Raw genomic sequence first — 144,179 nt, 5'->3', positions numbered from 1 at the left:
AGACTGGTTTGGGTTAAGGCTGAAATTTTTAAAACTGCCACCTTCCCCTGCTTCTAATTTTCAAAGGACATGAGTATTCAGAGCCCAAGGCTCTGTCTGCAGTGATGGGTGCAGAGAGATCAAACAGGCTCAGGGACAGAGAGTGGCATGAGGTCCAGCTGGGGATGGGTGTGGGACCCTCCTGAGCCAGCGTGGGCTGCTTTGCTCTTGCTGGGGACATGCAGGGACAGGTTAAGCTGCCTGACAGCTGGGGCTGGAGGTCACCTGAACCCCCTGGAGCTCTGTACCTGAGCTGTTCCATTGTGCCATTCCCCTGTGGAATTTCCCGAACAAAAAGGGAATCTGGGCCTGGGTTGTTGCTTTGAGGAAGAGCATCCAAGGCTCGGTGTTTCTGAGGACTGTTTTGAGAAATGAGCTGCACCTAAAAGAAAATATTTCTTCAGCTGAGATGGAGGCTTACATGGGCCTCTGAGGTGCTTGCTGGGATCAGTGGGATGTAGGGCTTGGCCTGGCAGCCTGATTGTCCCAGGGCAGGAGTGTGGGCTGGGGGTGGGCTGAGCCCCCTCCCAGCACTGCCCTGCCCTTGGTGTGAGCTGGGGCCTGAGCTGGGATCTGAGGTGGGGCCTGAGCTGGGGCCTGAGCTGGGACCTGAGCTGGGACCTGAGCTGGGACCTGAGCTGGGGCCTCAGCTGGGACCTGAGCTGGGACCTGAGCTGGGACCTGAGCTGGGATCTGAGCTGGGACCTGAGCTGGGACCTGAGCTGGGGCCTGAGCTGGGACCTGAGCTGAGACCTGAGCTGGGACCTGAGCTGAGACCTGAGCTGGGGCCTGAGCTGGGACCTGAGCTGGGACCTGAGCTGGGACCTGAGCTGGGGCCTGAACTGGGACCTGAGCTGGGGCCTGAGCTGGGGCCTGAGCTGGGGCCTGAACTGGGACCTGAGCTGGGACCTGAGCTGGGACCTGAGCTGGGGCCTGAGCTGGGACCTGAGCTGAGACCTGAGCTGGGACCTGAGCTGAGACCTGAGCTGGGGCCTGAGCTGGGACCTGAGCTGGGACCTGAGCTGGGACCTGAGCTGGGGCCTGAACTGGGACCTGAGCTGGGGCCTGAGCTGGGGCCTGAGCTGGGACCTGAGCTGAGACCTGAGCTGGGACCTGAGCTGGGGCCTGAGCTGGGATCTGAGCTGGGACCTGAACTGGGGCCTGAACTGGGGCCTGAGCTGGGATCTGAGGTGGGGCCTGAGCTGGGATCTGAACTGGGGCCTGAGGTGGGGCCTGAACTGGGGCCTGAGCTGAGACCTGAGCTGGGGCCTGAGCTGAGACCTGAACTGGGACCTGAACTGGGACCTGCTGCTGGCCCTTCCCACCCCAAGGTGAGCCTGGGGCTGCTGAGTGTCCCCCTCCCCACTGGTTCCTGCACACTCCAGTGTGGGGCTGCTCAGTGTCCCCATGGGCTCCTGCACACCCCAGTGTGGGGCTGCCCTCTGTCCCCCTCTCCATGGGCTCCTGCACACCCCAGTCTGGGGCTGCTCAGTGTCCCCTCAGGGTTCCTGCACACCCCAGTGTGGGGCTGCTCTGTGTCCCCCTCTCCATGGGCTCCTGCACACCCCAGTCTGGGGCTGCTCAGTGTCCCCTCAGGGTTCCTGCACAGCCTAGTGTGGGGCTGCTCAGTGTCCCCATGTGCTCCTGCACAGCCCAGTGTGGGGCTGCTCAGTGTCCCCATGGCCTCCTGCACAGCCCAGTGTGGGGCTGCTCAGTGTCCCCATGTGCTCCTGCACAGCCCAGTGTGGGGCTGCTCAGTGTCCCCATGGCCTCCTGCACAGCCCAGTGTGGGGCTGCTCAGTGTCCCCATTGGTTCCTGCACACCCCAGTGTGTCCCAGCCCTGTGTTCCCTGCATGCTGGAGGTACAGCAGAGCCAGGGGTGGCTGCTGCCTGCTGCAGGGAGAGCAGCTCTCTCATTTCGCTGCCTGGCCAGCCCAGCAGAGCGTGCCTGGCTTTGAGGAATGCCTTTATTAGTTGGCTGTGATCTGTTGGCAAATTAGGCCACGCCAAATGTGCCTGCAGCCTCCTGCTGTGAGGAGGATGCTGCTCAGATCCTCAGCACACCTTGGAGGTGTTTGCACATTACAGAGTGTTTGCAGCCTATTTGTCCTGCCTTTGATCATGTCCTTGCTGAGTGTATTCTACTTGCATGCCCTTCCCTCCCTCAGCATTGATCCTTTTTATTGCCTTTCATAACAACTTGGGTTTCAATTCTCTTGCAGGTCTCTAATTAGAGTTCTTTTCTTCCACTGCTGAGGCAAAGCCTGGCTCTGTTGTAGAGGCTGATATTGTGGCTCAACACACACTCCCCAATCCGTGGGTGTGAGCATTATGTAGTGCATTATATGTACTCTTGTTACATTTGGCATTTCATGCATGATTATGGGAGTGTAGTAATGCCATTAAAGGGATATCTGGAAGGCATACATTTGATGCCTTAGACTTCAATCACACAAACTGAATTTGCTTATATGTCATAGCAGGGGATAGAATTAGACTTGATACTAAACTTTAGATGAAGGGAAAACCTGAATTTTAGCATAGCTGTATCACCCCAGCTGGCAAAAATCTATTGGCCTGTGAGGGTTTGCTCTGCTGGCTGTGGCACAGTGAAGGTGTGATCTGCCCGTGGCTCTGTCACAAGCCATGGCTCTGCATTTTTGGGCACACCTCCTGCCTGGGCTGCCTCCCGTGCCTGCTGCCAGCAACAGAGTGGCCGTGTGCTGTGCTTGCCAGAGATTTACAATGAGTACACCAAATATCTCCTCTCAAGCTGTGCTAGGAGACTGTGTGTGTTTAGACACATGCTGGATAACAGCACACCATCCCATGCACGCTTCCAAGTTTTGCAAAATACCCCCTCAGCTTCCATTTCTTTTCCTGGAGAAGTTACCAGATGCTTCGTTATTGTTTTGCAAAACAGGCTGCATATTACCCATATGTTTTCCCCCTTGTTTTTCAGGAGACAAACTAAACGTTGGTGCCTGTTTCAAGCCCTCATTAAATATTTTAGATAGGTTGGGAGTGAGCTTTCCAGAGCACAGAGCAGGCAGAAAATCTGTGCAGTGGGGCATCCTGGCCATGGCAGGCTGGGCTGGGGCTCCTGGGTGGCACAGGCTTAATGGGAAAGGATTATTAACCTTCCTGCACTTAAAAGAAGGGAATATTTCAGGGTGGAGGCCAAGCCTCCTGGTGAGAGGTGCTCAGAGGTTTTTGATCCTTTAATCTCCTTTTTGAAGAAAAGGAGATGATGTTCCTCTGCTGGGTCTAGAGGGTGGTGAGGAGCAAGAGGGAGGTTGGGGAAGGCTGGAGGTCCTAAAGCCAGGCAAAAAGGGAGAGGGGCTGTTCTCTGGGGCTGCTGGAGCACAGGGGGTTGAGGTGAACAACACTTAATTACAGGTCTTTGTTTTATCTTCTGCTGCTTGACAGAGGCCCTTTAAGGGCATAAAGCTGTAGCTGCACATCCTGTAAAAATGGGAATTCTGGGATGAAGGCACTGTCTACCCAGAAAACGAAGACATGTCTGAAAGTGAATGTTTATAAATTAAGTGTATCCCAGAGTAAATATCAGTCAGACCAGGGGACAGATTCCTGTGAATAGTGCCTTACTTTCCAAGTGCTGATGCAGCTGTGCTGATATTCTGAAGGAATTCAGATGGAAACTGGCAGATATCCATGTTTTGCTATGTTGAATTTTCAGGAAGAAATCACTGTTTCAAAGTTTCTGATAAATAGTTTGCTGTGTAAAACTCAGCCAAATGGTGCACAATTCAAGACATTTTCCCCTCATCAAAGCCCCCAGTAATTTCTACACTATTTCATCTTGATTTTGTAAATGGCTTTTTGTTAATCTGCTCTGGGGAAGGGGGACAACTTTGCCATTTTTAATATGCCTTTTTGCACCCCTTAATCTCATGCAATGCTGTAATAAAAAGTTTGCCTAGCAACCAGGATCCACTAAGGATTAATGGAAAAACTTATTAATGTCACTTATTGATACAACCTTGACAATTCACCTGTCAAAAGGTTGACACTTCAATGGGTGATGAGTGCAAGAGATTGCTAATGCTCTAATTTCTGATGTGTTTCATGTCAGAGTGGAAATATCAATTGCCTAGGAGCTAAATCTTGACTGCTCTGAGATCAGCTGAAGGGACCAGAAGGAAGCAGAGACCACAGGTTGGCCACAGGTACTTAGAGTTCCTGATTTGCGGTCAAGGGAGAGAGGGGCTCACCCAGAGTGGGGTATCTTTGAGACAAGACTGTTCTATGAGAAAGATGGAGGAGTTCCTGATACCTCACAGGGATCTATAGCTGGGAGGGAAAAGGTCTGTGATCTGCTGGCTTCTCTGCCTTCAGAAGCTTCCAGATATTTCTGTTTGCAGTGTGATTTGGAAAGAAATGACCTTCTCCAGAATACTTCCCTAGCAACACTCTGTGACTTTGGCTCCAGCTGTCTGTGCTGTTTTACTCTAAAGTGCCACAGATTTCTAATTCATTTGAACTCTACCCTGAGCACTACCTACTGCTTTGCAGATGGCAGCACAGCCCTCTGTATGAAGCCACCCCAGCTTTGGTTCCAGGCACACCCAGTGTCCCTGTGGAGGGGGAGCTCTGGTGTCACTCCATGGCCACAGCTGGTTTTCCACTGGCAGGAGCTGCTGTGGTTGGCTCTGTGCACCTGTGACCTCCCTCCTGTACCTGCTGGAAGAATGCTCCTGCTCCAGCTGGGCACAAATGAGACAGGAATGTCAAGATGAGGAGCTCTGCCCCAGACTTTCTGGGAGCAGGAGCTGTGAGCGGAATGCAGCTCGGAGAATGTGTCCCCATCCCCAAGGCTGTGCTCCCTGCTCTGTGCAGGAACAAAGCTGATGGAAATTCTGGCTGCTGGCTGCTCAGACTGGAGGGCTGTGCTCTGCCTCTCCTGCCCAGGGAGGTTTGCAGTTGGAGCTGTGATAGATGCTCTGAATTTTTATTGTGGTGTTCCTGTGCCTGTTACCTGCTCTGGCCATGGGGCCTTTGGAGCCCAGCCGTGGGAGCAGCTGTTGGGTCTCCAGGGCCAGAACCCAAACCCAGCAGTGGCAGTGCTGGGCTCCTCCTGTGTGTGTGTGTGTGCACCAGGGTGTCAGAATGGATGGCTCAGCACACCTGTGTCAGGCATCCCCTGAGCCTGGCTCTGCTCCTGCTCTGGAGGCCAGTGCTAATCAGCCATGACTTGGAAAATTAAGTGTAAAAAGAGAGGTTTGTAGTGGCTGTGCTGTGCAGGTTTGCAAGGGAAGCTGCACACATGCCAGGGCAGTGCACACACCATAAATCTCTGCCCTGTGTTACATATAAAATATGCAATTTAATTACAAGCTACTAAGACTTTACAAGCAAGTGAATCTGATTCACCCACATCATAACCTGCATGAAAATAATGCCAGTACTTCAACAGATGAGCATATAAATGAAAATGTTAAAAATAAAATACTTTATTTCATCCTTAATTTGTGGTGGTTCAAGGCTATAACTGTCATAGACAAATTAATATGCTTTATTAGCAAATCAACGTGTTGGAGATGCAGCCTAATCTGTTCTGCAAGGGAATCATGCCAGCATGTAATGACAATACATAATGTATACAATTCCTATTGACTTTTTTCTGCTTAGCATCTTGAATGAGTAGTAGCTTCTAAACTGGTGAGTGCAGAAGTCTTGCAAAACTCCTGAAGTCTTTGAATCTAAAAGACAGCAGGTTGGAAAACATAGAATTGCTAAAGCATAGTTAGTAACAATTTTTAGCGGAACAGGAAAATGCCACGGGGATGTTAATTATTAAATATCCTGAAAGGGTTATTTACATGCCTGCTCATGAATTTCTTCAACGTGTCTACAAGAAACTTCTCAGGTCAGGAGATCCTGGTTCTTCCCCATTATCCATAGCTTGTTAGACCTTCAAACATTGCACAATAAACACAGGAAGCTCCATTTCACAAATAACAATGTGCAATAGTCAATGAATGCTGTGGTCCTGCTCTACAGTCCATAGATGCTCTTCTGTGTAATGCTGTGGCTTTAAGGTCTTGTTTTGCATGTGCATTTTAAAAATGCTACTCCAGATTGCTGCTCTGCATAGCTGAAATAGCTTTCTTAACTAAAGGTGGACAAAATTGATTAGAACAGCTAGACTGTGGTTAAAGAAATAGTCATATGTTCCCTGTTAATCGATGAAGAATTCTGTATAGCAGTAATGAATTCCAATATTTCCCCCTGTATTTAAAGTGTCTGGCAACAGGCCAGAGGTACTGAGGCTGGGCTAGAGTCTGTTTTGGAAACAGCAAACAGGATTTTAACTGCATGATACCAATTGACTGCCAGCATTTACAACAGCATGGATTTATGGCCTCAGCTCTGAGGGAATTAGTAATACTTACCTCCACTCTTTCAATGCTCTAACAGCAGGTTGGAAATGTTGGCTGGATTTGACCACTGGCATTCTGCAGGAGGGATAGGTGGGTGATAAAAAGCAAGGCAGGCAACAGTCACCTCCCCCAGAGGCGTTTATTAGCTCCTTCTGAAAGGGGGGAGTGTAATTCCCTGTGCTGAGGCTGTGTACCTGTGTCACTCTTTGATAAAGATGTGCCTGTACACTTTGTCTGGCAGGGCCTGGGGTGTCTTCTGTGAAAAACCTCCTGCAAAGAAACACAAGAACCAAATATTTCCCTGCGTTTTGTGCTTGTGTGTACATAGGTAGGGGTAAAAAGGCAGCACTCTCTGCCATTTGAACAGTGAATGTCCCATTTCCCACCTGCTCTGTGCTGACACTGCACAGGCAGAAGTTGTGTCCCTTCCCAAGGGAGTGCCTGGCTGATGTTGTACAGCAAATTGCAATTTTTCTGTGGTTTTCTATGGTCATTCTTCCATTCCTTTGGACCTGCTTGTGAGCGTGCCTGTGCTTGGCCGGGGTTTGGTGGCAGTAACGAGGCCTCACTGTCAGCCACGAGTTCCTGCAGGTGACACTTCAGGGACCACGTGAGGCTGTCCTGGCTCCGGGGCTGGCCCTCCATGGGGACTGGTTTGCTTTGCTCTCCAAACAAAAGGTGACAGCACTGGGGAGTGGAAACACCCCAAATGTCCTCATCCACATCCTCATCCCTTGTCCTTTCCCTCTCTGCCTTGGAGGACAGAGCAAAAATCGATCCAGAGAAAAGCACATTGGAATCAGCTTCACAAAAACCCCTTCCTCCTTTGATCTGGTTTTCAGTGGAAGGAAATATCTGTATTTCAGAAGGAAACGAAGGAGACTTGTACCTTTTTGTGTGGCCAAGTGGAGCTGCAGAATTTTGCAGAGCTCTTTGATGAAGAAAGAGTGCAAGACAGCCATCTGGTCCCTGCCCATCAGCATTCACAGGCCTCCCAGCAATTTGCATTCTTCCTCTGCTGGCATGAGTGCTGTTTCCAAGGCACAGGGGACTCTAGAGAGACTTGTGAAGAGACCATTTTATTCCTTGTGATACCATTTATTAGGGAGATAATTAAAAATTCACCACAAATGTGCTTTAATTAATACATCAAGATGAGAATATAAAGCCCTTAGGGTGGAAGAAGAAACTTCACCTTTAAATATAAGATGTACCTTACTTGCTTTCAAGTAGACCTTTGAGAATGGCAGTTTTACTTATCTAAGCTTTTTAGAAAGTTGAAATTTCTTTGTAACAGGTAGATAATGGTTTCAGCTGCTTTTTTTAGTAGGCAAGGAAATAACAGCACGTATTGAAGTGGAATACTGGTATTTTCATAGCTGGGAAATTATCTGTTTTACACTTTTGGTAGATAAATTATCTGAGTAATTGTAGGAAAAATTCAGGCCGCATATGTAATATAAAACACCAAAAAGAGCTTTTAAAGAGAAGAATGCTTTTCAAACTTTATTTTCTGGAGGTTGGAGAAAAGGGAAAATACTTAAATAGGTGCCTTATATGTAACAGGCATTATTATTCAGAAAAACACAATAGTGTTATAAATTAATTCCACAAGGTATTTCTCTAGAGATCTTGCTCAGTACCTCAGGATTTAATATATGCCCCCTCAGGTTGGCTGCTGTGCTCTTTGGGTTTAATTGAAACTGTGTTGACATTAAACCCCCCTAAATATTCAACACAAACTACCTGGAAAACATGAGCAGAACAGGAGGCCTTTGCTACCCCTGGCACAGACAGCAAAATGTTCTGTTGGGTTTTGTGGGTGCCTAGGAGAAATGTCTGGGGATGAAGCTGGGGCTGAGCCTGCCCTGGCCATGCCTGAGCCGTGGTGGGGATGCTCTGCTTTGGGCTCTGAGCTGACTCTGCTGCCTCAGGGAACACAGACAAGAAAGATCCTCCCAGAAACAGGAGCAGAACAGTAAATTTGTGTAACTAGACAGTGCCCTTAAAAAGTGACACTTTTGTGGAATTCTGCACTTTACCTTTAATTAAGAGGCAAAGAAATTTGAACCTGAAGGGAAAAGTGCCTGTTGTGTTTGGGCTTTTCTTTCCTTTTTTTTTTTTTTTTTTTTTTTTTTTATTATTATTCTGGTTGCAGCTGACAGAGCATGAAAGAAAAATAAAACTCAGAATGAAAGGCAGTGTCAGATGCTATGAGAAGTTAGTTCACCCAGTTGAACATCTGGCTGCTGTGCACCCCAAAGCTCCTGAGGCTGTGTGCACTGCTGAGGTGATGGGACTTTGGAAGTTCAAGCAGGTTCAAGAGGTATCAACTTCCCCTCAACTTCTCCATCTTCAAAGAGGAAGGAACTTGAGGAAATGTTAGCTTCATGGAAGAGCTGTTAAAAAGAACTTCTGGAGAGACAAAGAGACTTTTTTGAATATCTTAGAATCATAAAATTGTGTGTTAGGAGCAACCTCAAGGAACATCTGGTCCAGCTTTTCATGGGAAAAGCCAGCCATGGGGATCAAATTGTAACAGACATAGTTGTTTAATGCAAAGCATTGAATATATTTTGCTCTTCTGTAGTTGTGCAGCTTGGACAGGAGCACTCTGTGCTGGGTTCAGACCTGGCTGGATGGCCAGCTCAGACAGTGGTGGTGAGCTGTGCTGCATCCAGGCCCCAGGGGTGTCCCTCAGGGCCCTGTGCTGGGGCCAGCTCTGTTCAATGGCTTCACTGATGACATGGATGAGAGGATTGAGTCTTTCATTAGTAAATCTTCAGATGACACTATGCTGGGAGCTGTGTCCATCTGTTGGAAGGGAGAAGGGCTCTGCAGGGAGACCTGGAATGGTTGTAGGGATGGACAGAGTCTAATAAAATGAAGTTTAGTAAGCCCAAGTGCCCAGTCCTGCATTTTGGCCCCAATATCCCTCTGCAGCACTACAGGCTGGGGACAGAGTGGCTGGACAGTGCCTAGGCAGAAAGGGACCTGGGGGCACTGGTCAACAGCCACCTGAACTTGAGCCAGCAGAGTGCCCTGGTAGCCAAGAAGGCCAAGGGCTCCTGGCCTGGATCAGGAATGGTGTGGGCAGCAGGAGCAGGGAGATCATCCTTCCCCTGTGCTCAGCACTGCTGAGGCCACACCTCGAGTGCTGTGTCCAGTTCTGGGCCCTCAGCTTGGGAAGGACCTTGGGACACTCGAGAGCATCCAGAGGAGGCAACGAGGCTGGAGAGGGGCTGGGAACACAAACCCTGTGAGGAACCCCTGAGGGAGCTGGGGGTGCTCAGCCTGGGGAAGAGGAGACTCAGGGGTGCCTGTATCACTCTCTACAGATCCCTGAAAGGATAGCTGTGGTCAGGTTGGGGTCTGTCTCTGCTCCCAGACAACAACTGACCGAACCAGAGGACACGGTCTCAAGCTGCACCAAGGGAAATTTAGGTTGGATATTAAGGAAGGTTTTTCACAGAATGAATGATAAAGTTCTGGAATGGTCTACCTGGGGAGGTGGTGAGTCACCATCCCTGGATGCATTTAAAACAAGGCTGGATGTGGCACTCAGTGCCATGGTTTAATTGAGGTGTTGGGGCATGGGTTGGACTCGATGACCTTAAAGGTCTCTTCCAACTTGGTGATTGTATGATTCTATACTGGACTACTGGATAGTCATATTTTAAAGAGACTCAGAAAGTTATGGTTGTAGAAGCAAAAGAGAAGAGAGCAGATAAACTGAAGGTACTTCTGGGTTTTTTGTATGGCTTTGTCATCCATGTGTAAAAACGAAAGGGCATTAACACCTATTGCAGATATAAATCTGTATTTTAGCACTGATTGGGTGTTACAAGCACAGGCAAGTTGTGATCTTTTCTTCAGCTTTTTCTTGCACTTAGCTTGGCATCCAACTGTTGAGAATTAACTGTTATCAAATAGGTCATTTTTCTGTTCTGCATAACATAACCAGTTCAGGACTATATGGACTTGTTGTATTGCAACAACTTAATTACCTCTTCCTGTCCTCAGTGTTTCCGATAATTTATCTCTATTCTCTGAAATTTCACTCTGGTTTGAATGCTCTCAAGTCTTAAAGACTGAATTCCAGTTTAATATTTCAGGCTTGATATTAAAAAGTCAACACAAAGAGTGCTGTAAAGCTGTTGTGCATATGGCCTTAGCAGCAGGTAAAGTGCTATTCAGCTGGAGCATTAAAATGTCCTTTATTCCTGCAGACTGATGCGGACTTGGCCATGAGTTTAACACAGGATTCTTGCTAGCCCAGGGTGCCATTTTTTTTCTCAGTTTTGTTTTGCTAGAACTGGACTCCAAGCATAAAACTTGGATGCACCAAGCATGGTGCATCCTTTCTTCTTTAGATCTGTATTTGGCAGCTACTGGGGAAGGCTGCTTTTAACCTCCATCTATTTTCAACTGATGCTGCTACCTCCAGGCTTTAGGTGTGGTTTTTTTTAGGGTGTGTCTAAATGTTTAGCCTTCAGAATAGTTTGTTTGTTTTTTTTTTTGTTTTTTTTTTTTGTTTTTTTTTTTTGGTTCCGTATTATACATTCTTCTGGTAAGAAAAAATAATAAATATATCAGGAAAGTTTGATTTCTACCTCAGTTCTGATATAAAGTTATTTTGTGACACCAGTAATTGGTCTGCAAATCACTGTTGTGATGTAATTCCTAAGAGAAGGGGAGGAGCTCAGGGTGCTTTTATGAGCACCTTTGTTCCAGGGAGAAGTATATGTGTAATTAAAGCTAATGTTGCTTAGAGGATGCTCAGACTCCATCATCCTGTAGTCCTCAGGTGGCCTCAAATGCCTGTCCCTGATGGGCAGGGGAGGCCAAAATGATGGTCATTCACTCTCTCACAGGCCTGGGAGAGTTTTGTGAGCAGAGCCAGCCACTGTGTGTTCCTGCTTTAGCAGTGATGAAATGAAAATAACTGATTGTTTGATTTTACATATTGAATAGTTTGCTTTGTGTCCAATCCTCTTGGGCCATGCTGCAGAGGATACAATTTTTTAGCACTGAAATTCAGAAATCTTTAGAGTCACCAAAAGCCCCCATTCTTCACTTTTGTAATTTAAATGAAGAAAGGCTGATGTCTGCAGCAAATGAGAGATAAGGAAGGAAACTTCATGGGGTTCTTACAAATGCTTTTGACTCTCATTTTCAAAGTTGAGGCTTTACAGCATATTCTTATTAGTTACAATGATAGAGCTGATGAATTACTTTTTAGATCAGAGAAGAATGCTGATAAGTTGGATTTGGTATTGTAGCTGTCATTGTGGTAGAAAACATTATCTCTACTAGAAATGCATTCTGAAGAGCCTTGTTTGCCTTTGCCTTTGTGAATGTCACCCACACGATAAAAATGTGCATTCAGGCAATCAGGATGGATGTGCCTCAGCTCAGGCTCCATGCTGGCTCTGGGTGGGGGTCTCAGGAGGGCTCTGTGCTGTTGCTGGCAGTCAAAGCACACGATTGAATTACACCAGTCCTTTGTGCTCCTCCTGAGCCAGATGCCAGTGCAGAGCTGCTCTCCTTTCCTCTCTCTGCAGCTGAGGCTGTTCCTGGCCCCAGGAGGACAGACAGTGCAGGACAGGCTGTGCTGGCAGCTCTGCTCTGCCGGCCCTGCCCAACTCTGAGCATGCCACGAGCTGCTCCTTCCAGCACCTTCCCACTCTCTGCAATGGCCTCCTGCCAGTCATTCCAAAAGGTGTTCTCCCCAAATTCCACCCCACTAAGGGTGACTTCAAGGTGGACAGGGTCAGAAAACAGACTTGTTTCTCCCAGAGTCTAATTTTCCTCCTGTACCTAAGGACAGACTTGCTGCACACAGGGTATTGATCATTGACCCTGACCCATTTCTGGGGCAATGTGCACAAAGCAAAGAGGGCTGATTGCAGTGTGGGTCTGTGCCTGTCAAAAACCTTGTGCTGTAATCATGGGATGTCACCTGGGACTTTTAAAGCATGACATATGGCACAACCTGATAAATACAGAAGAAGAACAATTTGTATTTTATGCTTTTAACACACTGCAGATATTGTTGTTATCTTATTGTATTTCATATTTCTAGAGTCCCATACTCTTGTTATGATATTCTTAAAGTCCATACCTTCTAGCTGGTTTCTACCATGTAGCTCTTCTCCGCTGTGCAGTTCCTCATAGCTTCACAGGGGCTCCTCCTGGGCTCTTGACCCACCCCCTTTTATCCCAGTTATCTTAAATTATTAAAGTTCTTTAGTTCTATATTTGTGCTATTGATATTGATCAATTACTCTACTGTCTTATCTGGAAAGTGAAGTCATTATTTTATATTTACCTAAGAGTGGTTGTTCTTTTCACCCATTTCCTAGGATCGTAGAGTAACACTACGAACTGTGAAATCGTCCCTTCAAGCAGACGTCCAGAAATACCAGGCTTATTTGGCTAACATGAAATCTCATATATCCATCCTTGATCAAAACCTGAAAAGTGTTAATGGTGAAGTTGAGACAGCAGGTAAGGAGTATTGTTGTTATCTTATTGTATTTCATATTTCTAGAGCCCCATACTGGTGTTGTTATATTCTTAAAGTCCATACCTTCTAGCTGGTTTTCTACCATGTAGCTCCTCTCCGCTGTGCAGTTCCTCACAGCTTCACAGGGACTCCTCCTAGGTTCTAGACCCATCCCCTTTTATCCCAGTTATCTTTGCAAGCCACAGCTGCTGCCCAACTAAGGACTCCACAGCTGTGGCTCATTTAGAGCAACTAGGACCCACTTATCCAATCCATAGGACTCTCACTACATGCAGAGACACGATGAGCTGTGCAGCAGGAGAGTCCTGTGCAGCACAGAGGGCAAATTTCAGTGGTTCCTGCAGACTCTCAGCACATCCTCCCGGAGTGCCACTCCTTTAACTGAGGGAGAAGCATTCCCTGCAGGAATGTTTCTGAAGGACAGAGTGGCTGCCACAGGTTGTGGCAGGAAGTGGCCCTGTGACAATGGATGGGGTTTGGTGAGAGCCAGCCTGGCTTTAGGCTGGGTTTGATGACTCAGGTGCTAAAAAGGCTCCGTTTATTTTGATTAGTCTTGAGCTTTGAAAGGATTGTTCAGGTTCAGAATTTGCAGGCCCTCCTGCCGCCCCCCTGACTGCAGGGATGTAAGGATTTCTCTCTCTGACAGCTCATTACACTTAGCTCAATATGTATGTTGTAATCCGTGGAAAAAAATAATCACCTTCTCTAATGGCTGGAAAGAAATGTTGCAGTTAAAAAATATTAAATAATTAACCTCTAGTCCTTAGAAATAAGAAGTTTCCAAATTACTTTAGTGTCTTTAATTTCAACAGAGGGCAGTGTGACATTGCTGTTTGCATCTCTGGAGCATTTTCTCTTGCGATGATTTATGTGAAGACTCTTCCACTCAGTGTCCTCATTAAGCTTATTATAGGAGTAATAGCATTGCTGAAAGCACAGGGAAGATGTAAACCAGAAGAGATTTTTACAGTGGCTCGATGTGATAAAGGCAGGATAAACAGGAGAACACTTTAAGGTAATGGATGGAGTCAATTACAGCAGCATCCCAGGGCCCAGGATGGCAAGCAGGGCTCTGCAGTGAGCGCAGGGAGAGGCTGTGGCTATGGATCAGCTCCTGGCTGGGGAATATTTCAGGGGGTTTGTTTGGAGTGCAGAGCTCAGCCATGGAGCTGTGCCTGCTCTCCCATCAGCTGGGTGTGCACAGGGCTCTGCTCTGCAGAGCAGCAGACAGCTCTGTCGGCAGCAGCTGATTCAGGTGGAGCCCCAAAGGATGCTGCCTGTCCTGGCTCCTGTCAGCATCACCTGCCTAAAGAGTCACTCCAGACTCTCCTTGTGCACCTGGTGCTGATAAGCAGTGCCTGGGAAGAAGCATTTTAGCAAGAGAAGAGCAGAGAGGCCTTTTTGGGTTGGTGAGTTCAATCTCGTGCTATCACAGAAAGCTGTATCATATAATCCCCTCCAGGAATTTATCACACTTGCCTTTAGAGCAGGCACTGCCTTTCTCCAGCGGTGACCTAACCTAGATAAAGTACAGAAACCCAACCTCCTTCTTTGTTCATCTTCTCCAGCGTTCTGCTGGTGGAGACCCTCCTGTAAAATACCCCACAGGAAGTGTAACTGTTTCATCTGTTAACTGAAACAAACCCAAACAATAAGTCTTCCATTGGGATTTTTTGCATAAAGAAAATAATAAGTATTTGTGTACACCCTGTAGGAATGTCATGTTTTGTACTCTGCCTGCAAGCTCTACAGCAGCAGTTAATTAACAAACACAATTCCCAGAGCCCTGTTGACATTAATCATTGTTGCTGGTGCACAAACACAGATGTTTTGGCATGAAAAGGTGCTCTGGTAGTTGAAGTTCTTGCTGTTGCTAAACTTTACAGCAGTGCTCATTTAAGTTCAGTTTAAACAGGTAAGGGAGGAACTGATGTATATAAATGTATGAGAGGAAAGCATCATGGAGAAGGGTGGCTGCTGTGAGCATCAAGGCTGAAATATCTGGATGTTATTTTGGTAACAGCAAATATTAAATTAAGCAAGGAGTTGTGGTTTGCTAACATGATACATAAATGTGCAGAAATCCTTTTAATGCTACATTGGCAGGGAGGGGCTGCTCAGGGAGGTTTGGAGTCCCCATCCCTGGAGGTGTCCAAGGAACACCTGGACATGGCACACAGTGCTCTAGGCTGGGGACAAGGTGGGAATCAGTCACTGGATGGTCTTGGAGGTCTTTTCCAGCCTTAACAATTGTGTCATTTGAAAGCTCTTGAACTCCTTGGTGTGAGAGCCACAGCAAAGACTTGCCCAAAAGTTGGTTCATCGTCATCATGTTCCTCATGACTCATGAGTTCTGTCTAAATAAAGTCACAGTGTGCATCACTGATTTATGGTGTATCAGCAGAGGAAAATTGCAGTGCTAAGCATGAGGATAAAGAAATGAAACCGGGTTTTTAAATGTCCCTTAAACTCACTGTCCTCTGAAACTGAACTGCATGGCATCTCTGTGTCCTCATGACTCCCTGGAAGAAAGATGGGAAAGAATTTGTCACCATTTCAATAGAAATCATCTTGTAAAGCAGGGCTGGAGCCGACATCAGGAACCCAAATGAGAGGGGCTGGGAAGAGAGAATGTGAACAGAGAAAAGAAGGAAAAAATATTTCAAGAGACTATGTTATCATAGAAAAAACTAAGATAACTAGTTTTTAACTAGCTTTATTGAAAAGGAAGCCTATATTTAGGCTCCTAGATGGCTGCAATGGTTTTTAAGGGAAATATCCAGTTGGCATGCAGGCTCCTGCCCTGGGCTGCTTTGTGGCTGCAGGGGCTCCACCACCAGGCCCGGTGCCCGCTGCCGGGTGTGCCCGCAGCCGGGTGTGCCCGCAGCCGGGTGTGCCCGCTGGCTGTTTGGGGCCAGGGCGGGCACTGTGGGCACTGCCCATGGCCTTTACCCCCTTGCACTGCTGGGAGAGCGATCCTAAAGCTGCCCCTGCGGCTGCTCGGCTGGAGAAATGCCGAGCTGTGTCTGGGGCTGTGTCTGTGGCCGGGCTGTGGCTGTGGCTGTGGCCGGGCTGTGGCTGTGGTGGGGCTGTGGCTGTGGCTATGGTGGGGCTGTGGCTGTGGCTGTGGCTGTGGTGGGGCTGTGGCTGTGCTGTGGCTGTGGCTGTGCTGTGACTGTGGCTGTGGTGGGGCTGTGGCTGTGCTGTGACTGTGGCTGTGGTGGGGCTGTGGCTGTGGCGTGGCTGTGGCTGTGCTGTGGCTGTGGCTGGGCTGTGGCTGTGGCTGTGGCTGTGCTGTGGCTGTGGCTGTGGCTGTGCTGTGGCTGTGGCTGTGCTGTGGCTGTGGCCGGGCTGTGGCTGTGTCTGGGGCTGTGGCTGTGCTGTGGCTGTGGCTGTGGCTGTGGCTGTGGCTGTGCTGTGACTGTGGCTGTGGCCGGGCTGTGGCTTGTGCTGTGACTGTGGCTGTGGTGGGGCTTTGGCTGTGGCCGGGCTGTGGCTGTGTCTGTGGCCGGGCTGTGGCTGTGGCTGTGGCTGTGGTGGGGCTGTGGCTGTGGCTGGGCTGTGGCTGTGGCTGTGGTGGGGCTGTGGCTGTGGTGGGGCTGTGGCTGTGGTGGGGCTGTGGCTGTGGCTGTGGTGGGGCTGTGGCTGTGGCGGGGCTGTGGCCGGGCTGTGGCTGTGGCTGTGCTGTGGCTGTGGCTGTGGTCGGGCTGTGGCTGTGGCGGGGCTGTGGCCGGGCTGTGGCTGTGGCTGTGGCTGTGCTGTGGCTGTGGCTGTGGCTGTGGTGTGGCTGTGGTGTGGCTGTGGTGTGGCTGTGGCTGGGCTGTGGCTGTGGCCGGGCTGTGGCTGTGCTGTGACTGTGGCTGTGGCCGGGCTGTGGCTGTGCTGTGACTGTGGCTGTGGTGGGGCTGTGGCTGTGGCCGGGCTGTGGCTGTGCTGTGATTGTGGCTGTGGTGGGGCTGTGGCTGTGGCCGGGCTGTGGCTGTGCTGTGGCTGTGGCTGTGGTGGGGCTGTGGCTGTGGCCGGGGCTGGGGCTGTGGCTGTGGCTGTGGCCGGGGCGGTGTCTGTGGCCTTGCTGTGGCCGGGCTGTGCCTCTGGCTGTGGTCACCGTTCCCGGTCCCTTCCCCGGCCGCTCCTCCAGCCTGCGGCAGTCCCACTCCGGGGCAGCGCTTTCCTGCCGATTGCCCATTTCGCCTTGTTTTAAAGGTGTTTTCAAGAAGGGAACGAGGGACATCCTCCCTGTCCTGTCCCACCCCGTGGAGGCGTCCCCGGCGCACGGTCCCTGAGCAGAGCAGAGCAGAGCCAGCCCAGCCCAGCCCAGCCCGGCCCGGCCCGGCCCGGCCCAGCCTCCCAGCCCCGCTGTGGGGGCGGCTCTGCCCGTGCAGGGATCCACTCCCAAAAGCAGCCGGGTCCCGCTGCCTGCCGAGCTCGGGAGAGGGCACTGCGGCTCCAGGGCTCGGCGGGGACAGCCCGAGCCTCCTCCTGCCTCCATCAGGCACCAGTGACACCGTCAGACCGGAGCGCTCCCAAACGGCAACAAAACACATTTAACAATCTGATTTCACCCCATCGCCCAACTGCTGGCAGACGCTTTTTCTTGACGAAACCCCCGTTGAATCAAAATTCACATTGTGGTTTGACTTTAATGGTGTTTGGGGTTGGGTTTCCCCCGGTTGAGGGGCAGGATCCCCAGGCAGAGGTGGCTCTGTAAGTTGGAGTTGTGCTGAGTGGCAGAGCATTGTCCCTGCTCAGCCCGTGCTGTGGCACTGCCGCTTGCTGCAACTGGAGCCCAGACGGGCAGGGCACTCCCTGAGCTTCGGGCACCAGCTCAGCGGGAACAAAGCACCTGCCGAAGGCTTGACAAAAGCAGTGTCTGCTTGCATATTGAGCAGAAGGAGGACAAGCTATTATTAAACGATTGCAGTGAGGAAGAACATTTCTTTCCACCCTTAGGCTAATATAAAATATTCTCAAGGTCAACTGTAAGAGAATATAGAGAAAGACAAGAAGCATAGGTGCTGTCAGTTGTATTTTCTGTTTTCATTTAACTGCAGCCTTAAAATAAGAATTATTTATAGCTGTGATGCAGCTCCCTGTGACCCTGCTTCCTCCAGCTCAGGAGCATCTCTTGTTTGTGCTCAAAAAGAAACTGCAAGTTCTTCTTTGAGTCACTCCCTTTTGTGCATACTGGACAATGGGAAATGCCTGGAGTTTTCTTGGCTTCAAGTTTAATTAGTTTTTCTGCTGCATATGTACGATCTTTTCAGTACCCAGAGCCTGACTGCTCTTGGATGGTCTATCCTGCCTTGATTGGGATGGATACCTTAAGTAAGTGAACTGATGTATTGAAGAAACATCTAGGCACAAACACAAGGAATTTGTACTTTGAAGGCAGATTTGTGCTGCTGACTTGCTTGTGTTGAGGGTGGAATTGTGGGGATAGGGCTTGCCCTGGGCTGGGCAAGGTGCTGATGTTCTTTAGGGCCTCCTTCCTGAAAGGTGATGCTGTGAGCCTGAGCACGAGGGGCTGGTGGAACATGGGGAGGTTACAGGATAAAGCTCACCCTTGAATTTGTTCTAAATTTAGGTCAACATCACTGGGACCAGAATAACTTTTAAAGGTTTCAATGCTAAATATTGCTTTCATGTGTGTGAACTTTGCTGCTGGTGGAGGGCAAGGGAAAAGAATCACACAATGCTGAAAAATTCCAACGAGCCATTTTAAAAGCAAAGCCTATTTTTACTCAGTTTCAGTAAACGTACTTCAGGCTTTAAACAAGGAGTTATTCAGCCACTCTCCTACTCATCCCTCACAACAGCATCACTTCTAACCTTTCAGGTGTTCTTGAGCGAGTCACTCAACCTTCCCTTACCTCAGTTTCCCATTTATGAAGGGCATGGAGATAATAATTCTTCTCTACTTCATGTGAGTTACAGGATACAGAGTGCAGGACTTAATTTAAGCATAAATGCCAGCCCTGCTGAAGTCATATAGTCATAAACTGTACGATTTTATACCAATTTTTTACTAACCTGTATTTAAATAAATAGTTGCATGGATGTTAGTTCAACAGTGGGATGAATGTCAGTGTTGGGAGTGCTGTGGGCTGGAGATGTGTGTGCATACACGCAGGGTGCTGGGGGCTTTGGCAGCTGCCTGAATGAGTGTCTTTATTTCCTAAAACAAATGTGGCTTGCTAATGTGTGGGTTGTGAGTGCCTATGTAGCCGTAGGAGTTCAGGTATGGGTTTGTAAGTAAAGCTGTGTGGGAAATCCAGCCTGTGAGAAATGGCTCCTCTGTACCCTGCTCTGCAACTCGAGAGTTAATTTTTCACTCAACATCTTCAAACTTTTTAATGAATGAGGGCGAATCTCAATCAAATCTGAATCCAATCAAGCATGGCCTTCTTTTGAGCCTCCTAGGGCAATTCAATCTTCTTTTTGTTTGCATTCTTTGCTGCTTTAGATTTTAAGTGTTTCATAATCATTTTTGGATGGAAGTTTCTGGTCCAGCTCGCTGCCTGCCTATGTGCTTATCCTGTTTGTGATAAGCAGTTTCTGGAGGCTGAAGGCACAGGGGCTCTCTGTGTTTATCCCTGCCTGGCAGAGCAATCTGGGCTGTGCTGAGCTTGGGGTCTGTGCTGGGGCTGCAGCCACTTTGAAGCTGTGTGTGCTTGCGTGCTTCCTGGAAAATGAATGGATTTTAGTACAGCCATGAAGGCATACTTAATTGGGATTTAATGATGAACTTCCTCTTTATTTGTGTAACAGGCAATAGCAGAAGTGTCACGGTGATGCATTTCCCTGTCTCAGTTTCCCAATCCAGAGTCGCTAATAAGGAGATGACGCTGTCGCAGGCGCTCTCCCTGCGCTCCGTCTCTCAGAGCTCCATCTCTCCCCACATTTCCATGCCAAACAGCTCAGTGAGAACCAATCAGGGAATGTGACAAGTGTTGAGAACGTTTCTGTCTGCCTTTGCTGCTCGTAGTGTTTGCAGGATGTCAAATGATGTGTGCAGCAATCAGCTCGGCTCACTGTCACTCGGTGGGGGGACAGGAAAACCATCCCTGCCTCCCCCCTGCCTTTAGAGGTGAATCAAGTGAGTAGATGTCTCAAAAGCTATTTTAAAAAAATCATTAGTATGATCTAAAAAAAAAAAATTCTTATTTGCAAGCTTCCCCACCTTTACTGCAGAGCCTAATTTGATGTGTTTTAATGTAACCACTGATGAGCTGGTTATCAGCTGTGTACTCATCTCACCCCTGACTCTAAGGCAGGCTAATGCAGAAGGCAGGTAGTACAGCAATATTATGAAATGAGCACTATCATGAAGTGCATTATTTGCTATTCAAGGCTTGATTTCACAGCTCATTATTTATGTAGGTTCAGCCATACCGAGTTCCCTTGGGCCAGTCAGGTTTTGTGCTGATACAAGAGCAAAGCCAGTGCTCTGATTTGTATATTCTCAGCATCCACCTCCACATTTTTAATCATCTCGTTTGTGTTTGTGTGCTGCTCTCCCCTGCCATCCCCCTGGCTGGGGCTGTCGTTTCCAATGGAAGTTCAATATCAAAAAAAGAATCCAGATACGGCGTTTCACCCCCACTGCAGCCCCTCTCAGGGGTGTCAGTGCCCCAGAACACAAATGGCTTGGCCAGCACGGGTCAGGCTCTGTGTTCACAGGGACACATGTGTGAGGAGAGCCCTCAGTGTGCTGCAGGGCTCCTGCAGAGCCTGCTTTGCCTGCAGGTTCAATCAGGAGTGCAGTACCTGTGCTTGTGCTCTGGCTGGAACTCTGTGATTAGGGTCTAATCAGGAATTTCTGCTGACTATTCATCATATATTTTAATAAATTCATACCAAAGTGTTGTAAGTGGGACAAATTGTGCACTCACAGGTGGCCTCTGCCTTTCAGCCTGCTACAGGACAGCTGTAAAGTCTTACAATGCCTGGATTAGACAAGGGGCACATCCCAAATCCTCCAGGGAGACCTAAGCCAGACTTACTGATTGGGCTTTTGTACACAGACTGCAGAGGGAGAACTGAGGCCTTGGGGCTCTGGAAAGCAGAGCAGGGCCTGAAAATGGAATGTTCCCAAAGTGAGAAGTGGTCTTGGAAAGAAGAGAGACCAGAAGGGAGCTCCTGGAGGGAAGATCCTGGATACTCGGTATAAGTAGGGGGGGATGAAGGCCAGGGATGCCCAGGGACCTGGGCCAGGAAATGCTGAGAGGGACAGCTGTGCACAGCAGGAACAAAAGAACTTCTGCTTCAAATCCCACTCCACAGTGAGGTTGAGACGCGAAGAGCAAAGACAGCACTGAAGGGGGTGAGGGGAACATCTCTGATCCCCTTTTAAACAAACCCCAGAATCCAGATCTGCTACAGACAGGCCATTGCATGAAGGGGTAAAACCCCCTTTGTGCAGCTTCAGAAATGTCCTTCAGTGCATGGTTTGGCTTTGCACACAGGCAAAGCTCACTGGGATAACACTCAAGGGCAAAACTCTCTCTTGGGAGCTCCTGGGAAACCCTCAGCTCTGTTCCATTGCTCTCCTGTGTGCTGGGAAATATCAGCGGTGTCAAGAGGAGAGGCACCATATCACACTGTGTTTGTCAAGGACACAATCACTCTAGTAAGGTATTTCCAATAAGCCAGGACTCAGAAAGAGATCCAAACAAATGCTATGATGAGAAACAGAAAGGTTATTAGTCAAAAATATTGGTTTTGAAAGTGCACAACTTTGGAGGGACTACCAAAAGTAAATGTCAGTTGTTTGGCTGTTATACAAGTCTACACCATATTTCTTTTGCTTGACAACAGAAAGTTGGGAGAGATGAAATTGTCATTCGTGAGGGAGCTGAGAAATACAGGTTTTCTCTCAGCAGCATGAGTGATGTTCAGGTCTCTCTCATGTGAGCACAACTTGTTTTACAGAACAAAACTCTCCTCTGCTGCTTTATTATCAATGTTCTTCCAAGAAACAATCCTATCTGTGTTATTAGATTAATATATTATTTTCCTGTTTCTTTTTCTCAGTGCACAGCGAACATTCCTATATGTTATGAGGTTCTCTTCTGCTTTTTTCCAATTTTTAAGGATAAAGTTTCTGTTGTATAATTCTAGTTGAAGATATTTTATGTGAAGGATAGTGAGGAGGATTAAGAACCACATTAGTTCTTCCTATTTCTGGCTTGGATTGTGGACCCAGAGGAAAGAAGAGAGATTCTGTCCCTGCATGGCAAAGGGGAGTGGGTTTGGAGGGACAGCCAACACTGTCCCTCCTGCTTGGCAGTTGCTGTGGCTTTTCCCTAGAAAACAGCAAAATCAATTCCATCTCCTCTAAGAGGTGAGATAGCTGAATCCTATGTTTATTGTTTAGTTTGGAAAGCATCTCCATTTGAAGGGCCCTTCCTGGGACACTGTACTTGCAGGTTGTTCCTGTAATTAGATTGAGTGAAACACTTCTGCCTGATAAAATTAATGTCAGGATTATAAAAGCTGAATTATAAAACAATCTAAAATTTCTTATGAACAAAGAATTCATTCATATTCTCTCTCATGCAGTGATTTCTGTTGTAGAGCTTTCCCACCCAGTTGTTTTGGCCAGCTACCTGGAAGAAACCTGGGTGTAGTTTTGATGGAGAAGTGATATAGTAAGTTGTATAAAGTTTCCCTATGGCATCTTAGGACGAAAATAAATATTCCAAAGAGGAGAGGTTATGAGTCCCAGTGAAAAACAACACTTTAGCCTAACTGCACACGCAGGCTGGTAAATATACTGCCTTCTGTCAGGGCAGGGGAACTGGAAATGCATATTCGCTGAATCCATGCCAAGCAGCATGACTGCACTTGGATCCTCTCAGCAGTAGGGAAAGCACTACTTCATGTCAACACAGATTTGTACTTTCATGGTGGGGAGAAAAACCCATAACTCGTTTCAAGACCTACTGTTCTGTTTTATATCAGAAATACAAAATGGTGATTGTATACATTTCAGACCCAGTGTAATTTAGAAAGGGGAAATGGTCTAGACACCTTGTGGTATTCATGGCAATTATGTACATCTCATTTCTCAAAGAGGTTTATTTAAGTTTATGTTTAGCTCTAGAAATGAGAAAAGGAAAGGAAAGGTGTCATGCCAGAAGTGCAGCCTGCCAGAGGGGCACTTTAAGGGCAATTCAGCTTCATTATTTTCTACTGAGACAAATTCAGAGTAGAGAATTCAGAAGGCTGGTTTATTGTTTCATTTACACAGAGGAGGAGGGATTGTGGCTGCTCCTCTGTGAGGTTCACCTGTGTGACAGGGAAGTAAACTCCTTCCCGCATGGGCCGAGCTTTGGGAAAGCAGGGCTTTGTGTCCTTTGGGCCTGCCTCCAGCAGAGAGATCACCTCAGAGCTGTCCTTAATTTAATTTGGGGTGAAATACTGGGGAGGGGCTTAGGCAAGGATTGTAATTGCTCAGACCATTAAGAGTGGAAATTGCTGCTGACTGGAGTTTTCTCCTGTCTGGCAGAATTTCGGAATTGCAGTCAGGGGTGCGATAGCCTTTCATTAACATCAGCACCCAGGATAATGCTACAAGTGAAACTGTTGTACTTTATTGCGGTCTTGCTGTCATTTAATTGCTTGATAATAGGTTTTCATAACAATAGAGGCCCGTGGAAAGTTGGCTGGAGCAATCCCCACCGGTGAATTAACTGCAGCAAAGTTGCCGTTAACAAAGCGAGTTGTTTGGGGAGGTCATTCCGAACAGATGGCCATTATTTAGGGAAAATAGCTCTGGAGCTGGTCTCATGAGGGAAGCTAAAGTTCTCATTTTTAATATGAACTATATGAAAATGTGCAAAAGGGTTCCCAGGGCCAGGCAGACAAAAGAAGGGCTGTGCTGGAGAGCTTCACAGCGGTGCTGTTGTGAGCAGTAAGTGCTGGGAGCAGGATCGTGGTGCTTTGCTTTGTTTTTAGTGTGCTCACACGTGTCCTCTTCTCATGGTGACCTTAACCATGAGCAATCTGCTTTTGTCTCGTGGCATGAGCCTGTTTTGCATCAATTCAGAACTCATTTCCACCTTGGAATATTAATATTAATCACTATTAATAAAACATAGTGCTCGCATGCAAATGGATGCTTACATATGCAAACATGGGGGTTCAAACATGGTGATGCAAATGTTGGAACGCTGGTGTTTGTTACATTTGATGTTCAGGAACTCCAGTGGGATTTTCTTCTCATGAAAGAGCTCATGTCTCATTTGATCACTCTGGGATGTGGTTTGAAGAAAATTAATTAGCTGGAGTGGAGTGGACTATGAATTTTATTTTCATGAGTATCAGACAATCTGTTTTGTAATTCAGTTGTAATTTCCAGTGTGAGGATGGGTACACAAGAGAACAGTGAGTGTAACTGTCATGGTTTTGTTCCTGGAAGGTGAGGCCAAGATAAAATAAGTCTGTTTTCCAGGGAGATTTCTCATAGAAATTGAAGTTGTAGCTGCCAGTCAAATCTCTTTTCCATTTGTGACTCTCAGCTCTCCCTTATAAATTTCAATGAATAACAAAAAAAGTTAAAGGCCTGCAAAAGACCATATTGAGCAACAAACTATTTTTGAAGAGCTCTTTTCCCTCCCTCACACAGATGGGAAATAAATACAATCCCAGCTTCCTAAAGCATTCTAAGATTGCCAGGTACCCAATTTTCCTCCAGTAAGAGGCATCTTAACCTCTCAGAGAAGGGGTATTTTGCTTATTGGGATCTCAGACTCTTTTCATGTTGATAGGAGGAGTTTTTTGGAAGGCATTTGTGTGCAGTGCAGTTGTAGCTCAGGGAGGGGTGGAGGGAGAGTGTCCTGCAGTGTACCTGGCCTGCCTCAGGGGCTGTGCTTTAGAGGCTGAGTGTACTGCTGAAGTGACTTTCATGGGAATGGTTTTCCATTGAATGTAAATCAGACACAGGAACAGTCAGAGCACACATACCCAGAGCTCTCCCAGGTGTGGCAAGCCACAGGCTGGCCCTGCTTGGGCTGCAGAGGTGTCCAACAACTGAAATTAGAGAATCACAGAATGTTAATATTTTGTTTGTTTGTTTGCTGGTTTGATTTTTTACAAAATGTTTGTGTTACTCATGGGCTGTATCCCTATTTAGCAGGAAACTACACAAGCACTCCAAGAGCATCCTCTCTGCTGGGCTGCTAATGAGCTGATGGAGTGATGATGCTTCTCCACAGAGAAACTGCAGTGTGCCAGCACTTTCCAGCACAGGGCAGGGCAGCTTGGGAAAAATCAGTGTAATCACCACACTCAGTACTGAGGGAAGTTTGTAACTTGCTGTGTGTGCTCTGGAACAAATGACAAGTCTAACACTGGTGAGCTGTTGTGGTCACTGCTTTGGGGACTATGGAATGCCTGCAGTTTGTTCATCTCTTGGAAAAACATCTAGGTTGTTCACATGTAAAGCAAATTGAGTTTTTGTTTACTTTTTTTTAAATGCGACCATAAAAGTTTATCTATTGTAAATTAATTTGTTTTTAGTCTTGTACTACAGTATTCCTCTATTAAATACAATCAAACAATGCAAAATGTATTCAGAGAGCTAATCATCTGCAGAAATGGCTCAGTGAGTGTGGAGGCTGGACCAGAGCTATCAAAGGGAAGTCATGGAAGATAGGGATGCAAAAACCTATTAAATCACTTAATCCTTCAAGCCTCAAATGCAAGGCATTCTCTTGGAGAGAAGGACACATCAAACTGAGAAGAATTATTACAGCAGTGGGTACTTTTGTGGTGATTATTTTGTTACACTCATGCATCAGCAATACTGGGGGAGTGCAAGAGCAGGATGTCACTTGCTTTTGTACAGCCAGGGCTGTGTAACCCTGATGGCCTAGGCTGTGTAACCCTGATGGCCAGGGCTGTGTAACCCTGATGGCCAGGGCTGTGTAACCCTGATGGCCTAGGCTGTGTAACCCTGATGGCCAGGGCTGTGTAACCCTGATGGCCTAGTGTGTGTAACCCTGATGCCCAGGGCTGTGTAACCCTGATGGCCAGGGCTGTGTAACCCTGATGGTCAGGGCTGTGTAACCCTGCTGGCCAGGGCTGTGTAACCCTGCTGGTCAGGGCTGTGTAACCCTGATGGCCTAGGCTGTGTAACCCTGATGCCCAGGGCTGTGTAACTCTGCTGGTCAGGGCTGTGTAACCCTGCTGGCCAGGGCTGTGTAACCCTGATGGCCAGGGCTGTGTAACCCTGCTGGCCTAGTGTGTGTAACCCTGATGGCCAGGGCTGTGTAACCCTGCTGGCCTAGTGTGTGTAACCCTGCTGGCCAGGGCTGTGTAACCCTGATGGCCAGGGCTGTGTAACCCTGATGCCCAGGGCTGTGTAACCCTGCTGGCCAGGGCTGTGTAACCCTGATGGCCAGGGCTGTGTAACCCTGCTGGCCTAGTGTGTGTAACCCTGATGGTCAGGGCTGTGTAACCCTGCTGGCCTAGTGTGTGTAACCCTGCTGGTCAGGGCTGTGTAACCCTGATGGCCTAGGCTGTGTAACCCTGATGCCCAGGGCTGTGTAACTCTGCTGGTCAGGGCTGTGTAACCCTGCTGGCCAGGGCTGTGTAACCCTGCTGGTCAGGGCTGTGTAACCCTGCTGGTCAGGGCTGTGTAACCCTGATGGCCTAGGCTGTGTAACCCTGATGCCCAGGGCTGTGTAACCCTGCTGGTCAGGGCTGTGTAACCCTGCTGGCCAGGGCTGTGTAACCCTGATGGCCAGGGCTGTGTAACCCTGATGGCCAGGGCTGTGTAACCCTGATGGCCTAGGGTGTGTAACCCTGATGCCCAGGGCTGTGTAACCCTGCTGGCCAGGGCTGTGTAACCCTGCTGGCCAGGGCTGTGTAACCCTGATGGTCAGGGCTTTTCTTCTGTGGTGTCCTTGTTCTGGGCATGAAGTGTAAGATTGTGAGGTGGGAAAATGAGCAATGGGATGTCTGGGGGATGCCAATCACCTGCTGTGGCTAAAGCAGCTGCATGTGGGGACTCCTCCAGAATGCCCTGAAAGTGCTGGAGAGAGGCTTAGGGGGCACTGTATCAGACTTGAGATCACAGAGTTTCTTCACAGCATGGTTTGGGCTGGAAGGGACCTTAAATTCCACCCAGTGCCACCCCTGCCATGGCAGGGACACCTCCCACTGCCCCAGGCTGCTCCAGCCCCAGTGTCCAGCCTGGCCTTGGGCACTGCCAGGGATCCAGGGCCTGCCCACCCTGCCAGGGAACAATTCCTTCCTAACAGAACTAATTCCTTCTGTGAGGAGGGATCTGCTCTCAGATGAGGGGTTTGGTGGGCATGAATCTTTTCTTTTTGCTTGCCTGGCAGGGCTTTCAGCCTGGGTTCACAGCAGCTGCCTCTTGGGGCTGGGAACTTCTCAGAGGGAGCCGAGTCTTGCTTCACACTGCCTGGATATGGCTGGGTTTGAAGGGAGCACATTTGTTTAGCTTTGTTCTGTGTTTTCAATCCAAACACAGAATCACAAAATGTCCTGGGTTGGAAGGAGCCCACCAGGACCATCCAGCCCAACTCCTGGTGCACAGGAGACCCCCACCGTGCCACCCTGTGCTTGAGAGTGTGCTCCAAACTCATCTCTAAGTCATTCCCACGTTATGCAAACCTCCTCTGTGTTTGTGCACAGAGCAGTGCCTTTAATCAACTTTTGCTCTAATGGTGGAAAATGTTATTAATAATACAGAAAAGCTATTTCAAGTAATTAAAATGGGGAAAAGTGTTATTTTACAATTATGCTGACAGCTTGTCTTTGATCTTGGAACCTTTGTCAAGGTGTGTTAGTAATGCAAATGAATGCCCTCTCATTTATCCCTCGGAGTAAAGCTATCATTATGTTTACTAAGCCAGAACTGCCCTGTGAAACTGAAGTACTGTGATAATTGTACTCCAGACTGGGATTGGTTGGCTTTTCTAACCTTTCTTCCCACTTCTTGTCACTTCTGCATTATGAAGCTCAAGTGAAAAAGGAAGCATGTGGCAAAATGACAACAATTTTTGCAAACATTTAGATAATTTAAAAGGTTAATAAAATACCAGTGCCCAGGGAGCTGGATTTGTCAGCTTGCAGTGGAGCATTGTAGGAATGGAATGTTTGTGGGTGACTTGAGGAGAGCTCAGCACTCTTTCTGCCTTCCTTGCCCCCAGCTTTGCTCAGATCACTACAATGTTTGTGACAACAAGACTTGGCCCCACAGATGCTCAGTATTCAGCTGTAGCTTAACCACTCAGAAATGTAAATTCCTGTTACTTTGCTGTGCTGAAGGCAGTGTTCTCACAGCTGGACATCATGCCAGGGTTGTACACACACCCCTGCAGCTTCTGTCTGCCTCTCCTGCTCCTGTCTCCTGAGCTGCTCCACCTTTCCAACACAGGTGGTGGAGCCTTGGGAGCTTGGAGAGAATGTGAAACTTCTTCAGGAGCTGGGAGGGAATTCCAGCCCAGCTGTGATAGGGCTGCAGCCTCTGCATTGGCAACACCTGACCTTTGGGACCTGAAGCTCCCTGACACATCCAGCCTTGGCTGCAGATTGCACTGATCCTACATGAACAGTGCTGATTTTGTTCAGGAATGGGTGCAAGTTTCTGGAAGTTATGTTGGTTATTCAGGGGTGGCATGAACATGTTACCCAGATCTGCATGTGTTAACTGCAAATATTTAGTTGTGATGCAGGGCTATTTTTGTGACCTCTTTTTTTAAAAAAAAGTAAATTTATGATAAAATCGTTGATAAGAGAGCAAATGATGCCCTGCCTGTTTTCCTTTTCCTCTTACAGTTAGTGGAAGGCTCTCAGGCAGCTTTGGAGTATGTTTTAAGAGCCATCATTCACGTCATGTCAGGGTTTCCAGGATGTTACAAAATCTAAATTAAGCACGATGGCAACACCACCTGGAAATTACTTTGCTTTCAAGTGAAAAGGAACAAAGCCTGTGCTGTATGTGCTGTGCTCTGGGGGTAATTAACATTTGGGTGAGTGGCTGGGTTTGAGACCGCTGAAAGCTGCACTCACCTCTTTGTGTGTGTGTGTGAGTGACCAGGTGGGATTCCCAGCCTCTGTCCCTGCTGCACCACATCCCCTGGACAAAATCCCCTCAGAGGGGTCACTGAGCTCCTGCTGTGGGCACTGCCTGGCCACACCTTGAACCCCTCATGTCACTGCTTTGCTGGCTGAACCTCCCAGGCCAGCTCTGCTCCCTGCTGAGCCTTCACAAACACAATCCTCCTTCCCTCCTCAGCCTCCAGATAGCAGCAGAATACCTGCTGTTGATCAGGTTATTTCTTGATTCCCACCCCCAGTATTTATCAGCTGATTAATTCCCCTTCACAATATTAAAAATGTTAATTCCATGTTTGCTAAGCCTCCCGTTTCCCAGTGAGAATAGGACCAAGCTGTTTAATCTTTGTGCACAACCCGCTGCAATTTTTGGAGAATTGTTATCATTTTGATTTCTCTGTAATGCACCTCCCAAAACAATTATAAACTCTGTAAACTGAAGCTGTGACAAGCTGTTAGTTGGGGATTTGGGCCCTGCTGAGGAAGCCTTTGGTTACTGGCCTTGGAATCTGCACTTCCCAGGCAGCCTGTGCATTGAGGGTTTGTTCTGGGGGACGTGGGATGAGGATCTTGCAGGGAAAAGCAGCTTGGGCAGGCTCAGAGCAGACAGTGAGGAGTCTCCTCTGAAAAAGGACAGCTCTGATTGTGTAAAACAATGGAGTTCAGCAAAGGGCCCTGGGCAAAACCTTTGAAAATTAAAGTTGGACAGGAAAGGAGGGAAAATAAAATGGTCAGGGGCTGTGTCTGCAGGATGCAGCCATTTGGATGGTGGGTTCTGGGAGGGCTCCAGTGATCCCACAGAGATGCACATGGACTTGCCTTCCCTCGTGCTCTGGGGCAGCTGGGCTGCTCACAAAACCTTGAATTGGTTTTTAGGAATGTTTGTTTGCATCACCACTGGCCACATTTTATGTGATCAAATGGGAATTTTGAGGAAATAGCCATCTTTCAAGTGCAGCTAGGGACTTTTTCCTTTCATTTGGCAGCTTGCAACATCTAAAAGAATTTCCTGAGTCCCTCCCTTATGTGTGTGGCCTAAGGTTTCCCCCACCTTAAAAGAAATGCATTTTTTCAATTGTTTGTCTGTTTAAAGTAAAATCTGCAGGTTGCTGCTACCACAATTAGGATGTTTTATTGCTAAAAGGGTGGCTTGTTTTCCTGTGAGAAAACAAGAGTTTTCTTTACAGGAGAGTGAGAGTGTGGTGGAATATCCCCCTTTTTCTGGGAGGAGAAAGCTGCTGAGTAAAGGATTAGATTCTCTCCCCTTCCCTGGCACTGCCACCCTTCCCCTCTGCAGGGACATGGGGGCTTGCAGGGCTTCCTCAGGCCTGGCTTCCCAGTGTGAATTGTTCCAGTAAAGTAGAAATGTAGAAAAAGTGAGTTGTGATGCTGAACAAAGGAGCAACAAGAGGATAAAAATAGGAGCATTAAGAGAGTGCCTGGCCCTGGGTGGGCTGGGGATGAATAGGTGTGTGGGTGACTCCAAAATCCACATCCCACACCTCGTGTGCCATGAGTTAAAGCAGATACATTGCTACCCACTGGGACTTGCTTCAAGTGCCTGATATTTGGCACAGTGTGACTTTGGATTGCATGAGGAAATGCTAAGCATGGAGCTCTTATTGCTCTGCTCAGGCTTGGCAATTATGAAGAATAAAAAATTTACCAGAGCCTAAGCTCTTTAATAGTTATAAACATGGGGAGAATTAAGGGACAGGAAAATTATAGCAACTCAGCTAAACCACTATAATTAAGGCTGAATTGCTTTTATATTACTGCATTCATAAGTAGAATGTTGAAATAAATAAAAAGTAAAAGCTCAAATATGGTTTGAGACTTAAATTTAGGTAGAAAAAAGCCATTTTTTCTATCCATATGTCTGCAACTTCCAGTTTCTGTCATCCTCCCCCTGTTCTTAGCTATGATGCCTTTCCCTCCAGATCCAAATATCTCCTGAGCTTCCTCCACTGGGAAGACTGGGCTTGTCTTTGCCTGCAGGCACAGCCCTGTCACACTCAACAAAAGGCTCCTAAATCACTTGTGTGGGTTTCAAATCTCCTGTATCACTTGTGTGGGTTTCAAATCTCCTGTGTAATGGAATCAGAGACACCCTCACATCCTTCACATTCAGACTGAGACCCAGCAAGCTGTAGGGTTTTGAAGCTGAGGTTTTTTTTGTTGTTGTTTTTTGTTTGTTTTTTTTTTTTTTTTTCTTTTAGGAGGGTGTGGTTTGTTTGGTTTTAATTTTATATAACGTCACAGAACCACAGAATAAACTGAGTGGGAAGGGACCCCCCAGGATGATGGATGCAGCCCCTGGCCCTGCCCAGACCCCCCAACAATCCCCCCAGGGTGATGGATGCAGCCCCTGGCCCTGCCCAGACCCCCCAACAATCCCCCCAGGGTGATGGATGCAGCCCCTGGCCCTGCCCAGACCCCCCAACAATCCCCCCAGGGTGATGGATGCAGCCCCTGGCCCTGCCCAGACCCCCCAACAATCCCCCCAGGGTGATGGATGCAGCCCCTGGCCCTGCCCAGACCCCCCAACAATCCCCCCAGGGTGATGGATGCAGCCCCTGGCCCTGCCCAGACCCCCCAACAATCCCCCCTGTCCATCCCTGGTGCCCAAAGGCTCCTGGAGCTGCGGCAGCCTCGGGGCTGTGCCCATTCCCTGGGCAGCCTGGGCAGTGCCAGCCCCCTCTGGGGGCAGCAGAACCTTGCCCTGCTCTGCAGCCTGAGCCTGTCCTGGCCCAGCCCCAGCCCCTCCTGGGGCTGCCCTGGCCTGAGCAGAGCTCGGAGCTGCCCTTGCAGCCCTGGGGAGCTCTGCCCTCAGCCCCTCTGCTGCAGCTGACCCAGCCCAGTGCCCTCAGCCTCTCCTCCAGGCCCTTCACCATCTCCATGGCCTCTTTTGGAAACCCTGATGGCTCAATATCTGATATTGCAGTGACCAAACCCGCACTGAGTATTCAAGATGTTGTTTCACACTCAGCACAGGCACACCTGTGGCCAGCAGACCTGTGTGACTGCTTGTGCATCTTCATCAGCCCCCTGCTAATTACTTTCCAAGCCAGGGCCAGTTTCCACTGAAGCTGAAAGTAATTTAGAGCCTTCAGAAATACAGAGTTCCCCCAAGTTTGGTGAAAATCCCCAGCTGGAGGTGACAGACCTACACTAAAGCTGCTCCAGGGGGGAATCCAGCAGAACTCAATCCTTGCTTGCTTTGGGAGGCAGTGGGTGGATATCAGCCAGGCAAATGGGGGACTTGGGAAGCACTGAAAGCATATTGAGAGGAGGTGAGGGCACACAGGACATGAGGCTTGCTGCTGGCGAGCTTGTTTGGGTCAGCAGGTCTGAAATGGGAATAATTTCCCTTGTGTGCATTTCAAAGGCAGCTTAGGGAGAGCAGCTCTCTTCCTGATGAAAACCAGTCTGAAACCTGTGAAAGTGATAAAATATACAAGAAAACAAAATGGCCTTCGTGGAGAGAATTCTCAGGTGCTCTCATGCCTGTGGAGGCAGCAGCAAAAGAATCCCAGCTATATTCTGTAGTATTCTGACACAATAAACTCCACTGCTCGTGTGCCCTCCTGCCTACCCCCTCCAGTTCACAAATCAGTTGTTTTGGAAACCATAAAGCTGACTTTAAAGGTCTTGCTCACATTAATTTGCAACTCCCCTTAAATTGTACCTTGAGTTATGAAATGACAAAGCCTGGAAGCAGCTCTGAGTGATATTCATGGTAAATTGGTTCCATGACAGAGGCAGCAAGGCCACCTTTGAGCACTTCTGTGAGTCCCAACAAACTGAACATTGATCTCAGCATGTTCAGGAGAGGGGGGAACCCTCATTTCCCCTTGAATGGAAGCAGCAGTGAACCTTTTTTCTCTGCTTCTAAATTCCTTTTCATGTAAGCTTTGCTGTCTCTTTGTAACCATCTGCTGCAGTGCTCTGCACTCTGAGCTTGTCTCACATTTCAGATTTTCTCCTGTTTGTTTCTGTGGCAGTGGAGAAGAGCTGGAGGATGTGAGCTCTGAAAGTTCACAAAGCAAAAGAGCAACTGAGGCAAAGGACAGCCCAGTTTAAGGGAATTTCAGATTTACTGTTATAGCTGATTAAAATAATCCTGAGCACTTCAGATGCAGTTATCAGGCTGTTGTCTCTACCATCTTTCTTCAAGGTCTTCACTTAACCCTAAATGTAACCACAAGCCATGGTGTCCCTGGCTTGTTGGCAGCTGGAAAGTGGATGTATGTCTCTAAACTTAGCATTTTAAAGAATGATGAGCTGTTTTTGTTTTATAACATAGGATTGTTCTCTGAAATAAGTTTTGGTAATGCTGACAGGACTTTCCCACAGGAAAGTAAACAAAGATAATCAATATTTTCAAGGGGCAAGAACATGTATAACCTAATTTCTCTATAATGTTAAGCCAGAAGTTGGGTTGGAGGGTGTCTTTCCTTTGGATTTAGGGACAGCAGGAATAGGTTCAAGCAGATTTTATTTGGTAGGTGTGATGAATTAAGGTGTCTTGTAGAACTCTGAACAGAATGTTTTAATTGACTTCTTATATGCAGTAGGTTTTTGGCTTCAAATCCTTTTTATAATTTTTATTTTAAGCATAGATAACATTTCTGTGTTATGTTTTCAGACTGGTCAGTCTGTTCCAGAGGTCCACAGCTGGAGTTACTGGGCTTTTATCCAGCAGGGCTTTTGGACTTGTCCAGTGCCCACTGAAATGTGATGAGGTGAAGCCAAAGCCCTTTTTAGGTGCCTTTGAGCTGCTGAAATGTTTCCTAATTCTGCCATTGTATAATTACACGTCTGCCAGGGTTTGGGGATTCATATAGCTAAAAGCAAAACTTATCTTTGAATATCAGAGTGATCATCTGGGAACCCCCAGGCAGTGCCAGCCTTGGGGCTGCTGCTGCCCCAAGCCCTGACTGGAGTTTGGGGGGTGGGAAGGGGCTGCTGGGGCAGCTTTGGGGCAGCTTCACTAAATTCTGTGTCTTAGGAGGAGCAACAGGAGCAGAAGTGCCAAGGGGGAGCAGCCCCAGGTCCTGCTGCTGCTGCAGAGCCTCGGGCTGAGACAGCCTGAGCTCAGCCTGGGGGAGTGCCTTGGTTTGTTTTGCCAAGAAATACAAATATGATCCTTGCTAAATGACCAGCAGAAAGGAGGAGTGTCCACAGGACTGTAAGGGATAGCAGGTTTTAAACAAAACTCTGCAAGCTCTAGATGATTACTAGAAGGTTCTACAAATACGATCTCTCTGCAGAGAAATATCAGAATTCAGCAATCTTGTTTAACTTCTGGGATTTTGCTCTAAGAGAAACAAAGGCAGCACATGAATGCCAGGGGTGCAAATTCTAAAATGGGTGTGCATATCCTGCACTCTTCACTGCTCCAGGTTTGAGACCTCCCAGCTGATGAAAAGCTACTTTGATGAGTTCCTTTATGAAGCTGAGAATTCAGCCCAAACTCCTGGGGCAGTACAAGGGGTGACACTTTAAGAACTTTCAAAGCAAATCAATTTACGTTCTAATTTAGATTGTGAATTCTTTTGTGGGTTTTTTTCTGTTATTTTAAAAGCAAATCTGTTTGTTCCACAGCTGGAATGGGTCCCATAGGGTGTTCCTAAGAGCAGCCCACAAGGGCTCAGCTTGCTATGATGCCTGCAGTGCACTGAGATCTGCAGTGGGTGCATTCTGTGGAAAGCCCTCATTTTCCGTGGGATTGAAGAGAAATGCCATGTTAGGGATGACCCCCAAGGGCTGCTCTCCAAAGTGGTAACTTCTGCCTCCTGGATGGGCTCAAGCTTTGCATTTTGGTGGTTTTGGGTTCCACTCTCTCTGACAATAAAAGCTGAAGGGACTGGAGAGCTGGAGGATGCTTGGGAGGTGTTGAGTTCATGTTCTACAGGGCTGGTACTGTCAGCTTGAGAGACAATGCTCAATAAAAAAAACTGAATGCTTCTCTTAGCTTGATGCAAGAGATTTTCATGTGACAGCTTCAATAATGTGGTCAAAATTTGGAAGAAGCAAACCTGGTTGTGGCTGTACAGGTGACAGGGCTGAGATAAAGCCTGTACAGACCCTAGGGAACACAGATCCATGCAGAAGCTTCCCCTAGAGCTGACCAATAATTCATATTGAAAATTGATAGTTTTGATGGACATTTAATTTCTTACAGGAAATATTTCAGCATTAAATTTCATTAGGCTTAGAGCAACTTAAAATAGTCCAGGAACAGAGAAACGGAATGAGCATTTACCCACAGGAGCACCAGTTCTGCCTTCACCTAATTTTGTGCAGAATGTAGTATAAGATGTGATTTGATGCCTAAGTAGGATAATTTTGAATTATGACTGTGTTAAAAAAATAAAAAGTCCTCTTCAGATGTACAACACGAGAGAAAAGGGAGAGATGTGCTTATTATAGTCAAGAAGTGTGATAGATGGGCATCAGTGATTCCATTTGTTTTATCTACTTGCTTGTCATTTTAATGGTTTATTATCAGGGATCCAGTCAGAATTGGCAATAAAAAGAGTATAGCTTTACTTTGATTCAAAGTCTGCAGCAGATATGCCAGCAGAAAGGATAAATAAGGCATGGAAAATATGCTGTTAATAAGGGAAATACAAGTAGTTCTAAGCATATTTCATATGCTTTTTCTTTATTTTGGTTTCAAAGAGAGTGTTGAATGCACTAAAATTACTAAGTTATAGTGAATAGTACCTTGAACATGGCTTGAAATATTCCATTCTAGAGCAAACCTGGGTTTGTTCTTGTAAATCTATTCTTATAAATAATTTTCAGAGTAGGAGAGAAAAAAAATATGGTCCTTTCTGATTTTGTGTACTTTACAGGAAGGGAGGATTTCTTTCTCTAAGAACCTCATTGCTATTCACTGCAATTCTCCACTTGAGGAGAGGGAATACCCTGGGGAATTTTGTGGCATCGGGTCTGTGTGTTCTGTCCTTCAGTGGCCAAACACAGTGTGCAAGTGAGAAAATGAAAAGTGGCTAAACACAGCTCAGTCTTTTTTGATGCCAAGAAACTGTTGGCCGGCCAAGCAGTGGGATGAGGAAAGGTCAGCTGGCCCTGGGTCAGGCCATTAAACTGGGTCCTGCTTTTGGGTCACTCTCTCTGTCTGACTTAGGGGTCTTACAGGAGAAAGTCTTGATTAAAAAACTTCCAAGCAGAGTAGTTTTGTATACAGTGGGTTCTGTGCCTCAGGTTGTCTTTGCTAACACCTGTATTTTTCTCATTTGAGGAAGAGAAAGCAAAGTACTGAAATCAGCACACTTAAGCAGTGTGTTTACAATTTTAAGCAAGTGTAAAAGTGATAGGGCTGAAATGACCCTTCTCTGGGCTTGCTGGGTCTGGTCATGTACACTGCTGCAGATTCCTTCTAAACTGTTTGGCTCTTTGACCTCTTCCTTTTTTTGTTCACTAAGGGTATAGGAAAATATCCATATTTCTTTTAAGACAGATCCAAAAAAACCCAACCCTTAAAACCTTGAAGTGACAGAAAAGTCTGCAGCCTCCATGGCAGCACCTGGTACCTTTTACCCTGGGACAGATCAATCTGCACACCATGGCAGGGAGCAGAAACCACCTTGCTGTGTTTTACTCAGCAGCCCAGCACAAACCTGATGGGAAAATCCATTGCAAGAAAGAATCCATATTGGTTTTACACAAAAAGCTGCTCTCAGGCATTGATCTGGAGCTCCAAATCAATGGGTTTGTGTGTGAGACCCACCAGGGTCCTGAGCCTGGTGCTGCAGTTCAGTGAAACCCCCAAAATCCACAGGGCAGAATCAGCTCAGCAGTGGGGAAAACAGCAGCAAAACTCAGGGCAAAGAGAGGGGAGCATGGATTGCAGGGGATTTTAGCAGGCCAGGCAGGTACAGTGCATGTTAAGCGCTGCTGGCAAGGAAATCTGCTGAGGGAGACCTTGCTGCAGCCCCATTGATTGCAGGTGCATCTGGGAATATTTTGCGCTTGTATGACTGCCTGCCTGGAAGTCCCCAGACAAAGTGGAAAAATATGTTCAGTGCAAGAAAATAGAAAAGCGAGTTTCTCTTTCCAGGAGAAGAGTTTGTGGATGGACCTCCTGATCTTTGCAGAAAAAATGGGTAACAGCTGGAAAGAATCTGTTTTGAAGAAGATGTTTGTGGGGGAAAGAAGCAGAATAAAAGGAGAGACAAAAAGGAGGATTTTTGTGGAAGGGAGGAAGAGCTGAAGCAGACAGCAGCAGTCCACAGTAAAGCAGGTTAGAGAGGCCAGGCCTTGCCATTGCCCTCTGGTGTGTTCTCACACAGACACTCAGCCTTGCAGGTGCCAGGGTTGTTCTACAGCACCAGCAGAGATTTTGCAGCTAAATTGTCCTTCCTGTGCTTGATCCAGGTCCCCAAGTCCTGATCACTGATCATTTTCAATCCTGATCACTTTCAATCACCCCTTGGCCTGAGATGGCTACAGCTTTCTTTGTGGTGGGCTGCCCTCTGGCTGAATTTCTTCACCTGTTTCTTTTTCTCTGCTTGGAGTCCTGCTCTGGAGAGATCTGAGATCCATCATACAGGATCTGGGACTTTTGGACTCCAAATTGTGTCTGGCTGGATCAAATCTAGGTCTCTCAAGGCCTGGGCTTATTTAGGCCACATGGGAAGATGAATTAGCAGTGACATATCCAGGGCATTTTAGGCTGACTGTGTGTGCTCAATAAACATGGCACCTTCTGGCCATGGACACGAGAGCTGCAGTGCCCAGACATCACTCAAACCACAATTCAGTGCTTAAGTACCTGTTCAAACACCCCAAAGAGCTTATGAGCAATCATTCATACTTGCCATCCCCAGGACCCTGAGATTTACCACTGGCCTGGTAGGGAATGGATGTGAAGGTGACTGAGGGCCCCAGGCTCCCCCAGACTCTCTGATTTAAGAGTGCTGCCTCATGTGAGCATCTCCTGGAACAGGAGCCATCAATCCACCCTGACCTTGCCCTGTCCCTGCTCTGGGTGTGGGGGATCTTCAGCTCTTCCATGGTTTTTGGAGTGGTGCCATCAGGTTTTGTGGAGGCAGATTTCCCAGACTGTTCCACCGGAGCAGAAAAGAGGAAAGTTGGTTTTCAAAGCTGCCTTAGGAGCTGTTCTCTGTTCCTTGGGTTGCTCAAGGCTGCCTGTGCTGACTGCAGCTGTGCAATGGTGTGGAATGGAGAGCATTGGTGTGAGTACAGAGCAAAACATCTCCTTGTACTGCCTGGATGGGACTGCATTTCCAAATCAGAGAAAGGGGTGGTGGTGGGAATTCCCAGGCAAGGGGCTGTGCATCAGGGGGGAAAATGGCTTTGGCTTTAAATGCAGTTCATCACTCTGCCCAGTGGAGGGGATATGCAAAACCTACCAAAAGCAAAATATCTGTAGCATATCAAGCCTAGGAACAATTAACTCCTCTTGCTTTGCTGTTCCTGGATGTTCTGACCCCTTCTCTCTATCTTCTCAGCCCCAAGGGTTGTTCCTATTCTGTGCTCTATGTTGCTTTTGAGATCTCAAAGGCAACCTGTGTGAGGCAAAAGGATATTTCCAGGAGAAAGGAGGCCACTTCTGCCTAGTAGAGTCTGGAGCCCATAGCAGGGCCTTGACCTGGAGCCCTTTCATTGTTTTATGGGTCTGCTCCCTTTCCTTGGAGTTTTTCTGCTGCATGTTGAATGCGCTGGATGCCACTCAGCTGTTCTTTGTGGCCATTTCCAGAGGCTGAGCAGGTTCACAGGTGCAGCAGGGTCCAGGACAGCAGCCCCTGCAGCCAGGGAGGAACAGGAGCTCCCTGGGGAAGGGCAGCCTGAGCCCTGTGAGAGGAGGATGCTGCTGGAGGGACTGAAACCACCTCACACTAAAATGGGGACTGGTATCCAGCACCAGGGCAGGGATGCTGAGACATCTACTTGGGACAAGCCCAAAGAAAATTCCTTGCAAAGCCTATGGGTTGCTTTCACAGCATCCAGAGACCTGTTCATTCTGCATGTCTGTTTTCCCAGTAAGTTTTGATTGTCTGGCTGCAGCTGTTAAAACAGCGCCTTGTGCATACTGGGCCCTCTCTTAGAGTTTGGTCCATGCTACAAACACTGTAATTCTGAAAACCATAGTACACTGCAGACAGAAAAACATCCATGCTAGGGATCCCTGGGTACAACTGGGATTTATGGCAGCAGGATATTTTATGGTTCTTTTACTGGGTGTGCAAGTTCTCCAGGCACTCATGTGCTCAGTGGCACAAAGGCAGGGTGCTAAAATCAGAGTGTAAGATAATGATTAATGATTGTGTGTCTGCACTGCAGATCTGCTTGTGCAGCCTGGAGATGGCCAGGGAGCTGGTGCCAGGGCAAGGAGGGCCTTCAGTCTGTGCAGAGGGACATGAGCCAGGGTTTTCTGTCCCTTGGAAGGGGAACTCCACGCTCAGGCTGCTGCTCCAAGGGCAGGTGACACCTGGGGACAGCTGAGCAGGGCCAGGGCTGGGCTGGGCAGCCTGGGGATGCTCTGGATGCTCCAAAGGCCTTTCCTCGTGGCTCCATTCCTCACTCCTCACCCCAGGGCAGCAGGTGAAACAGGGTGGGGGTGTTTGGTGGTGCTTGTTGGAACTGATGCAGTGTTTGAGCTACTGCAGTTCTTCTGGAATGGATGTTTTAAGGCAGTATTTGATGTTTTAGGGCAGATTGATGTCAGTTCCTCTCACTATTCAGCTGTATTTTAGAGAATGTTGTCACTCCTCCAGATTCCAGATGACAGTGCTTTGTAAAAGTAGGAAGTGGCTGCTGCCTGCCTCTGCCTGCTGTCCTGTGTATCCTGTGTGTCCTGTCTGTCCTGTCTGTCCTGCCTGTCCTGTCTGCCCTGGCATTCCTGGCAATCCTGTCTGTCCTGTCTGTCCTGTCTGTCCTGTGTGTCCTGTCTGTCTGTCCCGTCTGTCCCGTCTGTCCTTTCTGTCCCGTCTGTCCTGCCTGTCCTGTCTGTCTGTCCCGTCTGTCCTGTCTGTCCTATCTGTCCTGTCTGTCCTGTCTGTCCTGTCTGTCCCGTCCTTCCTGTCTGTCCTGGCTGTCCTGGCCCCAGGGCTGGACATGGGAGTTCTGCCTTTCACACTGTGCCCCTCCAAGCCAGCACAGTTTGATTTGCAGGGGTGGCAGTGAGCTGGGGTTTCCCTGCAGTGCACACCTCTGAAATATGTGCAGGTCAGGTCCTCATTAGTCAGAGGAAAGATAACATCTTAATTAGCCAGGGAGTTGTTCATGGTTGTGTGTGCACTGTATGGAAAGTAACATGGTAAAGACACAACTGTGGTGACAAAAATATTTTAGTTTTTTTTACATTTAACCCATCCATTTTATTGCTCGTTTTGACCACAAGCTGAAATTGTTGTGATTTTGTTGTTTGTTTGGGTATTTGTTTTTCCCTTTCCAGTCCCTGGCTGAGATCTGTTTGGAGTTCTGGCTCTGCCTGTTAGGCAGCTGCAGCTCTGCCCTTGGCTCCCTGGCTGTGTGTTTGCCCACAAGGGTCAGGGATTTCCAGCAGCTCAAGGGAGTCTTGGCTGCATGAGGAATACAGGATGAGGCAGGAACTCAGAGTGTTACCTTGTTTATCTGAGAGGGAAAACAGGAACTGAGAGGAAAGCAAGAAGGTTTTATGAGCTCTGAATGAAAATGCCAGTACTGCATCTTCCCATGAGTTTCTGTCTTTCTGCCTGACTCCTCACCTGGAGGACTGGGACATTTCTAATTGTCAGTGTTGTAAGAAGCAGCATCGCTGTGATAGAATCACCTAATTACCTCATCACTCTGCAGAACAATGATTTTCAGGTGTTTTATTCAACCTTGGGACAGGGAGTGCCTGGCACAGCTGGCAGGAATCCTTTGGAGATGCATTGCTTTCTCCTGTGCTCCTCTTCAACCTCTCTGGCTGCCTTTGATGCTGATGTTCTGGTTTAATAGGACACATCCTTTTACTGCAGGAACATCAGAGTGCTGTAAGAGTTTGTTCTGCTTTAGTTTCTTCTTGCTGTCAACTATGGATGCCTTTTAGTTGGTTTATTTTTTTTCCTCTGTTGTTTTTTTTTTTTTTTAATTTTTTTCTTGTGTATCAGGGAGTAGGATCTCCTAAAAGCTTTATTTCAGAATTTACAGTAAACACTGCTCTTGCTGCTTTTTTCCATGGCTCTGGGAAGTGATGGTAGTTCAACACTGAATATCCACTGGTGCCATTAGCTCACAAACCTGAGATTCTCTCATCTTTTGAGAACATTAATCATTACTCCATTCTATTAATAACAGCAGCAGGGCTGTTAGTTCATTTTTACTCAGGGTTATTAATTTAATAGTATTTATTTTTAACTTAATTTGTTTTCTTCTTGATATCTCCTTTTTTTTTTTTTTTTTGTTTTTTTTTTTTTTTTGTTTTTTTTTTTTTTTTTTTGTTTCAGTGCTCTTTCAATAGCCAAAATCTTCTTTAAACTCTGTTAGAGGTAAGATGATGACTTGTAGATTTTGGCTGCTGGGTCAGTATTTTTGCCCTCCTATTTTTGGGAAGAAAGGGATGAACAGCAGCAGTGTCTTGGCTGTCCTCTGGTACCTCTCCCAAGTCTGGAGCAAGGCCAGTCCATGGTGCAGGGCAGGGCAGCTGAGCTGTTCCTGGCACTGGCAATGTGCATTCCCCGAGGCCTCGGTGCTGAATTCCTGATGTTCTGGAGCAAAGATGCTCCTGCAGCTCCTGGAGTGCTCCCTGCTCCTCAGGGAAGGTTCTGGTGCCTTCAGGGAGGGTTGGTGGAGTCCTTAATGTAGAGCTGGAGATCAATCCCCGAGTGCCTCACAAAGCTGAGGTGAATTGGGCGGGAATCCAAGGAACTTTACTTCACCCATATTCACTTCCAGTGTTTGCTGTGTCATAGCTGCAACCTTCACAAGCCAGTATGAACATCTCATTTGCTTTTGTGCCTTGAATCCTAAAATGTGTTTATTTTTATCATTCAGATTTCAATTAAACCCTGTCTCTACACATACCAACAGTTAAAACAAATCACTTGACAGATACAGTTAATATCTGCTGGAAGAGTTTTACAAATCCTTGTTTTAAAAAAAAAGTCATGTATTTTTACTTCTCTTGCTTTTACATATGTGTTTAAAAAAGAGAAGAAAATGTTTTTGAGTTTTGGTGGGAGAAAAAAATAAAGGGTAAAGAATGGTGGGGACAGTTACTGAGAGCAGCCTGCTCAGCTCTCTAAAACCCTGCACCAGTGTCCCTGAAAAATAAAAGATGAAAACAAAACCTATAAACCAAATAAACCTGAGAGCACAAAGCAGATATTTAATAAAGCCTTGTTGACACTGAACATAAGCAGTTATGATGCAGTCTAAACAGAGTAAGCAAATAAAATGTTCGGGGCAGAATTGTTGTGTTTCCAGGTGGGATCAGGGGCTCTGTGAGAGTGGGAATTGCCAGTTTCACCCTGGGCTGTTTCCACTGGAGTTTCCTCTGAGCTGCCTCCAGAGCCTGGTGCTCCAGATTTACTCCCACAATTAAGGGCAGGTGGAATTTATGGCTGTTTGATTAGGCTGTTGCAAATGTTTAGCTTTGGGCTGGTTTAATGAGCTGGCTCAGGTTATGAATCAACTGTGCCATTCATCACAGGGCAAAACTTTGGGATGTGACTGGCAAGTACAAAATGTGTGTTTGCAAGGTCACACAGTGACTATATAACCCAGGACTTCTAATTCAATGAGGAATGATGCTTTCCTGGCTTAAACCCTTGCAATGGAAGGAGCCTTTTGCTCAGTTGAATTGAAGAAGGCAGCATGATGCTTCTCTAGGTAATGCTGAATTTCTGCATTTTCAGTGTTTGTTAAAAGATGCATTGAAATTAAAGCAGGAATGTTTGCATTCCCAGTCACAGCCAGAGGGGCAGGGAGGTCTGGGGTCCCACAGCAGCTCGTGGTGATAATGTCATGTCCAGGTGTATCACACCAGGGATATTACAGTCCACAGACGTTACAGGAAATTAATCCAGCACATACATTCTTTCAGGGTTATCAGCTCATCTGAAGTAGCATCAAAACTCGGCCCATAATATAATCTATTCAACATTTGTTTCTTTCAGGCTTACAAGGAGCATCCTGTCCCAGAGGAATGCTCTGCATAATGAAAGACCTGCCTGGTGAGAGATATTGGATGGGCAGTTCAGCTGCTGCCTGGGGAGAGACAAACTACATTTGGCATAAAAAATGGGAGCAGCAAATTCCTCCACACGCATCTGTAAATTGCCAGGCACGATTCATCAGCTGAGGAGACTGGAATTTTTGGTGGTAATGAAATCTTGCAGAGTCATACATTTACCAAACTCTGCTGCCTGATGACTGATAGCTTTTACAAAAGAATCAAAGTGAGCCCTGGCTGTAGCTCTGAAACATTTTGCCTTCCAAAGAGATGTCCCAGGCTTCTTCCTGAGGTTGCTAATCTGCCATCTCCCTCCTGCCCTAAAAAAGGAGCAAACACATTCCTGGTGTCAGCAGAGAGCTCTGTAAGGCTGCCTCAGAGCCTGCATGACTGAAAGCAGGGCTGGAACCCCTGTGCCACGGTGTGCTCGTGGCTCCAAAGCAGAGAAATGACTGCTTGGTACTGCTTGGAGCCTGCTGAAATGCAGCTCTCCCTGTCTGGATATCACTGGGATGTATTCCCAGCAAAATATTAAACAGTTATTCTGAACAGAGACACTGCATCCTTGCAGGAAATCTGTAATGGTCTGTAATACAAACCAGAATATTTTCACTGGGTTTTGAGACTTGCTCTTCTGTATGCAAATGGTGAAACCAGCAGCAGCATCTTCTTTTCCTTTTTATTTTCAGATTGTAATTGAGGATTTTGGTTCTGTATCACAGGGATAAATTGGGGGAAAATAGAGATCATTGTTTAAAACATTAATGTAATGGGGGCAAAAGAAAAAGACAATTCCTTGATGCACTTTGGAGTCTTCAGTTACTTGCATTGGGAAAATCTTACTTTAAAAACCCAGATTCAGTTTGCTTTAGACAAGAGGAGTTCCATGGATGTTCATTGTTCCACTGCTACCAATCTGCAGTAACAGGGAACTTCTGTGATGAACTTACAAAATTGCCTGAACAAACCCTTTTGAGTGGTGCCATTTCTTTACTTTCTGAGGGAACACAAGCTCAGCATGAAGAGTGCAAATGCATTTTGGATGGAAAACGCTCTGACAGTAAAGTCTGGAAGGCTTAATCGTGGCAAAACCCACTGATTTCTACCTTATACATTCTTTGCAAAAATTATTGCAGTTTGTGTTTGGGAAATGCCCCAGTGGTGGTGGGGATGGTGCTGCACAGCACATGAGTTAATCCATGACAGCAATGAAGTTCTGGGGGCTTCCACCCATCCAGGCACAGTCAGAGTATTTGTGGGACACTCATTAAGAAATGTTTACAGTCCATTGACTACTTCACATGTACATCTTTTTGTGGTCAAAGTGATGAAAATATGGAGACTGCTCTGGTACTTGTTGACTTTAACTTTTAAAAAGCACATCTAATAAGTTTTAACCACTTCATTATATGCTCTTGTGATGTGACAAGTAAATATTGCTAATTAGCGGCTGGGGCTAAACATTTTTGATCATGGGCAATTGAGATTGAGGCTTATTTAGTTCACCATTAGGTTGGAAAAGCATTTTTCCTTGGAGTAATTAATTGCCTGCATCTGTGAAATTGGATTAATACAGTGGTTTTATTGACTCCCAAAGTAAATCCTTGTTTGAGATGCTCCCTTAAATACAAGTCAGGGTGTGCCCTGATTGGAGTTCTCGTGTTTGGGGAAGCTAAATTTGCCAGAATTGATGATAAAAGTTGGTTAGTTAGTGAAATTGAGCTAGATGAATTTTTAAGTGATGTGCAAAAAGCTGCAGGTTAAATTCTGCTTTGAGCTGAAGCTTTCTGCTGAGTCATTAAGAGTTTATGCTATAAATATGGTGTCTTAATAGCCACTTTTTTCCCCTTAACTCACCTGAAAGTTATCGTATATTAAGATGCTGACTTCTCCAAGTACCTTGATACTTCCTGCAGGGGAGATAATGGTAAGTTATTGATGCATTTTGACAGCTTTTCAAACAGGTTGTCTGTGTGAAACAGAACTGTACAAAATGTAGCCTTCCAGACGTTAACGTGTAATTTGTCATTGCAGGAGCAGTAAAACAAGCCTGGAATGTGTCTCAATTTTCTGAGCAGCAAATGAACAGAAGAAAAAAAAGATAAAAAAATCTCTCATTGAGACACTTGTTGCTTCTTGTTGGAACTCAGTGCATCCCTCTGGGTGTCCTGAGTTGCTGGGACCCCACCAGGGAGCTCAGAGACCCTGGCACACAGCCCAGAGCACCTGGGGATTTGATTGTGACCCCTGGAGCAAGTTACCAGCTTTGTATGAGGACGTGAAAGTCACACAGGTTTGAATGGTGTAATAATAAAATGATCACAGGGTGAAAATGTAGATTTTAGGATTTTTGGTGCGGGGGTTATGGGGACAAGATGGAGGAATCTGGGCGTGTCCAGCCTTTCTTCTTCTTCTCTTCTTCTCCATTTTCTGCAGTGATGTTGGCACTTTGGGTTGGTTTAGAGTAGAAGTGCACTGTCTAACACAGGTGATGGGTATTGGGAATTAAGTGTAAATATGTTATACGTAGTTTGTAGTATAAAAGGACAACACACAGTGCCTGTGGCTGCTTTGCTGAGCAGGTTTCAGCTGGGCAGAAAGAAAATTTTATAGATAAGAATTAATAAACAACCTCAAGACCGAAAAGTGAAGAGTCCAGACTCGTTCTTCAGCTGCACAGGTCGAAGCAGAGACATCCTGCACATCTGGGGCAGCAAATATCAACCAAAACCTGAGAGCTTCTGGCACAGAGGAGTCGTGGGGGAGCTGTGAGCTCTGGGGCTGGGCTCTATGGGGAGCTGGAGCAGTGGGAGCAGCCAGGGGCTGGGGATATGGTGACAGTGCCAGTGCCAGTGCCAGGCTCCTCTGATCTGCTCCTGGAACACTCCTGACCCAGCCTGCCCCAAAAATTATTGTCTTTATTCTGTCTTGTTCTCTCTTTCCCCTGGGCTCCTGCCTTGCCGTGGCTGTGCTCGCTGCTGAGGGGATCCCAGCAGGAATTGTGTCCCCAGGAGCCATCTCAGCCATGCCCACATCCTCCTGCCCTTCATGTCCTTGGCTCAGAATTAACTGTAACAGGAATCCCATGTGTAAGCGAAAATGCTGTCGATATTGAATGTTTTAAAACTGAGCCTGGGATATTTTTACCCTTTTTTCAATGCAAGCTATTAAACCCTCTTTCATACAGGACAATTTTTTGATACAGGGTCAACACAAAAACTCCTCCAATATAAATCCCTGCACCTTTTCTTTCACTGGAACAACCATTGTGAAAACTGCTGAAAGTAGGTCTTCATCTGGCATTTAATATTCTGAGAGAATCACAAGGTTGTGATTATTGGGTTTGGAAGCTGCCACTGACTTCCCTTTACCAGGACTGATGCTACAGTCCCTAATGAGAAGGGCAAATTACAGACATCTACATTCCAATGTCCACCAAGGCCCTCCAGGTATTTTGAGCCCCAGAGGAGGCTGTTTTATTCTTCCTATCCTGTATGGCCAGTAGCACCCATTTTATGTCTCACATTAGAAGAACAAGAATTCAATTAATGCCTGTCTTTAAGCAACTGGACAGGTTCCAGCCAGAGTTTCAGTGTGTGGCTTAAATGAACACTCAACTGGTTTCTGCAATGGCATCAGCAGGGCTCAGTGGCTGCAAAAGAACTCAGCTGTGTATTTTTGTGGATACCTTTTATGTAACAAGAAGTGGATTTAGACTGAGCCACCTCCCTGGAAAGAGAGCAAATTCTGAAACAGAAACAGGTTTCTTAATTTTTTATTTGGTGTCTCGGTGTGTGAGACTGGGTGAAGCCTTAACAGAATCCAGACAGTGAGTGGCTCCGGAGCAAACCTTCCTCTTCAAAATCCACCCATCCCCAGATCTGAATAGTTGAAGAGCTTTGGGCTGGTACAAATTAATTCATCTGAATGGATAAAGGTATTTATAGTAACAGGGCGACTTCCTAGCTGAGGAAAAGAAAGAAGAAAACAGTGACAAGTTTGGAGAGGAAATGGTAAATATGATGCTTGCATTAATGATTGGAGAATGCCTGGTGCCCTTTTTACATTTGTGGTGTGTTTGATTTGTGGCCATGAAGGACAAGGAGGAACAATTGAGTATATGTGGGTGCAGCAAGGAGGGGAAACAAATCAGTTAAGAAGAATGTGAAGAAAAAGGAAGAGCAGGACAAAAAAAGGGAAAGCACCTTATGGATGAGGAAAAGGGAAACCAGAGGAATTACATAGAGATAGGAAGGAAAAGGTGGAAAACAGGAAAGAACTTAAGTGAAGAACTAGAAACACCCAAGAAGAAGTAAACTATGAACTATTCTGAGGGACAGCAATGGTAAGGAAGAAATACAAACTTACTTTTGTGGAGTTTTTAAACCCACGTGCACTTGTATCTCTAGTTTATCCTTTAGCTGTTACAGGCAGAAATAGTGAGCTCTGAGATTAGGGAAAGTGTGGTTTTAACCTTTTTAAATCTGGATTTATAGCAGGGAACCCTGGCCTCTTGGGTCAGAGCTGCTGGTCCTGGCTGTGTGCCTGGAGTGGGAGCAGCCCTTTGGGTCAGCACCAGGGGAGGATGGGCTGCCATCCCATGGGATATTTGTGCAGGCTGCTGGATGCAGTGATGATTTGCAGATTGATATGGGATGCTATTCTGACACTAGGCAGCCCAGGACTGTCACAGAAACCTTTCCCCAGGTTTTTATTGTATTTAGGATTTTAATTTAGTTTTATCTCCAAGTATACCTGAAGCAGATTTTCTCAAAGCAGCAGGAAATAGATAAAAAATGCAAATGAAGCCAAATGATGCTGTACCAATCTCCTCGAGGAGTCTGATTGATTGAAATTATGTGTAGCTCCTTTTTTGCCTGGGTGCAAAGTTGTTTTTAGCATGTTTTTAGCAGTTCTCTTGACTGTGTGAGGGCAGGGGGAGGCACAGAGACCCATGAGGTGTGGAGCTCATGAGGCTCAGAGGAAAGCCAGTGTACCAGCCCAGTAATCCTGGCAATTACAGATTCACTGGGGATGACAGGGGCTCCTGAGAGGTGACAGCAGCGATGCCAGGGACATTTCCTGCCGTGGGGAACTCTGCAGAGACAATGGCTGCACAGGTTGCCCTCTCCAGATGAAGGCCCTGCAATCCTGTGCAGCAGAGACAAGGGGGGAAGAGGAGAACTTGAACGGTCCAAGGGCTGACAGTTGGCACTGCTGGGAGAATGGATGGAAATGGCACAAAATTTACAGATTCCCATCCTGCCAAGTTTCTTCTGAATGGATGTCATTGCCACCTCCTCAGCAGGCTTTGTAACAGCAGAAACTCAGCCTCCCCAGCTTCCTCACTGTGTAAATAAGACAATGTGAGAGATGGAACTGGGGTTTTACCCCTGAAATCTTGGCTTTGGTGCCTTAAGGAGCTGGAACAGAGGCTGGACAGAGTTAGGAGGAATAAAGAGGGTGTTTATTGAAGTGCCACAGAGGCCACACTCTGGCAGTACCAGAGCCACAGCTCCAAGATGGGAGCAAAAGAGACCTTGGCCACGAGATCTCACATTTGTTGCAGACATCTTTTCATTAAAAATCCTTCCTTAGGATTTTTCCTCCTGAGAAGCTGAGAGGCCTCAGGAACAAAATGTAAACAATGATTATCTGCTGCTGTGGAATGCAACAGGTGCATCTGGGATTGGTCTCATGTGGATGTTTGGAATTAATGGCCAATCACAGCAGAGCTGGCTCTCTCTCGGTCCGAGCCACAGACCTTTGTTATTCTTTCTTTTCTATTCTTAGCTTAGCTTAGCCTTCTGAGTTGAAACTTTTCCTTCTATTCTTTTAGTGTAGTTTTAATGTAATATATATCATAAAATAATAAATCAAGCCTTTTGTAACATGGAGTCAGATCCTCGTCTCTTCCCTCATCCTAAGACCCCTGTGAACACTGTCACACACATTTTTAGACATTTTAGTCCATTTGCATATAGGTGTTAACTGCCCAGTTAACAGCTTCAAATGATGAAGTTTCATCCTCCTTGTTTGCCCACCCTCCTCTTTTCATGTTGTTCATGCTTTGGGCCTGAAGTTTGAAGAGATTGCCCTTGAGTCTCCAGCTAGAACAGGATTGTTTTGTCTTCACATCCCAGTGCAAAGATGCTACTTAATAAAAAGCTAAAAGCTGCACACCGAAGCAGAACAGAAAAGCTTAAACCCCCAGGTATCAGTTTGATGATGTTCTTGGCTGCATCTTGCCAGTGTTGGGTGTCTGAGCTCCCCCTGACCTCAGAGGCAGGTGAGGCCCTGGGCCCCTCTGCTCCATGGCTTTTTGTCCCTCATCTCCCCAGGAAGGTGAGTTTGCCTCAGGGGATGGGAAAGGTGTGGGCAAAATGTGAGAGCTGCCTTCATTTGCCCTTCTCACCAGGGGCTGTGTCACCAATTCTGCTGAAATGAAGTCAGTGGCAACTTCCACACCCAACAATACAATCCTGTGATTCTCTGAGGATATTAAATGCCTGGTCAAGACCTGCTTTTGGCAACCAAATCTGAAATAAATGTTAGTACCTGGAATTAGAACATAATCACAGGTTTGGTGAGAAAATAAATCCTGATCTGCTCTCAGACGGGCTTGATGGATGCTAAGGCATCCATTGGAGTTTGTTATGTGACTGACCTGCAAATTAAAAAGGCTTTAAGAAAGAACTGACATAGATGATGTGTTGTGGCTTCTTCTGTGTGAGCGCCTGAATTGTCTTTGACAGGACTCAATGCCTTTAAATGTCCCACGATGTATTTGGGATTGTGTGACTCATGCAAGGGCTTTGAGACCTGAATTTTACTTTCCTCTGGACTTGTTTCACCTCCCTGCTTCAATTTTTGCCTCCTCCTGAATTAGTTAAATAGACATGTTGAAAAACTTAATTAATATTTTTGATGTTTTGAAATCCTTGAGTGAAACATAGAGATCTGTGAAGGTTTCATTTGAGAGCTTCAGTTCCTAAGTGTATTCCTATCCCAGCTGTTAACTGGAATAATCAGAACTCCTGGTCATGGATTGCTTAGGCAGGGCACTGTAGAATATGAAGCACCAGTGTACAGTAAACTTTAAAAAATAATAGAATAAGAAATAGAATCTGTTCATCAAAGGTCACAAAGCTTTTTTTTAAAAATTTTATTTTCTGAAGAAACAGATTACAGGCAAGAATATGGGGTTCAGTTAGATGAAAATATTTAATCTGTCCCTCTGTGTTGTCTCAGTGGCTGCCCTATCCTTTTTAGGATTTGAAATAGAGCAAACAGTGATCCCAACCAGCCCTCTCTGAGTGGATGCTGAGCATTATTCGAGCAGCAGGGAGGGACAGAACCACACTGGATGTTCCCCCCTCCACCTCAGCTCCTCACCCTACCAAGGCAGGCAGCAGCAGTGGAGCTGTGGGGCCTCTGTGCCTGTGGATTCCAAAGCTGACAGATTGTTTCCAGGGCTGCATTACCCTGTAGTGAGATCCTAATGAAAGTTTCAGGCTCACTTGTATGTTTTTAAGATAGTGCCATAAACATTTCCTCCAACACAGCCAAGTGCAAAGTGAATTGCTTTGATTTACCTCCCTGAAGTAGGGGTATAATAATTTCTTATAAACACGAGTGACACAAGGCAAAGTCCCCATTGAAACAGGGCATTGTAGTGCTTTTATCTCTGCCTAGAAAGGACTGGAAATCAAATCTGTCAGCAAAGGCTGTTAACTATTTAACTCCTGGAAGCCCTCGCACAGAAGTGAGGATGTGGTGTCCCTTGAATTAACACTGAAATGTGAGCTGGTAAAGAGCAGAGTAGTTCCTTTGTTCTGTAGCATGAAGCTGGTGCTATGTGAGCCTTTCCCAATCACACACTTGTGCTCTCTACAGGAGGATATTTATCACTTCTCATCCTATCCCAGTAATTGGGAAGTGGCACCAAGGAGCACATGAATATCTGGATCCAGTTCTGTGTGTAACCCAGATGGAATTATTTCCTTTGGTCCAAATAAACTTCAGATGAAGTCCAGGGAGAAATTCTCCTGTGTGACCATGTTCACAGGGGTCTGAGGATGAGGGAAGAGACGAGGATCTGACTCCATGTTTCAGAAGGCTGATTTATTATTGTATGATATATATTACATTAAAACTATACTAAAAGAATAGAAGAAAGGATTTCATCAGAAGGCTGGCTACGAATAGAAAAGGAATGATCACAAAGGTTTGTGGCTCGGGGCTCTGTGTCTGAGCCAGCTGAATGTGATTTGCCATTAATTACAAACAACTCTATGAGAGCAATCCCAGATGCACCTGTTGCATTCCACAGCAGCAGATAATCATTGTTTACATTTTGTTCCTGAGGCCTCCCAGCTTCTCAGGAGGAAAAATCCTAAGGAAAGGATTTTCCATAAAAGATGTCTGTGACACCCCTGCGCCCGTGCCATGTGAGAGGGAGGAGGAGGCGCCTCAGGCCCAGCCGTGGGCAGAATGTCCCTGCAGGCGTGAGAGCCCCTGAATCCCTCAGGGCACAGGACAGGCTCCGGCCTTGTTTGCTTTGGGGCTCTCTGAAATCTGCCCTCACCCTGTGCTTGGGAACTGGGATCTGTGCTTTGGGTGTTTCTGCATGGGAGATGGAGGAGCTCAGGAGAGCTTTTCACCCCTTCAGGAGCCGGGACAGCTGCAGGCAGCAGGGCTGGGAGGTGGTGCCCCCACCTTCCCTCACACAACCAGATGCACTTTTTAAAAATGCAGATGTCTATCACTTTGCTTACAGAGCTTTGCTCTATTATAACTGATTGTGAAGGATCTGAGAATTGTGAGGGACTCTGTCCACACTTAAGAATTTAAGTCGAGGGAGGTCTCAAAAACATGTTGATGTTATCTGGTACCGTTCTATTATGGTGAAAATGTTAATGCTGCAATTACTGAGAAAGACAAACCTGGGACCTGTAAAACAAAACAATAACAATCTTGTAAACAAGTGTCTGTATGATTGCTCTTGACATTTTAATTTGCCACTTGTTAAAAGTCCATTTCCTTGACCTGAAGAGCCTAAATTTGAATGAATTTGAGCATCTCACGGCAGCAAGATTGCTAAAACTACTTCTTAAATGGCATAAATAATACTGACCATGAGGAGGTATTTAACATACAGTCATCTTCAATAGCAATCTGTTGTTTTTCAGTCAATATCCTTCCAGAGCAGGTTCCCCAGCACACCCTTGCCCTGGGGATTTGCTGAGCTCACTGAGCAGAAGCTGCTCCCAGGTTTTGCTGGCTGTGCCACAGGAGCTGTGCCTGCCAGCCCAGCAGTGCTGAGTGCTCCTGGTGCTGCTTTTCCTTGGCCCTCTTGGCCAGAGGGATCTGGGAGAGCTGTGACAGGCAGGGAAATGAATTTGCATGAAGTGAAAAGCACACACTTTCAAGGAAAGTAAAATTCAGGTCTCAAAGCCCTTGCAGGAGTCACACAATCCCAAATACATCATGGGACATTTAAAGGTGTTACACTGAGCTCTGTCAAAGACAATTCAGGCACTCACACAGCACAGTGTGGCCCTGAGCCTCCAGTTCTCTATCAGAGGGTGCACAAAGAGAAACAGAAACAATTCACACCTCCAAGGCCAGGGTTTCCCATGGAAGCCATCACACAGGCTCTCTGTGCTTCTAGCATGACTCTGCGTTTGGGTAATGCTGCAATTGTCATGTAAATTTTAGAGTAAGCAAATACAAAGTCCCAACGCGTGTTTAACTTGCAGGAGATAAGCTTAATTTAACAGTGCTTGGCTCCTGTAGGCGGGAAGATGCATTGTGATGGTAATTGTGCTGCATCTTCTCTCACCAGCTCCACTTCCTTGAGCCTCCTGTCTGTGCCAGCTCCCTCTTCCATCTTGCAGAGCTCACCCAGAAGCTGTGATCACTTTTAAATGCTGTGTGGCAGTGCAGGAGCTTGGTTAATTGTGTGCTGTGCCAGGCTGAAGGACAGGGAGATGTCTGCCTTGTTCTCTCTCAGCACATGAACCTGCCCCAGTTGTCTGTGATTCATTTTGGATCAATAGTTCTTTAAATGTACAGCAGAAAGTGTGATTTAAAGTCAAATTCATCTAGATACATTTAACAGTGCTTTAAAAAATTTATTACCAGCTGAACTGGTAGCAAAATGGCCGTGCGGCTTATGATTTGGCTGGTATCCTGACTTTCTTGCTTTCCAGATTATTTTTGGATAGTTTGGCAAATCTGTACTTTCAGGCAGTTCAGCACATCTCCTCGTAATACAACATAAATTGGACTGTAAAAACTAATGGACTGGAATACATCAGGGCTTTAAAGACTTATGGCCAATTCTATATATTTTGTGCACTGAAAGAGGCTCTCAGCCTCAGGTCTGTCATAGGAAAACTCGACCTGAAGTTGAAAAACTATCCAAGCTTTCCTGTAATGGCAGTCTGGCTGCTCTGGGGAATGGCCTGGCTCCTCTTGAAATGCAGTACTTACAGAGAAATTCTGATTTAATCCCCTCTTTTTGGGGATGCACTAAGGATGAGAGGGAGAGGAGAGGTGTGAGCTGAGTGAGCAGTTCAGCAGAGGAGGACAAGAGGCACCAACTGCTCGAGTGGTCAGCAAGTGCTCCTGAGGCTGCCTTGGAGCCACTCTGGGCAGGATCCAGCCCTTCTTGAGGCAGCAGGCGTCCCCTTCTTCCCTGTGCTCCTCAGAAGTGGCAATGTGTCACTTTTAAGGGATGTCATCTTGCTGAGCCACAGGCTGCCCAAACGCCAGGCTGGCTCTGCCCTGGCTCAGAGCTGCTCAGCCCCTTCGGTGGCAGCAGCAGCTCCTGGGTGGCACTGTCACACTGTCAGCACTGCCACCACTGCCACCATTGTCACCACTGTCACCTGTCACCACTGTCTGTCACCAGTGTCATGCCCCAGCCCAGCTCCACCGTGTCCCACCTGGGCTGATCCATGGTGGGCTGAGCTCATCTCCCTTCCCTGGACCTTCTCCCAGTGCCTTTGGTACAAGGCCCATCCTGGCTGTTTCCTTCCCAGCCTTTGGCTCCACATTTCCTTGCCAGCAGTCCCAGCCATCTGCACCCCAAGGGAAGCAAGTCAGCTTGATGTCAGTCATGTGGAAAATTTAAAGGAAGAAAGAGGTGGCCCCTGGCTCAAATGAAATGCCATCAGTTCTACAAGATATAAGTCTGCTGCCACAGTTACAAAGAAATTTTATTTTTCAGGGGACAAGAATGACTTTTTTGGGGATGGTGGAAGAGTTTTTTCTTTACTTTTTCTTTATGTGTCATTGGGGGTTTTGTTTGTTTTTTTCTTTTTTTTCTTTTTTGTTTTTAACCTGAGCAGATTTCAGGAGTTCCAAAGATGTTAAATATAAAGTGATAATAATAAAAAATTATTAATATTAATTAATTAAACATACATTATGTTCCTACAAGCATAATAGAAATTTATCCATGATTTGCTACTGATCATTTGTTTGTACATTGACTTCATACAGATATCTGAGTATTTCACAAGCGTAAATGAATTCAGGCTCGCTGCTTACATTTTAGATAATAGTAATACAATTATTTTTAAAGAACAAAGTAGCTTACCACTACTGTTTAATAGGCATTTTTTTAAGTACTAGGGCTGCTGGAGTCAGATTTCTGTAATATTTGTGTCTGACATTTTCAGCTGGAGTATCACAGAATCATGGAATGGGATGGAAGGGACCTTAAAAATCATCCCAACCCACCCCTGCCGTGGCAAGGACACCTCCCACTGCCCCAGGCTGCTCCAGCCCCAGTGTCCAGCCTGGCCTTGGCACTGCCAGGGATCCAGGGGCAGCCCCAGCTGCTCTGGGCACCCTGTGCCAGGGCCTGCCCACCCTGCCAGGGAACAATTCCTCATTCCCAAGATCCCACCCAGCCCTGCCCTCTGGCACTGGCAGCCATTCCCTGGCTCCTGTCCCTGCAGCCCTTGGCAATTGTCTCTCTCCATCTTTCCTGCAGCTCCTCCAGGCCCTGCAGGGCCACCCTGAGCTCAGCCCAAAGCTTCTCCTGTGCAGGTGAGCAATGCCAGCTGTGCCAGCCTTTCCTCCCAGCAGAGCTGCTCCATCCCTCTGCTCATCCTGGTGCCTCCTCTGGGCTCTGTGCAGCAGCTCCAGGTCCTGGCTGTGCTGGTCCAGGGCTGGGGCAGCTCTGCAGGTGGGGTCTCACCTGAGGGGCAGAATCCCCTCCCTGCTGCCCACGCTGGGCTCAGCCCAGGGCAGCTCCAGCTCTCAGGGAGCAGCTCCAGGTCCCTTCCCAAAGCCAGACAGGGTCAGGGATGTCCCAGCAGGGACTGGCAGGGGCTGGGGCTGTGTCTGTCACCTCAGAGCCAGCCCTGGGCTGTGTCTGACCTGTCCTTGCCAGCAGCTCACACACAGGCAGGGAACAGTGCACAATTCTTGCTCAAAATGCATTTATGTTCTTTAGTCACGTTTGGCCAGACGGGTTCTTCGCTCTGGAAATCATTGGCTGCAGACAGCTTCCACCGTGCAGAGCACAAATTAAACAATTACAGGCTCAAAGTGATCTAAAAGCACCCAGGGACCCTGCAGAGGGACACTGGCCATTTCCTTCCAGCTCTGTGCATCCCTTGGGCTGGGAATGGCCTTTCCTTCAGTGCCACCACAGCAAATTCCAGCCAGGCTTTGCCTCAGCTCTCACAGAGAAGGGCAAGAGGCACCAAAAAAGCAGAAATGTTGCTCTGAGTTTACAAATAGATTTACACTGGGGGTACAGAGAGAATATTTTAATTTCTAGTTTAATATCCTAATTTATTTTCTATATCTAATCCTTTGTATTCAGTGTACCTGCCTTCTACTGAGTGTTATGGCTTGTATAAAACACTAAATATAAATTGTTATAATACTAATATATTCTGAATTTATTAGTTCTCAGTCTATCCTCTGAGAACCTGACAATGAATATTAAATAAAGCTGCTGTCACAAAAGCATTTCACATTATAGCCTTGGATAATTTGTAATATACTGAATATTTTGCATTTAATGAAAAACCATTGGCTTGCATCTACTAGTTTAGAATTAGTTTTGAACTGAGATAGCCAAGGCATTAAAATGACTTTATGTCAGTAAGTACATATGTTTTTGGGTTTTATTTTGGGAAGTTCTTTATTTGGTGCAATTCAGACATCACTAATACTTATGAAAATTACTTGTGCAATGAGCTGTTACTGTCTCAGGAATTCTTTTCTTTGTCTTTATGGTCCATAGATTTATCTCACTTTGAGGGCTTTTTTTGTGTAAATAATTCAAATTATTCTTTTCATTTTAATATGATCTGATCAGTATGTATCATGCATTTTAATGTAATAAGAGTTTCTAATTATTTAGAACCATTATTAGTTTTCTGAAATTCAAGGGAATTAAATCACAATGATTGTAGTTCCCTCTAGCATTGCCAGGGAAGTTCTTAGCACTTAAACTGAATTTCTCAACTAGATTTTCTTAAGATGATTGGCAGACTTATACTAAATTGTGTTAAATTTCAAGATTTTATTTTTGAGAATGACATTAAACTGCAGTTCCTTCATGCCAGTCTGGTTGCAAAGAATGGGCTTTGACTTTGCTATTTGCAGTGTGGGTACCATGATTTAGAGATGGTTTTCTTGTGCCTATCCATCTCCATCTCCCCCCACCTGATTTCCCTTTTTGTGATTTTAAATTCTATGGTTGGTGAGGTAGAATGTGGGATGTTAAGACCAGAATTTTTGGTCAAGTTCAGTTAATGCAGCAACAAAACAGGAGCTCTACAGTCTTGTTTATCTGCAAGGGCAGGTTTTTCATCCCAAGTGATGTAACCCAGTTGTGTGCCTTTGCTCTGGCCAAGAAACACTGTCCCCAGTACGTGTCTTTTGTCAAAAGAATCTTCATTTTGAGAAGAAAAATATTTCAAAACTGTAATTTTCCAAAAGTACAAATGAAATTAAATCTTTATTGCTGTATTCTTAGTTGGACTTGCATATTTAATTCTTAAAATTTCCACGCTCACTCTAGAGGACTAGAATATTGTAAATGTGGAAAAATGGCATGAGATTAAGGACCATCTGCAGCCTGCAAAGCACAGGGACACTCCTGGCTCTGGGGGGCCCAAGCTGAAAATGAGTAGAGACAGGGAAGGATTTGCTGTTCTGTGGCTGGCACAGCCTGTAATTATTAATTCCTGGAGGCAGGGTGGATCTGCAGGAAGGACAGGGTGGGCACAAGGGGGTGCAGGGCTCTGTGCTGGTGCTTTCAGAGCAGGATGGGTTTAGAGAGTTGGTTTTGCAGGAGAAGAGCCTAAAGCTGCAGACAAGGCTGCCATGGATTGGCCTTTCCCCAAGAGCAGATTTGCTGTCTGCAGCCAGTTGAGGTGAAGGGTTCCAATGGTTGAGAACATTAAAGGAATGAAGGCTCCACAAGATCTGGCACAAGAAGAAAGGAAATAATTTATTATGGATTCCACTGGACTTCATCTGAAGTATTAGAGACTTCAGTGGATTTTATCTGGATTACTGTACAGTATCTTCCAGAGCCTTGGGTGCCTCTGGTTTGACTTGGAGAGCTGGGAATGGAGCAGAGGGTGAATGTCACTCGTCTGAGCAAATGAAACACCCAGGATTCATCGCCCAGCAGGGCTGGAATGGGATCACTGGCATCACTGTAGTGAGGTACTTTGATAGGGATTAAGGAACAAGAATGTAGGGCCAAAAAATACAATCCATATAAAATGACCTCATGTAATTGAAAACCAACACTCGATGAACAGAATAATTTGGTTTGCCCTCACTTGAGTCCTTCTGTAGGAAACCCCATGCTCAGACTTGCATCCCAGAATGATGCTCCTGACTTCCCATGGATGTGGCAGAATTCACACTGTCCCAGGACAATATCTTAATGCCACTTTGTTTCATGCACTCTGGATGTGGTTAGAATTGAATCATACTCTGAATTCATCAGCACTGTTTTTCATTTGTAGCAGCCTAGAGCTTTGGGGGTTTCAGAAGAATTTGCTTCAGCTTTCTTTTTCATTAGAATTTATTTGCAGCTGAGGGAAATTCCAGCAGCCAGAAGCATCATCACATAAATTAATGGGCTGATCCCACTCCCTGGCCTGGCACAGCTTTGGGGCAAACTTGTTAAACCCTGGCAATACAGGTGTGCCTCTTCCTTCTGATTTTCTAGGTTAATAATGAGAAACTTTGAGGTCATAATTTACAAATGCAAAGCACTGATTAGCTGTTTAAATTAAATTATGAACAACTTAATATGCTGTGTATGCTTTTCCTAGAAAGACTTGGATTATTTCCTTGCTTCAGGAGACACAAGGGGTTTCTTTTTGACTTGAGACAGAGCTGGGTGCATGTGCTGGGAATGGGAATCTTTGGGGTGAGGTTGGCAGGTTTGGGGAAGGGTCTGAGCTCTGTCAGCTCCTCCTCTCCCTCTGGTTTTTGGTGCTGTGGCTCTGTAGAGCTGCACCCAAGGAATCCACCACGGGAGTGCACCTTGGTGACTTCTATGTGGGGACTTTTATCAGGTGGATCAGAGAATTTCCACATTCTTCTGGGATGCCTGGTGGCCCAATTGCAGCTATTGAGCAGCATGATCTGAACAGAGCTGGGCAAATCCCAGGTATTCCTCTGTTGTGCATGTCTTAGGTTTCAGCGCCTCTGGTCTCCTCTGGGGCTCCATATCTGAACCCTTCCCTCTTACAGACACTGGGTTATAGGGCTTGGGAAGCCAGGGAAAGGCAGCTGCCCACAGTGGGGCCTTTTTGGGTTTAGAGAAGGTGCAGGAGACAATGGGAAGCTGAACTAGGCTTTCAGAAATCATCTTCACAAAGTCTGTGCAGTAGGAGCTACAAGAATGTAAATTGGTATTTCTTCGCCCTGGAATGCCCAGGTAGGGTGGTGTGGCTTTAACTCTTCACCAAAATTTTAGGAATTATTTAGCTTACAGTGCTTATGGGCCTTCCATGTATATCTGTAGGTGGACACAAAGGTGTTGCAGGTCTCTTAGAACTCTGCTGCATCTCCATGGGTGCTTCTTCCAAACCCACAAAGCATCAGCTCAGCTCCTCTCACACACAGCCCAACAGACTTCCAACAACACAGAGCATTTCTCACCCCCATGCACTCTCAGAAAAAGCTACTTTGCTGACAGAAACCTGTTTCTGAGTGTAGACAAAGCTGAAGTAATTTCATTGCATAACCTGCCACTTAATGGCTACAATTAGCTGAGGGAAATTTCCCACAATGGCTGGAGTTAAAGTTCTAATGATTTTGCTCTTGGCAAAATGCACACTTTCCCCCTAAGATTCCATAGTTGATTATTAAAAACCTAAGGCATCATTTAGACTTCCCCAATCATATCTATCATAAAGAAAAATAACATTACATATGTTTACTGCTGTCACCTGCTTCCTTCCCACAATACATGTGTTCTGCAGGATATTAAAAAATCTATGATGCACAAGTGAGTCGTAACAAGAAAAGCAATTACATCTCTATCTTTATTCAGAGCACATAAGGTTTTGGGCTGCTCAGACAAAGATATGACATTTTCAGGCAGACAGTGTTATTGTTCCACACTCTGTGCAGTTTAGGATCTTTAATAAGAGCTTTCTCTGGAAAGCCTTTCTGGAATATTTTTGCATGTTCAGCTGAGCATTCACGTGTGAGGGTCCAGTGCAGGGCAGCAGAGGGTTGCCCAGAGCAGGAGCTGCTCCTGTCCATGTAAAGAACAGGCTCTGGGCTTGTTGGGACCCAGAACATTCCACTGGATGCCCTGAATGGCTCAAGACCCTGGCAGGGGGCTCAGAGACCTTGGCAGACCCTGGGGCAGCCTCAGCCTCCTGGGGGCTCAGAAATGCAGTGCAAGCACAATTTTACCTTCACTCCGTCCTTGGAGTTTGGTGCTGCACTCAGTTTAGTGAGGTACTGCTGATACAGAGGGAGCAAAGTGATGGCAGCCCCTGAGTGGCCAGCACACCATTTATATCAACAAAATAACTATTAATATCAAATGGAGTTTAATATCAATATCATAAATCACTGGAGTCAAAGACACCTGTGGCTTTGATTTTAGCTCATGGAAACAATTACCAACTTTGTGTGAAGATTTACAAGCCACAAGAGTTTGAGTAGAATGAGAGGTAATTTGTCACAGAGTGAAAAAGTAGAATTTTGGGGATTTAGAATGGGGGTTCAGGAGGCAAGATGGGAGGGATTTGGGTCCTGGTGCCGTGTCCTTCTTCTCCTTCTTCTTGTCGTCCATCTTCTGCTGTGATGGTGGCACTTTTGGATTGGTTTAGAGTAGAGACAGGCTGTCTAACATAAGTGATAGGTATTGGAAAATTATTGTAAATAAAGTACACACAGTTCATAATATAAAAAGCTAACACCACCCCAAGGGCAGGGACTGTGCCTCAACCCGACCTGCTGGACAGATCTCAGCAGGTCAGAGAAAGAATGGAACAAATAAGAGAAAATAAACAAGCTTGGAAAGCAGAACTGAGGAATCTCGGCTTCTTCTTTGGTCACGGGGCTGGGAAAAAAGAGACTTTCTGACACCTCAGGAACCATTTCAAGCACAGAAACCCGAGAGGGGCTCTTGGGCTGCTCCTGGCAGGGTCCTGGGCAGAGATGGAGCTCGTGGTGGGGCTGGGAATGGGTCTTGAAAGTGTCAGAAGAGAGGAGCACCTGTACACTCTGAACAGGTCTGGCATGTGCAGAGATGTTGTTCTGAGAGGCTCAGAGCTGATGGCACCTGCTCTCTGCCCCTTCTGCTCCTGAGGCAGGGGAACCAAGGAGGGCCAAGAGCTCATGGCAGGGGCAGGGCTGGATCTCAGTGCTGAGTGCTCTGAGGATCTGAGCACTCAAATGCAGCTCCCCAAAGGGCAGTGCTGGTGTCGTGGTTTAGGGCAAATTTGGTAGAGAATCTCCAAAGGGGCCCCTCCAGAAAGCAAACTCACACAGCCCCTCTCCCCAGCCGGGTTGGGAAGGATTGCTCAGAGAGAAGTGGAAAGAACCTGTTTATTTAACAGGCACAGCACGCCCCAGCACACAAAATGAACAATACCAGGTGACACCACTCTGTCACTGCTCTGACAAAGATGACAAATTCAGAAAGTCTCTTTGGGGGTGGTTGCTCTGTTCTCAGTCCCTCCTGTGCTGGGGCAGCTGCTGCCCAGAGTAGGCCCCGCTAGGCCACAGGGTGCAAACTCTCGGTGTTTGCCAGGTCCCATTCCTGAGCAGGTTCAAGTTGGTCCAAAAAAGGGAAAGGAGAAACAGTCCAGGGAAAAATTTGGACTGCTTAGCTAAACTAACTAATGAGCAGAAGCAAGAGCAAGCAGAAGCAAAGCAGAAGCAAGAGCGAGAGACCAAAGCGAAAAGCAAAAAAGCAACAAAGCAAAAGCAGCGCCATGTACTGCTCTGTCTCTGTGTCCCCCAGGCTGGTAAGAAACTCCAAACAAAACTTTCACTTTTCAGAGCCAGTCTTGAAGGCACAGAACACAATATTCAGCATTAACAGAACATAGGAATGGGGACACAAGCATCATAACGTCACCCTAGGACAGATGGTGTGGAGCTCTCCAGCTCTCTGCCCTGAGGCACACAGGCCTGAGAATGACTGCAATGTCCCTGGTTTGTGCTGCACTCCTGACTCTGGACATGGGCCCCTGCAGGAGCAGAGGGGTCTCAGGAGCCCTGAGTGCCATTTTCCCATTGCATGAAGCATTTTTGGAGCTGTGTCTGCTGTCACCTTGCTGAGGCTGTTGGGTGTTTTGTGGCTCTCAGCCTCGTGGTTTCCCCAGCAGGAACCCTGACTGTCCCTGTCTGGTACCACGAGGAAGATGCTAAGGATTAATATTTACTGCTCCTCTGCAGCACATACAGGTGCCTTCCCAGTGTCTTTCCAGTGAGAAATCCTGGGACCTGAGAAAGCAAAGAGATTATTTTTCTGCCTTTCAAATCTGCATTTTCTAACTGATCATTTGTTAGTTGTCTTTACCAGGCATTTTCTAGTTTGTCCTGTCTGCAGAAAAACTCTTTAGCAAGACAAACCGGGAGATTCTGCAGGACAGCACGAATGCAGGTTTGTAAATTTGTGTGAGGTTTATCTTCAGTGGGCAGAGGAGACTGAATAAAAGCGCCTGTGTAAAACACACCTATTATGGGAATATTTTCAAATTGTTGCTACAAAACCTGTTCAGATTATGATGATATTCATTTGTATGGCTGTGAGGAACCAGTGGGAACAATTCTCAAGTGTTCTTCCGGTCCTCTGAGGACTGACAGAGACATTTTGGACTGTTTGCTTTGTGGCTGTGGTGCAGTGGCCGAGCAGTGCAATGGAGCAGCCAGAGTTTATGTGTGTGTGGGTCAGTGCAGGTTAAACCCTCAGTCTGCCTTGGAACTGCATCATTGCTTAGAGCACCAAGTGGCACCGAGTGGGGCTGAAATTGCTGCTAGATGTGGGATTAATGGCAGCAGCTGAAGTTGCCACTTTGTCATGCAGACGTTAATGGCTTGGTGGGATCATATTTAAAACTCTATATGTGGATAAAAGAATGCTGCTCTGCTTGTTATGCAATTTCCCAACAGCCTGTAGAGCCTGGGCTGTGCTGCTCCCCAAACAGGGGGGAATGACAGGGACAAACCACAAAACTTAGATTGCCTAACTTGCTTAAATTGTAGTGTTATACATTGCCATGACTTAAGTAGGGTGTAGTGTGGGTAAAAAAAAGAGCCTGCGTGTATATTTTGCCCTTTACAGATAAGTAAATAAAATGCCTTATTGCAAGTAGGTTTTGGTTCTCTTAGAATGAAAAAAAAAGGGTAAAATCAAGTCCAACATCTGCTTGGTTTACTCAGCCAAGAACTTGCCTTTAAAGCAGGATTTCAGGAAAAAGCCCAAGTGCCAAGGTCAGCAAGCAGCAGAGGCATCACTTCCCAGTGGATGTGGAGGTGTGCTGGTATTTTCAGAACATCTCTGCATACATCTCTATGTGAGGTCTCTTTGTTTCTGTCACATACCAAGATTTTTGAAATGTTGAAGCTGTTCTGCTTCTCCATTGCAGTAATCATTGCAATCTGTGTTTTCCTTGCCTGGGGAACCCTCTCATGTCAGGGTCCCAGGCTGGAGAAGCTCTCCCTGAGCTCAGCTCTGTGTGGCCACTGCTCAGGACCAGGAAAACAGGCTTGGCCATAGGGATGAGGTGATGTGGAATTGCCCTTTCAATTAAAACTCGTCTGTTCATTGTTCTCCATCAAGGCCAGCGTGTTCTGGTCCATGTGGGGAGGGGTGGGACATGCTGGGCACTGCCTGGTGCATTTTTGGGAAGCCAAACCACTGAGGCTCCTAAAGATTATTGCTGCACAGGGTGAGGATGGTGTGAAACCCTGGCACACAGGGACATTTCCCCCTCAGAGCCATCCCCTGTGTGCTGAAGGAACATTTCCCCCTCAGAGGACATTTCCCCCTCAGAGCCATCCCCTGTGTGCTGCAGGAGCCCTCTGGGGCAGCTCAGCTCAGGCCCAGTGTGAGCACAAACTGCTCATGGTGACTGAGCTCCCTTTGTTCCCCACACAGCCCAGCAGCTGTGGCAGCCCCTGCCAGCTGTGCTGTGCCTTTGCCAGCTGTGCTGCCCCTGGGCAGGGCTTGGCCAGGGCCCCTGAGCTGCTGGAGCTGGGGATGGATGCCCACCAAGGCCTGCACTGGAGCAATGTGATCCGCACAACTCTGCAGAGCTCCAGAGCTCCCAATGTTTGAGGGGGAAGCTCCTGCCAGTGTTGCTGATCCGGCTGAGTTTTGGCTCAGAGCTCAGACTCCCTCTCCTGGGCTGATGTCCACGAGCTCAGCCTTGAGGGTGTTTTCTGGGCAGGGATATCAATAAAAGGCCCCAGTGTGTGGTGGCAGGGCTGTGGTGACCTCCCCTCTCTGCTGTGCCCTGTCCTGGGGCAGCCTCAGCCTCCTGGGGGCTCAGAAATGCCCTGCAAGAACAATTTACATCACTCCACCCTTGGAGTTTAGTGCTGCCCTACTAAACTAAACTACCTCAGTTTAGTGAGGTACTAGTGATACAGAGGGAGCAAAGTGATGGCAGCCCCAGAGTGACCAGGACACCACTTATATCAACAAAATAACTATTAATATCAAATTACCCCATCAGAATAATTTATGAATTTAATTTAGCTTGTCTTAAATTTTAATTTCCTACACAAGAATCTAGTTTATACATGTTTAATAAAGGTCTAATGTCTATAAATCGTGGGGCTGTATTTATTTTAGGAAGTTGTAAGAACTTGATTTTAAAACAAAACTGTCTCTTCATAAAATATTATATTGATAATCCATGCAAATATAAGGAAATTCTCTTTGGGGATGACTATAGACAGGTGGATCTTTGGATTGAAAAAATACTTTATGAAAATGGCCTGAAATCTGCCATATCATATTTCAAGTGAATGGCAAACTTTGCTTGTGAAAAAAACCAGAGGGATTTTTAAGTCTGTACCAAAATAATTCATACTGAGCACACACACAGACACAGAGAACAGAAGTTGTGGGCACTCAACCCTAGAACCCGCAATTTTCTCCAAATTTTAATAATGATCAAGTTCAAACAGTTTATTTTGCCTAAGACTTCTAGCTCAAGTCTTCTTTGAAGGCTAAAAAAATTAAACAAAATCTCATAATCGATCCTCTGGGAGACCTTTCTTCACACAGCCCTCCCAGGAACCTAAAATAGACAGAAGAGGCGGGAAGGGTAGAGAATGGAGATATTGAGGAAAAACTCTAGAAGCTACCAACAGAGGGGACATTTTGTACTCTTGGTGGCACATTTTGCCTGAATAAACTGGGCCAGCAGGGACAGGAACCATGCCCTGGGGAGGTGCTGCACAGAGCACTGAGGCTTGGCCAGAAACTCAGGCTATGCAGCCCAGGGTGTGTGTTTGGGTGCTGTGTGTGTGTGTGTGTGTGTTTGGGTGCTGTGGGTGTGTGTGTGTGTGTGTGTGTGTGTGTGTGTGTTTGGGTGCTGTGGGTGTGTTTGTGTGCCCCCTGGGTCCTGCCTGGTTCCATTTTTGGGTTCATTCCTAAAGCCCCCCTGAACTCAATTCCCCATCCCAGCAAGGCCCAGAGCACAGTCCTGGACACCTGGGCTGCATCCCAGGGGGAAATGCCCAGGAAATGCCCAGGAAATGCCCTGGAAATGCCAGGAATGGGCTGAGCAGTCAGGAATGAACCCTGTTTATCATGCACGAAGTGGGTAATTCCATCCCTGCCTTCCTGCTGCCTCTCCATTTGCTGCAGCCTGTTGGTGCCTAAGTGGTGAACACTCGAGGCAATACATTAAGACTTGAAAGGAACAATAAATTTTACAATTAGGTTAGCAAACAGCAGCGATGGTATTTCTCCCTGTTGATAATTACAAATCAATTATCTCATATGTTTTTAAAAATGATAACTCCCATGGTGGTGTTGCACAGCAAATGTTCTCAGAAAGATGTGAGAACTTCAGGGCCAAGTGCTAGAACGTGTGCAGTGGTTAGCAATAGAAATGTTTGAACCCTGAAGCAATCCTTCTGTGAAAAATGTATTAAATTAAGGTCAGCTGGAGCAAACTGCTGCTGAACATGGTTAATGTAAAAGAGAGAGCATCTTCAAGGAGGGAGATAATGGGACTGAATTTTTATGTCTAATGAACTGAAGATCCAGGCTCTGATGCAATGTTTTACAATCTGTTTATTGCACTACAGGGGTTTTTGTTCAATTCCACGAGCAACATTGCAAGTATGAAATAAAGTCTTTCATAATAAACTAATGACTGCACGAGTCTGATTTCAGCAGATCAGTATTTCTGTTACAAGCAATGGTTGAGTTGGTTATTTCTACTAAAAGGGCTGCAATTATTTACTTTAGCCTATACATAGGCTGTTAGTATTAACTGACAAATAATCAGGGTAGATCCATGCTGTAATATTGCATATCTAATTGTAGTAACAGAGTAGTAACAGAGAGATGGGAAAGAAGAATAGTTTTTGAAGAATAATGGTATTTTTAAAGGAAAGCTGTATGAGAGAGGCCTGAAGGGAGTGGAGGGGCTCCGTGCAGCAGGGCAGGGCTGGGTGGGTGTGTGGGGTGGGCTTGTGGTCACTGCCCTGGAGCTGCCCTGCAGTGACCAGCAGAGACATTTGGTGTGCTCCTGGTGTTCCCCATTCCCATCTCACCCACGTCTGAAATGCTTTTGCACCTGCAGGGGTGGGGTGAGGCTGCTCTCACCCTGCATCTGCCCTGTCCTTTCCTCTGAAGGCCCCTGAGGAGGTGACACAAGGCACTGTGCTGGCATCAATGCACATGTGGGGCTGCACTGGCAATTGCAGAGACACAGACAATGTGTCAGAACCCAAACAAACAGCACCCACACACAGCTCAGCTCCTGCATGCAAATGTTGTGCTTGCAGGTGCAGACGGGATAATTGTGCATGGAAATAATCACAGCCCATTTGCATGGGTAATTGGTGTACACAGGGATGGCACATGCATATCTACTGGTGCAAACCTGCTTTGGAATCCAGAGAGTTACTGTGGCACTGCCTCAGCCCTGGGAGCAGTTTCCCTTTTCCAGCCTTTTTGCCCCATGGATATTGCAGTAAATAGAGCAATGGATGTGTGATGGACTTCCATGAACAGAGCAGGGGGAAAGGTTATGTCAGAAAATCTCTTTAATTTTCAAAAAAGGAATATATATGTGTGTATATATATATATATATATATATATATATATATATATATATATATATATACACACACACACACACACACACACATACATACACACACATATATATATAGATATATAGATATGTATATGTATATATGTATATATCTTTAAGAAAGCACCATTCCCAAATTCTCTCCTGCTCTCCTTGGGAGGTGAAAACAAAGAGGAATGAGAAAAAAGCTCTGAAATGGAAGAGAAAAAGAGCCCAGGCTGAGAGGAAAGGGGCTCTCAGTGAAGCTGCATCCCATTTCATGATGGAAGCTTCTGACATTGCAGCTTCATGGCCTTTCCCAGCAACCCTGACAGGCTTTACAGCAGCTCTAAATTACAGCATGGAGCAAAGCACAAGTGGTTGGGAAGTGAGTGCAGCAGGCAATTGCTGTAGAGTTTGTTGTCACTTTTAGTCCTATGAAGCCTAAATACTATATTGTCTGTTTTGTTGACAGCACCTGCAAAAGTAAAATAAAAACCAAAAGCCTTTGACACTGAAGGATTATCTGTGTTAATTTTCCATGTTTTGCTCTGAAGGAGTGACATTTGTACTTTTAGACTTTCGTACTGCAGCTTTCCACTATTGTGCTCCTATTGTATAGAGTTTAGAGTTTGGGATGGAAATGAGTGTAAAAATGTACCAAAGTGCTGCTTTGGCTCCTGCTGTATGTGTGCTGGAGGAATGTGAGTAACTTTATCATTTCTGCTGATTAATAATTTTAGATGTGTTTTGTGCATGTGTCTGAGAGTTGACAGCACAGATCTTTAGTACCTAATAACATTATGAGATATATGTCTTACACATGAGATATAATAAGGATATATTAAGTGGGGCTTATACTAAATAGATTTATTCTCATAAGTTCTGCTGCATGGCAACCCTAGGATTTGTAATTATTTTCTGGTTAGGAATGAAATTCTGCTGTAATTCAGTAGCATTTGCAGTGAACTGTGGTGACCTGACAGAACATTTGGATTGAAATGAGCAGCGCAGCACAGCCCCCACCAGAGCTGAGCTGGAACCACCATAAAACCAGCTGGGGTTACACTGGGAGCAGCAGAGGAATTGGTGTCCATAATGCTGGAATAACAAGAGCCTGGGTCTAGTTCTCAGAATGTTGTTTAAAACAAGCTCCCCACTAAAGCAAACTCATTGCTTTTGTTGTTGCTTTAAATCCAAAGCTTTACACCCATTTTTAATTGCAGAAAGGGCTTACTTTGGGTTCTGTGCTTCTGGAATATTATTCATGATGTCCAGAATCAGTAGTTAATCCCTTTAAAGTGTTCTTTTTTGACATCTGCCAGTCCAATGGCATCTTCCATGTGCTGTGGAAAGCAGGGAGGATCTGTCAGAGATCTGAATCTTGGTGGGGAAACCTTTCCATGTAAAGTTAAACTTGACTTTTTCAAGAGCCTAAAAATATCTTCTAGGGCCATGTGTGGTGTGTGCTGCTTTCTTTTATGGAGTTTTTAAATTTCATTTGTTTTGGGAGGATCTGGGTGTTCCTGGGCACATTAACACTTTTCTGTTTCTTGGCTTTGAATGTGGGCGGGTTCACACTGAGAAAGGTCTCTTTACATAATTTCCTTTATTTATTTCTCTCTATTAATAGGTTTCTGTGCCTACCACAGTTTATTGGCTACATAAACTACAAAATCTGGTGAACTTTATGGTGCAGCACAGAGTCAGCTGTGTCAGATCCATGAAATGAGTGCAGCTGGTTTGTGCAGGGGGATACAGTGGGGCTGATAACACACCTGAAAAAACACCACTCACCTTCAAATATCTTTCCATTAGAGTATGGAAACATCCAGAGAGCTTCCCTAGGGGGGATTTCATTGATTCCCTCTTTCTGTGAGAGTTGCTCACAGCCTCCCACCAGGACCCTGAAGTTTCAGAGCTGAGGAGCTCAGCACCTGGAGGGATGTGTGGCACCTGCAGGGCTCTTGCAGGTGCAGGTGCTGTGGGGAGGATTTCTGCAGCCTGTGTTCTGTGCACTTGGCATTCTCCATGGCTGGAGTCAATTTATTAATAGGTTACTCATCATTTATGGGCAAATGTTTGCAGATTCCCCGGAGTTTCCATTCAGGAAGCACAGCAAACATCCAAAATAATCCAGCTGGGCAGCTTTGCTATTCATCTTTTGCTGCCTGCCTTCAGCTGAACACAAGTGATGAGTTGTCCACAAAATAAAATGTCAGTTTTTATTTATGTCAGTCTCAGTGGTAAAAAGGCATTTCCAGTGCTAGAACCGACCCCTCATTTTTCAGCCCTGAGTCCCTGGGATTGCAGGAGGAGGAATGGGCTGGGATGCAGAGCTGTCCCTGCAGGGCCTGGGGAGGGAAGCCCAGCCTGGCACCCTGGCAAAGCAAAGCACAACCAGATCAACGTGGGCAGCTCACACTGATGCCAGGCACAAAGCTGATTATGGGCGCTGCTCATTCTCTGGATTCACATCAAAATGTCTCAGAAGCCAGAACTCCTGCTGGGCTTAACAGTATGGATTACACTGCAGATTATTTCCAGATTATAAATATATATATATAAAGAGAGAGAGAGAGAGAGAGAGAGAGAGAGAGAGAGTCAGGACCTTTTCTATGGATGGTCCCTTTGCTTCGTCACTCCTGGAGAAGGGGGGGTCTCTAGGGGGGTCTCTGGTGTTCTCGGGGGTCTCTGGTGTTGAGATGACCCCGAGATGTGTCACAGTCTCTTTTCCCAGCTCAGCACCCAAAGGAGGAGTCAGGATTCTTTTGTTCTCATTCTCAAGGTTGTTTATTTTCTCTTATCTGTTCCATTCTTTCTCTGACCTGCTGAGGTCTGTCCAGCAGGTTGGGTTGAGGCACACTGACCACCCTTGGGATGGTGTTGGCTTTTTATACTAAGAACTACATGTACTTTATTTACAATAATTTTCCCATACCTATCACCTATGTTAGAGAGTGTGTTCCTACTCTAAACCAATCCAGAAGTGCCACCACCACAGCAGAAGATGGAGGGCAAGAAGAAGAAGGACAGGGCATGCCCAGATTCCTGCATCTTGCCTCCTGAACCCCCATTCTAAAAACCCCAAAATTCTACTTTTTCACCCTGTGACAAATTAACTATCATTCCACTCAAACTCTTGTGGCTTGTAAATCTTCACACAAGGTTGGTAATTGTTTTTTCCATGGACTAAAATGGAAGGCACAGGTGTTTGTGACTCTGTGCCAAGGTCTCTGAGCCCCTGCCAGGGTCTGGAGCCATCCAGAGGAATCTCCTGGGTTCCCACAAACTCTCAGGTGGCTGTGGGAAGGATCACACTATGACCCTGCTCAGCCTGGCAGGAGCAGCAATGGAAGTTGTGTGAGGCACAGAAATCCCCCGCAGGGTGGGCAGAGCAGGGCAGCAGCAGGAGCACAGCCCTGGGCTGGCACAGGCTGGACGTGGTGCTGAAAGGAGTTATCCAAAATACACGAGCAAAATTGTTCTTAACCAAGAGCTGTGTAATCAGCAGAGTTTGCTGATTCAGCTGGCCAAGGTGGGTTTGAAAATTGAATAGTTTTTGTTGTGGGGAGCAGAAGGGTTCCTGAGAGCTGCCCCTGCAATTTCTCATGCACTCTCCCAAGGCCACTCATTGCTGTGTTTCTTTGCTCTTCACTGACACCCATTCCTTTGCACTCACAAAGACCCTTGAAAATACAAGCTAGGTGACCTCTGCTGACTCCCAGCCATATTAAATTTCATGTTTTTATCAGAGGAATTCATTACCCTGATTGTTAAGATACAATGAATAACTGGCAGCTTTTTGGAATTAGACAGCAGCCTGATGTTCTATGGCACTTTGACCATACTTTATATGCTTTGACATTTTATTTCATTTAATATTGTAGGATGCCCCAAGGTGCTTTAACCTGGAGGCTGCTGTAAAAATAAAGCTGAAATGCATCCCAGGAGCATTTTGGGAAAGCTTGGCTGTCACGTCATTGCTACGTGGAGCCAACAGTTAAAATATACAGTAAAAGAGTTTCAATAACCCACTAAAAATGCATCATTTATTCCAGCTTATCCATCCCAGTGTGCAAAGAGAGCTCTGGAACCACTGCAGCTCCTCTTCCTACAACTGCACATGGAGCCATTCTGCCTTCCAGAGACATGGAGTGAGGTTTGTGTGAGGGAAGGGTAAAAGAAGGGAACTGTGATTCCCCCACAGCCATAAATTGTCCTCTTTAAACTTTAATTGTTCCTGCATAAACTGGGGCAAGTGATGAGCTGAACCAGCAGTATGGAGGGATCTGTAGGAAAGCCTAAATGATGCTGTAAATCCTGAGTATCTTTTTCAAGCTGTTTTGCTCAATTTCCCTCTCCCAGCTGCACCAGGGTAGTTCTCCAGGTGACTTGGGAAGGGCCCATCTTTTCTCCTTCTGAGAGATTTGGGGTTGGAGGCTGCACAGAGCCCTGCAGTCCATGGGTGTCCTTGGAAGGGCACTGGAGTTTAACTTTCACCCTCGAGGGAATGTTCCCAGATGGGGTGAAGGGCAGATATTCTGGTGAGATAGGTCTTTTACATAATTTCTGTAACTCTGAATAAAACAGATTATTCTGATTCCTACAGTCATCTGTAAGAAAGAAAATAGTCCAGCCCCACAGAGCCCAACCCTAGAGAGAGATTGTTCCATTGTATTTGTACAATTAAGATAATAGTCTATGATTTCCTCCTTGTTATCTTAAGGAAAAATAAGCATTCATGCAAACACTGGTTATTAAGAAACCTAACTGCTGTCATTGTTGTATAGCTTTTTATGGCCTCAAAGAAAAGCTGGGAGATGGAGCATTTGTAAGTGCTTTAATAACTGGTTGTCACTTGCCAAAGAATGGACACCAAGGATATCAGCAATTCACACACAGAGCCACTCCAAGGCTGAAGAATGTAGAGTTATTAATTTCAAAGTGAAGAGCTGAGTTTAGTGACTGGTAAAGAAACCAGCTTTGTGGTTTGCAGGAATCAGAGGTTTTCTGTGGGATACAAGGTCTCAGCTCTGGGCCAATCCTCTCTGGCTTCTTACAAAAAGTTTCTCCTCTGTTCCATGTTGGGTCACATGGTGGTGTAGGTGGAGATAAAGCACATTTTTTAAACTTAAAGGTTACTTTATTCAAAGAAACTCACTGAGTCACAATACCTGACTTCTGGAGAATTAATAAATTAATTTGACAGCATCATCTCAAAAAAATAACATATTTCTTTTTGCTTATATATACACAATTACATGTACATGTAGAAATAACTATTAGTATTGTGTTATCATCTAATAAAAACCTCCTGAATGCTTAAACATTTTATACGGCTATTCAAGTCTCATGGCAAAACATTTGTCTCTTGCATACCTGAATGCTGAAAGTTTGATTACCAGTGTGTGAATTTGCTCCTTTAGATCCTTTTTTAAAAGAAAAAAGAAATCAACAATTGAAGTCTTTGGAACAAGCTTTATTTTGTTTTACAGTGTTACTAGTGTATTGAGAAATATCACATCATATTAACTTATTTTTTCTGGCTCACTCGCTTAGAGGTAACAGGACAAAATGCATTATAGGCTGAATTTTAAGTGCATCAAGTAGTTTAAAATCTTTTTTTTCCCCCTATGAATAGTACCTGCCACCAATGCACAGTGATGCAGTGATTAATTTGGAATTCTCCAGGGATGGCTGGCAGTGATTCCTGCATCCCTATCCCAACATCACAACCTGATTCACAGCTCATTCCATCACAACTGTGCCACGGGCAGAGATCACTCTGTTGTGTGGGGCTGGGATATGGCAGGGTGGGGAGGATCTGTTTGTGGGGCACCATGGGGAGGATCACAGTCTGCAGCTCACTGTGACCCCTTTATTCAGCTTGCCCTGAGGGATCTGGTGAAAGGAGGGATGGGAATGATGGTTCTGCCTGGAAAATAAAAACTTTAATAACCAAAATAACAAACATAGAAACTGCAGAGTAGAGGGGCAAGATCCAAAGACAGGGTGTGGTGAACACAGCAAGGTACCGGGGTATTCTGAGGGCAGGGGTCAAATAAGGAACACGAACTCGGAACAGAACCTTATTTGTATCAGGTTCTGAAACAGCTGAGAACAAGAACCAGAAACCTGAGCAAAAACAGGACAGCTCCATTAACAGATTGGCTCCCATGGCCACACCCTTCTCACCATGGCCTGACTAGGTGCCATTTTTTCAGTGTCCTGTTTCTCACTGATACCTTGGGTATTAAGTTTTTCTGTTCCATATTGGTGTGCAGCTTTTAGCTTTATATTAAGTTTTACTGGGATCTTTGCACAGGGTGGTGAAGATAAAACAATTCCATTCCACTGGAGACTCAAGGACAATCTCTTCAAATTTCAGGCCCAAAGAATGAATGACGTGAAAAGAGGAGGGCAGGCAAGCAAGGAGGATGAAACTTCATCATTTGAAGCTGTTAATTGGGCAGTTAACTCCTATATGCAAATGGACTAAAACTTATAAAAATGTGAGATCTTGTGACCAAGGCCTCTTTTGCTCCCATCTAGGAGCTGTGGCTCTGGTACTGCCAGGGCATGGCCTTTGAAGGCCCTTCAATAAAAATGCACTTTGTTCCTCCAAACTCTGTCCAGCCTCTGTTCCAGCTCCTTGGGGCATCACCATGGTCTCAGGTGGATGCCTCCTGTATAAGCTACTGAGGCTAGGCCACCATTTATCTCAGCTGGACACATTTCCACAGGCCAGGATCTGTTTGCAGCTGCCTGGCCTGTGGTCCAGAAACAGAGCAAGGCCTGGAAAACCCTGAATGGCTTTTGCTGCTTCTTACAACAGAGGATGATATCCAGAGGTGTTGGGAACTGCTGGAAAGTGTCTGCAAACCCTATCAGGCAGAAATACATGCAATTAATTTCTGCTATTTTCTGCTTTTACAGTGTGGAGGGGCTGTGAAGTTTAATGCAGGGCATTCCCTGATGAGACTTTTAGAGCCCTTACTCTGGAATCTGCAGCCACGGTTGTACTTTTAGCTACAATATTTATTAAAACTCACCTGCACTGAACAAAATGCAAGCTGTACTGTTTGGGGTGCAGTGGATGTCAGTCCTTGGGACAGCTGTGGAGGAGGGAGGATTAACAGATGCATTTGCTCTTGGTTAAACTCCCACCCTTGAATTCTCCATAAGTTGCACAGTGAAGGGGAAATGTCATGGGTGATTCTCCTGGGGGAGACTCTCACTGCCAGGTGCTGGGGAAGACGGGAAATGTGCTGCAAAGGAGATGCAGGTTTGCACACTGCCCTTGTAACTCCAGGTTTTCCAGGTCTCCTCTCAGTTGCTTTCTTACATTTGACCAGGAAGAACAAAAGACTCCAAAAGCACCTGCAAGACAAAGGAGCCCTCGTGTGAGGATGCAGTACTGAGGGAATATTTTACAGGAACATTTCTTTGCTGCCACTTTCTCTGTTCTAGTCAAAGGCTCTGCAATCTCTCCATATTTATTGCTTGGTTTAATATACATTATTTAGAGTTTTCCTTGACCTTCATCCCTGGCTCTGAACCACGTTGCTTAATTTTGTGCAGATGGACACAAACACTTCCCCTGCAAATGTGAAATGTGGCTCTGAGATTTTCTGGGTGTGGGAAGGGCCCACAGACCTTTCATGTTGCAAAGGCTTTGGAAGGATCTCCCAAAGCTGACTTAGACATCTCCACTCTGCCACTGCAAGTTCATGGATTAAACAGAGATCTGAACAGAGATGTGCCATCACTCATCAAGCTGGTCAAGAATATTTCCCTGTTTGAATGTCTGCCCTGCCCCAGTTTGGGAGGAAACATTCCCAGCCTCCTCTTATTGGGTTATTCCTCATTATTTTTGGGTTATTCCTCAGTTTTTTTGTGTCTGGAGCTCATGAAGCCTGTTCCATGCACCCCTATGTGAATCCAGCTGCAGCAGTGTGAGGTAGGTGGAGCCCTCAAATCTCAGGAAAATCCCTCTATCCACTCACCCTGGGGCAGTGCAGCTTTTTATTTTTAATGCAGGGAAATCTGAAGCTTAACATTACACCTCCTTGAAGGAAGCATTTGAATTCCTAAAAGGGTGCTGTGTTTGAGGCATTATCACCTGCAGCTATTATGATTATTTTTTATTTCCCTTTTAAGCTGAAGGTGGGAATTAGGGGTGCTGCAGTCTTTGAGGGGAAGATAGTTGAATTTTGGCTTTCTGCATGGTGGAACAGAGGAATTCTGTGACAGCCATTTATACAAATGGGCCAAGACATATCAGAGCTGATGTAAGTGCTGCCAGTGCCTGAGCATTGTCAGGTTTGTGCCTCCTGATCTTCACTACAAAGAAACCGTGCAAACATGTCACTTTATCACTTTGAGAGTTAATTGTCATCCAGGATGGTTTTAATCTCCGAGAGCACAACCATTTCTGAATTGTTTGTTTTATAACTCTGCTCTGAGAGATGTTGCTGGCTTTGATGTGCCTGTTGCTCTCGCCACAGGCAACGAAAAAACATCAGAGAGCAAAATATTCCCAGTGCGGAGGGTCCTGCTGGCCATGCAGCTGGGGAGGGCTTGCTGTGGCCAGGGCAGTGGGGACACAGTGACCAGGACAGTGGTGATCCCTTGGCTGAAGCAGTGGTCACTCTTTGCCCAGGGCAGTTGTCAATCCGTGGCTGGAGCAGTCAGTGGTCACTCCATGACTGGGACAGTCAGTTGTCACTCTGTGTCCAGGGCACTGGCCACGCCATGGCTGGAGCAGTGAGTGGTCACTCTGTCACTCTGTGCCCAGGGCAGTGGTCACTCCATGGCCAGGGCAGTGGTCACTCTCTATCCAGGGCAGTGGTCACTCTGTCACTCCATGCCCAGGGCAGTGGTCATTCCATGCCCACACTGATGCCACCTCCTGTGTGTCCCCCAGGCCCCGTGTCTCTCAGGGGCTCCCAGGCCCTGCCTGGGTTGGGTTCTGAGGTGAGAATGGTGGATTTTGGGTTTTGGCTCTTGTGCCCCTGCCCAGGTGAGCTCAGAGAGCTCTGGCAGCTGAAGCCATTCATTCATTTGTTTATTATGGACAGGGTTCTGTGGGTTTTGGGCAGTTCCTGCTCTGTGCTCTCCTGGTCCTGCATGGAAGGAGGCAGGGACACATCACTGCTGGGACTTGGTCTCTGTCACTGTGGGAATTATCACTCACTTCAATAATTTAGGAATCATTCTCCTCATTTTCTGTCCAAAACTAAATTCCAACTGAAAAATTATTGGCATTTTTCTCCTCAGAGTGTGAGCACTTATTGTCTAAGGAATTCAAATGCAAAGAGCTTGATGGCTCCATTCTCTTGGCACCAGCTCCATCCAGGAATTTTGTAGATCCTGATTTCCCCAGTACCTTGAGCACATGTATTTTTAAAGTCTCCTTTCCTTTCCTTTCCTTTCCTTTCCTTTCCTTTCCTTTCCTTTCCTTTCCTTTCCTTTCCTTTCCTTTCCTTTCCTTTCCTTTCCTTTCCTTTCCTTTCCTTTCCTTTCCTTTCCTTTCCTTTCCTTTCCTTTCCTTCCCTTCCCTTCCCTTCCCTTCCCTTCCCTTCCCTTCCCTTCCCTTCCCTTCCCTTCCCTTCCCTTCCCTTCCCTTCCCTTCCCTTCCCTTCCCTTCCCTTCCCTTCCCTTCCCTTCCCTTCCCTTCCCTTCCCTTCCCTTCCCTTCCCTTCCCTTCCCTTCCCTTCCCTTCCCTTCCCTTCCCTTCCCTTCCCTTCCCTTCCCTTCCCTTCCCTTCCCTTCCCTTCCCTTCCCTTCCCTTCCCTTCCCTTCCCTTCCCTTCCCTTCCCTTCCCTTCCCTTCCCTTCCCTTCCCTTCCCTTCCCTTCCCTTCCCTTCCCTTCCCTTCCCTTCCCTTCCCTTTTTTTTTCTTTTCTTTTCTTTTTCCCCTTTCAAATATTTTTGTTGGTCTGGAGATGCCCAGGAGCCACTGTATATTTAATGTGACAGAAAACTTTACAAGTAATTTCTGTTTTTAACAGAAATTTATATTATATAATCTCTTTGTATTTTGGTATACATAAATAGAAGTATAAATAGAACACTTGTTAACTTATTTATGAGGGTTGGAATATTGGGATCATCAATATCATACTGCAATAGTTAAAGGTTTTCATCAAGATAAAAAATTAAAGGGAAAACCAACTTTGGACACAGCTTGGTAATTGCAGTAATAAAAGTATTAAATTGCAACTGATGGAGGTCAGAAGCCAGAGAGGGAAGAGCCACAGTGACAGGGAAAAAAGGCAAATATGGCAACTGGAAAGAAGGATGGGTAGGAAGGAGAATATTAAATATCCATGTTTTAATGCAAAGCCCATATAGAGTAACCTGGAAGTAGAGGCAGTTTGAATTGCATTTTTCTTGGTTTGCTGGTAAATCTTTTGGGACAACTGGGTGGCATTTCAGCCCAGCAGCTGCAGCAGCTGCCCTGAGAGATGCTGGTGGGCAAAGGAAGTTTGCCTGCAGGGAATGAGCTGCCCTGACTCCCCGGTGAGGCTCAGCAGCTCTGGAATGTTCCCCAAAGCACAGATCTCCACCACTGACATCGCCAGGAGACTCTGGAGCTCTGCTGGGACAGGATGGAACAGCACAGAGCAAAGTTCTGCCTTTGCATCTCTGATTTCTGAAGCTGTGCTGACAGCCTGTCATTGCCTGCCTGTGCTTGCTGCCTGTCCAGACAACCCAGACCACGAACCTCAGACCCAAAGTGCTGAAAGAGAAGGAAACTGCAGGATATTCTGCCAAAGAATCCCTAAGAATGAGTCAATCCCAGTATTTTTCCTACCTGAAATGTGACAGTAGCATATAATTAAATATATATGCGAACACAAACTGTTACATATCTTATATAAAAATCAGGCTACAGTGCTCAGCTTGAGTAACAAAGCTCAGGGATGTGGTTTCCAACACTCAGTTCTGGGCATTATTTAGTTTCACAGAGCTGGAAGTCTGCATTTTTGTGTTGGTAATTAATGGGCTTTTCTTCCCCTCCTGCTGGTGTCCTGTCCCACAGGACAGAGTGCCTGGAGCCCCTGAGGGTTCAGCACAAACCCTGGCCCTGCTCAGGCTGTCCCCTCCCAGGACAGCTGCTCCTGTGGCTGGGGTTTGGGGCAGGATCCAGCTGGGCACTGCCATCCCTGACTGCCTCTGGAGCCAATCTTTGGCTGGATTGGCAGAGGATCCTGGAGATTCTGGCCCAGCAGTGAGAAAAGAATGGGTTTGCTGGTGCACAAACCCTGGGAGCAAAGAGCCAGTTTGTGTTTCCATGTTCCTCCAGGAGCACAGAGCCAGTTTGGTTTTCCATGTTCCTCAGGAGCACAGAGCCAGTTTTTGTTTCCATGTTCCTCCAGGAGCACAGAGCCAGTTTGGTTTTCCATGTTCCTCAGGAGCACAGAGCCAGTTTTTGTTTCCATGTTCCTCAGGAGCACAGAGCCAGTTTGGTTTTCCATGTTCCTCCAGGAGCACAGAGCCAGTTTGGGTTTCCATGTTCCTCCAGGAGCACAGAGCCAGTTTGGGTTTCCATGTTCCTCCAGGAGCACAGAGCCAGTTTGTGTTTCCATGTTCCTCCAGGAGCACAGAGCCAGTTTGGTTTTCCATGTTCCTCAGGAGCACAGAGCCAGTTTTTGTTTCCATGTTTCTCCATGAGCACAGAGCCAGTTTGGTTTTCCATGTTTCTCCATGAGCACAGAGCCAGTTTGGTTTTCCATGTTCCTCCAGGAGCACAGAGCCAGTTTGTGTTCCCATGTTCCTCCAGGAGCACAGAGCCAGTTTGTGTTCCCATGTTCCTCCAGGAGCACAGAGCCAGTTTGGGTTTCCGTGTTCCTCCAGGAGCACAGAGCCAGTCTGGGTTCCCATGTTCCTCAGGAGCACAGAGCCAGTTTTTGTTTCCATGTTCCTCCAGGAGCACAGAGCCAGTTTGGTTTTCCATGTTCCTCAGGAGCACAGAGCCAGTTTTTGTTTCCATGTTTCTCCATGAGCACAGAGCCAGTTTGGTTTTCCATGTTCCTCCAGGAGAACAGAGCCAGTTTGGGTTTCCATGTTCCTCCAGGAGCACAGAGCCAGTTTGTGTTTCCATGTTTCTCCATGAGCACAGAGCCAGTTTGGTTTTCCATGTTCCTCAGGAGCACAGAGCCAGTTTTTGTTTCCATGTTCCTCCAGGAGCACAGAGCCAGTTTGTGTTTCCATGTTTCTCCAGGAGCACAGAGCCAGTTTGTGTTTCCATGTTCCTCCAGGAGCACAGAGCCAGTTTGTGTTTCCATGTTCCTCCAGGAGCACAGAGCCAGTTTGTGTTTCCATGTTCCTCAGGAGCACAGAGCCAGTTTGTGTTCCCATGTTTCTCCATGAGCACAGACAGCTGAATTTCTGCGGGCACTTCACTGGAGCATCTCTGCCCAGGTAAACCCTGTCACTGGAAATCCCCTGCTGAGAAGGAAGGCACACTGCTTCAGGGCCTCATATCAGGAGCAGTTATTTCATGTGAGTCCTTTTGTTATTTTCCTGATTGCTGGCTCTGATAGCTGAGGCTTAATTCAATGGCTGTGAACATGAAAAAACCTCTCTATGATAACCACTCTGTCTTGTCCTGATTGAATTTGTGATATGCTGCGGTCATCATTCAGTGGAAATCAAGAGCTGGGAGTAGTGGCTTCACATCAATTCAGTCAAATCACTGCTTAAAACTGGAGTTATAATGCTTTAAATTTAATTTTGTGGGCAAATTGCAGTTGCCAGCTCCTCAATTTTACTCGTTCCAAAAACATAAGAAATTGAAAATGCCAGGAGGCATCAGTCCTGTAAATATATTAATGCCATCTGGAGTGGAGTGACCTTGGACATTTTGCTTGGCCTTAGTATCTCATTGTTGAAAGTAATTCAGCCATTAATACTTGATTGAGTTTGTGCCTCTGACTACACAGAACTTGATTTTTACCTCTCACTCAAAGAGCAGGTGACATCTAATTTAATAAGGTATTAGATGTGCATTATAATAATTTGTTGGTTTTTTTACAGAAAAAGAGCAAGCAAATAAATATAGATTGCTTTGAAATCCACTGTGTGTGCAGTACAGGAAAGAGAACAAGATTTCTGGGTTTTGTGACAGCCTCAGTGAAGCACAACAATTAATTTTAGAGCTACCTGCCTTTGAGCTATTTTTTATCAAGTTTCAAAAAAAAAAAAAAAAATCTGCTTGTACCTTAAATCATTATCAAGCTTTGGGGAAACAATTTCTAGATTAAAATTACTCCAGGACTGGTGAAATGTTACACTTTTGATAAAGGGCCCAGTGAAAATACTGGCAAGAATTCTATTGATTTGAAGTGAGCTAAAATTTCAGGGGCTTCAAAAGGTGATTTACATCAGTGAGGTGAAGAGAACCTTTGGCTCCCTGCAGGTTAAGTGTGGTGCAAACCTCAGAGCACCCACTGCAGCTGATTCACCCTGGGTGTTCAGGGATGGGCTCATTAACATCAGTCAACAATGCCACATCAGGAGGGGCTTGCAGGGAAAATGAGCAGCTCTAGCAGCAGCTGCCTTCTTGCCAGCAGAGTTGATCATTTGAATAGCAGCAGTGTTTTACTCTGCACACAAAGCAGATTAATAGCTGGAAACACAGGAATCTGAAGTAGATTTGTAATGGGCAGGATTGTGGTGTTGCCTGGTCTCTGGCAAGACCTGAGGTCCCACCAGTCTTGGAAAGATTGCTCAGTTATGGCAGGAGTCTGTCTCAAGGTGTGCACATCTACCATGGCTGTTGGGAAAGCCTTTACAACAAAGAATGTTTCTCCAAAGCTGTGAGATATTGGTGAATATTTCAAATATGAAATGTGCACTCAGAGGGAAATTTACTGAAGGCTTTGGAGCACTCTACGGTTCAGCTCCCATCCAGGCAGCATAAAAGCAACATTTTTTTGGTGTCATATCCTTGCCTAGCCTTGTTGGTAAACTTAAATAAGCCTATTTGGACATGAGGCTGATGTGTAACCCTTGGGAAGGTGACAGCCTGGTCTGCTGCCCTGAGCAGCCCAGAGCCTGTGCTGGGCCACTGGGGCCAGAAAACACAACCAGTACCTAAAACCAGCAGAAAGCAAAGAGTGAAACGTGAAGAAATAATAATTTCATAGACATGATTTGCTCAAAGTGTGAAGAAACAATGATTTCATAAACATGATTTGCTCAAAGTGTGAAATAAGTGAGAAGCAGGTTCCTGGCAAGAACTGCCCTGCTGGGAGAAGGGCTGGGGGATGGCCCTGGATGGGGCAGCCTGTTCTGGGCTGAGGGAAGGGTCAGGGGTTCCCCTGAGCTGAGTGGCAGATCTTCCATCAGACTGTGCCCACAGCCTGATCTCTGAGCTGAATGTCACCTGGCAGAGTTACACAGTGACATCTCTAATAAATAGAAATACGGGAATTACCAATGTGCAGATCTGCTGATTGTTTTGGAGCAAGGCCTAAACTCAGGATTCAGTGTCAGCTCTGCCATGGTACCACTTTTGGCTATCAGGGACTGTCAAACCTTACCTCACTATTGCTCATGAAGCACTTCAGTCAATCAAATCCATATGAGCCAAAAATGCAACCAAGTAAATTGTCCATGTCTTAGCAGTGACATTAAAGCTAAAATATGACCAAAGGGTGTTGTGCCAGGCTGGTCACTTGAAAAGGATTCCCAGGGAACCACCAAACTTTTTGTACTGCAGGTTCATGAACCTTATAAGTGCCAGGGAACAGAGCAGTTTCTTTAGTGTAACTAATTGCAGTTAATAGAAGTACAAATAAAATTGAATCATTAGATGCCTTTCCTAAGAACCATAATGAAAATAGGCAGTAACAGGAATGACTCTTCCTTCAGTCTCAGCTGGTCCTGGACAGAGGGGGTCATGCAAGCATGGTGGGATCTCTGGCTGCTCAGAGTGACCCCGAGATTGTTCAAAGTCTCTTTTCCCAGCCTGGTGCTTGAAGAAGCAGTCAGGGCTCTTCATTTCTCAGTCTCAAGGTTGCTCATTGTTCCTTATCTATAAAATTCTTTCTCCTGCCCTGCCCAGGTCCGTCCAGCAGGACAGTTCCAGGCACTCTGCCTGCCCCCAGGGCACTGTTATGGCTTTATACTCAAAACTACGTGTGCAATGTTTACAATTACTGTCCAATACCCATCACCTGTGTTAGACAGTGAGCTTCTACTCTAAACCAATCTGTAAGTGCCACCATCACAGCAGGAGATGGAGGCCAAGAAGAAGAAGGAGAAAGGCTGGACATGCCCAGATCCCTCCATCTTGCCCCCTGAACCCCCATACCAGAAACCCCAAAATCTACTTATTCACCCCATGGAATGGAATGGAGGTTCAGGGGGCAAGATGGAGAGATAATGGGGGGGCCTTGTCCTTATTTCTCCCTCTTAGCCTCCATGTTCTGTGTCATGCTGGCACTTTTGGATTGATTTAGAGTAGGAACAGACCGTCTAACATAGGTGATAGGTATTGGAAAATTATTGTAAATAAAGCACACATAGTTTTTAGTATAAAATGTTGACACCAGCCCAAGGGTGGTCAGTGTGCCTTGGATTGACCAGGGGAAGAATGTTATAGAAAACAGAAAAATAAACAACCTTGAAACCCACAGCTGAAGAATCCTGACTCCTCCTTTGACTGCCAGGCTGGGAAAAGAGACTTTCTAACAGATCTCAGGGTCACTGTGACCAGGAGAGATTCTGAGAACCCAGAGACCACAGCTGGGACACAGGTGAGCTACAGGTGATCCACAGCTCATCCATGGGTGATCCAAGCTGATCCACAGCTGGGCCACAGGTGATCCACAGGTGATCCAAGCTGATTGATGCACAGCTGGGCTCCCTTCAGGGCCAGCCATTGCTGAGCTCCTGCTTTGCCTCCTGTGTTTGTGTTTTCAGAACTGAACTCTGCTTTCCCAGTCTCCGTGCCTGCATGGGAGAGTTGATGTTTTCGTTCTCTAAGTGCTTGCTGAAATGGCATAAATAGTGAGGCACAAAGACTCTCACGCTGCTGGAGCTGGGGAGCAGCAGAACAAACTTCCACTTCTGTGACACTTCAGAAACATGAGTTTGGGGCCTCAGATGGAGACAGACAGAAACGGCTCAAAAGTCACTGCCAAACCACAAGCACTCCATTGAAGGAAGAGGAACAGACTTGGCAGACAAAACAAACAATGCTGAGGGTGCTGTAAAGCCCAGGGTTTTGCTCTTCATTCTTCAACTCAGCTGGAACACCACGGAGTGATTTTTGGAAAGGTTCTGCAGCTCTCACATCCCTGTCTTTTGCTCTCACAGCCATTCCTAAAGCCACCTTTTCCCCCAGCCTGCTCTCTCCAAGTTGTTTTATCTGCTGCTGCTTTTCATTGGGCTGAATCTTTGCAGAAATGTGGAAGTTCCTTTGGAACTTTGTTTAACTCTTTAAGCCCTGTCCATGCAGCAAAGTTGTTTCCCTTGCATACCTCTCCTTCTAGAAACTGTATTCCTGAAGAAAAGTCATTCATCCAGTCTGGAGTTAATTATCTTGGGGGAAAACCCCTAAAATTCCTTTCGTGTGCTATGTTTATGCTGGGACTTAGAGCAGAGCAGCAGAGCAGAGTTGGCAGAACAGAATTCTGAGCGATGGGAGGGTTTCCCAGCAGACAAACCCAGCCCATGGCCCAGCTGCCAGGTTTGCAGACACTCCTGAATCCAGAGCACAGCACGGTTCCCAGGCACTGCCAAGTCCCACACACACCCAAATCTGAGGCTTCCCCTGTCACAGACATCTTTTCATGAAAAATCCTTTCCTTAGGATTTTTCCTCCTGAGAAGCTGAGAGGCCTCAGGAACAAAATGTAAACAATGATTATCTGCTGCTGTGAAATGAAACAGGTGCATCTGTGATTGGTCTCATGTGGATGTTTGGAATTAATGGCCAATCACAGTCAGCTGGCTTGGACACAGTGTCTGAGCCACAAACCTTTGTTATTCATTCCTTTCTATTCTTAGCTTAGCTAGCCTTCTGAAATGAAACCTTCTATTCTTTTAGTATAGTTTTAATGTAATATATATAATAAAATAATTAATCAGCCTTTTGAAACATGGAGCCAGATCCTCGTCTCTTCCCCCAGCCTGAGACCCCTGTGAGCACGGTCACATTCCCCTGCCTCCACAGGGATTTCCTAAAGTAACCATCTCCTCTGCCAGGCTTTCTGCTGAGGAGGCACCTGTGGGAAGCAGGGCAGCCCTGGGCTGGGTTTTGTGCTTTCCAGAGGCATCAGAGTCTGAGTTTTGGCTCCTCAGGCTCAGGAGAAGTTCTTTTGCAAGGTCTCAGGTAAAGAGCAGAGCAGCAGAGCTCGTTACATTGATGGTCCTTTACTCTGACATTTTGATTTAGTTTAAAATTCTGTTTAAACTTTACTTCGAGGTAGTAGTGCTTAAATTTTTTATTGGTAGGCTGCTTGGAACTAGTCCATCTAATTTGGGTTTTTTTCTGTGGATTGGCTGACAGAAACACAAAAGCAAACAGTAGCTGGGAAATCAGCTCTGAAAGTTTAATGAACCTGGGGACTGACAGAGGAAGGATTCTCTGGGAGAATTCAGCTTTGGTAGCTCCACACCTCCCTTCTTGCTTGGAAGTTGGGCCAACCAACCAAAACCATCAAGATTAAGTGTCCTCTATTTAGGTAACCTTTTTAGGGTCTGAAAAGTCCAATCAAAATGGTACACTTTTGTAAATGTCTTTTTGCTGGTGGCCTTTTAAAACAATGTCTATATGTGCACTGTAAGTCCTGGAGAGCTGAAAATCAAAGTACCTTACAAATGCTGAGGGTGGTTTCAGTAACTCTTGCAGTTATCACAGGTTTAGCTGTACTCTGTTGAATATTGAAGACAAGAATGTTATTTCTGCCTAAGTTAAAGATGTTAGAATTCCACTATTAGGTCAGTTTTGTGCTTGTAAGGAACGACACCAGGGTTTAACTTTGTCCTTTCTGAATTGCAAAGGATGGAATTTTCTCCCGAGGTATGTGCTGTGTAATCAGATATTCAGGCTGTTTTGTAATTTTTTCAAAAAACTTTTGAAGCCTAAGAATTGAACCCTCAAATCTGATAGAGGGACAATTTTACAAATGCACTCCATATTGAGGGTTTTTATTGTAGAGGAGAAAGAATTAGCTGCTCAAAGAACTTGTATTGATCTTCAGAAGTTTGTATTTTGTTTATCTGAAGAGTTATTACCTTGAAATTAATTTTGTTAAGTAGTCTTTTTAGTGCTTCACATTTACACTAATAAAAAAGCGTAATTTTTAAACTTACAAAATGCAAACCTGCTTTAAGCATGAGTCTCTCCTGAGCTGCTCTGTGTAATCCTACAGGCAGGGAATTTCTAAAACAAATACCTGGGAAGGAACAGCCCTTTTTGACAGGCACATTTGCAAGGCACCAAGGCAGTTCTTTGAGAAATTTCCTCTGAATTAAGTTCAGCTGTTCTCACTGCAGGGAGATTTCATTATTCATTTAACTCTTTTGGGAACAAAGGTACAGATCTAAAAATCCTCACCCTGAAAGATGCTGAACTGCCTCAAATGTCTTTGCTTATTATGTATCCCTAGATCAGCCCTACAACTCCAACACAGAGGACCAAATCTGTGCCACGTGTGAGCCTTTCAAATCCAGGGAAGCTGTGCTGAGGGTGAACTTGGCTATCAACAGCTCCTCAGATCTAAATATCAGGGTCATTGCTTAGATCCTTTGGTCCTTGATGTAGGTGTCTCACAGCTCATGAAAGGAGCAGGGCTATTTAAATATTCAGGGAACAAGCAGTGCCTGTGGGAGCAGCAAGAGGCTTCTTCCTTTCAATGGTAAAGGGCCCATAAATTCCAAATGTAGGAAAGGGAAGGAGAAGAAAAACCTGCTGTGAAGAGGTAAAAATGGCAAAATACAAAGACAGACATTTCAGGAGGACAAAATGGAAAAATATCAAAAGTATCTAGTACTTGATATCTAGAAAATTACTTTTTTTCCTAAACCGCAAATTGTAAAATGGTGCAATAATTCAAAGTCTCAAAGCTTCAAAATGTGCTCACCATGGCCCCACTTCTGGTTAGAAGGAGCCAGAACTCATTTTCATACTGGTCAAACCTGGGTTGGTTTTTTGGTTTCTTCCCCTTCCCCTTCTCCTCAAAGAAAACTTCAGGTTATGGATTTAGTATTTACACATAGTATGGGAAAAAGAAAGAAGCAAGGTCATATTCTTCCTTTCATTATCAAATGATCACTCCTGGCTCTCCACCCCTTTGGCAGAGCAGGAGGAGTGTCCAAGCCTGCACTGGCTGTGCTTCCTCTAATCCATCCTGCAGTGTGGGAGGCAGCAAGTGGCTGTGATCTAAAGCAAATCCAGCCTGAATGCATGGAGAAATAAAATGGATTTACGGTTCCCTTCATCAGGACATATTTGAGGAAAGCTTTGTGCTTTTAATGAGTGAGCATCTCCCTTTGTACCAACGCAACTTTTATCTACTCAAGGAACTTCCTTAATTTTTTTGTTGTTGTTTAAAATGCAGCTGTTGAGGCTCAGAGGCTGCAGCATTCAGAGTTCACGTTGTACCTGTTTCAGCAAGGATGGCAGAGCTGTTTGTCTCCTGGGCAGAGACAAATGGGGGTGGCTCTGGCAGTGTCACACTGCAGGACACGTTTGTGGCAGGGCTGGGCACTCAGCTCAGGGATTCTCTGGGTTTGGATCCATTATAAAGCAGGGTTGCGGGATTTTTGCTCACTTCTTTATGTTAAATATGTAATTTCCTGCCATGAAGGCATTTATGGCATTTTTTTATTGAAACATTCAAAGGGAAATTTTTAAAAGTGCATCATTGAAACTGTCAGGCCTGAAGAGCCCCAGGGAGAACTTTTCCTTCAGCAAACACTTCCCTCCTGCTGGGAACTGCTAGAAGGTGTAATCTATTTGTCAGATGATCGTGTTTCCCTCAGGGTTCTCCTGGCAGCAGCCATGGGGCTCCTCAGGACGTGCAGAAAGGCAGAGAAATGCTGGGAGAGCTCAGCACCAGCTCTGGGCTGTACAGGCAGCTGCACAAATTGTGGCCCCATCCATTGGGTGCTCTGAGCTTCTGCATTTGCTCTTCCTCAGAGCTGACATCCTTTGCTTGCCCCAGAGCTGGCAAATGCCACAGGATGTGTGTTTGGAGGCAGCTTACAGGTGCCCTGGAATTGCCTGAGCTTCACTGACCAGTTTGTCATCCTGGCCCTGCCTAACCAGGCTTTGGGAAAGGCTGAATCACTGCCCCTTACAATGCATCTATAAAGGCTCTTAGAGTTTAAGACTGGAATGTCATCAAATTGTTCAAGTCCATTTTGGTTACCATTAAATACATTGTTTGCACTGTTTGTAAAAGTCTCCAGAATTGCCTCATCTTTCACAAGGACATTTATGGAGTAGTTTGCTGTATTTGAAAGTGCAAAGCTTTCTGAATTCTTCCAAAGCAACCATCGCCCTCTGAACAGACTTAGCACCTACCAGAACCATTGAAATAGAAAGAAAACAGCATTATAATCCTGTAAAACCTTCCATGAGTATCATAAAGTCCCCAGCAATGACATTGTAAGCAGATGTACAGACAACAACTGTTCTGTGGCCAGCAAAGCCCTCTCTGTGCATTAGGAGGCAGAACACTGAGCTGTGCTCTTGACCTCTGAATAAATCTTAAATCTGCTCCTTCTGCACACAGCATCCTTTTCCAAACACATCAGGAAAAGTTCCCCAAAGTATATAGTTCTGAGTTCAGTTTCTGCTGACTACAGCTCTGTCACACTTTACACACAAAACATATGTTAGTACATTCCAGGTTTTAGTGTGGAACCCCTTATGGAGCAGGATTTTAGGCTGTTGGTTTGTTTTATAAAGTCAGCCATCCCTCCAGACAGAAATAGGAATTTTTCCAGCGAGCTGTGTTGGCAGGTGAGCTGTGCAGCCTGTGCAGTTTGTGTTGTCCCACGACAGTCTGCATGCAGCACAATTATGAAACGTGCATATTACGCTGTAGAGCTGAGGGAAAAGAGGATTTTATGTGTGTAAGTTATGGAACATGTAAAGCATGTGGTGCACACAGATCTGCCTGGTGACAAGGCAACAAGCTGCTCCAGATCAGCTTCCCCTGCAGGGAAACAGCCCAGAGGACATGGGTGCCCAGATCCTAAGAAATCCAAAGGGGGTAAATTTCCTGCCTCATTAATGGATTTTCAACAGGCCTAAAATGTTAAACCAGGACTTTACCAAACTGGGTAAACCAGGCTCCTATGTCAGCAAGAGAAAACCAGTGCAAGAGGATGTCTGACTCCCTAAGCTCCTTCATCTTGTTGCTTTTATAGAAAAGTCCACCGTGGTCCTGGGGGAAGCTTCTGATCTGTGGAGTTTCTCCAGTGCAATATCTGGATATGAGAGAGAGCAGACTGAACTTGTGCTTTTCTTTAGCCAAGGCTGTGGTGAGAATCAGATGAAAAGTAATTCATGAGGGCAACCCCAGCAGATTTTGTTTTCTAGAAGGACAAGAGCCTGGGTTTCGTAGGCATTGCATTTATCTAGTGCTTCAAAATCTTGTCTATTTTCTCTTCCTTGGTCCTTGAAAACATAGATGATATTTTGGAGTTCCCTGCTGTATAGCTCATTCAGTATGTTTTCCTTTCAGTAGGATTGCTTTGGAGAACAAGTAAATACAGAATTATCTGGGAGGGGATGAACTCCCCATGTCAGTGCAGGCAGCCTGGTGTGATTGTCACTGGAGCTGGCACCAGCAGCCTGCACCTCCTCAAAATGAGTTTTCCTGCTCTGGTCAGCACTCATCTGAGTTCCAGTGGGGAGCACTGAGGGGCCTGAAGGGCTCTGTGTCCCTGCTCTCCTCTGGGCTCTCACAGAGCTGGAATGAGCTGCTCTGGCCTGCCCAGCCTTTGCAGCTCAGCTGAGACAGCCCACAGTTACTGCTCCTTGGGACAGACCTTTGGGATGTCAGCACCTGCCCACCACTGCTCTGGGCTGATTTACCTTCTGCCAGATGGCAGAATTTTCCTTCACTCCGAGCTTCCTTTGAATGTAAATGAACAATCCAGAGGCTGCAAGCTCATGTCAGATATATTGTGCCATTTCAAAGGTTGTTTTCTAGTGAGGTATTTTCATATTTCAAACAGCAGTGTCTGGTTCTGGCAGCACAGGCCATCAGGATGCAGCCTAGCATTGCTAGCTGCTATTGTGGGGAAAAGTTGCCATCTTCAGCTGGGGATTTAAGGGAAAAGAAACAGGGAGCGAGAGCTGGAAAAAACCAGATTTAGCAGGATTAGACTTGCCTGTGTCTACATGCTGAATATCAGGCCTGAAACTGTGTGTAGGGTGTTTTACCTTGGAAGCACCAATAAAATGTGAGTTTTGGTAAATAATGAATTGAAAGCAATGTTTTGTGAAGGCAGTTACCTTTTAACACACTTTAAGCCTACCTAGCACAGGTGGGCATTTCATGAGCTGCTGCTGGAGCCTGTATCAGAAGCAGAGGCAAGGGCAGTGATACAAATCCCTCTGCTGGTCACTCACCTCTGCAGAGCTCCAGGCCCCTTCATGCAATGCTGGCGAGGAAATCCAGCTGCCTTTGGCATTTTCCCTGGCCCAGGATGGAGCAGTGTCCTTAAGTGCCAGCTGGGGCTATTTTGCCTTTGGGGGGGTCTCAGGTGAAGCACAGTGTTGGTAGAACTGAACCACCTCCTCTGTAAGGGTGTGCACTGCAAACACAACTCAGGTGAATCACTGGGCTCCCCTTGGCTGGGCACTGAAATGCAAACCCAGAGCTTTCAGGGGAGTGTTCCAGCCCCTGCTGAGTCCATGGGGAGACACTCCCTGCCCATGGGTGGCCTGAAGCAAGCCTGAGGGGCGGCCTGCCAGCTGGGGCACTGCGGGGCTGGGGGCACCAAGAAATGGGCAGGGTTGGTGTGCCCCAGAAATGGGCAGGGTTGGTGCGCCCTAGAAATGGGCAGGGTTGGTGTGCCCCAGGAATGGGGAGGGTTTGTTTGCCCTAGAAATGGGCAGGGTTGGTGTGCCCCAGAATGGGGAGGGTTTGTTTGCCCTAGAAATGGGCAGGGTTGGAGTGCCCCAGAAATGGGCAGGGTTGGTGTGCCCCAGAAATGAGGGTTGGTGGGCCCCAGAAAAGGGCAGGGTTGGTGTGCCCCAGAAATGGGCAGGGTTTGTCCCTTCAGAAACGACCTGTAGAAGCTGTGCATGGCAGTTGCTGCAAACTGACTTCTTGGGGGTTCTGTATGGGCTGCTTGCATCTCTTCCTTCTACCCAGAGTGCCTTTTGGGTGTGTTTAAGCTTTCTCCTGTGTTTTAAAGTCGGAGAGATTTTCCATCCACTGATTTCAAAGCGTGTCGCTTTTACACTGCCAAAATGCAGAGCTTGAAGCAGAGTGAGGAAGTCACTCAGAGCAGCCTTTGTAAGAGCCTTTAACAGCTCACAGGTCTCCTAAATCCCAAGCCAAAGCTCTGTCTGCTAGGCTGGTCTGCATTCTGAGATTTTGTACAGATACAGCGAGTACATATTAAAAAGCTGCAGCAGAACACAGGATTAAAGGGCGATATGTGAAGTACAATATCCTCCAAGTATTTGAAGGGAGGGAAGCAGTTGGAGGGTGACAGTCTGTTCCCTGGCAACTTCTGACATTTGTGTTAATTCTCTGCTGGAATGAAAAATAAGCCTTCTGAACTCTTGGTGCAAATGGAACTGGTGAAAAACCTGTTTTCAGATTGGAAGCAGAGCGCAGGAGCAGCTGGGTTTGTGGAGGATGGTGCCATTTGTCCTGGATCAGATGGTTATGCTGGGGCTCTGGCACATGGGTTATTCTCATCCAGGCTTCTCCTTGATTTAATTCTCATAAGAAGGGAGTAAGTTCTTTAAGCATTCTCTGGCTGTTCTCCAGCCACAAGCCAGCGTGCAGAGCTGTTACTACATGTCAAGGTTTGCTAGGAGGCAGTGCCATTTGTGGGCTTTATGTTTAAGGAGTATTTCCTGCATTCATCTCTCTTTGACATCCTTTTTCCAGCCAAGGAATAAGAAACTGCATAACCTTTGCTCCTGTTCTTTATACTGTCTGGCAATAAACCTCATCATCCCAGTGACTTGGGCCTTGATCTGGCCAGGCATTTATAACTAAATAGGTATAAATTCTATTCAAAACTGGGAGGAATTCAGTCTGTTCACAGGCTTAGAGTAAAGGATGAGTTAAGTACCCGGCTGGATTGAAGCTCAGACTGGCTGATGTCATAGGTGAAAGCTGTCATAGTGCAGGTTGTGTCCCCTGAGAGGAGGATCAGAAGGGCTTTCTTCCCTTTGTTTTTTCCTCCTGCACTCATTTCCAGGGCTCCACAACCTTTGCAAAGCCTTCAGGTCCTGCCTGTGTTGCAGTCTCCCTTCCTGGGGGCAGAGCCATTGTGTGATGTTGAGATGTCTCAGTTTGTTTTCAAAGAGCACGCACCTGGCTGAGGCAGGATAACATGTATTGATTTTTGGGCTGCTTGTAGAAAGTCTCCTTGGTCTGGAGCACATGAAAACAGCAATGAGGTATTGTGTGGAGTTAAAAGCAGACCGCATTCTTTCCGAAAGCAGAAACTGCTGAGACTTCCAGATGGTGTGCCAGAAAAGTTTTATTAGCCCTCCATAGGCTTTGCACTTTTTCCAGATCCCTGCAAAACGGAGAGGCCTCTCCCTCTGATTTTCATGCCAAATCCAAATATGAATCTACTGTTTGTCCAGATTGCACTGGCTTTAACACATTATTCACATTGCCTGGATTCCTTTTGTCTGGTACCTCAGATTTTGTCCGTGCTGAGGTAGAGTCAGGCATTGCTGGGGAAGGACATTTGTTAAAACTTGCATTTTGGGAATTAATTCTTTCAGGAACAGCAGGTAGGAGGATCTGATCCTGTTACATGACATCTGTGGACTAAAAACGAAAAAAACCCCAAAAAACAACAAAAAAAGAGAAAAGCAAAAATGCTTCTTCCTTAATTTGATCAACTTAAGAGCTATTTTGGATCATTTTATCACCACTTCTTGTGCCAGGTGACAGCTGTCTTAAGAGAACAACTCAGTTTTCTTGTTTATTATGCACAGGTCCTTTCCCAAGGGTGAGTATGTATCTATTGGAGAAAAGATAATGGATACCAAGTTGAAAGAGGTTATATGACAGTAATTGAAGCAATATGTTGGCACGGTTTATTTAACTATGAGATTTTAGCTGCATATTGATTTAAAAGAAACTCGAGAGAAGGAGTAGAAATTGAAGTTGTTTATTGATTTAATTCTTCTTTTCCTTAAGTCTAAGGACTAGAGCATAAATGGAAGAAGGGATATTATTTCTGGCCTGGTATTTGCATCTCAAAAGATGACATTTTCCAAGAGAATCTTTAAAATATGCTGGTGGTTTTTGCCACATGTGAAATGAGAGGGTTGTGCAGAGCTGCTTCATGGACTGTTCAGGGAGCAGTAATTTCTCCAAGGGGGCTGTAAAATGCCAGATTGAAGGTGTGGTGATCCCCAAGGCTGGGAGCACTGGAGTTTTGCTTTTTACTTTTAACACTCTTCCCATAGTTTGAAAATTGTAGATAAATGAAAAGTCATCTCTCCCCAGCTCCTGAAGGAGCCCACTGGAGCTGAAGCAGGGCCTTTCTTATCACTGTTACTTTCAACTCTGTTGGGATTTTTTAGCCCATAAAATATTTAGGATTCATTTTGGTACAGCAAGAGAAAAAGTGGTTTAGCCCCAATTCACTATAAAAATCAGTATCCTTGAGATTTCTTCTGACTTACATACAATGTGAATCTTTGAATCTGTCAATTTAAACATTGCAGGGAAAAGCTGGTATAAAACCTTAGAGATGCGAATCCAAGAAAGCTGCAAAAATTCTCCTAATTGATTTTCATTTTTCTCTGTTCATTTTGGAAAACGAGAGTGTAAATTTATCCTCACTTCTTGAGCCATAAAAACCTCAAACTGTTTCAGACAGAAATGAACAAATGACTTTAGTTTTAGCATTTTGTACAATGCAGCTTTCCCCAAACCCAAGTGAAGTTCCATACTGTTCTTTTTTTATTAATATTTAGAAGGATGTAAAGGGCCTCTGCCATGCTGTGTACTGTAGAGACTCAGAATAAAGAAATAGCCTGGCTTTTTGAAACCAGCGGTTGCAGCATTGCTGCCAAATCACTTGGAGAAGAAAGGCAGGACACGATCCAGTGAATGGCACAGAGAAAAAGAAACGAATCCCTGGAAAAGGGAAAAAAGGAAATCTTTTCAAAGGGATGGGGGTGGAATATTGATGCTTGCCATAGTAATAGCAGCAGGCCTTTGCTCTGTGTGACATTCTGGTGACACAGAGTGCCTCAATGGGCTGAGGTGTGGCAGCCCTGTGTGAGGCAGATGTGTGGCATTATTCCTCCTCTTCCTCCTCCTCCTCCTCCCCAGCAGTGCTGGATCCCACAGGTGGCCAGTCCCTGCTCCTTGAACACCTTGAGCAGGCACTGAGGGCTCTGTGCTGAGCTGCCTGTGCCATTTCCAGGCAGGACAGGTCCCTGCAGGGGCTGTGGTGTCCCCTGAGCACACACAGCAGGGCTGGCAGCTGGGGGCTCCCACTCTCTCCTCACTGGGAGCTTCTGAGTTACACAACCACACAATGATTCCTGCTCCAAGCAAAGGAAACAGACTCTGTTCTTAACTAAAACAGCCACCAGAATCTTACATAATTAGCAAGGTAAGAGAAGGTAATCCTTTCAGGGGAGTAACTGTCTCCATAAATACAGGGCTGCTTCCATCTGGAAAGGAAATGCCTGGAAACCACCCCCTCCTTTGTTCTCCTCCCATCCTGAAGAACATTAAATATGTCCTTGCAGCACTTGTGCTTCCTCCTGCAGCTCTCCAGCATCGTCTTGCACAGACAGTGATTCCTCCTGGTCCATCCTAGTCCCACTCAGCTCTGGGGGTGTTGCTCTCCTCTCCCTGAAGAGCAGTTGCAGGATTTCCTTGTTTGCTGATTGAGATGCAGAAATTCACTGTGCAGGCAGAGCTAATTACCCCTCATTATGCATTCCTGGAAAGCCAAACAACCCCCCCTAAATTAACAATGTTTCTCCTCCGTGCATTTCCCCACCTGCCTCTCCCTCCTCTCCAGTTACATCCATCCCTCCTTTGGCATCTGTTCCCTGATTTTTAATGTGCCCTTGGCCCAGCTCACTTTCAGCATCCCACAAGCCCCGTTAGCTCCATTCCCTCCTCAAAGTGAGGATGAGGATCCCAGAGGTGCCCCTGAGCAGCAGCACTCTGATCTCCAGGGATCTGCCCAAGCCAGGTCTGACCCTCCCACCTCTGACACCTGCAGAGACCAGGGAAGGAGCTGAGCCAGTTCAGCAGGGCATTAGGTGTGTGGCAGGATGAGCTCCTTTTGTTCTGCTGGAAGATAAACAGCTGTCTTGGTGTGATTAATAACCCCAATGGTTTGTTCCAAAAAAATGGAATAATCATAGGATTGAGTAATCAAAACTATTGATTAATGTAGAAGGCCCCTGGAAAAGGTTTAGCACAAAATGTTTCATCCTTCTGGGCATGGTTCCACTAGAGGCTGTAGTGATGACTGAACAATAGAATTATTGTACAAAGTCATTTTTTCCAGAATGGAAAAAAATTAGTGCTTTTTTTTTTTTTTTTTTTTTCCTTTAGCAATTCATTCATCAAATAAAATATGCATTTTTGAACAGCGGCGTTTCAGCCACCATTCTTTTTTTCAGCTGGGCTCAGGACTCACACACAAATCCCATTGGGATCACTGGTGTTTCTGTGGTGCAAATGAAAGGAAAATTTTGCTCTTAAAAGTAAAATCCTGGAGTCTTCATTTGTTTTCCATGCAAAGAAAAGTGCTGATGATTTCAGGAGAAGTCCTTACAACCCCCACAATTTTTGTGCTTGAATACTTTTTCTTTGCTTTGCAAAATGGAAATCTTGGAGCAGGAGGTGTGAAGGGAGGGATTAATTTCCTTGGAATTTAAAACAATTCTAATAAAAATTCTGTAACATGTAACTCCTAGGCCTAATAGTCTCTACAACAAATAATACTTTAGGGAACACTAAATTGTGTAATGATAGTTCTGCTCATATTGGCTAAATCATTATGTATTGCAAAATGTCAGCTGCTGAAGAAATCATAACTAAGCATGCTGTGAGCCTGCAATCTTGTAAAAGCCTGAGATCATAAAAGGAAAAGTGGGACTAAAAATATTTCAAAGATGCCAGAATGAAAAGGCTAACAACTGTCTTTTTCACATTCTAAAATTTACCTGTTTTCCCCAGGAGAGCATGAAGAAATAATCAATCAAAGCAGAGCTTGTGTAGATCCTCCTGTGATTAATCTAATTATTTTGGAGAGATCAGATGAATTTGCAGTTGATATAAACAGCAGTTTGATTGAAGTATCAAAGGTAGATCAATAGGCCCAGAATGTGGATCAAAACATCGTAAGCTAGGGAGCTTAGAATCAATATTTTCATGAGGAGCGTCAACAACTGGGACTGCTGTGCTTAAGCTGATGGAATAAATGCACTATTTTCAGAAATCACTTGTCACCATGCTGCAGAGGAGCCTCTCACAACACCCAAGGAAACTTTCTGAAGCCAGAGAGTGGCAGTGGAGCCCTGCAGGGCTGAGGTTTGGGAATTTTCCTGGCACTGGGGAGATGGCAAGGGCTGCCCAAAGGGTGGCAAGGGCAGGGGAAAAGCTCTGAGAGCTCGGGGGAGCACTTGTGGGGCTGGGGCAGGTTCCCACCACCTCCTGCAGACATCCCTGACCTGGGTACAGCAGCAACATTTGGGTTTGAGGTAGGAAAGCAGCTCAGGGAGCAGGGCCTGACTGCGGGGGAATGAGAAGCTTCCTTCCCAAAGCTCCCAGAGACTGAAGGGAGGAGATGCTCAGGGCCCATTTTCTGTAATTCTGCTTTTATTCTGCCCCAATTTTATTAGGCTCCAATGCCTGCATTGGTCTCCCCTCAGCACACACAGTTAAAGGATTTTGGGCAAGGATGCCATAGAGGTGTTGGCCATGGGAAAAAATTCCTCTCAAGCTTCCCTGGCGCTGGAGACCTGAGCCCTCTCTCTCCCCTCTCCTGCATTGGTGTGAGGTGAGTTGTCCTGATGAAAGATGCTGTGTTTGGCTGCAGCTCTTTGCAGAGGGAGAGGTGAGCAGGGAATGCTGATAGGAGGCACTCCTGGTCATTAATCCTGTGCTGACCCTGCCTGTGGCCCTGAAACTGATACAGCTGATACGGCAAGAGAAAAATCTTCCCATAAGCTAGACCCAAATTCAGCAAAAAGCACTTCTACACTTCTTTTCCAGGGTTCAACATAAAACCCATAACACTTGTAACAATTTTCTTTTGATTTTCAAGGAGATTGTGAAGAACTTATTGCTTTAAAAAATAGTTTTAACCTCTCTGACACTTCAGTTTTTAAAAATCTTAGAAAGAGATTGAGAACACAAACAAGAACTCACCAGCTCTGTAGGTGAACAGTGTCAGCTTTTGGCCTCTGTGCACAGAATAATTTCCTTTCCAGGTTCTTTGTGGATGCAAACATGTACAAATGACTCAGAGTAAGGAATACATCTCAAGAAGGTCATTGAAACATAATCTGTGTTTCTTTCAGCAACTTTACAGTAGCTTTCTGGTCTTTCTTTTTAATTTTATCTCTCTAAGGAGGTTTCAGTGTTACATTCCAAGTTGCAAGGATCCTCCACATGCACTTACAGCACAGGTGAGCACACAAAGTGCTGTTAAGGTTTTCTTATTCTTCTGCAGCATAAAAACTCTTTGGAGATAATCAGGTTGCTAAACTTTCTCAGGGTGATGCAGTCTATAAAAGCCAGATTTTTGGGGTGCAGATAGGACTGGGGGTGCCTGGGGAAGTTAAGGAGTGCTGGAGTGTTCCACCTTGGCACTTTGGTGTTCAGATGCTGTTGGAAAAAGCCCTCAATGCCTGTCTGTGTCACAGAGCATGGAAATACCAGGAATCTGCCTCAGTTCCAAAATGAAAGGTGATAATTGTAGCTGCTTTTCACCTTGCATTTTAAACGCTAGCCTTGAATTCTTTCTCCACCAGACATGCAGCAGAATTCTGGCTGGGTCTAGCAGCACTTTTGCTGTGGTCTCACCTTCACCATGATGTGCATAGTTTGAAGTTCATTAGTACTTTATCTAACTTCTGCTGGTTGGGAAACTGCACCAAATCTTAAGCAGAATCAGTCTGGAAATCAGTTTGTTAACTGATAGCTGAGAGCAGCCATGTATTTCTGAAAACAGAGCAAGAAGCAGTTTTGTATATTGGAATAGCTCACTGATTAGTTTTCACCTGAGGGCAGCTCAGCTCCTGGCAGGGACATCTCTGTGCCACTCCAAGGGGTTCCACAGAGCTCAGTGGAGCCTGGCTGTCATTACCCTGTGCAGGGGCCTTCACTGAGGGCATTCTGAGAGCAAGGGATCACTCTGCTCTGGGAAATGCCATGGCAACCATGGTACCTTATCTCCAGACACTTGCTGTGGGGTTTTATCCAACCTCATTGTGAAGTGGGACTGGCACGAACCAACTCAAGCTTATGATTGGAATTTTCCATATGAAAGGATGCTCAGGAGTTAAATCTGGAAATCAGGCAGTGCCTTTTAGTTTGGATTTCCCTTAAGCCCCAGAAGCAGAGAGTTGATGGGAGCTGCTTGCCTTAACAGGGAAGGAGGGGTAAAACCCCAGAGGTCCATTAGGCACCACCTCACAATCTGTCTGAACTGTGAGGAAAAGTGCAGGGTTTGAGTTTGGAGAGAGAAAGGGGCTTAATCACTTGTTACTGCTCTGCTTCTACGCTCAGGGAACAACTCCAGCAACAGCTCTGAATCCTCCTTGCCTGAATGCAGACACATGTGGGGATTCCTCCATGCTGTGAGCCAGGGACTGAGAGCTCCTCTTTATTAGAGCAGCCCTGGAAAACACTAAAGCAAAGCTGGATTTATTTGTAAACACACAGAGTTCGACACAAACACCATCTGCTTTTCACCACTGGTTTCTGTTCAACACTCCCATCTCTGACGGGGTCAGCTCCCCGTTTTGTGGGGGAGCCGCTGCTCCGTGCTGAGGTTTCCTGGTGGCAGCTTCCCTGTGTCCCCTCAGCAGATGCTGCAGGGCACACATGGGCAGGAGCCAGGCCTTGGGACTGGCTTTGTGCTAGGTTTCAAAAAACAAAATATATTTTCCCAGGAGTTCAGCAAAGCTAACATGAAGAACCCCTCCTCACCTACTTTAAACACTCCTTTCCTTGTGTTCCCCGTAAAATCAAGTAAATCATTGCTATGATGTGTAAACTTCTCATTTCAAGCACTGTTAGATACTGGTTCCAATGTAGTTACAGGTTCTAATCTAAAGCAGTGAATTTTTTTGGTGCTGAAGAAAAAAAACGCATGCTCAGTGCTTTCAGCACTGAATAGTTGGAAGTTTTGCAATAAGTAAAACCTTCCCAGCCTCTTCTTGCTCCCTTGCCCCAGTGAGTGCTTCTTGTCCACCTTAACCCAGGCAGAGTCTTGAAAATCTCTCCTTTGAACATTTATTTAACAGTCAAAAAAATAAGAGAAACTCAGTATACATTTAATGTGATAAATGCACTTGCTGAAAACCCAAATTTCCAGAGCAGAGACAGTTAACCAGAGTTTTACATGCCTTCCTCTTGACTTCAGTGAGTTGTGGATCACACCCAAAAATATGCTACCCAGTGAAACTTTGGAATTCCATTTAGCAGATGCTTTCAAACACAATGGGAGGTTTTCAGAAATATCTTTGTCTGCAAGTGTTCATCTGCAGACATAAAAACAGCCTTGATAACATTAGAGGGAAGATAACAACGTCTATCTCTGTAATGATATCACCTTATCTGTAATTAATGTAGAGTACTGTAAGATGTTTTTCTGAGATATGAACCTCTTACTTGGGTAAGATTCTTCCTGAAACAAAGTGCTTGAGCCAGTGTAGCTGTTCTAAACAAATGTTTAATGGAACTTGTTCACCAGCCTTAGAGGCAGCCAGAGCAGCTCTGGTTGTTTCCTTTGAGGCAGGAAAAATAATAAGGAAAAATAATAAGGCTTCTGACAGAAACATGAAGCTATCTATTGCTAATACTGCAGTGATTTGATTAGAAACTGCCTTAGTCCATGGAATCACACGACCTCAGCTGTGTGTTTTAACTGGAAATGAGCCCAAATAAATCCTCTGGATTTGAGCTTGGAGTAGTTTCAAATTCCCCGTCAAAATTCAGACACCTCAGACAGCTTTTACATCTGTAATCACCCCACAATCAACAATAATTGTGCCACAAAAGTCTTACAAGTTTGTATGAGGTCCCATCCTCGAAATATAGGAAGTACCAGCAATGGAGTTTCCTGTAGAGTCTGAACTCCTCCTTTACCCAGACAATCTGATTTGTAGTTAAGGAATGCTCAGTGTTTATTTCTTCCATTTCCAGTGGGGCCTCCAATTTTATTTTGCTTCCATCTTTTGACTGCTGGTCTGAGCAGCAGTGAGAGTCTTGCATGTCCAGCATGTTCTCCTCCTCGTTGTCCCCTCTTGTCTCCTTCCTACAGCATTTTCTCCATCCTGGCTGCCTGAGGCTGACACCAGCAAATGTCCTGCTCATGTTCTCCAGGCTCTGGCACAAATGGCCTGAGTTCCCATTCTAGAGAAGGTCCTGGGCAGATCAGGATTGCTCACCCAGCTCTCAACCACGTGTGCATGGACCACAGAGCAATTGGGAGGTTTAGTTGTCTCTAACATGTTTTACATGTGTGATTTCTTGTGGAATTAATCAATCAAATATCACAGCTGTTAGAGTTCCCCACACTTTAAGAAATTCACCCACTTGGCTAAATGTTTATGGCTGATAGAGATCTTTGAGTGGGAAAGAAGAGGCAGTGCTTGCTGGAAGAAGGCACAGATGTGGGATTGCCACTGAAATGGTGAGGATGGGAAGGTACAGACCCAAAGCCTGGCCAGTCCTAAATATTTTTCCCCAGGAAGTAATCTGCAATATCAGGGTTGTTTCTCTGTCTCTTTGAGGTAGTCCTGGCTCCCAGTGCTGGACTTGCTCTGTTTTCTCCACCCTGTGCTGCTGCAGAACTGGTTTTAGACTTAGTGAACAGTGCGGCAAACAGGCTCCAGGTACTTTGGAGTGAAGGGCTCTGGGTGTGATCGTTCCAAGCCTCTCCCTGAGCTGGAGAGGTGGATGGTGGGAGGTGCTGGGCAATGCCTTCCCAGTCTGTGACATACTGTACTCTCTGTCATGCAAATACAGAACAACTTTCTTCCACCTGAAATCATCTCTGCTGCAGACAACCAGGTTGTCATGAAAGTAAGAGGAAAAAAAAGCACTGTTCTCTCTGCTTAAACAACAGATTTGTCTCTGAGTTGCCAAAATTGTGAGCGTCAGGGTGGCTGAGCACACTTTTGTGTGTACAATTGTCTGTGCATATGTCTGGTACTCCTTGTTTTGGAAGGGCTGTAGAAGGTTTGTATGGAGCCAGTCCATCTGTTCAGTGATTCAGTAATCTGAGAACAGTCAAACTTGTCACTCTGCCCCCCTTGCTGTCATCCTTTCAGACTCTGTCACCAACCTCAGATTTTAATGTCATTTTTTAAATATTGGCACCCTGCTGCATCCTGTGTTTGACCAGTCCTGTCCATGCAGGCTCAGTGCCACACCAGAGCTCCCTGCCCATAAAAATGACTTCTGTTTGCAGAAGGGAAAGTTTCACTGCCCTTTCCATGTGCATATGAAACTCCCTTCTCCAGAGATGAGCACAGATTTGTATCAGAGACACTGCTTCTAGCAGAGACTGAGAAATGGAAGCAATTAAAGGCAGCTCCACCCCTCTAAGGTGAATGGGGAGAGACACTTGCTGCCAGTGCTTTGTGTTTGTGAGGATTTGCAGTGCTTTAGGGATGAGGGCTGTCTGGGGTGCTGTGCACAGGCAGCATGGAGCTGCAAAGTGATCCCAATGACACCTTCAGATCAGCCAGTTTGTTCCAGTGCCGCAGACATCTTTTGTGAAAAATCTTTTCTTTAAGATTTTTCCTGCTGAAGCTGAGAAGTTCCAGCAACAAATGTAAACAATGGTTATCTGCTGCTGTGGAATGCAACAGGCTCATCTGTGATTGGTCTCCTGTAGATGTTTAGATGTGGTGACCAGTCATGACAGAGCTGGGTCTTGCTCTCTGTCTGAGCCAGCTGCCTTTGTTATCATTCTTTTCTATTCTATTCTTAGCTAGCTTCTGAGGAAACCTTTTCCTTCCTTTTCTTTTTAGTATAGTTATAATGTAATATATATATATATATATCATAAAATAATAAATCAAGCCTTCTGGTGATGGAGTCAACATTCTTGTCTCTTCCCTCACCTGAAAACCCCTGTGACCACGGTCACATTCCAGGACAGTAAAAACTGCAGGAGTAAATGCAAAGTGATCCCACACAGGAGGTACCCCAGGGCCAAGAGGACTGGGAGCAGCAGTGCCTGTTCATACAGCTCTCTGCCAGAAAGATTTATCCCCTGCCTTTATCAAGGACCTGATGCAGAAGGAGGATTGTAGATTCTCTATGGTTTATCCTTGCCCATATTTTCCCCTCCATCAGGCACATCTCCATTTCATGGACAGCTTTATGCTCAGCTCTGTGAAATGCAGAAAATGCTACAGAGTGCAGTGTCTCTAACACTTCCTGGGAAACAGAAGCTGCAGTGAGGAGCACCAGCATGGTACAAGTCTCAACAGCCAGAGACCTGGAAGAATCTCCTCCCTGAGGATCTAGAATTAAAATAAAGAACTGAGCAAGGCATGGGAAGAAAAAGAACCAAACTCGCCTATCCAAAGGCATACCACAGGTGAGTGGCAAACCCATGAACAGACAGGTGCTCCCTCTCTGGTACCCTGCCCTGGCTGGATCTGTCCTGCTGTAAAATTGGGCAGTGAGATGTTGTTCAAAGGGGAGAGACTCCAAAGGCTCTCACAGAAGTATCTGCTCAGGACACTGCTGTTTTGTGCACACACACATGCTCTCATATATATATGTGGGGGGAGAGAAGGGAGAGAAGAACATCCTGTGGGATTTCTTTTGCCATCTGCTGAGTTCTGAGTGCCATCTGCAAAGTAAAAGCGTTTATGTTGTTTAGCCTTTGTTCAAAATGTATTTTTTGTCACAGTGGCTTTTGGCATTATCATGCACGATTAGAAGAAATATTCAACAGTTTGGAGCAAGCAGAACAAAACACTGACAGCTCAGAAGTCTGAAATATCCAGTTTGCAGAGTAATTGGACAGAAGGGTTTGACACTGTGCTCTCCACTCAGGAGCTGAGATGTGACCTTTCAGGTTCACAGGACACAGACAGCAGCTTGTCTGGAGAGGAGAGGCTTCTCCAGCAGAACGTGGGGGAGCTCCAGGCAAGGAGAATCACAATCACCCACACCATCACTCTGCTCCTCAGAAGAGCCTTGGTCAGAAGGGGTCTGAGCAGGCAGGACAAGTGTTGGAACCCAGGGAATTCCTCTGGCTGCCCTGGGGGGCTCCAGCCCCCGCCCAGGGGGCTCAGAGACCTTAGCACAGAGCCCAAAACCCCTGTGCCTTTGATCTTGACCCATGGAAAAACAATTACCAACCTTTATATGAAGAATTACAAGTCAAAAGAGTTTAAGTACAATAATAGTTTGTCACAGAGAGAAAAATAGATTTTTGAGGTTTTTAGAATGGGGGCTCGGGGTCCCAAGATGGAGGAATTTGGGCGTGCCTTGTCCTTTTCCCTTCTTCTTCCTAGCCTCCATCTTCTGGGTGATGTTGGCCTTTTTAGATTGGTTTAGAGTAGAAGCTCACTGTCTAACATAGGTGATAGGTATTGGGAAGTAGAAAAGAACAGGCAGTGCTTGCTGGAAGAAGGCACAGATGTGAGATTGCCACTGAAATGCTGAGGATGGAAAGGTACAGACCCAAAGCCACGTCATTCCTAAATACTTTTCCCCAGGAATTAATCTGCAATATCAGGGTTGATTCTCTGCCTCTTTGAGGTAGTCCTGGCTCCCAATGCTCCCATATGGTAAATAATGTACATATAGTTTTTAGTATAAAAAGATAACACCGTCCTGAGGTACCTCTGTCTGTCCTGCTGAGCAAACCTCGGCAGGCCAGGAGAGAGAATTTTATAGATAAGAAACAATAAACAACCTTGAGACCGAGAAATGAAGAGCCCTGACTCCTTCTTCGACTGCCGGGCTGGGCAAAGAGATTCTCTAACACATCTCAGGGTGCAGCAGAGATTGTGAGACACAAGCAGCTCTGTGCAGGGGATGCTCCATCCCTGCCCCTCTGCATCCCTGGGCTCTCTGCTGCCCTGGGCCGAGCAGGAACAGCGCTGAGCACCGCCCCTGCCGTGGGGAACAACGAGACACAGAGAGCACAAAGAGGGGAAAATCAGAGCCCCATCCCCTGTTCTGGCATTTGTAACACAAATGTGGCTGCTTGCCAGCCAGAGCTGGGAGGCTGCACTTGAGATTTGCTTGTGGCCAAAAACCAGTCGGCTTGAGAAAGAACAAAGAGAACTCTCTAATGGCCCATCATGATCTAGGAAGATAAGGAGAGGAAGAGAAGCTGTCCTTCACCTAACATAGGATCATGCTACAGGAATCTTCATGGTTTGGGTGACTTTTGCAGATTGAATTTATGTGAGGAGGTTCATCCAGCTGCTGGAATACAAATTGTTTTCAGATTCACAGCCATATTATGAAGGACAATCCTATTATGTGCCATAAATTAAAACGAAAAAAATATGGAAGTTTGTAATTTTTATGTCTCCAAATGCAGTCTGATTTCCTGAAGCACAGATATGAAGGAAAAATTGATGCTCCAAATTGTGTTCCAGAGACATTTCTAACTCAGAGAGAGCTATCATGTATAGTTGTAAGCAGGATTACTTCAAATTATTTGAAATACCTTTACATTTATGGCTTTGCTTTATGTTACCTGTTCCTGGAGCCCCACTGATTGTTGAATCCTAATTCTTTCCCAGAGAGATGGAGGATGAGCATTCAATGGACTGGAAGTTAGATGGGAGTTACAATTAATCTTTAAAAGTATCGAAGGTGTGCAAGCTCAATTTATTTGCTGTGTTCTGTGGGTTTGTGGGGCTGGGATCAGGGTTAACATGGCCTGATGCTTTGTTTGCTCTTTCAGTGAGGGGATGAGACCTGTGGGGGAGTTTGCCATAGCTGGGGTGAGATGTGGGGCTGGGGAATGCACACCCCATGGACCAAGTTCACTGCTAATTCCTGCTGGTTCTGCAGGCTTGGAGAGCTGACAGATGTGGGCACAGTGCTGCTTATTGTTTCATTTTAAATACATCTATTGTCCAAGAGGAACTGACTTTGGCATTGGATTTAAGTTTAATGGTTGGCAATCCTAAGGTTTACAGCACCTTGGTTTGGTTTTCTGTGGGGGATCATTTCCACACTGTGAACAGGGCCCTTTGTGGGATAAGGCAAAAGCTGAGGATGAACCCCACACAGTTATCACAGCATTTTTGGATCCAGGTCCTTCCCCAGACAGGTGGGAGTAGCTGAAAAAGCTTTGCCTCTGTCTGACCAAGGTAATTCATCAGCAGGACCCATCCTGAGTCCTTCCTTCCTGGCACATGGCCTGACAGCATATCAGGGCAATAAAGCTCTTGGAAGCTTTAGCCCAACTGCCTTCTTTATGGTGAGAGCCCTGCACTGGAAGAGCTAAATTATGATTATTGCTACTATTATTGTTATGTCTCATGGATACAGGCCTGGGCTCATTGTCTTAGCCTTGAAGGCTGCCTCAGCCAAGTGCACAATGAGCTGGGTCAGACCACCCCAGAGCAGGACACGGGCCAGTTCCATGGGTCTGGCTGGAATATCCAGGTTCTCCCCTGCTTCAGTCCCTAAAACAGCCCAAACACAGCATCTGAAGTGCAGCTCAGCAGGGCTTCAGCTGCACTGGGAATCCCGCAGGATTATTACATGAAAATAAAGAGCCCAAATCTTTACTGCTCCCCTGGCAGGGATTACCTGAGGAAGGGGTCAGGCTCCCCTCAGCTGGAGTTATGGTGTCAGCTGGGCCACAGGAGCAGCCCAGGGCACTGAGCCTGCTCCCTCTACCAGGATGAAAAATAACAGCAGAGACAAAAAAGCCTGTAAAATAGTCAAGGAGTCAGAGAAATTATCACCCAATAAAAGTGCATAGAATGGAAATATGAAAAATCTTGAATGAGTAAAGGAGGATATGTCTTAAACCGTGCTGTCAAACTGTGGATTCTGTCACTGCCAGAGCCAAGAAACCTGGGTTCAAGGTATGGTTATTTCTCTATGAATAACAAGGTTTGTGCATGATGTGACACTAATAAAATCACACTGGAGAAGAGGAAAGTCTGCATGTCTTAGTGATTAAGCAGAGTGACCTTTCGTGGGCTGAATTACATTTGTGTATTACGTATTTCTATATTTCTTTCCATGGGAACATCTGGTGCTGGCTCATCCTGGAGACAGGTTTCTGGACTGGGCTGGCTGTGGGTGCAATCCAGGCAGTTCCTATGCAGCAATTTCTCCTTTGATGCAAATTTTCTCCAAAATTACTGTTAGCAGATTAACTAGAAATCTTGTGTTCTGAGGAGCTGCATTTGCTGCAGGAACAGCTGTGAAATTTGATAAAATCACCATGGTGTGTTTAAATGGTTTTATAACAGTAGCCCTTCGGTTAACCCTGGATCATTGAACAGCTGGATAAGTCTTTCAAGAGTAATTAAAATTATGTTCTCAGAGAATTTAATATTTTATACATTGCTTTTTCAAAGAGGAGCAGTGAAGACAGAGATGCCAAAACTGAAAGCCTGGCACTGGACACTCAGTTCTGCTCCCTGGTGCATAAATTTGCATATATATTTGGAAAGGAGCAATGCCTGACTGAAATAAGCAGTTTCCTTCTAACCCCACCTCCTAGATGATGAGCCTTGGAAATAATAAAATGTACAGACTATGGAAACTATTGACTAGTTTTAATAGTCAATTAAAACTTCCCCAGTTACTGTGCTACAAATGGACTATGAAAACTTGCAGAAAAACATGTCACTTTAACTCAAGTTCATCTGAGTCTGGAATAATTTACCTCCCCAAAGCCTATTCCCTTAAACAGGTTCACAGTTTGGCTATTTACCTTTTTTTGCTGTTAGAACACATTGTCATTATAATTCATTAAGCCTGTTTATATGATTGCCAATACTTTTAAGTATGGATAATTGTGAGTGTTTGAATAACTGACATTATGTACATCAGCTATAGAATTAATTGCCATTACCTGATGTATTATACATCCCATTAATTTCAACACCTTACACGGTATTTTGTCATTTTATTATTGCCATATCTCTTCTTTTGACAAGTTAATAATAAAAAGGCAAAACAAAGCATTATGCTTTGTTGAAGTAAATGCATCTTCATTATACCACAAATAAATTCTTCAGCAAAACCTGCCAGGTGCCAGGAATAGATTGGAATTGCAATGGACACATAAGTCAGTGTAAGTGGGGATTCAGAGGGGACACAGACCCTGCTCCCCTCTGCCTCCCAAAGGAATGAGCTCCTGGTTATCCAGTCCATGGCAGTGCATCCACTCCTCCAGCTGGAGCTGCAGCCTTGGCTTCACCCTCCTGACAATCTCCTTTCATCCTCTACTCCACTGAGGCTGGAAGGACTTGGTTCCCAGCACTCTGTGCTCCCATCACTATTCAGGATCCATTCAAGACCTAAGCAAGAGAATCTTATAATTTTATCAAATGTAACGGGTGAAAACCATATTCCTCACTTTCAGAGTTTTCAGCCCAATATATTTTTTCTGCCCCAAAGCATCAGACAGCAATGTTCTTGAAATTAAAAAAAAAAAAAGAAAGGCTTTAAGCATTACTTTAATGGCAAAACCAGATTGTTCACATTCTTTGTGTTTAAAAAAACCAAATAAAAAACCTCCAAAACCCCCAAACTCAGGGCCATTTCAGTAATACTGTTCAGAGGTTAGCAGCATATTTTCTGTAGCTCTGACCATATATATTGGCCAAGCGTGTATCAACATGTCTCATAGTGTAATATCTAATCATAAAATTTGGTATTGAGAGAAGATATAAAAACATTATTTTATTTTCCTATCTGCAACTTTGAATTGGTAAAGACTAATAAAAGAAAATGTAATAAAATTCCCTGTTAAATGCCTGGTTTGTGATCCTCATAGTCCCTCCAGAAATCACAATCCTCATGTTTCCACAGCATAAATAATACGTAGGAAACAGAATTATGGTTTCATTCGGTGTTGTCACATCGTGCTGTAGTTTACAACAAGTGCAATTGCATTTCTTTTGGAAAGATTAAGAATAGTGAGGAAGGTGCATTCCCTGAGGCACTGGAGTCGAGGATAATAAACTCCATGTCCATTATGTGCCAATGAGACTACAGAAATGAAATCTCTGCATTCAGAGCAACAGGACATTTATTTTAGAAGTGCTCTGTTAAGAGATTTGTTTTGGGATATGTTTAAAGAAGACATTTTATGCACTGAATAGACATAAGTACTCAATGCCTTGACTGTATCATCATAAACTGTGAGCAAAACTCAGGTGTTTATAGCATGGCAGACCAAAAGAATCATTGCAGCCTTTCAAAGTTCACTGTTTGTGCTTAAAAATGAGGGCTTGGTTGCTTTTGTCTGTCTTTGATTTGTTTGGGGTTGGGGTTTTCCCCCTCCTCCCCATTCTCAAAAATTGCACGTGGATTTCTTGGGATCTGGGGTCAGTACAGCTGCACAAAGGCCAAGAGGTCATTTTCTTTCTGACTGCTATGAGATGTTCTGGTAGATAATCAGAGTGTGTAACCCATATTATTTATTTTAAAAAGACTTCAGTGGAATTGAAACTATCATATTTTTTATGCAACATGAAAATAGGCAAATGAAAATGGGCAAATGCCTATGAAAATAGGCAAATCCCCAAAGGTTGCCTTCCCCACCCTTGGGCCCTTACCTAATGCTGCTGCAACACACGTTCCACCTTCCACCTTCCACAAATACCTCAGTCCCTCTGCAGAATCTGCTCAGATTTACTTGGGTTTCTTGTCCTGAGGTGCTCCTTTTACTCCTCCTCTCATTTTTCTTCTCCAGATGTGTGGACATCTCTCTGTGTAGACATGGCTGAGAGAGCTAGTATTTACAGTGGGCATGGGGAAGGGCCTCTGACAACTTCAGCACAGCCTGGGTGTGTAATTCCCTTCAGGTCCATCATAAAATCCAACCTGGATTTTGTTGGTTTTTGTAAAACATTGATGTGGAAAAAGGTTTGCTGTTGTAGATACCTGTGTGAAAGCAGAATGAACAATCACCTTGCCCTTGTTGTAATGATCATTGCAGTGAGCTCTCATGTTTTTGTGACACAGCAGCAAAGTAACTTCATCCTCTTGCAGCATTTCAAGCTAAGAAATCAACTTTTTGTCCATCAGGTGGTAAGGGAGCTACAAAAAATAAATAGCACATATTCAAAATACTGTGCCAATGTGAAGCAGCTGGATCTTTCTCATGGTTCCAGGGTATCTATGAGGCCCAGATCATGAAGTGGTGCAGAGCCTGGGAAGCAGCAAGCCCTGACTCACCTCCACCCCACTTGTAAAAAGTAAAGAGAAAATCTGCAAATTGCATCTGTGCAAAATGGTGTCACAGCCTCTGGTGGTGGCTGCAGTGGGGAAATGCCAATTGCCAGGTGAAATGCAGACTTCAGCACTGGGAGGGTTGGCACAGGTCACAGAAAATGGCAGGGGGATGGACCCTGAAGTTTGTTTCAAATGCAGAGAGGGCAGATTTTTAAACGATGTGCTCTGAAAGAGCTGTACTTGCTCCACTCTTCATCTCTGCAGGCAGCTGTCAGGGAGATCCCCTGATTACCTGTGCAGGGTCAATCACCTACACAGATCCTGGGGGTTTTGACTATGAGCTGGTTTGCTGTTTGTTCTTCCTGTTACTGACAGCACACAGAGAGAAGGAGCTTTGAACTGGTGAATGATGTGCAGAGAAACCACAGCAGAAACAAGAGAACAGAGCACAGCCCCTGTCCTTGATGGTTTTTGCAGTTTGCTCAGCCTGTGTTTGCCCTTGTCAGGAAATGCAGAACGCTCAGAGCAGCAAAGACTTTTCATTCTCTTTGAGCTTGGCCCTACTTGGAAGGCTGAGTTTGATAAAGTCAAAAGATTCCTTGCATCAAGAAAGGTGTGAATACTGGCAGTCTAATAGGGCTACAGATGCCAGGCCTTGCTTTGCCTTTCTTCACCTGCCAGTCCTCTATTTTAGGCTTATTTTAGCTGAAATCTTATTAAACTTTGTTTGAATCCTGGTAGCAGCTTTCAGCCCACCTAGAGCTGTAGATGTTTGCTGACTATGACAATTATTTGTGGGGTTTGGCACTAATTCTGCCCAGGAGTGCTCTGAAGTAGTCAGAACTTTTGGAGTGGAGAAGAGTGCACGCACTTGTCCTTGTTTTAAGCATTCCAAGAGGAAACTCAGTGAGAATTTTCTGATGGTGCAAATTGTGAAACCTCAATGGAAGGAGGAGCTGCTGTGGGATGATTGGGATGAACTTGTACTGTAGTGTGATGGACATGGCTCTTGGTGTCTTTTAGGGTAGAAAACCTCTTTCTGATAATAGCACAGTCCTTCTAGGCTGCATAAAGACTGGGACTGAGGGTTTTTTTGGGCATCAGTGACCATGGCTAATTTAACTCAGCATTATGAACAATAAAATATGTTGTCAGGCATCAGATCTGAACTCAGGAATTGTTTTTTTGTTTCTCCCTATTGAGATTATAAATGTAAACCCATAAAAATTGTGAAAGTAATTTTCTAGAATTTGATTTTATGATGTTTTATTATTGAAACAAGAAATATAGTTTCCTATCTTAGGGAGAAGTAGAAACCACATAAATAAGAGTCAGAGTTTTTGAGAAGAATGAGCCTATTCCTTCAAAGCTGCAAGTTCCTGCTGCTTTGGAAAGTGATAAATCCCAAAGGAATCTCACCTTGGACATTTTACATGCTAAGTGAATTCAGAAAACAGTTGTTTTTTAAAAAAGAGATATTGTAATATAGCAATCTATTATTCAGAAAAGTGTTTTTAGTAGCTCATTCAGAAGCATTTGTCTCTGTAAAAACTATGCAGCCAATGCAAAAAGCAATATTTTGGAAAGCTGAATTTGGGGCAATTGACCTTCCAAAATTCAGGCGGATTAGAAAGCCAGACACGTCACCTCAGTAACATGTAATAAACAAAAGGCATTCTTAGCACCTAATTGTAAGTTGAAACTTAGTTATACAACACAATTCTTCAAGGATCACAAATAATGAACAAATTAATGAAATTTATAGCCTGTTTGCAAATCACTTGTTGACAGAAAGTGTTCTCCTTGTCAGCTCACATTACTCATTGCCAATTCTTTCAGTGACTGACTTCAAAGCTACAGATTCCTCAGTGATGGTTTTTGGATAAACTCTCCTACTCCAGTTGGTGTGCGACATTCCTGCCTGTGATTTCAATAATTGATGTGATTAATTACTTGCTACCGTCGCTCCTTGCCCCTTTTGCTGAGTGCATCCAGCAGGGCAATGCAAACACGGTCAGTGCAAGAGAACAGCTCCCTCTAAGGCTCCCCACAATCCTGGTGCAGAGGAGCTGGGGAGGATGGCAGGAGGGAAAGCTGGAGATAAAGGCCAGCCCATGGAGAAGCCTCTTCCCTCCAGGAGCAAGGCAGGAGTGCCTGCCAGGCCCTGGTGCAGAACATTCACTGAAATATGAGGAGTCACGCGTGCGACTCCGACCTGCCGAGCCACGGGTTACACACTGATTATACAGCCCTTCCCTTGGGTTTTCGGCCAAGATTTTAAAATGTAACATCCCCAAAATCCTTTGTTTTATTCCCCTTGGTGAGAGTGGTGACTTTCAGCTGGGAGCATGGAGGTGATGTCAGGATGTGAACATGTCAATAGGTATTTATTGCTCCTGAAAATCAGGACATTTTCAAGGCATGTGCTCACACTCAGCCCTTTAGCCTTACCTTGTCCTTTCCTGCCTTTGAAATCCAGCCTGTTTCTTTCTGATCTGCTGCTGCTAGCTCTTCTAATATCTTTCTTTAATTCTCTAATATTCTCTGTTCTAAAGCAGAATCTTTGACTTTTTCTACTGCTTTGTTTGTCCCATGCTTCCAACAAGCATTATAGGTTGTCTGGTAAATTCTGATTGGTTATGTAATCAGCTGGACATGGAGATAAACTGTGGCCCAAATGTTTCTCTGAAACATTTTGCAATTACCTATAAATTTTGATCACTACCTGCCCTAAGTCATTGTAACCAGTAGATAAATGCAGTGTTGAACTCTAGGGAACAGCAGTGCAAACAAAAATCCATTTACACAGAATTTGTACTTGCAATACTCTAAGACTTACTTCAAATTTCTCCCTTTTCTATGTATACATCTCAGCACTGACAGTGCTCCTCTTCATCCTTATTCTGGGAATTTCTTGGTGTGTTTGCAGAGGTATTGGTACAAAAATGCAAAAGAAAAAGCTGAGATTTGGTTGCAGAAGAGCATTGAATAGTTTCAGTGAATATAAAACTTTTCAAGACATCCCAAAGCGAAGAAATTAAAACAGGCTGTGAATGCAGAATAACTGGCAGAATTCTAATTTAATTGTAAATTTTGAAACTGCATAATTTATGTGTCAAAAGACATAAAATCTAGTAAATCATTTTTTTCCCAGCAGAGGAGTTTTCAGATACAGTTTTGTTATTTTGGTGTAGTAGGAGGGCGTTTTGATAAATTTCCTCCAGCACAGTCTATTTTCTAGCTGAGAAAGAGAAGGAAAGGCTGGAGAACTGGAAGTGCTTTGCTCATGCTGCTCTGAAGAAAACACCCCAAATGCACTCCATAATCTCCTCAGAGAAACACAAAAGGATGATGGAAGAAGGAAAGAGGGAGAGAAGGGACAGGTTTGGGGTCCTGGGGGATATTTGGATCTCTGGGGCAGATTTGGAGCTGTGGGGAAGATTTGGAGCCCTGGAGCAGGTTTGGAGCTATTTGGAGTCCTGGGGCAGGTTTGGAGCCCTGGCACAGGTTTGGAGTCTTAGGTCAGATTTGGAGCCCTGGGACAGGTTTGGAGCCCTGGCATAGATCTGGAGTCCTGGGGCAGGTTTGGAGCCCTGGGACAGGTTTGGAGCCCTGGCACAGATTTGGAGCCCTGGGGCAGGTTTGGAGCCCTGGGGCAGATTTGGAGCCCTGGCACAGATGTCACCCAGCAGAAATGGTGTGTGGGGGGAGATGTGGCACATTGGTGCTGCCACATCCCGTTCCCAGGGGAGCACTGGGGATCCCAGTCCCCAGGGGTGACAGGAGGGAGGATGCAGAGTGGCAGCCCCAGCAGGGCTCCCCTGCCCCTCCTGCCCTTCCTTCCCCAGCCCTTCCCACATTGCCCCTCACAGGGTGCACTTCCCTGCATGCAAACACAGCAAAAAGGATGAATTGCCTTAATGAGTTATTTTGATCTCTTCTGAAGTGATAAAAAGGAAGCTGTAAAACTCAGTGCACACAAGTTCCAACTTGAAGACATCTAATAGTATCTAATATAGTAATTTGATTAATGTTCTCTGCTCCTTCTGTAGGTTTCCCTAATGCACCCTGCTGAGCTTTTGGAAGTGCTCACAATGTACACAGGAAATTAAATGACAAAGAATATGCTGTGAACTGTTCATACCAAGCAAACTAGAATGAAATACAGTATTTGTTGGGAGAATAATAAGCATCCACATGCAATGCTGCATGCTGGCTAACAATTTAACCAGTGCTTGAAGAAACAGATTAACTATATTTTGTGCCTGTCTTGTCTGTAACTGCCAACTCATTACATAGCAAGATAGGTTCCATCTCAGCCAGCCTGAGACCTCTAAAATCAATACAACTCTTTAAATGCAACTTAGAAACTCCTAGACTATGAGCTCAAACCACAGCATTGGTGCTTGCCTATTTAAGTGATAATCCAGAGGTAAAACTTTTGAAAGAAGTCTGTCTGTGAAAGTAAAAAGCGTGATACAGGTCTCATTATTGGAAAGCAAAGGTCTTCCCTTTCTTCTCAAACTCAGGTGGGTAAAAATCAATCTTCAGCAGGACTGGTTGTGCAGCACTGAGGGCCAGCTGTGAGGATCTAATAGAGCCTCTGGGCTGAGGGAAGGCAAGAAGATGTACTTCTCCATCAAAAGGGAGATAAAATCTGCCCAGCTGCTTGTTTCAGTCTGCCATGAATAGCGTGGTGTTGCCTGGATTTAGTACAAGACAATCAGCTGTAAGCTGGGTGCAGTCTGCATCTGGTGCTACCTTCTACATGCAATTTCAGCCAGTCAAAAATGTGGGGTTTGCAGAATTTAATTCCTTTTAATGGCCCTAGTGAAAACCCCCGTGAGTGGCTGCATCTATTTCAGCACAGGACAACTGACAGATGCAGCAGGAATATTTCATGGTGTCACAGGAGTATTGGGTGTCCCCTTCTGTCACCCTCAGGTAGCCCTGACTCAGATTTCCCTCACCCTGGGATTTTGTGTCAGCTGTGAACATGTGAGAGGCACTGCAGTAGTGGCCGAAGCAACACTTGGTAACAGAAAAAGATTGGAGCACACACTGATTCTTCTTTATCCAGATTTGGGCATGGCTGCTAAGCAGAATTCTGCTTTATATCTGGATTTTTAGCATGCTGATAGCAGGGGTCTTTAGGGGTCTTTTGTTTAAACTCCCTATTAAAGTGCTTCAGATATGAAAACCAGAAAAGAATTCTAATTTCAACATTCAAATTGAAGATTCACAGATCATTTGAAACCATCTTTGCTGATATTTTTCTTATTATTGTCACAACTCCCACATTTCTTTTCCAAGTACTTTTAGATGACCCACAGCGTCTCTTTTTTCAGCAAGAAGCCACTCATGCACTCTTGAGCATCACAGATTCTCACTGTGTTTGTTTATCAGTGTGTTTTCAGCGTCTCTTGATCCTTTTGGCTGTCCAAATGTTTGTTTGGAATTATTCATAACATTAGGGAGTCAATCTGCTTGACTCCAGTTTTAAGACAAAAAATTGCTCTGGTCAAGACCCCTTCAAGGCTGGGAGCTGCTGGACTGGGAGCTGCATTCAGACTGGAGCTCACCAAAGCACAGGGATGCACTAAAGTTCCCTTGCTCCACTGGTCCTCCCGTGTAGGGAAATTCTCAAATTAGAATGAGAATTGTTATCAAATAAAAGAGACTACCAGTGATGAAACCCAGAAGGGTTTCTTTAAATGCAGTTCTAGCAAACTGATAATTCAAGCTTCTAATTGTTAGCAAAACAATAGGAAGTCTATAAGCTGGATATTTGCCAGCAGGGGCCACTTCTGGAAACTCTTTGCTTTTCTCCCTTCATCTGCTGCATTGAGATGAGGGAGAGACTTATGTCAACACTTGGAGATAATCTTTTTATATGGGTTTACATAAGAGAATAAAGAAAAGGATGAGAAAATTCTTCCCTTTTGTAGGTGTTGTACTGAAGAAAAGCAAAAATATGGCAAGTTAATATCTGAGAATAATATAACAAATAAAGGAAATAGGCCTAAAATGAAGGAACCTGGGAAGGCATTGCCAAAGCAGGGGCAGTTTATGCTGTGCCACTCTTGTATGAATGCACAGATTTGTGGAGTGCTTCCCTTCAGGCTTCTCCTCAGGGAGAAACATCAGCAACCAATCTCAAAAAGAGCAGACTTAACAAACATTACTAAACTTGGATAGCAAGGAGCACCAGGGCAGAGTTTTAATCACTCTTGTATTTCTAATAAACAGGAGTGCACTTGATTGCTCTGGAGGTGGGTCTGAGCTGCAGACTGAGCCCCAGAGAGAGGAGGAACTGCCCCGTGCCCGTGGGGCTGTGCCCGTGGGGCTGTGCCCGTGTGGCTGTGTCTGTGGGGCTGTGTGTGTCAGGCTGTGCCCATGGGGCTGTGTCTGTGGGGCTGTGTCTGTGGGACTGTGTGTGTGGGGCTGTGTCTGTGGGACTGTGTCTGTGGGGCTGTGCCTGTGGGGCTGTGTGTGTGGGGCTGTGTGTGTGGGGCTGTGCCCGTGGGTTTGTGTGTGTGGGGCTGTGTGTGTGGGACTGTGTGTGTGGGGCTGTGTCTGTCAGGCTGTGTCTGTGGGACTGTGTGTGTGGGGCTGTGCCCGTGGGGCTGTGTCTGTGGGGCTGTGTCTGTCAGGCTGTGTCTGTGGGGCTGTGTGTGTGGGACTGTGTCTGTCAGGCTGTGTCTGTGGGGCTGTGTCTGTGGGGCTGTGCCTATGGGGCTGTGTCTGTGGGACTGTGTGTGTGGGGCTGTGTGTGTGGGGCTGTGTCTGTGGGGCTGTGTCTGTCAGGCTGTGTCTGTGGGGCTGTGTCTGTGGGGCTGTGCCTGTGGGGCTGAGTCTGTGGAGCTGTGTGTGTGGGGCTGTGTGTGTGGGGCTGTGTCTGTGGGGCTGTGCCCATGGGGCTGTGTGTGTGGGGCTGTGTGTGTGGGGCTGTGTCTGTGGGGCTGTGCCTATGGGGCTGTGTCTGTGGGACTGTGTGTGTGGGGCTGTGTGTGTGGGGCTGTGTCTGTGGGGCTGTGCCCATGGGGTTGTGTCTGTGGGGCTGTGTCTGTCAGGCTGTGTCTGTGGGGCTGTGCCTGTGGGGCTGTGTCTGTGGGGCTGTTTCTGTGGGGCTGTGCCTGTGGGGCTGTGCCTATGGGGTTGTGTCTGAGGGACTGTGTGTGTGGGGCTGTGTCTGTCAGGCTGTGTCTGTGGGGCGGTGCCCGTGGGGCTGTGTCCGTGGGGCTGTGTCTGTCAGGCTGTATCTGTGGGGCTGTGTGTGTGGGGCTGTGTCTGTGGGGCTGTGTCTGTCAGGCTGTGCCTGTGGGGCTGTGCCTGTGGGACTGTGTCTGTGGGGCTGTTTCTGTGGGGCTGTGTCTGTGGGGCTGTGTCTGTCAGGCTGTGTCTGTCAGGCTGTGTCTGTGGGGCTGTGTCTGTCAGGCTGTGTCTGTCAGGCTGTGTCTGTGGGGCTGTGTGTGTGGGGCTGTGTCTGTGGGGCTGTGTGTGTGGGGCTGTGTCTGTGGGGCTGTTTCTGTGGGGCTGTGCCTGTGGGACTGTGTCTGTGGGGCTGTGTCTGTCAGGCTGTGTCTGTGGGACTGTGTCTGTCAGGCTGTGTCTGTGGGGCTGTGTGTGTGGGGCTGTGTCTGTGGGGCTGTGTCTGTCAGGCTGTGTCTGTGGGGCTGTGTCTGTCAGGCTGTGTCTCTGTGTGCAGGACAGGGAGGGCAGCACTCCCTGCCATCCTGCCCCAGGTGCCCCAGGAGCAGAATTTGGCAGAAGAGGAGCTCTCTGTGAGGCACTGCTGGTGGCAGGGCTGCAGCAAGGGCTGGGGTGGTGCCCAGGAGCCAGGAGGGCACATCTGAGGCTGCTGGGCTGTGACACCAACACCTCCACCCAAGGTCCCAGCCCACAAGGCCTGCCCCACTCAGGTCACTGCCACACTTTTCTTGGATTTCTTTGCAATCACTTGTGGGGTTTTTTTCCTGGTTTTATAGTAAAAGAGTTATTTTAACTCACTATTTCCCCAGTTATGACTCAGTGTTGTTCTCGTGTGGCATTCCCTATTTGCATTTTACAGTTCTTATTCTGATTACAGCTTGAGCCTGGCAGAAGTGCTTTAAGCAGTGTCTGGTTTACTCAGGCTGAGGTATTTTGGAGTGCTGCAGACATTCAGATATCCTCTGCTGACTTTAGCAAACGTCCTGCGTGGTTTTCCTTGCCTAAAAACTGAATAGAATCATTGCTCTTTTTTTTTGCTTTCCCCTCCCTCAAAGCTCTAGCAGATGATGGTTAAATTATTGCAAACCTTTCTGTGTGGTAGCCCAAGGCACCGGACAGCAAATGAAAAGGCCAAAAAAGTATCTGTGAATAGATTTTCTTTAAATTTTCAACCAAGAGATGCAGTGAATTTTTCAAACTATTTTAAATATTGTAGAGTTCTGTCATATTTTTGCCATCCTGACATTGTAAATTGATGTATTTTATTGGCCTGACACAACAATAAATAATACAATTCAGTTTTATTTAATGATTTCTGGTTTCAGCGGTAGAGAAGGTTTGCCAATTTTAAATTAGGTCTCAGAGTAAATTTAAAATTAATGAAATTTAAAGCTGTGATTTGTTTAAGGATCCAGAACATTCACTCCTTCATCTATTCATCAAGCTCTTTAATTACCTAGTATGCATGAAACCTGTATTATGTCTTATTATTGAGAGATTAATTTGATGAAAACCTCAGAGTGATACATCATTAGAGTGACTCTTGGATAATGTATAGTCTAACCTTTTCTGCTAATCCCACCACAGAAGAAGAGAGGGAAGCTGACAACTCTTCTGCAGTGTTTTATTCCTGCTGTTCCCCTGCAGTATTATCAGCTGCTCGCAGAGTTTGTCTCTGATTCCCCGTTCATTTCCAGCCCTCGCTGCTGTCAGTCCCACTCAGCCCGAGCCCAGGGATGTGCTGGGCACGACCAGGAGCAATCCTGGTGGATGTTGTGCTGCTGCAGATGGGCAAGGCTGAGGGACACTGCCCCAGGGATCTGGGAGCCTCCCGGGTCTGAGGGACACTGGCCCGGGGATTTGGGAGCCTCCCAGGGCTGGGGGACACTGCCGCAGGGATTTGGGAGCTTTCGGGGCTGGGGGACACTGCCCCGGGCTCCCAAGTCCCCCAGCCCGGGGATTTGGGAGCTTTCCGGGCTGGGGGACACTGCCCCAGGGATCTGGGGTTCTCCCGGGGCTGAGGGACACTGCCCCGGGGATTTGGGAGCTTTCGGGGCTGGGGGACTGCCCCAGGGATCTGGCAGCCTCCCGGGGCTGAGGGACACTGCCCCGGGGATTTGGGAGCTTGTCGGGGCTGAGGGACACTGGCTCGGGGATCTGGGAGCCTCCCGGGGCTGAGGGACACTGGCCCGGGGATTTGGGAGCCTCCCGGGGCTGAGGGACACTGCCGCGGGGATTTGGGAGCTTTCGGGGCTGGGGGACACTGGCCCAGGGATTTGGGAGCTTTCCGGGCTGGGGGACACTGCCCCAGGGATCTGGGAGCTTTCGGGGCTGAGGGACACTTCCCCAGAGATTTGGGAGCCTCCCGGGGCTGAGGGACACTGCCCCAGGGATTTGGGAGCCTCCCGGGGCTGAGGGACACTGCCCCAGGGATTTGGGAGCTTTCGGGGCTGAGGGACACTGCCGCGGGGATTTGGGAGCCTCCCGGGGCTGGGGGACACTGCCCCGGGGATTTGGGAGCCTCCCGGGGCTGGGGGACACTGCCCCGGGGATTTGGGAGCTTTCGGGGCTGGGGGACTGCCCCAGGGATTTGGGAGCCTGTCGGGGCTGAGGGGCACTGCGGAGATGGAGCCGCCTGTGCGGTGGGGAGGGAAGAACTGCCCGCACTCAGGAGTTCTGCTGGGAGCTCCCGCAGGCCACAGGCGGGAAATGGCCTCGGAGCTCAGAAACCCCACTCCGTGTCCCCTCTCTGGGGCAAACAATTCCCGCTCGGCAGGTGTCCGAGTGCGGGTGTGAGAGAGCCACAGAATGCACAGAGGGAGCAGCAAGCCCAGGGAGACCGGAGAACCTCCAGTGCCGCGGCCCGGCTCTTGCCCGGTGCCTCAGCCCCGGGAGCGTGCGCCGGCGCCTCGGCCCCCGGAGCGTGTCCAGCTTCAGCCCCAGCAGGGTGTGCTCTGTCCCCCAGGATCCGGGCCCACCCTGCCCGGATGGGCAGCGGCTGGAGCTGGGGGACGCGTGCTGGGGACAGGGACAGGGATGGGGACAGGGACAGGGACAGTCACGAGTCCAGGGCTGCAATCACCCTGCAGCCCCTCCAGGGCCCCAGCTGAGCCCTGCCCTGGCTGGGCTCTGTGGCACTGCCTGGGCTGTGTGGGCACTGACAGCCCTGTCCTGGCTGTGTGGGCACTGACAGCCCTTTCCTGGCTGTGTGGGCACTCCTGTAGCTGTGTGGGCACTACCTGTCCTCGCTCTGTGAGCCCTGCCCTGGCTGGGCTCTGTGGGCACTGCCTGGGCTGTGTGGGCACTGACAGCCCTGTCCTGGCTGTGTGGGCACTGACAGCCCTTTCCTGGCTGTGTGGGCACTCCTGTAGCTGTGTGGGCACTACCTGCCCTGCCCTGTCTGTGTGGGCACTGCCCCAGCTCTATGGGCACTGCCAGCCCTGGCCTGGCTGGAGCTCCTCCTCACCTCCAGAGGAGCAGGGCTGTGCGGGCACAAGAAGGATGTTCTGCTGTTGCAAGAATTATCATCAAATTGTGTCCAATAATTTGTATTCCTCAGGTATGTTTTACCTTCTCATGCTGTGTGCGACCTCTTTTCATTGCTGCCAAAAAGAAATTATTTTTCCATTTTTTCCCCCCAGTGCTTCCATGCCAGGCTAATTCTCTGTTCTCTTGAAAGCTAATATATCCACTTTTCGTATTAATATTTGTGAGAGTAATATAAGGAATGTTTTATTTCATTATCTCACAGCTGAGAACTGTAGTCACACTGGGTTATAAAGCAGCTAATTACAGTGTTAGTGACTTTACAGTGTGCCATGCCTGCAGTGCAGCTTGTCAGTTTCTGAGAATTTCTAACAAGAAAGTAGTTTGCAGGGTACTTTGTGAATCTAGTCTGAGAAATGTTGCATATGCAGCAACTTTGCAATGCTCTACATCTCCTAATCAGAACTCTTTCACCTCTAAGGGCATTTGCATTTCATGGAAAACTTGATAAATTCAGATTATTCGACATATGTACTTTTCCCCGTCTGTGCTTGTTAAATCAAAAATATTTAGGATACCGCAGAGTAACAGAATATTTGAGTGCAGTGATCCCTTCTGCTACTCCTCCTCTGGGTTTGCAGTCATCACTACCTCATAGTAATTGTGGAGTTGCAAAGCTATAATTAAAGCTTCAGATGAGGAACAATGAATAAAAGGGACACCTCTTTCCCCTATTCAGCCTTCATTAAAGTAATTGTCATTAATGAGAAAGGAAAAAAGGAGGGAAATGCACAATTCATAAGCAGATGTGCAGCCTTTTAACTGTAATGTTTTCCAAAACCTGATCTCTGCTTAGGAGGACTTGGTGTGGGATTTCCAGAAAGCTCCCTCTGGGCAGTGTGGCATCGCATGGAGCACGCTTTCCATTTCAGACAAAAATCTATATTTTAGCACGGGTGACAGTGGATTCAGTTACCTGGATTAACCAACCCTGCAGAGGTTTGGAGCCCACTGATGTGGGAGAACTTGGAGAGTTTTAGCACTGTGATAGAACTCTCTGTGGCCACTTGAGCAGGATGCACCCTGGAAGCAGCTCAGAGTATTTCCCTGCACTCAGGAGGTCCTGCTGGCAACTTCAGCAGCCCCCAGGCAGCTCTCACACACCTGAGCTTGGAAACGGTTCTCTTGCAGCTCAGAAACCCCACTCTGCATCCCCTCCTGTGGAAGGAATTCCTGACACCCCCTGGCTTTGTCCTGGAGGGTATGGCTGCAAAGCACTCCATGTGCATGAGACCAGACTCCCTTTCTGCCCAGCACAGAGATTCCCAGTGTGTGCTGTGCCCCTGTGTTTCCCTGCTGGAGCTGTTTCAGTGCTGGAAATGGATTCATCTCCCCAAGTTTCTCACCTGAGTGGGGTCCCTGCAGTTCTGGAGCCTGCAGGTGGGAGAGTGGGAGTTTCCAGCAGTGCCTCCCCTCCCCTCTCCTCCTGCAGTTCCCCATCCCAAAGGCCAGGGCAGGGGGCACAGAGGGAAGTGATTTCCCTTTGGTCATTCAGCAGCTCAGGTTAGAATGAAATCCACACTTTTCCAGTCCCCATCCCTTACCCTGCTCACTCCAGACCTTCCATGAGGTTCATGAGCTGAGCTTGTGTGTCACAATTTTCTGTTCTTTACCAATAATGGATGTGCTCTTTAAGGGATCAGGAAACAAAAACTTCTAGTGAAGATTTAATGAACAGCAGTAGATGTTTCTTGTACACACACACACACACATGTATTTTGATATCTCACATCCTTTTAAATAACACATACTTCATTTTTCACTCAAAAAAAAAGTCTTTTAGCATTAACAGGAAAAGCAATTTCCCCCCCCCCCCCCCCAGTGATTACAGGAGATGGGTGAGCCTGGAGTGATTCTGTTTTATTGAATCTTCCCAGTACCTGACAGCAGTGGAAATGCCTGGTTCAATAATTCAGAACTGGCTCCTGCAGAAATATTTGCATTGTGCATGTTTGAAAAATACCAGAGCCAGAAGTAACTTTAAAAATCTGTACTTTGTGCTGGTTATAACCTGTGAGTGAGGAGATGTGTCTGGCCACCTTGACACCGTGGGAAGGGCAGGGTTTGTGAATACAGGGTTTGTATTCTAGCACATTCCATTTTATTAAACAAAACTGTACTTTCTGTCTACCCAGAAATGCCTCCCAGGAGATGCTCTAGAGAAAATCTGTAATTCGAAGTGACTGTTTTATGTTATTCTCTTTCAACACTTTTTCTCCTTATAAATTGTCAGCAACCAATATATACTTTTTATTTTCTTCTGAATCATGTGAACTAACAAATCTTAATCTACATCTGCAAATTAAAGGCAGAAGAAGTCAATTACAAGTGCTTGGTTTACCTAAACTGAATTGCACTGTCTTTTGACTGAACTTATAAAGTCGTGTGGTTGGTGTTCCAAGACCATAAAACTTCTAAGATGACTTCCATCATTAATATCTGGTGTTTCTGAATTATGAATTCTTTTTTTTTCTTTTTTTTGCAAGTGCTCCAGTTTTGAATCAAAATTTGCAGTTTCTGCAGACATGTTGTTGGCAGATCTGTTTCTTAGAGCATCCCTGAGATGTAAATGCAGGAGAGGTGAGCACAGGCTGCCTAAATGCAATTCAGGCATTCAAAGGAATGCCACCATATACCAAATCTGCTGTTTGGGCAGGAGCCTCAGCTGACGTGTGCTGCTCACATCTGCCAGACCTGGCTCATCCTGCCCCTGCCCCTGATGGATGTCACACTGCTGCTGTGACAGGCTGATGGCTCAGCTGTGTCCCTGCAGTGTTTGCAGAGCTCTCAGGTCGCACATTCAGACTGTGATTGTTGATTTGCAGGGAGCCATCCCACTGAGGCCCACGGCACAGCCCTGCTGGCCATCAGCACTGGGGGCTCTTTTGAGAGCTCCCCTCCCTGCTCTGCCTCTGTCTGTGCTGCCTGCTTGTTCACTTTCATCCAGACACATTTGGAAGTTACCTTTATATAGATAAACAAAATGAGAAAGGAAAAGATTGCACTACATAAGGGTTTGCTGCAGTCAGTAAGACAGGTTTTTTCAGCTCCTAAAATACACTGAAGTCTGAGGGAGGATGGTGTAAAACAATTTAACATTAGAGGATTTTCAGAGATAGTTCAGCTAAAGCACTCTGAAGGTACAATTGTAAAGGGAGATGATGCAGTGCTAAATATACAAAATGCAACATTCTATTTTTGCTATAATTAATTGTAACCAGTTCTTATTTAAATCAGCCTGCCAGTCATAATTAGTCTGTACTTTAAATGTTTTGCTTGATGCTGTGGAGCAGAAACAGCTTTTATATTAAAATAATAATGGAAGTTCTGTAGGGAAGTAGACTGCAGCATTACAATCCTCACCTGTGTGCCCTGGGAAGGATTCCCTGTTCCAGACAGTGCTTTGTAACACGGGGATGGGCTCCAGGTTGGATTTGAGCCAGGGGAGCACTGAGACTGCTCTCTGCAGACACAGTGATGTTTGTTTTACACCTCCAGTTCTCTGTGAGAGGAGCCAGGACCACCTTCCTGCAGCAGGCAAAGAGCACTTCCTTGGACTCCAAATTGTTATTTCTCAGTGTAAGATTACACACAAGCTTTCTGGTTGCCTCACTTTGTAACCCTTGCTGGGTACAGTTGTTTTAGTGGCACAGCATCTAATTTGGCTGTGTTCTTTTTATTCTCAGAACTCTGATATTTGTGAAAGGTGCAAGGGGTGTTGGAGATTTGTGTTAATGCTGCGCAGGAAGGAAGTTTGATGATGAGCTATATTATGTATGGCTCACTAGGTAGTAGTAAACATTCCTCTTTGTTGCTGTGCTTGGGGATTATGAAAGGGTGTTGTGTTCCTAGTTAGAATTTTTCTGGATTAATGAAACAGATCACAGATCACTGCATAGCAACGTGCCTGAAGTCTGTGAAATGTTTTCTGAATAAGGATTGGATCAGGCCCATTGAGAATATAAAGTGCTGGAAAGAACACAGTATGATTTTACAGACCCTGCATTTGGTTGTTTTCTCACAGTGGCCTCACAGCCTCTCTAATTAGAAACTTGAGGTTTCTCTGGTCTGCTCTGAGTCTTTCCTCCCCTCTAACAACACAGCAGCAACATCCAAATCCTCACTGTTACTCAGGCACTCCTGGCTGTCCCTGACAGGGGCAGCTTTGTTTGAATATGGACTGGTTCAAATGAAATTAGGAATACTTAAAGTTTTAGAGCTTCCTGTAGAGATTTATGGTCTGTGCATGTCCATGCTGGGGTTGCACATCAGTCTTTGGGGCTCAAGGTGGAGGCTGCTCATGTTGAGCCAAGGACTGCCACCCATCCCTGCAATTTAAGTGTCAGTAGCCAAGGGAATATTTTGGAGTTTCAAATGTCTACCAAACCCCCAGGAGGTTCTGTAGCTTAATAGGTAATTTAAGTTTTGTTCACAATGTCCATAAAAATGGGAGAAAAATGTGCATGTCACAGCCAAGTATGAGCAGCCACAGAACAAGTCTCCATTGTGTCTGATCCCTTTCACAGGTTCAGAATTCAGAGACAAAAATATCTGCAAAAGCCTGGGGGTCTCTGTTCTTGTCTCTTCCCAATCAAGGGAATAGAAGCTGGGGCCAGGAGCCTGCTTGTGAGCTGGAAATCTCTAACTTTGCTGCCCGTGGCAAGTATTATGAATCTGTCAATACAGTTATTTTAATGCCTGACAAATGATTGTTGCATAAAGTTCTTTGCAGTTCCATTTCTTTGGCTGGCAGCTTTACTTGTCCTCTGGTTTTGGGGCACAATAAATCTAAAATCAGATCTCTGAGATGAGCCTGCACAAAAAGCTGTTTTAAATGCATTTATTTGGCCTTTTATTCTCAGAGTGTTAATATCTGATTCTGGTTTAACTCAGAATATCTTGAATTGTTACTGTTCCCCATAGCTGAGAAATCCCAGATCCTCTTGCATACAACCCTTTAGATTTGCATTTCTCAAATATGAAGGTTGTTGCTTCTTATACTTGATCCTGAAAAGGTCCAAGTCTCTTAAAAATGTTCTCTTGCTTATAACACATGAGTAACAAATGGGAGGGTTTATGGGAGGTGCCTTGGAATCCTTTTGTGGGGGGAAGGCTCTAAGGAATACAAGAGCCACTTCTGTTCCATTGTTGAAATGCTGACTGCATTGAAGTGCCTTAGTCATGGAGATTTTGGACTGAGTCAGGTGGTGAGAGATCCTCCTGCAGGCCCAACACAAACATGAATTCACCCTGTACCCTCTGCTGTCTGTGCTGCCTGCTGAAGCAGCTTTGCTGTTGAGATGAGGTTTGGAGTGTGTGATTCAGTGTGTTGCAATTGATGAGATGCTGAAGCTGTGCACAGGTCACACAATTATATTTCGACTCACAGGATGGAAATCCAGATGGTTATTCAAGAGCCTCACATTTTTGCATCAGGGTAAAGGTGAAACAACTTCATTAAAATTATTCTTCCTCTTGCCTCTTCTATTACCTTTTTTTATTTTTTTTAGTGTTTCTGGGCTACATAACCATATCCAGGGTATTATCCTCCTTCAGGGATGAAGGATAATGGGATATTAAAGGAAGCCTGGGTTCTCCAAACATCTTAGTTTTGCTGATAAATGTTTGCTGTATTTTATCTGCTGTTACAGCAAGAAACACGAGCTGCTGCAGGGAATGTGGTCCTAACAAGTGCATTCCTTTAAATTTTATAAAAAACTTCATTCCTGTTTCAATACTGGCAGAATCCAAAATTGAAAACCTGTATGTCACATTTGAATAATTGCCCTGCTTGCCCTGTACCTAAGGCAGAATTGTGATTGTGCTACCATCGTAGTCTTGGGGCATGAAAACCCTTCAAAGTGGTAACCAATGGAATACTCTTCATTTCATTTTAAAAACAGGCTTGTTTTACTAATTTCATCTCTTATTTTAAAGAAGCTTTTCAATTTATTCCTGAGTGTAGCAGAAAGAAAGAGTGAAATTTGTATCTGTGACAGTCCAGGCCAGTTACCAAGGGCTCTACAGCCTAGAACATTTCCAGAACTTTGCAGGGAATGGGTCAGAACTGTGTTAATGGCAGAACTGACTTTGCACTCAAACAAAAAAATATACAGATGATAGCAGATTTAGTATTCTATTTTATTTCATTGATAATTTACTATTTATGTCTCCTTGTTTTGTTTTTGTTTTGTTGCTAGTTTGTTTTTAGTTTGTTGTTGTTTTTTTTCCTTCAATGAAATGAGTTTGCTGACTGCATTTGATAGGATGGATGAGAATCCAGGGCTATATCATCACTTGGATCTGGTCAGTTGGCATAGCTGCATTTTGTACCAGCTGGGGTTCTGCCTTTCAATTTGGAACAAGTTTTATACCCTGGTCCTCTTTTTTTTTCTATTTGGATACAAACCAGTAAAACTGGCACAGAGTTTCCCTTCCTTTTCTATTTCTGATTTGCCTAGTTCCTAAGCTTCCTGGAGGAGACAACATCCTTTCTCTTTCCAGAATGAACCTGGCAAATAATTTATAAATAAACAAAGAAATAGCAATAATGGAGTAGAAGGAAAGGAATGCTATCCATTATTTATGTACATAATTAAATGAATCCCTGGCTATTTGAAAGCACAAAGACAAAACTTCACCGTGGGTGTATTATGTACATAAATGCTGAAGCACTTAATGGTGGTCTTATTTGAGAATGCTGCTTCCATTTTCTCTCCAGAAATTACATTTTGTTCCATCAGGTAGCTCTCAGTTTGCAGCTAATGCTGCACACAGTGCAGTTCCTACTCAGTTTGTCAGGAATTCAGCAATTAATGGTCAGGAGGTTGCTTTTTGGGTTTTTCTTTACTATATCATTGTCCTGTACATCCAAATCCAGATTTGGTGGCAGTAGTGCCCTGCAGGCAAACGGGATGGCTCCAGCCTGTGGCACACATCACCTCTTTGTGGGGCACGGGGGAGGCTTTGCTGCCTTGGACCTCCCTCTTTATTTTATGGGATGGAGAAACTTAGGCATGAACCATGTTTGCTCAATTAAGTTATTGAGCCCCTGCTTGAATTACTCCTCCACTATGTTTTTTAATTCTCCCAGTGAGGGTTGAAGCTGCTAATTCACACACCAAGAGAATATTTTTGTTTGTTTCCATTTTGGAATTGATATACAATGTGTTACATTATTTTTCTGTAGTTCTCATAGTTCTCATTTTCTCTTTAATCCATATTTTTAGGTTGTGCCATGTTGCCCAGAATAATAAGAGAGTCATTTCCTACATAGGAGAAAGTGGAAAAAAACCCAAATTAATTGAGTTGTCTTAATTGAGCAAGGAGATGCTTAGAGTTGAAACATAAGGAGCTGAACTTGGAGCTGTTAATGTGGTCTGCAAAATTAAGCTGTGCTCCTGAGTGAATAGGTAAGTTTTATGAACTATAATTTTTGCTTCCCCAGACTATTTTGTGTTAAATTCAGCAATCCAGCTCTCCACAGGATAATGCACATGGAAAATAATTTTGGTTTTAGGTGCCACTCAGTTTACCTGATTTCCATGGAGCTCCTGCCAACTGGTCTGGCGCTGTTTAATCCTTGTCAAAGGGTGGCTCTAGCCCTGAAGGGAGGCTGTGTCCCAAAGTGTGCCTGGCTTTGGGGCCAGGAACTGCCGTGGAGGGAAGCCCTGCAGGGCACAGCCTCAGCCCAGCATGGAAAATGCCCAGCAAAACCCTCAGCCAGGCCCTGGGAAAGAGCTGGGAGTGCTGCTGTGCCAGAGCATCCCAGGGAAATCCCAGATGTCCCAGCTGCTCCTCTCTGTTCCAGGAGAGGTCCCCTTTCTAGATAGTTCTCACTATCTACCTAAACCTCTTCCCACTTTACTGTAGGTCATGAGAAAATACTACACAGTAGGTTAGAATTTTGCAATCTGTGGTTAAATACTTGAAATATAAAAAGACGCTTCAGACAAGGTCAGTGACAATTTTGACTTTCTTAGATCATTGCAGTCTGCTTAGCACTACCAGTTATAAGAAAAAAATAAAACACTTTTTCTACCAAGGAAATATATGTAATCAATATTTGTGTTGTACAGCAATCATCAAAATCCATGGGTGTTGCCAGAAATACACCTCAGAATTTAATGAGATCTGTCAGGGAAGTGAAATTCAGCAATGAGTTGCCCAAAGGAAACCACGGCCTACCACCAGGTTTTATGTGTGTGTTTCCTGAGCTTTGGAGCAGAGGCATAACAAGGTCCATGTTTCCCTCTTGTGCTCTGCAGGTTTTTCCTGTGTCCAGGGCAGCTTTCCCAGGCACTGGCAGGGACACAGGGCCCCGTTAGGAGTGCTGGCTGCTCAGCCGTGCCCTGGCTCCCTCCTGCAGACACCAAAGGCTGCACGTGCCTCGTGGGGCTGCAGATTTGGGGTGAGGAAATCCCACATTGCCCCATTGTTCTGGGAACACCTGTGGGTCCCAGGGGAGCACACCCAGCAGATCCCAGAGAGCTCTCAGCATGGGCTGTGTGTGAGGGCTAGATCAGGTTTTCTGCACTGACCTTTATCCCTATCAGGGGATCTGTGACAGGGTACTAAATGTTCCTGGTTAATTATAGAGGTTCCAGTTATTCACCTGGCTGAGGTGTGGGACATCAAAACATGAAGAAAGAGCCCAAATAATCTTTTCCTATCTAGTCAGGATTCCTGGGTGGAAAGGAACAGTATGCCCACCCATCTATGGCTGTGATGTCACTGACATCTTTTCATAAAAATCCTTTCTTTAGGATTTTTCCTTCTGGGAAGCTGAGGCCCCAGAGAAAGAATGTAAACAATGGTTATCTGCTGCTGTGGAATGCAACAGGTGCACCTGTGATTGGTCCATGTTGGATGTGTACAATTAAGGGCAAATCAAAGACCAAGCTCTCTCTGGGACAGAATCAGAGAGAGCTCCTTTGTTATTCATTCCTTTTCTATTCTTAGCTTAGCTAGCCTTCTGAGAACTTTCCCTCTGTTCCTATTCGTATAGTCATAATGTAATATATATCATAAACTAATAAATCAAGCCTTCTGAACATGAGGTCAACATTCTCACCTCTCTTCACCCTGCAAACCCTTGCAAGCTCAGTAACAGCTGTGATGGTGTTATTCTAGGAGATAATCTATCCTGAAGCCAGGAGAAGGAATGACTGCAGCTAAGCAGGGCAGAGGAAAATGTTTGTTTGTTGGAAAGGAGAGGGAATGGCTGGAGGAAGCAAAGCAAGCATGGAATTCTAATGCTAGATTTTATCAATTTATAAGGTTTAATTACTTATGCTTGTGGTACCTCTGAAGAGAAAGGGAATCCAGGTTAATCTTCACAAGATATGCAATAGAAATGATTTATTAAAATAAGGCCCATTACTGTGATTATCAGACACATTTTTAATTAAATCTAAAGTTCTGTCAGTAGAAATTTTTACTTATATGATCTCAAAATGTTTGGGCTTGTTCATCTTTCTAAGCTTTATTTCTCTTCCATAAAGATCATGAACTCGGCTTAATTAGAAGGAGTAGTTATTAATGTCAGAGCAAATTAATTTCAGTCAACCAAAGGGGCCCTTTGAGGATGCTGCTCCCCACCTGTAGCTGGGAAGTCCCAGCTCTGGCGCTGAGCGAGCTCTCATTAACTGGGAACAGGATTTCCATGGATCCCTGGCAGGAGCAGCGGGGCTGGTGCAGGGACCCCACCACAGGGCAGCACACACAGGGCTCATTCCCACAGCCTTTCCCAGCCTCCCCAAAGCTTCTCCACTTTTTAGAGAGAGCTCTGAAGCTCTTGAAGCAGGTTTGTATGCAAGGCCTCTCCCAGGGAGTTGGACTGTTTTCTCTCAGGGATATCTCTGTGTTATTATTATATTTCTAGAGTCCCAGCTCTCAGCTGTCCTATCTTCTATCACATCAGGGGGTCCCAAACCTTCTCTCAGTGGCTGCAACCCTTCACAGCAGCGTTGCTGTTGCTTCTTTATCAGGGCTACTCCAAAGCCCTCCCTAACTGGCCAACCCACCCCCTTTTATTCCAGCTATCTTCATTAGCCACAGCTGCCACCCAATTAAGGACATCACACCTGCAGCCCATTTAGAACAACTAGGGTTGTTCTTATACAATACATATATTTTACTAGGACTCCTACTATACCTCTGTAATACATGTAGTTTGTAAGTAGGAAAGATTCCAGTTTTTCAGCTACTCTTTTTAGCTCTTTAGGGACTCTTTTTTAGCTGCTCTTCCACAGAGCCAGGCCAAAATTCTCAGTTGTGTAAGCAGATCAGTTGATCTGCATATTCATTTTTACATCAGACTCTCTTTCAGGTCCCAAGCACAAGAGACTATTTTTTTCCCATGGATTTCACTCAATGTTAGCTGTAAATGTCTGCCTTTATTTTTTTTTAATTGAGTCCCTTGTGTTTTGATGCTACTACACTAACTTTGTATGTAAAATAGCACAGTAATTTCACATCCTAGAATGAATTTATTTGCTTAAAAATAAGCACAGTAACTTTTTTTAGGTGTTAAAACATAAAGTAAAAATATCAGTTAATATGAAATCATTGCTTAAAAATGCAACTTGTCCCAAAATTCTGGGCTACTCAATGTTCTTAAGAGGTTGTAATGAGCTGAATTCATTGGTTAAATTAAAATGCTTTTTCTCATATTCAGTAAATGCAGTGTGTGTGCAATTGAACAAAAATAAAATTGAAATTTACATTTTCATCAAATGAATAACCACATGCTGAGGATTGCTTGACTGCAATTTATGATTATGCAAATGAAACAGGTTTTGCAACCAGGATATGTACAATAAATGGGAGTTCCATTATTATGTATCAAAAAGCCATTAACCTTGAAAATTATACACAATTGACATGAACATTTCTAAAATACGTCCAAAACCTGCTAATGTTCCCCCCCCCCCCTCCCCTATGTATAGGGCCTGTACATTAGATTTAGCAAAAGAATTCAGAGAGAATAATTTATTAAAGGAGCTCTGCCACTTTTTTGTTGGTGAGCTCTCTGTGACAACTTGCTGGGTCCTTTATTCATTATTGAAATCAGGAAGTGCTGCTGATTAATTCCTCATCTGCTGACAAGAACACGCATTCCAAAAGCTGTTCCTAACCAGAATTTGCTGTTTCAAAGTCCTGGTGAGGCAGTGGGGAGGGAATGCTGAGGCTCGTGGCTGCTCCCCAGGTGACAGGTTTCCTTGTTGGGAGCCCTCCCTGGCTGCTGTCTGGGCACTGCTGCTGTTTGATGGGTCTAAATCAGATTTTCCTCCTCCTCAGGGACAAAAGCAGCAGAAGTGGAGGGAGAATACAACGGGACAGGCCCAGAACATGCTGTTGGTTCTGGCTCTGCCTTGGCATGGGCAAGGCAAAGCAAACAGCCCAGAGCCTAAAGCCTTGAGACAATGTTCCATGTATTTCCTAAAAGATGGTCCCTTCTTGTTGGAACTCAGTGCATCCCTCTGGGTGTCCTGAGTTGCTGGGACCCCGTTGGGGGGCTCAGAGACCCTGGCACACAGCCCAGAGCACCTGGGGATTTGATTGTGACCCCTGGAGCAAGTTACCAGCTTTGTATGAGGACGTGAAAGTCACACAGGTTTGAATGGTGTAATAACAAAATGATCACAGGGTGAAAATGTAGATTTTAGGATTTTTGGTGTGGGGGTTATGGGGATAAGATGGAGGAATCTGGGCGTGTCCAGCCTTTCTTCTTCTTCTTCTTGTTCTCCATTTTCTGCAGTGATGTTGGCACTTTGGGGTTGGTTTAGAGTAGAAGTGCACTGTCTAACACAGGTGATGGGTATTGGGAATTAAGTGTAAATATGTTATACGTAGTTTGTAGTATAAAAGGACAACACAGAGAGTGCCTGTGGCTGCCCTGCTGAGCAGATCTCGGCTGGGCAGAAAGAAAATTTTATAGATAAGAATTAATAAAAACCTCAAGACTGAAAAGTAAAGAGTCCAGACTCGTTCTTCAGCTGCACGGGCCGAAGCAGAGACATCCTGCACATCTGGGGCAGCAAATATCAACCAAAACCCGAGAGCTTCCTGAGTGGACTTCTGGCTTGTGGAGAGGACCCCCCTCTGTGGCACAGGCAGAGTGGGGATGCTGGAGGTGCAGGTTTGGCAGCTGCTGGGGAGTTGCAGGGCTCAGGTCCTGCATGCTCCAGCTGCTGCAGTCCTCACCCAGAAACATTACCAGGAAATCTCCAAGGCTCCCAGTGCCCTGCTGTGGATTGCCAAAACTCTGAAATGAAAAATACACATCACCGAGTGGTCAAAGAATGTAATGTTTCCACAGGCTGGTTCTCAAGGGGTACCTCAAAGCTGGTCTGTTCTTTCAATGACTATTTCATGGCTTTGTGCCAGTGTTTCAGCTGTATCTCTGTGTCAGTTATGCAGGAGATACATATATCCTATTTTTTTTCCATAGGAGGAGTTCACAGGATGGTACACAAAGTGTAAGGTACCAAGATTTTTTGGTAGGAGATCACCTTTTGTCTATTATCCACAATGGTTAATGTGCCATAATTTCTGAGGTTCCTTTTCCTCACATGCCCAGAGCTATCACAGGAGAATGCCTATAAGCTTTTATTGAAAATAAATCAAAATAATGTTAAACATGGCCCTCATTATCCTAAACCCAGGACCCTTTTGGCTGCTCTTTTCTTCCTTTGTCTCTGTAAGAAAGTGAATGGGTATCCTTACCCAGATCTCACTTTTAGAGTGGACTTTACATCTAAACCACTGCCAAAAACATGCTAGCATAGAGCACTATAATGAAATAAAATACAGATTAGAGTGGATGGAAGTGTCATAGCTGGGGAGGAGGACAGGAGGAGCTGGAAATCTGTGTCTGTTCAGTTCCATGGAAGGGTAGATGCTGATGTTGTGAGGATTCTAAAGTAGAAAACTGAGAGTACAAGTGATTCCATTGGCAAAGCAGAAAAGTTTTATTACAGACTTGGAAAAACCTGCAGCAGAAAGGGACAGATGGATATTTAATTGTAATTTTTCAATATTACTTCTGACCACGGGAAATAGTCTTGTGACTTCTACTGAAGGAGGCTGCAGCAGCTCCCAAGAGCTGCTTTTGGCTGTATCCTTAAATAATTGTCTTCGTTCAAATAGAAAAGGGGGATCTTGTGTTACTTCTGAACTAGAAAATGATGGCCAGAATTAATAAATATTGCAGAGGAATCGACTTGGGTAACTTAATGCAGTTGCCCAAATTTTCCCCAAAACTTGTGAGATGTGAAGTTTGACCTGATGGGGGATGCAAGAGCATACTGTAGGGTTAGCAAAGCTTTTGGTTTTTTACTTCAAGGTGGTTAATGATTTTATTCTATATGAAGGGTTGAATTAGAGAACCCTTCAAAGCCAATTTAAAGGGTTTTTTCCCTAACATTGTATTTGCTGTCTATTCTATTGCAGTGCTGCAAGGCCATTCAGGATCTCCCTGGGGTGAGCCCTTGGGCACCATCAGCCTCCCCAGATGGAATGGCCCGTGGAAATCCTTCTCCTCACATTGCTTCTTCCACCACAAGGATGAAGCTGAGAGCTCCTGGGTGCCCCTCTCTATTTGGAAACACAAAAGAAAGGGGCTGTTTGCTCACACTGCCTCTTGCTTTCATCACAATCTACTGAGACATCTTGGAAAAATAGCATTATTTTTCTTGTACTTTTTAACTCCTGAAAAAAATCTGTCACAGAATGGATCATGACTGAGCATTTCATGTGCTGCTCCTGCTAAGTTTGCCAGGGAGCAACAGAAAGCCAGATCTGTGTCTTATTTTTCAGAGCTCTCTGTAAACACCCCCGGAATTAATCTCAGGAAACAGCAGAAATGCTAATGTCTACTCTTTGTGTGTGCTCACAGAACAGATTTAGGACACTCCTTTGAAGAATGTATATAAAGCCAGCACTTGCCATAAGTTAAAAGCGCCCTTCTTGACATCTCTGGAACACATTTCTCAAAGTACTGAGGAGTGATTGAACTTTGAATTCCACCAACACGTCTGGATGTGTTCAAATGGAGCGGCGCAGAACCCCAGAGCCTCCAGCTCACCCTGCATGTCCCAGTGCTGTGCCAGGGTTTGCGTGAGCACAAAACTGCCCTAACAGCTCCCAAACTCCTGGCACATAGGATCTAGCTGACATGATCTGCCTGCTGTGGTGCTCATCCTCTCTCTCCTGAGCGCAGCAATCAGCAGTGGCTTCAGCAGCAATTCCTTATTTTAGGGAATCACAAGTTGGTGGGGCTGATACCCCACTGGGAATAAGATCATTTTCCTCTGCTGGGAAATACCACTCAAGAGTTTGTTCAGGGCTCCTGATTCCTGTGAATTAGAAGTAAGAAACTATTTTTAATATGAAAATGTCGAGACTGAAGCAGAAAATGCCAGCTGTAAAGTAGCTTTGCTTGGTGCATCCCTCACCAAACAAGGAGCCTTATTATCCCTCAATTAGGTTCAGGTCTGTGAAGAGTTTTTATTATCTGTAGCTCTTCAGCCACTAGATGGTGGGAAAGTTGCAATCTGAGAGGACTCAGGGACCTGATCTGCCCTCCCAGGGTTAACCCACAGCAGGCAGGAGCGAACACAGCACTCCTTAAATCGTCGTGAAATTTCCCCTGAGGTGGCATCTGGATTGTGGCACTGCTTTGTACATCTCTATCCAAATCAGCTTTGTGCTGCAGAACCTTGTCTGTGTTACCCGGGCAGCTGGCATGAAAAGAATCCCTTTAGTGGCCAATTCCAGTGAAGAAACGGAAACAAATTATCAGGAGTCGAGTTCCTGCTAAAATTCAAAAGTACCACAGCGACAGTGCTGGCAGTGCCTGTTCTAAAGCCGACTCTGGTGTGCTGCAAGCCTGCACCCCCTGTGTCATTAAATACCTGAGAGAACCCCTAGAACACTTCAATACAAAGTGCACTGAGCAATTTTCCTCTCAGTTGCTTCCATGGCTGATAGTGTGAAGGGGAGGTGTGCAGTATTCCCAAAAATATTGTGTGCACAGGGCTGAGCCTTTCTTCCACAGTGCTCTGGAATTCGCTGAGCTGGTTTTTTGTGTGGACATTTGGGGAGGAAATGGTTTGATTTGAAAATGTCTTTCCCAGGTTTATGGCTCCCTGCTCTGCTCTGAAGGACAGCTCCATAAATACTCCAGGCTCTGGGATCCCTTGCCAGGATCTCTGCTGGAGTGGCAGATTCATCACCTCCCTTTTTGATCTCGGAAATGAATTGAAGTCCCATCTTCCAATGCAAATGGCTGTGATAGCAGCCCTTAATGATTGAGGTAACTCCAGAGCAGGCTTTGGGAGCATCAGATGATGGCAATGCCTTTGATTTATGTGCCACCTTTCATTCCCAGCCATCTCAAAGCACCTATAACTTCTGGCAAACCTGTGCTGAGTTAATGGGTTATTTCAGAGTCTATTCAGCAATAACTGTTAAGTGCTCAGAAGGAAGACTGATTGATGGGTGAGATGGCCCAGAACTTTAATTATCTTAATGAACAATTTTTGAACTTAACAGAAAGTCTAGCACTAACACAAGTGGAGCCATGAACTTTAATTCCACCACTCATTCCATTAAACCCTGAGCTCAGTGGTAATTTAAAGCCTTTTCTCTTGCTCTGTGTGTGTTTTTCAGAGGAGTCCACTGAGGCACTGCTGACACAGAACCACTTCTGCTCTGGAACATCCCACACCTGCAGAGAGCTCCAGGACCCGGTGACAAACAGCTCCTGACCATGAGGAAGCTGCTAAAAAAATTGGATAAGCAATGACTCAAGTTTGGCAGGAGGAAACAAATATTTAAAGTATTCAGAATAGTTCTGGGACAATTATTAGCAAGCAGATATTGAAGACTGGTTTGACACCTGCTCTGCTGTTTTGTCTATGATAGGAAACAGAAGTGGTAAATAGCTGAACCAGGGCAACAGGCAGCAGGAAAACAGCATGAAAGGCAAACAGATTGCTGTTGAGAAGATGGGTTTGGGATGATCTTAGTGTGAAAGTTCTTTTAAAATTAGTAATTGTGATCACACATACATTGTGTCTTCTACACCTCCTTGTGCTCTTCTTATGCCTGTTATTGTACTTTTAAACCTTAATCATTTTTCCACAGAAATGAAATTGTTATTAGCATCTGTTGTGTCTGCATAATTACTGTGCCTGTTAAAAGGCTTATTTCTATTATTTCCAGATCCTTTCCACAAATCCTTACATTGCTAATTAGGATATCTTGCAAATACTGATGCTATGAAAAGGATCAGAAATTTTCAGCCTGCATTAACAATTTCCTTCTGCTAACTCATACTATAGGAGGTACCATAAAAATATTAAGAATATTAGAAAAAAGCAATAATTCCAAGCTGTGTTTTACTCTATGTGTTGCCAAGGAGATCCAGCTCTGTGGGTGACTTTAGGACCTGGACTCCTCGTACCAACTACAGCAGAAATGTCAAGAACGTGATAATTATTTAGACTGGAAAGAATTTCAATATAGTTTGTTCCACTTGTATTTTCATCCTGGAGATTGAGGAGGGGTCAGAGAAGGCACCTGAGGGTGGGGGCTTGTGCCAGGAGCCTTTTTGAGCAATGGGGAGAGGTGACTTGTGGAGGGTGACTTGGGGTGAAGTCACTGAATGTCCACACGTGGATTCATGGGAATGCCACCTCTGGGTTTCCCTGTGCCCCTGGGGAGCAGCACGAGGGCACATCCCCAGAGTGGCTTTCACACAAACATGTTCCTACCCACCCTTGCAGAGGGCATTAGAAACATCTGGGGCATGCCTAGAGGTGCTGCAGTGCTTGCCATGGCTGCTCCTGCTGGGCAGGCAGGGCAGAGGAGCAGCAGCCTTGGGCATGGCCCTGCTCTGAGCCTGGCAATGCCCATCCCCAGGGAGTGAGCCTGCAGCTCTCTGTGTGCACAGCCCTTCCCACAGCCCATCCAAGGGCTGCAATTCTGAGCGCTCAATTATCCTGCACAGATGTTTGCTGCGGTTTCACCTCTGCCAGCAGAAGGAAGCTCAACTGCCTCTTCCATTTATTCCCAAGGAAAAAGGGCTGAAGAGTTTTGAAGCCCCTTTCAGCCAGGTTTAAGCAATGTTTCCCTCAAAAACCTGCTGTGGGTGATCTCTGAGGAGCTGAAGGAGGGTTTGGAGCCTTTCCATTCCCTGCAGCCCTGCTGGGTCAATCCCTACATCCCAAAGAGGGGTGGTGGTGGTAAAGCTTCACTGGTGCAGGACAAACTTCTGGGAACTGGAGCTGAAGGAGGTGGAAAAGGGAGATTTGAGCATCATCAGGCAGCAAAGGTGAGGGTCAGGCTCCTGGGAGCCAGCTTGGGCTCCGTGAGCTTGGGAGTGTGGAATTCAGGTTTCAAATGCTGCATTCCCCTAAAACTTCAGCCGTTCAAAGGAAACTCTTTGTCTGTCAGATCTCTCAGCACAGATAATTCTGTCGTTTCCTCTTGCTGTTTTCTGGTTTTTGTTGGTGTCTGCAGGCATGAACCTGTGGTCTGTCCTTTTGGTTTTGTGACATTTTCCTTTCCTCCTCAGCTCAGAGCAAAAGGGTCTTGCTACACTGGACAAATGTCCTTTTCTAAAATTCATTTTTCCTAAGCCATGTGACCACAGTGATCTCATTCTTTAAGAGGCTGGACTGTGTGAAAGCTTGAGAGAGACAAAAAAAGCAGTTTCTGGAAGAACTGTTAAAAGATATCCATTTTTCACAACTATAATAGAACCTCATAATTAATTTAAATAGAATTTGTTTTCCATAACACAGATTTTTGGGTGTAAAGTACATCCTTTGAGAGAAGCAAGAGAAAACAAACTCTGTTATTTTTGATTACCTTTGTGTTTTGTTTTTTATTCATTATGTTAATTTTATGCTAATAACCTTCTTACATTAAGGTTCACTTTATACTGCATAAACTGACAAATAGAGCAATATTTATCAAGCAGCATAAATATTAAAAACACTATAAAGACTTCTAGGCTTCTAATTATTATGCTAATATATCTCTAAATTATTCTTGGATTACCACCCTACAGTTCACTGTGGAACATGACACAAAAATGGTAAAAATACCAAAATTCTATTTTTTAATGTCATTAATGAATCACATAGAAAGGCTGTCTGAATTTAAAAAGCACCTGTTATAGCATTGTGGAAGTGAAGATACAGAATTCATTTCTTCTGGTGAGCTGTTGAGCCTTTGTTTATATTATCATAAATACCAAGGAAATCCAAAGCGCTTTTTTGTCTTTAAAGTACAGGAAATCTCAATATATTGCATGGAAATTCCCCCTGTGGAGGCAATTCTTGGTACTTCTTTTCAGAGTGTGTGTTTGTTGGTGTGTGTTCAGACGGTGCAAGGCTGTGAGTTCCAGCCTCTCCTGATTTTGTGTTCCATCCCCAGGGACAGATGGGCCCCAGATCTCAGACACCACATTTATTCTGGGGGCAAAATCCCTCCAGTGTGTGCAAGGACTAATTGTCTCTTCTTTTTCCACCCAAATATGTCACTTTTTTTTCCCAGAAGTTCTTTCTTCTAATAAACATTCCACAGGTTTTATGTTGGTTTTGTTTATTTGGTTTCGTTTTATTTTCAATGTCTCAAATGTGGGCACTACAGATAGCAACAAAAATGCTTTTTATGGCAGCTGATTTTCCAGTTAACTCTTTACTTGTGCCATCTACAGTGGAGCAGGCTTGGTGCTAATAGGATCCCTAATTCTCTGCAGCTAAATTCACTGCATGTCTCTTTGTAGGAGTTATTACCAACTGGAATAAAAGTGGTCTGAAGGTGTGAACTGAGTGTCCCAAGCACAGAAGTGCTCCCTCCCGGGGAGGTTCCACACCTGGAGCTGTGGGTAGTCCCTGCTCTGTGAGGAACAGCTTTGATTCACTCACTGAAAGCCTCTGCCAGTCACTCTGCACCGGGGCACCGTGTGCAGGGCATTATTATTAAGTGTCCTTTTAAAATGGAAACAAATGACTCTGCTGGGATATGGTGCTCTTGCACAGAGAGCTGCTCAGCTGACAATCAGCTCTTTAAAGTGATATTATAGTGCAAAATAGCGCTGTGAAGGGGAAGGGCAGTGCCCCATCAGGTGCCAGGGAAGGATTGCCCAGAGCAGCAGCAAAGCTCAGCAGGGCTGAGGGAGATGGGGCTGCCAGGGGCAGGCTGGGCCTGGGCTCTGCAGGGACGGTCACACAATCACAGGAGCAAGAGGAGAGGAAGAGCTGCTCTTCTTTCTTCTCTCAGAGTCCTCAGGGAAATAGCTTGAGTGACTCACAGCTTCCATTCCTTCCTTTGTGTGTTTCTGTGGGTGAGTGGATGTGCTGTGTGAGGGTGGCTGGCACCACTTGTGGAGGGAAAGGTAAATCAGAGACACTGAGTTTATCTTTGGGGCAGGTTTGAAGGGCAGCACAGGGGTGTGTGTGCTTTGGTAGGAGCTGGTTTGGGGTGCTGGGAACTCAGGTGCTGGGAGGTTCTGTCCCTCTGTGCCAGCTCCACATCAGGGCATTTCTGCTCCTGTGGCACTCTGGAGGCGTCAGAGGCTGCAGTGGAGTGGAGCCCTTCCCCTTCCCCTTCCCCTTCCCCTTCCCCTTCCCCTTCCCCTTCCCCTTCCCCTTCCCCTTCCCCTTCCCCTTCCCCTTCCCCTTCCCCTTCCCCTTCCCTTCCCTGTGCTCAGGTGTCTCACACAGCACACACAGAGCCACAGAGAGCTGAGCAGGGCCACAAGTGTGAGGCACAAAGGTGCCTTTAGACACAAGTGCCTGTGTGTGCTTCAGCAGAGAAAGATAAATATATAGAAAGTGTAGCCAGATGTATTGCTCAGCTGTGTCTGCATTGTTTGTTTTAGCTGTTCCACGCTAATAGTTTGAAAATACAATCAAGTTTCTGGTGAGAAGGATTTTTTAAATTAAAAATCAGTACCTATTTTTGACCTCTGTAAGAATCCAAATAAAACCCACTTTGTTGTTTTTTGATGTTACAACTCCCAATTAAGTGTTTAACAAGAAAATATTCCTGCTGGGAACATTCAATATCAATTTTCAGTAACTAGCTGCAGCGTGAAATCTTGGTTTCTCTGCAGAGAACCAGTTTTTTGTCTGGCCAGCCAGTATTGATCCCTGTCTCCATCAGGGGAAGTCACCTGGACCTTCCCTCTCCATTCCCCAGCATCCCTGCCTGGCCCTGTGTATAATGAGCTGCAGGGCCAGTCATGGGGCACTGGGCACAACCCAGTCCCTGCAGTGCTGCTGCCCTGTCCCACACTGATGGGAGCCTCCTGTATAAACCTGCCCTAAATAAAGAGGAGAAAACACGTTTAAGGTGGATTGAGCATTAATTTTGGACATGTCTTTACTTACAAACCACAGCACAGGGCAGTTCCCTTTTCAGGGGGGTCCTCAACCAACACTACAGTTTTTAGCATGATTTTTGTGCTTCTTAGAACTCCCACCTGAGTGCTGGTGCTTGGGAGACAATATTCATTCCACAGGTAGCAGATGAACCTAAACCACTGTTTTCCTAAAGCACTGCAATAAGATGTACAGGAGGTTAAGGTCATCTGTCATCTCTGAATCTGCTATGTGCAGAATTTTATTCTGTTTTGTAAATCAGGAAAGCTGAGGTTTTTCCAACCTGAAATAGTGTGTGCATGATTAAATAATCGCTGTCTTATATGTGTGAGGGAGGGGAGGAAAGAAGAAGGGATATTTTCTCCCTTTTTACTTTTTGCACCAGTTGGCCACACGGATGAAAACAACCCACAGCACAAAATAATTGTGAAATCAATCAGTAATCCAACAATCCTGAGCTCTGGAGTAACCTCCCAGGAAGGGAGAAAAGAAAGAAGAACACAATATATTACATACAAATCCTAAAAGATAGGTAATGTGCCAAAGAGGTTATTGCATTCAGGAGGCTTGATAAGGGTGGTTTAGCAGGTGAAGAGATCACCTCTGCAGATCAGAGAGGGAAAGGACCACGAGCAGATAAAAGGAGGAATGCACAATAAAGAGATAAATGAGCCTTATCTTCTTTGCACTTGCCTCATGGTTGTTAACATTTTGTCTTCTTTCCATAATCAAATCTCCAAACCCTCAGATGCAGAGCACCCTGACCTTTGGTCTCTTCTGTGGTCCAGTAAAACCAGGACAAAACCAAAGGAACCATTGGTGCAATTCAGCCCGTTTGTTTAGCAACAAAAAAGTAAACAATACCATTTTAGACTAAATATTTGGGGGTCTACTTGTAAACTGTGATAAGGTCCAAACCCTCTTTTGTTTCTGCAGGCAGATATTGAGCACAACACTTGAAAATGTATTTCTGCCTCAGACACTGGGCTGGGGCTGTGTACTCACAATATTGGCTCCTTTGGAAGCTCACTTGAATTTAGACCCCATGTGGATGCCAGTTCTGAAAGGATGTCTTATACTTACCTACAGAGAGAAAGCTGCCTTTCAGAGGCTGGTCCTGCTGCTAGAAAAGTCTGTAATTGCCTTGGTCAAAAAAGGGTTTTTCCAACTCCAAAACAGATGCCATATGCCATAAATTGCATGTTTCCCATCACTGTTGCTTACATATGTCCTAGAATTTTTTGGGATTGTGTTTTTTTTTTTTGTTTTTTTGTTTGTTTGTTTTTTTTTTTTTTTTTTTTTTAAGATATATTTTATGAATTTTTCTGTCTGGTAAAAATTCTAAGGGAACCTTCCCTTCCCTTCCCTTCCCTTCCCTTCCCTTCCCTTCCCTTCCCTTCCCTTCCCTTCCCTTCCCTTCCCTTCCCTTCCCTTCCCTTCCCTTCCCTTCCCTTCCCTTCCCTTCCCTTCCCTTCCCTTCCCTTCCCTTCCCTTCCCTTCCCTTCCCTTCCCTTCCCTTCCCTTCCCTTCCCTTCCCTTCCCTTCCCTTCCCTTCCCTTCCCTTCCCTTCCCTTCCCTTCCCTTCCCTTCCCTTCCCTTCCCTTCCCTTCCCTTCCCATTTCTCATTTCTTGAGAAGAGTTTGTAATTATTACTGTTCTTCAGGAAATGCTTTACTAGAAAGACAATTCCATCTCCTGTTTGTGTATTTTAAACATTTATTGTGTACCTGTAATTCAAAAGTATAGTGGGGCAGAAAAGAACCATTTGGAGAATATTGATAAATCAGACAGGTCTGATTTAAAGAATCAGAATTCTGGTGTGCTTAAATGCAGTAACTGCCTGGAGCTTAAGTCTGAGATTAAATTGAATATAGAATTTCATATTTAATTTGAATAATAGAATTTCATGCATTTTTTATAAATACAACTTGAAGCCACAGACCTTTAATTAAAATGTATAGAAGCATTTTATCTGGCAGTAAATATCTATATCAGTGTTCAAGTGGGCAATGCTGCCACATGAGAAAGGAAGTGCAAGGCCTATGCAGGTTGGTGGAGGGGACAGTAAATGTGATGCTGAGGATATGGGTTTAATTTCAAGAATCATTTCTGTTGCACCCCCAACTTTATTCTTTCATCTTACTGACAGCACAAATGTTTCCATCCATTTAATTTCATCCTCTTCCTTTTCATCTCAGATATTTATATGGTTGCATGGCCCTATCAGGATAATATCCAGCTGCCCCCCAAACAGAAATATCCTGAACAATTTCTCTTCTTTCTTCTCTCAGAGTCTTCAGGGGAATAGCTTGAGTGACTCACAGCTTCTATTCCTTCCTTTGTGTGTTTCTGTGGGTGAGTGGATGTGCTGTGTGAGGGTGGCTGGCACCGCTTGTGGAGGGAAAGGTAAATCAGAGACACTGAGTTTATCTTTGGGGCAGGTTTGAAGGGCAGCACAGAGGTGTGTGTGCTTTGGGAGGAGCTGGTTTGGGGTGCTGGGAACTCAGGTGCTGGGAGGTTCTGTCCCTCTGTGCCAGCTCCACATCAGGGCATTTCTGCTCCTGTGGCACTCTGGAGGGTCTGGGATTTTGGGATCCATGTCCCAGACCTCAGTACCTCAGAGAGTTAAGCATAACTGTCCATTTTTATACAACTTTCATAAGGTCAAACCCAAAACAGATTTTATTTTTTACCTGAATCTGCCACATCTCTGTGGTTTACAGGAATTCCTTCTTGTGCTGCTAAACTCTGATGCCAAAAAGAGCAAACAAAAACCAGACTGAACTCTGGACAGTTCCAAACCTTTTGAAGAGTTTCTCTTCATTTTCCCCCTCCAGTTAATCTGGTTCCAGTGATCATATGGACAAGGCAGGAGAGTTGAGCAGACCCCAAGGCTGGGCCTGCCAGGATCAGACCTGTCCTAAAGACCTCAGGGAATGTTTCAAACTTCCCAGCCCTGCCTTTGCACTGGTGTGAGAGCATCCCATCCATGGCTGCAAAACTCCTGGGAGCCTCCCTGTTTGTAACAGATGGCTAAGCAGAGTGGGAAAAGCTGGAATGCTGATGGGGTCTGTGCTGAAGAGAGAAAAGGAGACACCAAACATTTCTGTCATCTCATGGTTGGGTTCCAGCAAGGACTGACTGCCCTGAAATAGCCCAGCCTTGGTAACCTCCATGATCAGGCCTGTCATCCCTAAAGGTGCTGAGCCTGGCATCTGGGATTGAGGGCATCAAACAACCTTGTCAGGAGCTGAACTGACTCTTTTTGAGTGTCTGAGCCACAGGAGGCACTGCCTTGGGCACTTTTGCACTCACAGCTCCTGAGCACCATGTATCCCCTCTGATGGAGCCCCTTCTGCTCCTCTCCACCAGAACTGGGAATTTGCTCAGGGACAGCAGCCCCATTTTATAATCTTTCTTTAAAGAATGGTTTTGAGACATGCAAAGGAGATTTATTTAAACAGGGAGGTAAAATGAGGCCTAGTAATAAACACAGACGACCTCCCTGTGTTTAAATTCCCTCCTCACAGAATTTTTTTCATATTAGGTTTCTTTTTCAATTATTTTCTTTGTCTAGACCTTGCAGATGTTCACCTGGCAGGTGTGTTTGTGGTCAGCCTTTAGAGCTCACTGTGGACAGAGCTGAGGGCTGAGTGCCCTGGTGGTGGGCAGGGCTGTCTGAACACCTCTGTGGGCATTTACAGAGGCAAAATAGAATTTGCAGCTGAATTTTCCACAAGCATTTTTTCATTGAGCAAAACTGGCCATGACTGTTTGTCCCCTGGGCAGCTGTGATTCTCTTTCTAGAAGACAGCAGTTATGAAATTATTCCAATGTGTGTGAATTGGTGCTTGTTCTGCCACTCTCACTGGATTTATTGGGGTTGAACCGACAGAAGGAGCAAAACTGCTCCTTGGTCACGTCTCTCTCACAATTAGCAATGCCAATAAAAGCAGTGAGGGTGTGCTATCCCTGCTCTGTGCTGTGGCTGTCAGGGGGAGCAGCCCTGATGTAATCACACTCCACCACCAGCACAGGGACCTCTGGGTGTGCAAGCAGCGGCTCTAATGAACCACATTCCAGCAATCCCCAGCTGGAAAATGGTTCCTACCTGGGGAAATTACACTTGGATACAGATGGATAGTACTGCTAA

Source organism: Melospiza georgiana, chromosome 14 (assembly GCF_028018845.1).
Source record: "Melospiza georgiana isolate bMelGeo1 chromosome 14, bMelGeo1.pri, whole genome shotgun sequence".
Taxonomy (NCBI): Eukaryota; Metazoa; Chordata; class Aves; order Passeriformes; family Passerellidae; genus Melospiza; species Melospiza georgiana.
This window is presented reverse-complemented; position numbering follows the sequence as displayed.